The sequence below is a fragment of the Argiope bruennichi genome, chromosome 7 (genome assembly GCF_947563725.1).
Source record: "Argiope bruennichi chromosome 7, qqArgBrue1.1, whole genome shotgun sequence".
Taxonomy (NCBI): Eukaryota; Metazoa; Arthropoda; class Arachnida; order Araneae; family Araneidae; genus Argiope; species Argiope bruennichi.
In genome coordinates this window covers 78,377,014-78,505,813 of record NC_079157.1, presented here as the reverse complement: position 1 = coordinate 78,505,813, position 128,800 = coordinate 78,377,014, and the positions used below count along the sequence as shown (strand labels likewise).

Here is a 128,800-nt window from a genome sequence, read left to right as displayed (position 1 = left end):
CTCTGTTTCTGCTAGATATAAATAATAAGACAGTCTTCCTAAACATTTCTTGAATTCATCCTAAAAGCATGGTATACTTCTCTCTTGCAGATAAACATGGACCTTGGATAATGCCACTGGCAAACACTAATTAAGAAATATTGATCTTTACGGATTCATCTCTGGCATTCAATAATATTTAAAAATCGAACTAGTTTTCTCTACTTACTGAAATCATAATTTAACATAATGTAGTTATAAAATCACATATCAAATTTCACATATTTAAGTCATTGCATTTTTGAGTTATGTTTACATAAGATACCGATAGATGATCAACCCTTTGGCGGATTTGGTTCCAAATTTTATATGCATCTACATTTTATCCATCTAGTTCTCTTCATTTTGTAGTTATATTATATTACGGCAAACACATAAATGCAAAATGAATGGGTTTCATTCAAAATTTGACAACACTCTACAAATATGGTGTAAAGACCAAATTTCATCTTGGGACGTTTTTGAGTTATTGTATTCTCAGACAAACATAATGACAAAAATATGTTTGCTGAACTTAAGGGGGAAAAAAACTTGATGATTAATCAAAATCTTGAGTTCAAATTTTTTGATGATTACAATACTTTCACTCTTCCTACCATCGAGTGTAAGGAATAAAGGTAAAAACATTTAAATTATATATATTTCATTTTAATACAATTTGAAGTTAATTTTCATTTAACACCTTCATTATATTCATGTTTTGAACTACATTGTACATTCTGTTATTATTAGTTAAAATATAAAGAAGTAATTGCTATGTTTCCTTGTAAGTGTTTTATTATTTTGATCTCTATAACATAGGAGAATGTGTATGTGCTATTGCTCTGCAAGCAAGATCATTTCACACAGATATACTGGAATATATACCCAAGGATGATTTTATTTAATTAAAGTAAAATAGTATTTTAGCACCTTCCCATGATAATTCCAGAAAATATCTATGTACATCTGAATGGTACATTTACATCAAAATTTAAAATCTGCTTTTTAATTATCTTTACCATACAATTTTTAAAAGGTTTTTTTTTTTTTTTTTTTTTTGCATGATTTTCAAAATTATGAAGGGGAAAAAATGTTGCAGGAAATTCAAATTGTGTTCACTGTTTAAGCACATATTTTTTCTATTATTAACAAACTAAGAAGGACTTCATTATTATGATAATTATTTATATAGCAGTTTAAATGTGAAATTACATTAATACAAGACAATGTGCAATTTCAAACTAATTACTCACACACTTAAATTTCTATTATTCATTTGTGAAAGTAGCATCAAATAATATTACACTTGGTAAATTCAAAAACTGAAACATTTTAATTTCTGAAATGTTTTTCATTAAGTTAATATGCATTTCATTCATAAGTTAATTCAATTTTTTTAAGCTTTTAATTCACTTGTGTAATTTTCTATTGTATAATGAACATGTATAAATGAATTATTTTTTAAAAAGTTAAATTCTAAAACAATGCATATAAATCATTATTTTATTTAAGCTATAGCAATAAAAATTCTTAAAAATATTTATTTTTAATTCATTAAAACTATTGAACATTACAAAAATGTTAGTGTCAGGTTTCTAGTCATGTAGCTTTCTTAGATTTAGTTTCTCTCAAACAGAATTTTATTGTGGTATTGTCAGCAACCAATTAGGTTAATTCCATTGTTTTAAATTGATATTGTCTGTTTAAAATTTTCAGATTGAATTTACCCGGTTTTTGTTTTGTGAAACCAGTATCAATCAATATATTTCTCTCAATTTGAGTGACTTGAGAATAAAATGAAACCAAACTTTTCAAATTCACTGAACATTTTATTGGCTGGCAATATGAGTTTCGCTCAGTGGCACATGATACATTGTCCCTAACATAGGAATGAACATGCTAAACTATTTACAATGCTAGCAACCTCTACCAGCTACAGCAAATAACATTGCTGCTTATTTTATTGTTTTAAAATCTGCAGCAAATTATAATAATTTCCCTAAATAAAACATTACAGAAAATTGTAGCTAACCTTATTTTTCACTACTAATAGTAAAAAGCAGATTTCTAAAAATAACTACAAAATAAAAGAAACTTGTCACTCTTAAGATCTGTAATCTAAATAAAAAGAAAATCATCAAAAGAAATAAATAGTCAAGACTTCTATTTCCAAATAAAAACAAAAACCATTTAGTCTCACAACTGCAAAATTTTCTTTTGGAATAAAAATTCAGAAATACACATTGTGAATACATAACAGGAAATACATACAAGGTTTTTAACAAAATCCAAAAGAAAATTTTACAGTTGTATCGAAACTTAACTCCAAACACCATAAAATGTAATAGAATATGAATACAGAAGTAATTTTTAACCTTCTCAGTAAACATCAATCAACGATCTTCAAGCCAATTTTAAACTTGAGTAAATACATAAGAGGAACATATTTTAAATTCGACTAATAAATTGAATTATAACAAACTTTCTTAAATAGTCACATATTTATGCTTTTAAAAAGAAAATTTTGAAAATACAAATTTCATTTTTTAGAGAGGATTAAGAGATACAGATTATTGAAAATGTTTCTACTGAACAGTCATTTTCCAGTTCACGGAAAAGGTTAAAAATTTACTCAGAAACATATTAAAATAAATATATATATTTTTTTAAAGTTAAGCAGGAAAATGTGTGATGAAAACATTCGTCTTCTTAATTGAACTTTCATTATTAACATCACAGAGCTTGAATGGACAAATAATTTTTATTTTTCTTTAAAATTTACAATTTATCAATCGTCCTTTTTTTAAAGTTAAAATCTAGATTAAAACAATAGTCAACATCTTTGTTTACAAAATAATTTTCTGTATTGGCATGTTTGTACTCTGCAGGTTCTACATGCAAAAAGAAAGAACAAGACTTGAATTTGTGCTTATAAATTGCTCAAAAATTTCATTAATAACATATTAAATGTTTTTTTATTATTTCTCTTTTGATATTTCATGCAAATGCATTTAAAATTATATCTTAGTAAAATTTTAATAAATAATGTTTTAATGAAAAAGTGATAAATTACCAATTACAAATAAGAAATTCTAAGAATGAAATTTATATAGAAATCAAGTGAAAAATATAATATTCAAAGAATGCATTTATTTTCAACATCTAGATAACAATTACTATGCAAATTCAGGAAATCCTATAAAATGCTTTGAATTAAAAGAAATCCAAGCCAGAACATTTCATTTTTTTCATACTGACTTAATATTGAATATATTAAGAATTATACAATTATTTCGAAGCAATTATTATGCACATCACAGCCATGCCTTTCTTCTACATTATAGAAAAAACAAAAATTCAATCTGTGAAATTCCAACATCACATGCATAGGAATTCTTCATTTGCCGTTAAATGACTAAGCTCTTAACTCCTCCCGAATCATTGCTTTGAAAAATATTTCAACTTAATTTATAGAAAATAATTATATTTTTTATTGAAATAAATCAAGAAATTTGACATTATCGTTTTGTTTCCTTCTAAACTCTTAAATTAGCTCTAGACAAATCTAATGATACTTGACATGGATAAGGTTCCCACAAAACACAGACTGGGTTGCCTTAATTACTTATTCAAAAACTTCTGCAATCTTTACTCATAAAATATACATGAAAAGAAAAAAATTAAGAAATAAAAAATATTGCCATTTATTTTTTGAATCAAGTTGTATATTTAATCGTTCCTGACTTTTCAAAATTGTATTAATTGTGATCGAAATGAATAAATTATTCTTTTTTTTTTTTAATCTTATTAGAGAAGTAATTATAGTGTAAGAGGACAGACAAAATAGCAGGAGGTCCTGATCTAAGATGTTAAAATTACATGGCCACATAGGGACAGTGTCCACTCCGTCTTTTCAAGACTTTTGTCTAAAAAATTGCCAGTAGTTTCTTACTGTCCAGTTACATTAACGACCTCCAATTTTTTTTACTTAAAAAATTTAATGAAAAAGAATATACCAATTATACCAAGAATAACAATCTTATTCAGAACAAAACAAGTAATTCATTAGAGATAAAAAAAAAATGTGTGTGTGGGAACCTGAGATCATTGCAGAGCTAGTTTCCTTAACAATTAATTAATTATAACATGCCATCTATATACTTTTAAATATATTTATTGATTCAAGATATTTTTTTCTTCTTTTTTTTTTATTTTAGTCTAACCTCCAACATGAGTTGTAACAGATTTAAACATTACTATACATCAACAAGCTAAATATCAACTAATATTTTAGTCTCCACTACTCACTCTCAGGCAGAGGTTCCTAGTTTACAGTGAAATTCATCAGTTCTAAACAACACTGAAGAGGATTTTGCCTTCTTTTGAAACACATACCCTATTCTGAATCTAACTATAGTTAGTTGCAATGATTTCATTTGTCCGTTATTTTATGCTAAGTTGTACTATTCTTTGTGGAATTCTATATTCAAGCCTTAGATAGAACACTATGCACTTTTCCACTGAATATTGTCCAAACATTCCTTCACTAGATAGTAGCTGGCATCTAATTAACTCTGCATATTTTTCACTTGAAAGTATTCATTTTACAACTAATGCTTCAACACAGTCATTTCTTACTATTTTTTTAAACACAGTAATGAGTTTTTCTATCTTGTTTTTTCTTAAATGAAATCTAAACATTTAGAAATAAAATTATATTACTACGGCAGTTTATCCATATGAACCAACACAATTTTCACTTTTTTTTTTTTTTTTTCCAGAATCAGATGTAAATTACAGTACATACGACTGATGGCAGTCAGAAGTCCTTTTAAAAACAAGATCCTTGTTGTTACTTTTAATGTTTCTCTTGCTGGTTTCAATCTTAAATTATTATAATCGGTCAAAATTACATTACAAAATTCTACTTCTAACAAACGTCAAATTGCATATTAGAACACTTTTTTAAGTAAATATGCACGAGAAATTTCAATATATCAAAATCTTAGTTTTGATAAATTATATAACAAAATTTAGCATAAACCCGGTTACTAAGAATATTCTATTTAAGTAGACTCTAGTCGTAACTTTTAAAAGGCTATGCATCAATCATTATAATACTAATGTATGGGATACTTCAACAGACTGTTGTGTCTTTACAAGCCAAATAACCATAAACAGAGTCTACTGTAATGTATAATCTTTGTAACCACAATGAAAATAAATCATTATATACTTTGAACCAATGATACATTTTTTTGGTATAAATATCTATAACATGAAGAAGCACCAGTTATGTTTTTAAAGACATTTTCTTTTAATCCAAGACTCAAAGGGAAAAAAATCTTCAATTTGCACTGCTTTAATTTCCACGTCCAGCAAAAATGTGTATTCACAGTCACATATCATTGCTTTTAACTTTCATGGATGGATTCTTAACTGCACATTTCATAGCTTATTTCATCTCCAACCATCACTGAACATTCAGTTCTAATTTCTATTCATAAACACACAGGATATAGATCAAATTCATGTACAAGTTTAAATATTAGCAAACCACCACAAAAAAATAGTAGAGGCATTCACTATCTAAAAAACATATCTCACAGAATAATTCATTAGAAATATGTGAACCATGGATTGTCTTAAGAGTTTCAAAAACGATTCACATTTTTCTCCTTTTATTATTAACTTCAGAATATTTATTTTTATTACCATTTTCTTTTTTATCATTGTTTCTTCATAATAGGGAAAGACAAACATTTCCCCTTTCAAATACATAAACATATACCGAATGAGTGAAAGAAATGAGAAGCACATTGGAATATTTTGTACTATAAAAATACATGTCTTATTATTTTTTTGCTTGCCACAATGAACCTCCAAAAGCAAGACAACGCTTCAGAATTTCTGTGTTAAAAACCGAATGCAAGACACTGCAATGACTTTCTTCTTTTCGGTTACAGGTTAGTATATATATAAATATGAAAATGAGGACTTTCATGAGGCTGAATCGGTGGGTAAATTAAATTTGCTTTTTGGAAACGATTAGATAAATGTCATGAAACTACCATCATGTTTATGGTATGCAATAAAAATGTAAAACAATAATCAACCAAAATTTTCAAATAAGCAGAATTATGAAATTCATTTGGTTCAACAAAAATAACTTTCACTCATAAATGTGCGTTAAAAATAGTGAATGGAGGAAAAAACATCAAAAAAGAAGAAAATCAATTCTCAATTATCCTAGACTTATTCCCTCTTCAATTAAAAAAGTAATAAGAAAACATTTCTCACATAAAAAAAAAAAAGATTATATATATTAGCCAAAATCACTATAATTGGCATTTAATATAAAACTAGCAGAAATGTGACATATGCATGCATAAATTTGATTAAGGCCATAAAATTTTTAAAATGAAAACTTCAAATTTTTTGAAGTTTTATTAGTTATTGCTCAATTCAATGACATGCATATGTTTCAATAAGGCCACAATATATTTAGAGTGAAAACAAATTTACTTTCTTTTTAATCTTTATTTATTATTGCTCATTTAAATATTTTGAAAAATAAACATAAAACATTTCATAACAGGTTAAAGCATTTGAAAGAGTAAGAATTCAAATTCCGTAAAGGAATAAAAATTCTTAAACTGCTCTATTTATATTTTTATTTCACAGATTAAAAAAATTAATTCCACTTTTAAAAAATTCTATTTGCCATTATTTATTTCACGTATGTCTGAATAAGGCCACAATACCTTTAGATTAAAAACTAATTCCATTCTTTTTTAAAGTTTTCTATGTTACAGCTCATTTGAAAATTTTAAGACTTATGTAAGTTTAATAAATCATTTGTCTGCCATATGTATTTATTAAAAAAAGAAAAAAAAAAAAAAAAAAAATAAGTATTTACATATAAACTGCTACATCTTTAAAATATCAGATTTCCTTATTTGCAACTTAAGAATTATTTGATTGAATTTAAATTTTTCATTCCTTAAAACTTAAAAAAAATTTAATTTCATACAATATGTTTTATTATTATTATTTTTTGCTTTTAAACAAAAACAGGATTATATTTAATATTTAATAGCTCCGATTAGATAGCTATTACAATAAATCTTAATATAATTTTACTTACAAAAATGGTTGGTTGAGAAAATAATATTAAACGAAACTTAGAATTATATTTTATTTTTAACCTCTCCATTAAAATTGCAAAATAGGAGTGAAAAGATTATTATATAACAATGATAATAAAATTATTTAAATCACAATTAAGGTAATTTAAAATAACTAATTGGAATTTATAAGAAGTACATCATTAAATTTTATTATTAATAACATTAACAAACAAATTTGCACATCAAGCAAAAGTCTAAAATGACCTATTAAATGGGACTGTTTTTACAGATGAATAAATAAAATGCTGGCGAAACAGAAAAAGAAAAAAAAAAGAAACTTTTTTTTTAATACAGAAAACAGAAATTTCTTAAGTACTTAGTTTTTTTTTTTTTTTTTTTTTTTTTTTTAAATTTAAAGACAGCCAATTTAAAATTATTTAACATATTTATTTAAGTTAACAATTATTATGTGATTCCACATACTTAAAAATGCAAAAGAGAAAGAAATAGTCAATTAAAAGTAAAATTACAATGTTGTTAAACTAACTTGTCTAGGATAATCAAGATAATGACTAACAAGAAAACAGTTTTTTCAAAATTCTGCTTTATATTCAGAAATGGGGAAAAAATTAAGAAAATAAATGCAACATTTAACATATCAAATAGATTATTTTGATTCTTCTATTTTATGGATTTGTTTGAATTATATAAACAAATTTTCAGCACCTGAGTTATATAGACAAATTAACTCAACATATTGTTTTACATTTCTATGATGACTACAGCAAAACAGTACTCAAGAATACACCATAATATTATTGCAGGAGTTTTAAGACTACAATGTCAGACAACACAAGCTACACTGGTAATGAGTGATTTATCACAGCAACTATACAGACATTTCTAGAGTGCCAAACGGACGGGACAACATCGCTCTAGTTATTAAAAAAGAATCACAATTACAATTTGATGAAAGCACTGCCTAAACGCGAAAGACAACTTTAAAGTTTCAGGTACTAATTCAAAAGTCTATGCAAACAGGGAGACACATAAAGCAAAAACAGACATAAAAACAGACAAAATTAGCAGAAATGCTGGCAAAACGATTTTGAAAAGTTTATACTTCCCACAACATTAGTGAAAACATATTAAAATTAATCCAAAATAGTAAATGTACATATCATACATGCTTTGAATTTTTAACATTACTTTAAAAACATTATATACAGTTAGCTTATTAATATTAATATTCATTTAAATTTTACCTGGCATTTTCCAATCAATAGTTTTTTAAAATAACTATTGATCTTATTAATAAATGATGTTTCTATAAACAATTTAAATTTAATATTTAAAATAATGCATTTTTATAAGATTTTTTATAATGTTTACTTTCACAGTTTAAAAATATTAAAAGTGACTATATAAATAACACAATAATAAAATTAAATTTCTGTATAATTTTACATTTATAAGCAATATTTAAAATAAATTTGAAAAGAGCAATTCAATGGAATGTGTTAAAAATAACTTCAGCCTAATGAATAATTTGTAGAAATCCATGCATATAACTACTAAAATAAAAACAGCATTTTAACTTTTAAAAAATTTAAACTTTTAATATAAAGAACTTTTTATAACTTACAGTTTTATTAATATCTAATATATTAAAAATAAATTAAACCAAATTGCCATTTAAAACTTTTAAATTTGAATGAGCCTAATTAACACTTATTAATTTAACTCAATCAAAATTTAAATTTAGAGATAAATAAAATCATGTAAATTTTAATGTTTATTAACATGAGACACTTCTAAAGTTCTGTGCAATTTAACAAATAGTAATGATATAGCTGATATTATAGTACAGTAATAAAGCAACTTCCATGTAATAATATAGATAAGATGGTTATATAAATAACAAAAGTCTTAGATAAAAACAAATCATTACATCTAAAAGAAATTTCAAGTACACACGAAGTAAATTTCATCAGAACATACAAATCTGAATGAACTGAAATTTTTTATGGCATTTGGTAAGCTATTAATGAAATCACCAGAGATGCAAAAACGTTGATAAAATATCATCAATAAAGCTGACATGTAGGAGTAGAAATTTCAGTTTTACAAAAGCATAAACACTGATAAGTATTAAATTCAAAAGAATTATATTGCATGTAATACATAAATTTCTTAAAGACATATGTAGAGGGATAAGAAACAAATACATATATCTACATACATATATATATATATTTCGATCAGTTTTATACAAATTGGCTTTTCTTCGTTGTTTATATATAGTTACATGTAATAGCACTTTCTCAGCCAGATTCTTTTTTTAAATCTGGCTCTTTCAAAGTCTTCCTGACACATTTTTATTATAGCACACACCATTATAAAATACTTAAGTTTATTGAAGGCAATGAACAACTGATACAAAATGATCAGTATAGAATATCACTAGTGAATTAAAACTGTAAATGATTTCTTAAAAAATAAATTTTAATTAAAAATGACGACAAGAGAAAACTTCAGTAAAATGAAAGATGAAATATCAGAATTAATTTTACAAAATAATTGAATTTACTTTCTTTAACACTGGATTTTAGTGAATTTTTGTTATTGAGTTTCTACAGCCTCAGAATCGAAATTCAGCAATTCATTTACAACTATTATTCAAGCCATTAAAGAATTTTATTCTAGTTTATTTTATTTCTGACTGTTTTTATAAATAATGAAAATCTTTACATAATCATTAACCAACAGTATATAATTATATAAATGTTATTTATGTAAAATATCTGATATTTTATCTCCATTTTATTAGAGCAAAAAATAACATATTTTAGCTTAAATTTCCAAGGAAAAAATATTTACATTCACAAAAACTTACAACTGTAAACAGCTGACAAGAATTTTATTTTGTTCTTAGCTGCCCATTTAAAAACTGTTCTGTAAACATTAAATGCCATATAACTAGGATAAAGATGCTTTATTTCTCTTTATAAGACTTTTTCTTCATACCATCTTATATGAAAGCACATCTTAACAAAATCTCTGACTGCAATATTTACCATCTTAAAAGCATTTAAATCCCAGATATAAATTTATATATAAACTCATCATCTGCTTCCAATATTATGCAATATATATACACACACATTACAATAAATAAGGAAAGCCACATATTATTGCTTTAAATGTGAAGATTTCTTCGAAAAAGTATTGCAAAATAAAGTATTTTATTTTAAGGAAAAAAATTCAAGATGTTTTAAAATGCATACCATATCTCCTAAAAGACAAGAATTTAGGGAATATGAAATCACAACCACTTATCAGTTCATTATAATAACAAATCAATACCCCTTTCCAGCAGTAACACAAACATACACCCCGAAAAAAAAAAAAGAAAAATACATTTGTATATTTCTCTACTAACAACAAGAATAGAATTCATTAGAATTTTTTGACAGATTCATATTAAAATTATATTTACAAATAGTTTAAACATGAGATACAGTGATAAAATATTCAGTAAGATTTATTATTTTTTTTCCATTTAAAAAATCATTCATAACTTCTTTTTCCTATTATTTCTCTGGTGTCAGCACCAAGGATGAAAATTAACGATGACCGCAGTTGCTTCCAGAGGTGGCAGTATCAATGAGACCACACGACTTTTTTAATGGCAGGAAATATGTGAACATTTTAACAATGAATTAATGATTACGTTGAGGTTGATAAAAGTTTATTGTGAGGTCTGTGCATGTTCTATTGCCCAAATCATATGTTAACAGATGTATTCACTGACCTGCATCGGTTTAAAACAGTTCAACAAAACCATAACAGGCCACACAAAACAAATTTGATCTTTTAATCACACATACACTAAATTCAAATTATGGACTCAACAAGAGGCAAAACATATTACAATGGTAAATGAATTTGTACAAGTTAAATACTAATTAAATTAAATGGAATAGATGCTAGACTTATGTAAGAGGGCTCAGATGTAAAAAATTATAATGAATCAAATTTATTATGCAAAATATTTTCTTCAGTAAGGCAATCCAGTAATGCAGTGATTTGATTTTCAGTTTAAAATGAAAAGCAAACAATAATACTTAAACTGTGTTTTTTAAAGCAGATTTTTATGGAAAATTTAAAAGTTTTAGAAAAATACTGAAATATTTTTTTATTCTATTAAAAATAATAAAGATACATTTATAAGATGTATAAATAAAAAGATTTCACAGAAAAATAAAAGAAAGGATTAAATAAATTCAAAACTGTGATTAAAATATATATAACTTAAAATAGTGCAAAACTTAATAATTAAAATTATCTTAAGAAAAGATAAAAGGGAAAGTACAAATAATAGAGAACATTTGCAATATTAGGTATGAAACAAAATATTTTTTCAATAAAACGTTTTAATTCATTATGCTATAAAAGCACAATCTTACAGTTAAAAAAATGGTTGTAGAAAAGGAAGACTCTGAATGATGGAATTATTTAAAGATAAATAACACATACGAAATAAATATTATCCAACTCTAAAGAAAATGTATTAATCTATAAGTATATATAGAATTATAATTTTCTGAAAGATTAGAATTAACTAATTACCCAGGTTTAACATACTAAAATAGAAATAACAGCTTTTTGCATAAAAAATTTCCATTCCTTAAATCACTGCATTCAGGAATTTTTAAAATGGACTTTATGTTGGTCATCAGTAAAATTAAACTTAGCAGATATTTAAAAAAGACTTCATAAAAACAACTAAATCTCTTGATAAAGCTACTCCAAATAATATTTCTTTTGCCTCTCTAAAATAGAAATTGATTACAACTGCATCTCTCTCACAAAGCTAACATTTAATCCACCAATTTAAGTAATGTGATGCAATTGATTGTAATGATATTTGATCACATTCTAAGTCCTAGTAACAACATCATGCACCAGACCCCCTTCCCCCCTTTCACGCATACCTGGATTCTTATGGCAAATGAATAAATTTACAACAAGTGTCCATTCGATTCCAGCATTTCAACAAACAATTTGTTCAGGACCACTTTCCCTGCCTTGCGGACATTGCTCCAAAACAGCCGAACTTCTGCATCAAGTTGCCGCAAGAGAGGTAGGCACAGCATCAATTGACTCAAGTGCTCAATACAGTTTGTGTTTCGATACACCGTCACACAGTTCTGCAGTCCGTTGAGTATGCTATCACGTAATTTGTGCACAGACTGAGGTTCTTCCAGCTGAATATCTAGAAGAACAAGAATTATTAATATTCATTTCATAATAAAGTCGCATATCCTTAGCAACTGAAACTGTACTTAAAGTAAAAACTTTATTAACTGAGTATTTATAAATGAAGGTCTCTGTTAACAAAGCCTGAACAGAAAATTTAATAATGTATTTCAAATAACTAATTTTTTAGTTAGCATCACAGTGAATTTCCTCAATTCAAAAGCTTATGAATATCGTTAACAGGCTATTTACTTTTTTAATAGCTCACAAATTAATTTACTGCAAAATAAAAAAAATATTTAAAAAAACAATTCCATTTTTAAGTACTTTAAAGAAATGATGTGAGCAAATTCCACTGCCATTTTCATTAAAGAAAAAAAATTCTACAATAAATGCCACTAAAAATTATATATATTTTTAGAGAGAGATTATCTGTTGAGTTTTTTTAAAGAATCACCAAGTAAATGCAAAAGAAACTCTAAAAATTAGTAATATTTGCAAATTTTCAAGATAAGAAATTGATTTTTTTTTTTTAACTTCTTACTACGGATTTTTCTCTTAATCAGTTTACTAATTGATGTGTATGTTTTCCTCTTATTTTGTGATTTAATGAAAACTTGTTTGGGCAATACATTATAGTACTTGTAGGCATATTTTTTGAAATTAAAATAAACAATTTTTTAAAAATTTTATAGAAAGAAAAAGTTTCCACATTTAAAATTTAGTCCCTAATGATCAAGTTTTTGATTATCCGAGATGATAATAATCCCAATCAGCTTAGGCAATTGGAAATCTAAAGTAATAAGATTTTGTTAATTTAATCAAATATATTTAATTATTTAGATAAAAATTTACACTATATAAATTTAGTAATCAGTTCTGAACTGCACATTCATGCAATGGATTAATTAAAATACTCTTTAAATTCATGAAACTTAAAAAAACTCTTAAACAATCTGATATAAAGACATGTGGTGATATCACTAAAAATTTTAACATAAAAAATATGGACTTAGAAAAAGTCCAGCGTGACTATTAATACTTCTTCTCACATAATGTCAGAAGAAGATATAAAAATTATTTTTCATTCATTTTGTAAATTTTACCAAATGAAATTTACTATAATCACTAAAAGTACTTTCAGGATTCATTAGAAATCTAAATTAAATGTTCTTCATCATTTTTTTTTATGTTATGAAAAAACATCACTTGAAAATTATGTTAACTCTTACCAGCATTTGCTAAAAGAAGGGCCTTTAATGCAAGGTATTCTTCCCTTGCTATATTTATGCTTTCCAACCTTTTGACTAGTCGTATTGAACGAGAATATAGCTCTATTGCTTGGCATTCTCCGGCTTGCACTTCATCCATTGTGAAATCTTGAGTAAAATATAATTTGAATGGCTCGCTTCCAGACATATAGGACCTGAAGGATTGAGTTTGAAACCAATTCAAAGAATAACTGATACAAAACAACAGATAGTATAATACCTACCAATACTAATGATAATAATTTCTCAAATATGTAAAAAGAATGAATCACCGTGTATATAAAAATAAAAAAACATTACCATTTTAATTTGTTTACTTCTCCAGTTTTTCTTAACGGATTTAGAATCTTACCCAAATATTTAATTCTCATGTGTTTCATGTATTCTAAGCTAAATCAGAGTTCTGGATGAACCTGTTAGACTGTACTTAACTACAAAAGTTTTAGCACTATTCATATTTAATGCTAACCCATTTTGAATTATAATTAAATTTGCCACAATAGTAAATAAATAAAATAAACACAACATCCCATTCAGGGGGAAAAAATAAATTTTTTATAATTAAATTGCATTAATCAATGCATTAAAAAGGAAATGATATTTATATTCAATAAAAAAATCTGAAGAGAAGAAATGAGATGCAAACAAGAAAGCTTTAATTAAATAGAAATCGGACTCATATTTAAATTTTAATACAATGGATAATGAGTTTCTTACACCTTCATTATATATTTTCTTTATAATCTTCTATTGTTTTCTGCATTTCAGGCTTTTCCTTTTTTTTTTTTTTTTTTTTTAACCTTCCCTACCTCCAAAATTTTTATAATTACTTTTTTTTCTCTTTTTAATGCATTTATAAAGCTCTTTTATAAGAGTTTTTTAATAATTATTATTTTTTAATTTGAAGTCCTTAGCTAAAAAGGCATAAAAATACCCAATCCATAATCAGGAATCAAATGGCATAAAACACCACTAGGCACACGACAACTGCTTTGATGTAAACAAATCATTACATTAAATCAGACAGCTATATTCTAATATGCAACAATATTCAAAAACATAAAATTTTCTGATGAAAATAATTACCTTTTATTAAATTTCCAATTTTTTAATTTTAAATATTCTAATTTGTACACAATTTATATATTAAATATTTAAAAAATCTAATGTTTAGTTCCCTTTAATTATATTTTCATAGTAAAAGCAATTTTTTAACTAATATTTAATATTGTTTTAATTTTTTAAATCAAAAATATAGATAATAGGAAACTATAAGAGCATGAGATTCATATAGCAATACTCAAAGTACAATAGAATAAGTTACTTATATTTATAGCATATTTTAGCTTTCAATGAATATACAAGAATTTCTAATCATTACACTGTGTCTTAATTTCTTTATGATGTTGCTAGGATTTTGAAGAAATTTTTTATTTCCTACCTCTAGCTACACACTAAGGCGTATTAAACTTTTTATTGTTATTTTCTAAATTTTTTAACCATTAATATCCATGCTAATATAAATTAAGAAATCCAAGAACTAAGATTTCGCCAAATGAACAGTAAAAAGTGCTATCTCTTTTAACCCTTTCTAGGGCCGTGGGGAGTACGCTTCCTACCAAATTTATCAATCTTTGTATGAATTTATGTAGGTTGGCATAAGTTCTGACAAATTTTTTTAGAAAGACAGAAACTTAGATGCTTTAGTTCTTTATTTTACACAAAATGATGTGTCTTGATTTGATCCTTAATTATTAATTACCCAAATTAATTAATTAATCAAATAAAATTTATCTAATAAGCTAAATGAATCCCTTTTCTTATTCTAATTTCAAGCCTAAATATATTTTAGCATAATATCACTAGAAAAAAATGGCCCTCTAAAGGGTTAAATCAATTTTTAGCTAAATTAATATATGAAGTGTTAATTAAGAGCTCTAAAATTATGAAAATATTCTTTTGTCATCATTATCCAATAATAATACAAAATTGCAGAATTCAAATAAATGAAGAAATGAATTTAAAAAAATCAGTTAAATAATTACAACCTTACATACATATATATAATATTAAGCTTTGAAACTTATTTTAAAAAATCTAGAAACTAATGATCTCTGTACAAATCAGAATAAAATTTTTTAAGTTGCATATTTTTGAAACTCATACCCTCAATCCAAGAGCAAAATGAAAACAAAAGATGAATATAAGCTAATGATCAGCCAGCGAGAATTCTGAATTCAAATATTCTAGGATAATGATTATTCTTATAAGAACACTTACAACAGAAATCTTAAAAGATAAAAACTTCAAAGAAAAAAAGAAGAAAAAAATGAATATTGAAATTTACATAAAATTATGATTAACAGCAATAAATATTAGCTAGATATTACTACTTTAAAATACTTTATGAATAACATTTTCCTTCATAATAAAATTCAATCACTGAATGATTAAGGTGAAAAGAGGGAATGCAAATGTATAAATGAATTTTATACCGGTAAGCTAGAGATAATGAAAGTATTTCAGCCCATGTAGTCTGCAGCAGTTTCATCTGATCATTGAGGGTGAGATCTGTAAAACCTAAAATAATAATATTTTGTGATAAATATTAATTTTTCTTTGACTTAGAATATCTATAATTTCTTAAATTTAAACTGATATTACTTTTGGAGAATTAAAATGCTACAACTTATTTAATTAGAAGCATTTTTAACATTCTTATAATTGATAAACATATTTAAAACTAATGCATTTTTTATACAAAATATCAAGAGAATAATTTAAAATAAAAAAAGCAAGTAATTTTTAACAAATAAGAAACAGAAACACAAGTTTTTAATAAATTTCTAAAGGTTTCATAGTTTATTAGAAAAATATTCATAATATTTTAATTGTCTTTTTGGTGTGATTACAAAGATTTAGGTTATAACAAATAATTAATAACAGCTTTCAGAATAATCAATTACTTGCAGAAATAAACAGTACATTACAATTAATTTGAAATAATTATTTCTTTATCAGTTGTAAAATATTACAATTATTTAAAATTTTAGGGCTTCTCCTCAGAAAATTTTAATAAATAGCTTAAACATTCAAATTTATATTATTACAAACAGAAAAATTTAGAACATACTACTTTTGAAATAAATTTCTTATAAAGTAAAACTATAATTTTACCAGGTATCTGTTTGGCCCAACCAATCGTGGAAACAAGTTCTCGATCAACTAAATCACTGAGCGTACTAATCATTTTCAAGTCAGATTCTGGAAGAGCAGGATTTGGTATTGCTTGTAGTGGATCAGGTTCACAATTGAGAAGAGCTGTTATAATTTTATTATCTGTTGAGAAAGAAAAATTAAAATAAAACATGTTAAAATATTTTATAAGAATAAAAGCTGTGGTGATATTCATCATATTATGCATTTTTAAAGGTACGTAGAAGACCCCACTGAATGTTGCACTTAGGAATTGATTAAAATATCAAACATGACAAGTACCATTTGATAAATTTCTTCAAGAAAACGACATTTTGTAATGGCTCTCATTTTATGACTTCTGAAAAAGCTTAATGTATTTCCCCCAATTAAAATGTCTTGAATCCAAAACCACTTTTCAAACACATAATGCCCTTCAAAAGGGACCAACCTTGAAGAAACATAAATATTGATGTTTTCTGCAAAAACTAAATAAACTACTTTTTTTTTTAAACCAGTGAAATATTTGTTGCAGAGAGAGAGTGAAAATTTTCGGATGATTTTATAGATAAGCCTTCCAGTTGATTTACTTAAAACATAACTATTTCATGTTTTATATATACTTGATACAATCTTTTGCTTTCCAATGCTATTATTTAAATATTAAAATAATATATTGCTAAAAATTTCTACTATGTAAATTATAAATTATGTACATATGAAATTATTTTTAGAGATAATATTATATATATTTCTATATATAATTATTTAAAAATAAATATGTACACAAGATTATTTGATAATTACTGATTAAAAGAAATTGGAGCACTAATAAAGTCTAAAACAAAAATTAAATTACTTTTACGGCCATAGTTATTTAATATAACTAAAAAAGTTTTTGAAAGTTTAAAAGTCCCTTTTCATATTTTGTTCATTAATACAAATAATAAAAAAATAACTCATTAACATTGCATAAAAAGACTGACAGCAAGAACTAAAACAGGAAACAAAATATTCGAGATATTAGCGGAAGAGAAAAATTTATTACAAGAACTTGAACTCATTAAATCTTATTGCAATTCACGTTGTTTTTTTTTTTTGCAAGATCTATGAAGGTATAGTAAATACCTTCTATTGATGGCTTTTTACAGGGGACAGGATGAACTTGGTAAGGACTTTCTTGGCATCGCCTGTACTTTTGTCGTCCACCACGCACTCTGTCAAGACGCACACCTAAAATTTAAAAAAATTCTTTTGTAAATTACAATTCTTATATAAGTCATAGCAAATATATATAATGTAAGATAAATGCATGCGGAATTTACAATATTAAAGAATGTGAACAACAACCTAATTTTAAATAACTAGAAACTTTACAAATTTTTATAGCAGTACTTGCTTAAGCATGTTTCTATTTTCAATATATACAAAATTAGTAAATTAAATAGAAAATTTAAATTTAAGATGGCTGCAAGCCATGTGTTCCAGCATTAAATGTTAAAGAAAAAGTTAAAAGTCAGTCCACTATTCATTGGATTCAAAAGAAAAAATTAAATTATTATAGACAATATATAAAAAATTCTTAAGCTATTATTCCCTAAAGTATACCTTCTTAGTATAGTGTGAACAAACTTAAAAATTATATAGCAAAATATAATTAAACAGAAAAAATATATATTTTAAAAAACTTGCCTTCTTTTAACATGCCCATTTTCAAACATTTTTGAAACCTACAGGCTTGGCAAGCTTTCCTCCTCCTCTTATTGATTTCACAATCATTATTAGCAGGACAGGTATATTCAATATTTCCTATTAACAGCAAAAGTTAAAGAATGATTCAAAAATTGGAATTAAATTCACACCTTACAATTTATAACATTAATATAATTGTATCTTTCCCAATAGATCCTAAAGAATTAATATAATAAAGATAAAAATACTAAATTTTATGACGACAATATAAGCTCAATAATCATCAATGCAATCAAACCACCATTCATAGTCAGAACAGATTTTTAATACTATTAAAACAAAATAAAGTTTAATAATAGCATTTCATTGTGAGAAATATAAAAAAGAATATTATCTCATAATAAAAACCATGCACGTTTTTCAATAAAATTAGAACAGAAAAAAAATGGGTGACTTTTCAAAAATCCCACAAAAGAAAAAGAGAAAAATTTCATGTCTAAATAAATTATTCTTCTCAAATAACAAACATTCCATTCATCAGAATGATATTGAAAATTTTCCATTTTCTTATACAAAATTATTTCTTTACAATTAGATCAGAAATTGTCATTGCACAATTTTCATGGAGGAGGGGGGTCTTTAACTTCAAATTACATCCAACGATATGGTACTGTTTTTGAGCTAAGCATATAAAACTTATATATTATATAATTGTAATTTGAAGTTTCTTTTTAACAATCCAATTTTAACATTAAAAGAAATATAAATTAATAATAATTCAAAAGCTCAAAATTATTCTCTTAAGAAATTTTTAAAAAATTATATTAATTAATAGAAAACAAAATCTTGCAGAGTGTTTTTAATATTCCATTTATATTTTTAATTATGATGGTTTAATGGCAGCTGTAGTAATTAGCAACTAAAATTATATATATATATATATTAATTATTGAATAAGACTCAGAATTTTAAAAAAAATGGTACTTGCATATTAACCATATGCCATTAGCAATTTTTTTGTATTATCCATATGGCATTGATTATTAGTTATAAATGAACCTATTAGTATGTGATCATTCAAGATGAATCTCTGGCATGAGTGAATACCCATGTACAAAAAAAAAAAAAAAAAAAAAATAATAATAATAATAATAACATGAAGCTACGCCAAGAATGTGTGTGTATATATTCCATTGTTATTTCAATAAAAATTACTTTAGCAAAGCAACAATATTATATAAAATTTCAAATACAATCATAACTGCATACTTTTTTTTTAAATTTCTTGAAATAAATAATAGAAAATACCCCAAAAAAATCCTAATATAATGTTTAAAATTTAATAATTTTAATAATAAAAAAATAAAAAAATTAAAAAAATTACCTTGAATAGTTCTTTTGAAAAACGCTTTACATGCTTCGCATGAAGCCACACCATAATGGTATCCAGAAGCAACATCTCCACATACTAAGCAATATCGTTTTGGAGAATCTCCAGATTTGCCTTCTGAATTTGAAACAACCACTGCACCAATACCATCCCCTGACATTGTACTTGAACAAAACATATCCTGATGACGACTTTCAGGACTACCAGGAGAGGATGGAGACTGGTCAGCTACACCCTGATACAATTCCTGAAATTTTCATTATGTTAAATTTTAAAATAATAAATTGGATTCAGCAAAAAAATTTACCATCAAACAAGACAACAAAATAGTATAAATACAATATCAAAAGACACAAATAATTTAATAAACTTTTTCAATATATTCAAATTACTTTATTTCTTGCCATAGTTCAAATTATCACTCAAAAAATGGAATGATCTCGAAATATTTCTTGCCATAGTTCAAATTATTACTCAAAAAATGGAATGATCTCGAAATATTCAGCATAAAAAATAATTTCTTTCAAAGAAAGTTTTTTTTATTTTAATTCCCAGGACAATAATCTGAAGTATCAGAAATTTATTTCATAATTACATACTGTGTTTATAAAATATAATAAAAAATATTTCAAAAATTTATAAACAATTAAACAATATCTTTTCTTAAAAAGTATTCTACTCAAGAGAATAATTCACTACAGGACAATCATAAAAAGTCCACACACACACACACTTTTTTTTTTTTTTTTTTTTTACACATTTTTATTAGAAAGAGATAGAATTGAAACTAATATTTATTCTTTCACAAAGAGAGGTTACTCAATTCTTTTTGCAAACTCATACTATTTAAGGAAAATAGTATGAGTTTAGATTGTTCTCTAAAAGAGGGGGGGGGGGGCACTTTCAGAACTTTACTTTTTATTTATTTATTTATTTTGAGTTTATTTCCTAACATATATCCTACTGTGAATGCGTGGGCAAGCCCCCCCCCCATCATGCGCTTTAAAGGGCAATAGAAAAGCACAAATGTAGGGATGACAGAAATAGAGTTGATTTCTTATGTTTTTCCATTACTGAAACATGTTTTCAGAGCCTAAAGCATAATAAATAAAACTAAAAAAAAAGGAATATTTAACACTAAATAAAATATCATACTTTTTTTTTTTTTTTTTTTGCTTGTTAATGAGTCTAAATTTATTCTGGCTTTATATGTTTCCTCATTGCACAGTCACATTTGATAGATTTGTAGAAACACAAGTAAGGAATGTAAGAAAATTTATATAAAAGCTTATTTGAAGTTGATCTTAATAAATTAAAAATTCATTAATTAAAATTTCTTTTTTAAAATCTTACCTACAATAAGCAAAAAATCTCATCCTTCCTTATAAGCTGTTAAATCATTCAAAATCAGTTTTAACTCAAAACATTATGCAAAAAAAATCATCCCCGCACATTACAATAGTATTAAGTTACAAAATACAAGCCATCAATGCACAGAAAGTAAGAAAAAATGAATATCTCTCAAAAATAATTACTGAATAAAAAGATATTGACAAAGTATAACTTTAAAATTCCCATGACCAAATATTCATTCAAATAGTTTGTTTCTGAAGAAAACAGGAAAAATGAATATTTGTGAAGCCATATTGTTAATTAATATTGTTAATGTAATAACAAAAAGACTTAAAGAACTTACTTAAATGAAAAATCTGAAGATTTTTTATACAATAATCCAAATAAATATCCCATTTGGTTTAGGTTAAAATGATCGAATTTTACTTTTTATAGCTACAGACATCTAATTCTAAACCCTTCATTTAAGATAATCCTGTAATGAACGACAGTACATGCATGGCAAAGATGTATGCTTTGGCTATATTTCAAAAATGTAACAGATAACAAAAAAATTAGAAGCCATTAAAAAAATAGATGCAGCAAATAATTAAAATCTACTGTCTCCTAAATCTTCTTTTTTCTATGCCATTTTTTTTTTCACAACATATTTAAATTTTCATTATGGAAAGAGACAGCGTTTAGAAACAGCTATTTCGAAAAGAGACTTGAATTATTTAACAGGTGTATGTGTTATTGGGAGTTTAATGAGAATTTCTGTTAACAGTCATTTACTTTTACAGTAATGTTGCTTTCAAATGCTGGATATTTTGGGAACCAATACCAACGCATATACATAGCAATGTACTACCTACTATACATTGACACTATGGATATTAATATCCCTTATTTTCAATATATAAGATAAACATTAATTAATTAAATTATACAGATGGTATTTAAATCTATTAACAATTTGTTCTTCTTTTCAAAATTTCAATTTTTATAGAAAACAGAGCACATTTAAACGTAGAAACATCTAAGGTATTATCTTTAAAATCGTTATCGATCTCCTATTGCCACAAAAGCATAGTAAGAAAATATATTCTCTTCCACAACATTTTTTGCAAAGGGAAGAATCTAATGTTGTAAATACAGAAACAGAGAAATTAGAAGTGAAGTTTTAAATATTTTTTCTATAATGCCAAAAAAAATGAATGATAATTAGAAAAAGTATAATTTTATTAATAACTAAAATAATAATTTAATTCTAATAATTTTTCTTGTAAATCTATACAAAAATAGTATTCCTAATGTTTCTTGTAGTAATCTTAACTTTTATGGCTTTTCTTATTTCTCAACCAGTTACTTATACTCATAAAAACAACAGTAGGGAAGAATAACTAAGAATATTTATCTCAAAATCTAATTTTTAATATAAATGAATTAAAACTTACTAACTGCTTAGTTATATTTTTGATAACATATCAAAATTGTTATTATCTTTATTAACTAATAATTAAATTATTCAAAATTAATTTTTTTAAGACAATGTAGCACAAGTTATGGCCCTCTACATCTAATAAGCTCTCATTGAATATAAATGTCTCCATCATGACCTAAATATCATTAATATTTGATGCCGTGTTTCCCTGTATCAAAGTAATAAACTTAAATTTTTCTAAAAAACAAAAATGAAAAACTTACCAATGCCATTTCTTCTGCAGACTGACAGTGGGATTTGGAACTCCCTACTACAGGACCCATCGCTCGACTGAAATCTGTCTGACTGTTTGAAAGACCAGAGTTTGATGGGGAATACAGATGAGGTGATGAAGGACACAGAGAACCACTACTGACATCACTTGGATCTTCAGTCTTTATCTGTGAGACTATCACACTGTGGCCAGCCATTACACCATAATGCTAAATAATGAGTAACATACTCAAATTAGTAAAGTTAGTGAAACATACAAGAAATAAAATTAAATAATATCAAAATTGAAAGATTTTCTTCTAAATTCTTTCAGATACAGGTAATTCTAGCAATTCAATTTGAAAATAAATACAGATTGGCAGATCATGTAGACATCAAGCTATGTTAAAATAATATAACAAACTTAGAATTATGCATAAAATCAATAATTTAATAGCAATCTTCATTCCTGAGATAAACAGTATGTTAAAAATCAAATCAGAAAAAGAAAATTAATGAAAACTAGAAATCTAAGTACTCTCCTTTACCAAGAAGCAGAGGAAAGAAAACATTCTGGTTGGATATTTCTGACATAAATTGTAAGATTACTTAATAAAAAAATAATTTGCTCAATACTGCATACAATATTAGAGGAAAAATTCCCAAAATCAACAGCTTAAATATAATGTCAAAGCCATATCCATATTATCTACACAGATTGCTGCAAATAATTTTTCTCCAATTCAAAGATTCTTTTTAATGCATCATCACATTAACATATAAACATATAACATAAAAAAAGATGTGTCACACCAATGCATAAACCTTTACTAAATTAGACTTTGTGTTGTAACAGCTTCTAAAATTACTGATATTTACACCTTCATAAAATTCGCAAATGTCTTATAAAGTAAAATATATTAATACTAAATGATAATGCACGAAAAATAATACATATAGTAATAAAACGGTATCTTTCTTTATACACAAGGTGACTCAAAAGACAACTTGAAAATATGATATGTAAATCAAATATATAGAAAGTCACTTTTACAACAAACACAGGGTCACAACTCAAAAAGTACTACAAAGGACTTTTAGTCAGCAAATAAGGTAAACAAAAAGAATAAACCAGGTAAAGTACTTAACATAAACTTAATGGAAATAAATTGAAAAAGCAGTTGCATAAAGAGCAACATTAGCAGTCAGGTGCAGCATTGAAAAATAAGATAAAGTACTGTATAAATAATAAGTTTTTGGAATATTAACTTAAGTATTCAAAGGATAAACTGTTTGAAGTTATACATGCTCTGCAAATTGTTATACAAATAACAAAATTATTTACAAAATTGCAATCTATTAAACCTGTGTTGTATATTTTATCTTTTTTCTCTTGCTGAATTCAATGACTGAGTTCATCTAGAAGTAATCACATTTTGCATTAATACCTCCAGGTTGCACTGTAAAAATCTGTACCTCACCCTTTTTAAACCTCAAAGTTTGTACATGAGCTTTTGGAACACATTGTATATTTAATTCATTGATACATATGCTTCACTATAACAACAAACACATCTAAATTCAATACCATGATGCAAATATTTGAAAAGGGTTTCATACAAAACAATTTCTTATATTATACAATCCATAATTGTACGTTACACACAGAAACAAATGTAGATTGTTTTATTTTAAATCAAGACAGAATATAAATACAGGAAAAAATTATTAAAATCTGTTACACATATGGATGCATAGGGTATTCTATAAAGTAGGAGTTTTTTTAAAGGTAGTTTAAAATCTAAAATAAAAAAATGAAGCACAAGTAATTTTTTAAATGCACAGACAGTGATAATAAAGAGGAAGAAATTATAATTTCAGAATAAAAATAGCTTCTTTTTGCTTCAAATTTTCATTATTAATTTATTTGCATACATTTATAATACATTTAAAAAATGATTCCATTTTTCATTTGTTCTCTAAAATTATATTTTTATTTATTCTATTACGGATTGTATAATATAAGAATTGTTTTATATGAAACACATTTTTTCTTATTAAAAACGATAATTTCAGAGCATTTATAATTTCTAATAAAACAACTGTCATAAAAAAATGTTCCATATTAAATAGTCCTTTTATTATCTTTCTTCCCATTCTAATTCGTACACAAATTTCAAACTTTATTAATGCTTTAAAGAAAACATAAGACAACTGAAAAATTTAAATAAGGATTATTTTTACATATTCTGCATGATAGAAATGTTCATATTATGCAGAAAGAAAGAGAAAAAAAATCATACAGGATTCTAACACAAGAAAGAGTAATAATAATTACAAATCTTGATACAATCTTATTTTGGTTGCAATACAATTATTTATACTCTTAAAATATAATTAAACCAACACAAGAAATGAAAGTTCTCATACGAAGTCAATACATAATATAAAAGTGTAAATTATAATGTTCAAACACACATATTAAATTATTTGGAATTTATTTTCTGATTTAACCTACAAAGAACTAGGTAGTATTTATGAACTATATAATTAATAGCATTAAAAATTAATAGCCTTGTGACAGTTTCTGACTAGGCAATGGCCTAGATTTGTTTGGCTGATGGGGGGGAGGGGCACAAATTGGTCACTTTTAAAAATTCATTAGCCAAGTTGTCAAAATAAATTTGTAAAAAATATAAATTCTATATATTATAATATATACAAATAATGTTAATTCTTTCTCAAGTATTATTGGTTCTATATTTTCATTGAAGTCAATTATTCATACACCATGCGTTTGGTCAAATAATATTAAGTACAAATGCATATGCTACTCAGTCCTGGGTCATTATAAAGTAAATAAAAGCATATAAAGTTTTACAAAATTAATTAAATAAGAAATGAATTGAAAATAAATAATTAACATGTTTTATTAAGATAAAAATGTGAAAATAAATAGTCAAAACAAAATGGGGGCCCTTACTGTATCCTGCTTAAAGCTTCAAAATGTCAATGTTTATATGGGATATAACATACTTTTGGAGTGTTTTATTGGTTCCATAATTTAAAAGATATTAATTATTTAATCCAAAAAAATCATATAGCATTTAATCATTTTTTTTATTTTAATAATAGTTCCAATAAAAAAATTGTTGACTTAATGTTAAAACTGTTTGCAAAAACTTTTTTGGAGCTGGGGGGTTAATATTTTTCAAAAATAAAAGATTTCTTGGCATCTTTACTATTACTGTATGTATATATTATACGTGTGTGTGCTTTTACTAATACTTAAATTCCATTCTAATAATTTATTTGATATCATGAAACTTATTATTTTCTAAGTTCATAAAGCATGTTATTTCAAAAGCAATTTTTGATTTTAAGAGAATGAAATAAGAGTCTATTAAAGTTTAACCAGTTAAACTTAAAGTTTGGTCAACAATAAGAAAAAATTTTGAGGCATCAAATTACAAAATGAATAATATTCTAAGTAGGATGGAAGGAAAACGATAAAAAAATATGAAAATAAATGTTTCATATTTTTTTGACTAAAAAATGCTAAATTATTAATTACTCATCCTCTGGTACACCTTTGCCTCAAAATAATATACAATGACAAGAAATTCTATGATAAAAGCAGTAAAAAAAAAAAAAAAATACATAAGAAATATTTATGTACAATTTTTATTCTTACACTTTAAATTCACTTTAAATTTTTATTCTTACACTTTAAATTCACTTCAAAATTAAAAACTGATACTTGTTATAGGTTTGCTTACATTATAAAAAAACTACAGCATTACTTTTAATGAACAATATCATTTTGTTTACAGGCAGACATTTAGTAAACAAACATTAAATAACTAAAAAATAAGAAAGTTAATAACTAATCATAATATTTATTTCATAAGCTTTCCAAATGCTTGCTGACCGAAAATCTATAAGCGATACAACAAAAAAATTCTTATGTATGACAGATTTTTTAATTTGGAATAAATAAGTGCGTTAATTTTATCAAAAGACTCACACAAAATTAAACCTACTCATATTCCATCTATGTTTCAGAGATTATACTTTTAATATAGTCAACTCTTTATTTACACCAATTTACATATGCTAAGATCTCCGATCTGCCATGGTAACACAATGGCAAATGATTTTAATTCTTTAAACAGCAATAAAACTTTAACAAATACGCATTCCAGAAGTAAATAAAAGATTAAAAAAATATAAACATACCATTTCAGGAAATGCCATTTTAGCATCGATATATATCCAGACATTTTCACAAAAACAAACCGACCACCAAGCCACAGAACTGAAGCCGGTGTATCACTCACAAGGTTAGAGTCGAAAGTGAAACCTTTCAATGTAAGTTTTAAAAAATATAATAAAAATACTATGTCCCACGTTCGAGAGGATCCTGGTAGGTTAAGTATAAAAAATAAAGTTAAGTAAGAAAGATATAAAAAAGGGGGGAAACTATCGAAGAAGAATATGGTGGGAACGGTGCGAAAATCGAACAATAAATAAATAAATAAGAACGCAGAATGGGGCCCACTATAGGCTCGATAGCACGGTGGCCTACATCAAGCCCGATATTCCCCAACCAGCAGAAACAGGTGGCACTTTTCCAAGGCCCTAGAACAAACTTTACAAAAATCTTTCTCCCCATCCCAAACTTTACCGGCAAAAGAAATGCGCGATTAAAACATTTGGCGATTTATCGCCAAAAGTCCAAAGGAAAAAAAAAACATTCTACTCGCTCTCACCGTTCACGAGAAGTAGAACCATTTCTAGGTTACGGCCAAGAACGAACTATGGGGGATGTCTTGCTATTAAATACGGACCATTATTATCAGAGTTATCTTTTGATGGATGTTTTCCCCAAGGGGGGGAGGGGGATGGTACATTTAGTGGGTCATCCGGAGAGGCACAAGTTAAGAGGGAAAACCGCCCCTTGTGCTAAATTTTGCCCCTTGTAATTACAAATAGCAGACAGGGAGTCGCCAAGGAAACTGTGACTACATATTTCAACCGATAAGAAAGTAGAATTTCAGGAAGTAAACTGTTTCAACAAAATGGAACACATGTGACAAAATGGTCTTTTATCACACCTAATCCTTACTGGTTTCGAATCATTACCTGTTCTATGTTTCAACATAGTTGCAAATTTTGCCAACAGCAGACACGTATTCCTTGCACTTTCTTCTTTCTCTGACGATGAGAATATACACTCTAAATCTGTCTGCTATTCCATAAATCTCAAGAATATGTATTGTTCGAAGATATTAATTGTGCATTAAGTGGGAATTGTGATGTTCTATAAGTGTTTAAGAATTGCAGTAAGTAAAATCCCATATCAACAATGACTTGAACTCAAAAAGTTATGAAGACCATTGTATTCGATGACGTCACAAATTAAATATACGAGCTGAAGTAAAAAATTAAAGAAACTTAAATGGGGGGAGGGAGAAAAAAAAGACATTTTATGAAGCGAAAAACTTTTACTGGGAAAATTTGTTTTATTTTTTTAAATAAATTCACAAATGAGAAATTCAAAGGAGGAAAGATTCTAGGCATTAATGCCACAGAATTTCCATTGAAAACGAGTTATACAATGATATTCCGAGAAGCAGTTTTAAAAAGAAACCAGTACTCTTTTTTAATGATATGAATTTAACTTATTACACAACGCTTATTCTCTTACAATTGTTAAATTCAATCATTCGAAAAGCCAATTACCCACAAAAGCATATCAATTACTTAGTAATTTACTAGCTTGATTGTCATTGGGTATGTGTTTACAGATTTTATACTAAATCTGAAGTTTTATTCTGATGCCATGGGGTGGGAATGCAAATTTCAAAATGATTCAGTTCAACAGCAGCAAAATAATACAATAAAAGTAATTTCTGAATAAGATGTCTTTCATTAAAAGGTAGCATTTAATTAACCTGCATGTTCCTTCATTAATGATAAATAGATTATTATCTTTAACTTTCTTCCATGCAAGAGCACAAAAGCTATAACTAATGGTCCCTTTCTTGCCCTCTCTTCAATAAAAAAGAAATAATAATAATCTTCAAGTGAATATGTATTATATTAAATAAATGTACAACTTAAATAGATTTGCCAAATATTTCAAAAAGTCTAGGACCTCAGTAAGTCTAAATTAGACACTGTTTCTAATATTTTACTTCAGTGCAATTATCTTCAATCCAAAATTTAAAATGGACCATGTAATGCAAAAACAAGTATCTGCCGCCTTTTAGTTAACAAAAGTTTCGAGGAATTTAAATTTTACGCTTGATGTAACTTAGCAAGTGATCTTCCACGAAAAAGCAATAGCTATGGAGTTGTTTTTCATACAAGTTAGTAATAATTTCAAATAAAGGGATAGGTTACAGGAGTATTTACAAATTAAAAATGCTTGGCACGTCCAGCAGGCAACACTTGCGCACATCGATAACAAGTCAATGAGGTCAGTTTTAAACCCCAGAAGCAAAGTACCATATCCGGTATGAAAACATAAATCTGGGAAGTTTTTCTTTGATACGACAAATTACAAATCGTACAAACTGACCTTTTTTGCCCCAAGTGGCAGATGGAAAACGAAATGGAGAACAAAATGGCCCCGTTTCGAAACAGGGTTCGCCGCGTAGGAGTTCTTTCTTTAGATTTTACCACAGTACAGACATAAAAGTAGGTCAACCCCTTAAAAGACCCTCCAGTAGCCAATCTTACTTTTTTTTTTTTTCCAAAGATAAGAAACTAAAATTGCACGTTAGGCTACTACCTTTCTTTATTACAGATATTTGATAGATTTTACAAGTCATCTGTGACTACAAACAAATAAGATGGAAGTAACTACATCTTTTTATGATGAACAAGGTGATTTGAAAATTTGGATCTTGATATACACTTCGTGTTTCATTTCCCGGAAAAAGGGAAAACAAAAATGTTTTAAAAACGGGGCAAAGTTACAGAATCAAAAAACTCAAAATGGTCACACTACATAGAATCGCTGGCTCCCTAAGATTACACAAGCCGGAACAATGGTAAATATAAATCAAGGAAAGTTTTTAAGACGGAAAATAAATTACGCTTCAGATGTTGAATGTAAATGTTCTACACACTGATCTTTCGAAGGCCAAATTTCAGGGAAACCTTAAAGTGCGAACTCCGCTAATGATTGAAAATTTTACCATTTCTATTAGCACAGACTTCTAGATGTATGCTCCAAATCTTATAATATAATCATATGGCCTTCAGATTATAAGTAAATAACAAAGCTTAAAATATATATATTCAGTTGCTTGTGTTCAAACGATCATATGCGATAACAATCGAACAATTATATACCGCTTGCGAATAATTTAGTTCCTATCAAACGTCATGAAAATTCTGATATATGTGTGTAATCTTAGCATTTCAATTTCTTTCATGCCCAATCTAAAAATGAAATATTTGAATAGCCATTCTTACTTTGAAGGAAGAATATTTAGTAGCATATTTCTAGATTCTATTCAAATTTATCAAACCAGGTGGCTCTGTCCTCTAGCTCGCCAAACCCTAAGAGGATTGTTATAATATGTCCAGATGTGTTACATCAATCAATTCCAATGTATTCGCTCATTAGAATGAGGGCAATTAACATATTTTATTAAGGAAGACAGCTGGAGAGACTTTAATTGATTTGTTTTTGATATTTTAATTTGAATCAGCAAATTTATAAAAAAATCAATTATTTTTATTACAAATATCAATTATTACTTAAATTTTATCAAAATGTCAATATATTCAATTTTTTAATCAGGCTCGAAATTTGTGAGCTTTGAAATACTTTCCCTCTCCTACCGTTCTTGCAAGCATTCCTACACTCATTTTTTTTTTTCTTCATATTTTTCATATTCAATTTATCTTATTTCACAGTAGACACCTTTGGGCAGAAAAAAATCATCTAAATTATTTTTTTAGGCAGTAAAACAATTATTACAGAATGCTGTTTTTAATTACCTGATACGACTAAAAGACATGAAATTAATTGAATTACTCCATTATAAATTAAAAAATGTGTATAGAACGAACTAAAAGCGGAAGTGAAAATCATACCTTAGTTGTAATGAACAAAGAGGTAATCTTTTAAAGAGGTAATTTTAACAATGGCAAAGGCATGCGATTAAGCATTTAAACGAATGAGTTTTAATTTCACTGCAATATTAAATTCGATTCAAACTAAAGTAAATTTTAAAAAATATTAATTTAAAAAAAAGCATGGAAATGAAACTGATATCATTTAAACAGACAATTGTTTGAATTTTAAGACAATATAAAAACAATTTTTGTGAGATAATAATTTTGGAAGATATGAACATCAATTTCCATAGGTAAGCCATTTTTGGATTTAGATTTTAAACCTATTTTTGGGTTCAGTTAAACTTTGATGCTTATTTCTAACATCTAGACTTTAAAAAAGACATATAAAACCAATACTACTTAAATAAAATTCAGTACGAATTTTGATGCCATTCACCATTCGTATACATTAAATTTATTGTAATCTAGATTTTAAAAACAATTTCATTAAAGTATTAAAAAAATTATTTCGTTTATTTTCTATTTTTCATCTTTAATTTCAAATTCATTACTACAAATGATTTGGCAATTTGAAATCTGTCCATCACCCCCAAAAATGAATATGAGATAAAAGCCTTCATATAGAATCTAGCTACTAAATTCTAAAAAACAAAAATGGAGTATTTTTATGAGGTACGTCCAGGTACATAAAATTTATTAACACCAGCATGATTATAGTGTGTGAAAAATAGGTTTCAAAATTTCACCTTAACAAGCATGAAACAAATCACGTTAATTAATTACGCTTGGATACCAAATAGATGAAGATAATTATACCTACATTTTTTGTAGCGAGACTAACTACCAAGTCGATATCTTTCTTATGGATATGTTAACATCACTACACGTCGTTAAAATTACGCATATGCATTAAGTTTAGGGAGAGTAACGAATATAATTATATATTAATCAAAACATAATCCCCAAATAAAACTGTAAATAGATTAGTCTTTCAAACGCACAGCTTACTTTTATTAGTGTTAGAACGCGGAAGAAATGTCATTTATTTCACTTTATACTACTAAGTGGTTTGCCATTTGTTAATGCCATGTAAAGCTACTAATATTCAAATTCATACAAATAACATTTTTGCTAATTTTATTTTATCAATTGTTTTCGGTATCTACAATAAGCATAACAAAATGTTTCAGTTATTATTTAGTTAAAAATCGAAATCACAAAAACAGAACTGCCTCCCGTCGGTTTGAAAGTGATTTTAAAAAGCAGCTTTTATCAAGTTTACATTACGTGAATACGTATTCAAGACATGAATACGTGAATTTATAATAATATAAATAATAGCAATTTCTACATGTGCAAAAAAAAAAAAAAAAAAAAAAGAAAAAAAAAAATTGTGGAAAGAATTGTGTGTTTTTATTTGAGAGATCATATTTTTTCCCAAATAATTCTGGACTCAGCAAATTAATCTTCCAAAAAAAATATCTATTATCTTTATATAAGCTTCGAATCATCAATACTTTCACATAAAATAAGAATATAATTGCAATCCAGTTATAATTAGATTACTATAGCATAAAATTTTTTTGACGTGAACAACAATATTTTGAAAAAAAAATAATAATAATGCAAATGCGACAAAGCTATTTGGAACATTTGAACACATTAGAATCACAAGTCCCCCTACAGGATCCTTTTAAATCCCAAAATTAAAGAGTTCTACAAATGAAAGTTTAATACGGAATTACAAAATCAAAATACATGCGAATATTTTTATTGTTTTTTTTAGGGAAATTAAAAACAAGATGTAAAAAAAGTGCCAACTGCAACAGCACCAAAAACATCAATTGTAATAAGATGTGGTAATTGTAATACGATGAGCATTCCAGCGAACAATTACGCTCAGAGCAATCAGAATGCTCTCTTCGAATTCCAAAATGAAACGTTCCACCACTTGAACAGCAGATATTAAGTCTGAAATTATAAAATAAATTGTATTCGAATTTTTTCCGGCGAGATGGAAAATATCAAACAGCAAATGTTCCGAGTTTTAATGTGAATTGAAAAAGAAATCTCTAAAGGTAGTAAATAGCTAGACAAGAATCACGCTCAGAGGCATTGGTTGCTCCACCAACCACGTTTTTCTTTATTTTATTTTTATTGTTGTTCTGGAAACGCATTCCCAACCGAAGCTACTGACCTACAGAACTCCTCCATAAATAATTCCCTCCCCACCTCACCTATCCGCTTTCATCAGTATGTACGCATCCGGCCAAAACATCAACATCACTTTCCCTCTTAACATCCGCAACGACTTGGCGTCTATGGCGCCAAGCCCCACTTCCAAAACCTGAATTAAACATCACAAAAAAAGTTTTAAAAAAAATTAGAAAAAGAAACAAGTAAAGAAAAAAAATTCTATCCGATATACAGAGAAAGCTAAAGAACGTGACTGGGCAACCCTGCAGCTCTAAAGGAAAGAACGATAAATAGGCAGGGGGAAAGGAAGAAAGAGGGAGGGAAAAGAGAGGGAATGATGGAATGAATGCCGCCACGCACTGTTCAGCTGTCCTTGAACTTGATTTCGTCGTTGGCTCGGTTGGTCGCCAAACCTACGCCGGTTTGAGGTAGCTTTTGATTTTGAAGAGCGAAGTGAAAGGGTTTTCGTGCCGGTTGCTGAGGGGATGGGTGGGGGGTGGGGATTTAACAAATCTGCAAAAAGCTCTCACGAACGAACTTTCTCCCAAGCTAGTTTAGAATAATCGTTCCAGATCCGTAACTGTAGAGAAAACTGTATATTCCATATCGCGATATACACAACAAATACTTTAATTCAGGTTTTTAATTACTTTTTATTTCTAAACATGAGTGCACATTGACGATTTATTAATTGCAATTATTAGTAATATCGCATAAAAATAACTTAGTGATTATTGGTTGAAGAATAAAACTAAATTTTTAAATTATTAAAACTTTGCCAAAATCAGTCATATTAAAACTTTTCTTAAAATAAGTGCAACAAACCGATTTCTGCATTCATTCGGATAATTACACATTTAAATATTGATTCTCTCACTCTACCTTTATTGATATCATATACTAATTATCTCACAGATTATATATACTTCACACAAGTACAAGTGCAACTGTGAAAAATTATATAACTCGGAACTCTGTCGACTGTTTTTTCTTTAACAGTTAAAAAGCAGATCAAATTTTGAAACGATTTTCTCTTAAAAAATTAAGCCTATACAAAACGTTATAAGCAATCGTAAAACTTAAGGCAACTCTAAACAAGATTTTACAGTATGCTTAACAATAATCCATACATATTTATAAGTGCATCGTTATAAATGCATAATACAGGGTGTTCATTAATTATTGTCGGGGTTTCCGTACCTCATAACTTTCGAATAAAAAATATTACGCAAAAACCGATTACGTATTCGTAAATTACAACTCAAAGAATTTTATTAATGATATTAAAGTGTAAAGCTTGCACAATTTGCACTTTGTAGGCATTCAGTTGAAGGCGATTATGTATTCGTAAATTACAACTCAAAGAATTATGAATACGTAAATTACAACTCAAAGAATTATGAATACGTAAATTACAACTCAAAGAATCGCCTTCAGCTGAATACGGAAACCTCGACAATAATTAATGAACACCCTGTAGAATGAAATCACAATTGAATTATCTTAAAAATTTCTACATTCGCAACTCCCTTGAACACAAATCAAACCAGGTAGATCTATAATTGTGATGTAACGATTACAAATATACAAAATAATGAAATTTCCCAATTATGTAAGCAAATTAATGTACTATGCAAATTCACGATTATTCACATGGATTTAAACAGAAATATATTATTCCAGAAATGGTTATTTTAAAATAAGAAAATTTAAAATATGAAATCTCAAGTTCGAATTTTTCGACGATCAGAACAACTTTACTTCGCATGCAACTACATCAAAGAAAGACATTAATTTTTATCAGCCAAAATTCTTTGATAACGGCTAGTTACCATTATCTACTGTACTGACAGATTAGTTCTTTATTAAAGTAATTACTTTACACAGTGTAACAGTTTTCATCATGATTAGCACGGGTCCACTCCATTCACATCACAACATCCGTGGCAAAAAAAATGAATTTAAATTCGAATTTAACTTCTTGCTTTACCATTTATCCCCATGAAATTCTGGCGCAGGTGCTAAGCGGACAAGAATGTGAAGAAATAATCGCAATATGAGCCAAAATGTGGATGTTATGTTTCGTACGATGTAATTCTTGTGTAAAACAAAACTAATTTATTTATTATGTATTTTGTATCCAATATACTAAAGTAAACAATGAAATGAGAGTCCTCGAACGGGAAGGGGCATCGTCAGAAAGAATGAAGCAACATGACATCTAAAAATAAATGAATTGTAACTGACAATAGCTCTTTCCATACTGCTTTTGTTATGCCAATAGTCAGAAATACAATTATAAGGGCGATTCACCTGTGTATGATTAAACGATATTATATTTTGTGTATTATTATATATCTAGTATTATTATATCTCTATAATATGGATGAATGCGTCTGTGTGAGTATTGGCGACTATAGGCCAGGTCGTTTAACTTGGCTCATATATACTTTCTAGGGTAGAAAAAGACAATTCGGAATGATTTTTTAAATTTTTCAATTAGAATTTTAATTAATTAGAAAATAAGTTAGATTTTGATATTTTTTTGGCGAAAACTTCCGAAACTATTCCCGTGCAAAAATGATTTTTGGGCCCTTTTAAAAGTCCAAGAAATTATCTTTTCAAGAATGGCAATTTAGTTGCTACTATTTAATTTAGTTTCAATTATTTTTTAAACTTATTTTTAAGCATAAAACATAATTGCAAGAAATAAAAAAATCTGAAAATATATATAAACGGATGACACTAAAATGATATATAAGGTAATATCAGAAAAATTATGGTTGAGAACGATGAAATGGAATTAAACATTCCCTTTTATTTTATGTGTGATTAAGAATTCTACTAATTTCACAAACAAATTAAAATAATTAACTATTATGCATTTAACAACTATGATCTTAATTCCGAGAAAACTGTATTTCCTCCTCCCCATCTGTTAATCCCGCGGTTTTCGTGGATTGAAAATCAATCTATATTCTGCTGGATTGCTAGATCCCACGATTTTCGCCAGCTAATGTATTTTAGTTTTGTCATTTGCTACAATATCTCATGCTACATCGGGTAGTATTTAACAATATTTCACTTGATTTTTAAAATATTTGAAATATTTTGAGAACGTAGCATTTTAATAATGATTTTTAAAAACTGAAATAAGAAGGTTAATAAAGAATGTTTCAAGATTATACAAGAAAGGATCTTATGAAATGTATCCTGCTTTATTTAAAAGTCTATATATCATTACAGTACATGAAAGCCTATTTGACATTAAAAAAATTAAGGTCGAGCTGTAGTTCTATAACGACAAAAAGTATTAGAAATGCCTTTCTTGGTTCTAAACTAAGTTTACAGTCCAAATGTAACTATTACATTAATCATAATGAGTGTTTCAAAACGGACACAAGAAGAGAAATGACCCGGAAAATAAAAGTGGACTATGATCTAAATGACCTTTTTCTATAAACACCCTCGTTATCAAATTACTGAATTGAGCAACCAAAATTTAAGGAGGCACATCCACAGGAACTTGCCAGGTAAGGAAAGAAGGGGGAAAATGAATGTTCCAGACTTGTTTCACAAAGCACCATGATGGGAAACTAGGGAAGAGAGGGCACAGCAAAAAAACTAAAACCCTACAACAAAATAAGAAGAAAATAAGGAAGAAGGAGGGTGCACTGAGAGAGAAAAAAAAAAGCAAGTTTTCAGGTCGGGAGACCTTTTTCTTCCCCCAAGATGGTTCAACTTTTATTTAGTTCATTTTTTCTTCTTTTTATACCAACCTATAGAAATGCCACCCCCTCCCCCGGTTCGAAGGAGGCTAAAGGGAAACGAATATATCCTCGTGTTCTTTTAGGGGTCAAAGGAAAGTGTTTTTCCCATCCCTTCGGCGGATTTCAAAACCGTGAGAGAAGAACGAAAGTAGGTAGAGGTGCACATGAAGGAGAAAAGAAGAGAAAAAAAGAAAAGAGGGGAACATGAAAAAGAGGGACCAAGGAAAGAAAGAATTGGAACACTTCTTGGGGTACAACAGATACGTAACTTATAAGGTGCGTTTCGAAATTTAAAGAACGCACGTTATCAGGAAACCCCACTAATAATGATGAAAGATGGCCTTTTGATCTGAATGGAGTAAGGTTTGAGAACTAGTACACAGCTGTAATGATCTTTGGAACAAAACGCTGGAGGAATATATTTTAAGTTGCGACATTGAAGGACTTCACACGGTATATGTTTTAGCAAACCTAGACTAATTACTCCCTACCCCCTTTTTTTCAAAGAGCTACGCATGATTTATTGGCCTTTTATGACCCATATGCATTTGTCCCACTACCAGCAAATCTATCTGCATTTATTGTATTAAAAGCTAAATCGCCATTTAATGCGATGGCTTGAAAAAACATGCTTCAACTGGGGATCCGAAATAATTTCTGAAAATAACACCTATTGGCAAAAATTCATCAATAATGATGGTTCTTGGAAGCAAAACAAAAACATGCTCATTCATTTCATTTTGGACATTTGTAAAACGATTAATGAGGGAGAAAAATTCCTCTCGGCAAGCTGGAAGGCAAAAGTAGATTCCTTTACATACAAATTACTATTTTCGGATTCCTATCAATTCTTAGACAAAACTTCACAGGGAAAACAGTCAACATTAGGATTTGAAAATCATTTTTTAGCCCCTAACTTTCAAGATACTCCAATTATCGAAAAAATTTAAATATAAAAGTTATGAAACGCAAATTTGACCAATTGGATTTATTTTTCTATCTTCAATATTAAGAAAGTCACAGCGAAATGAAAATTTCAGCCCCCCCCCCACCATTACCATCCCCTTTGAATTAGATGGCCCACTCATGAACTCATCCGAGACTTTTACATTTCTAACAACATAGTCCTAGCCAGTTAAGATCAAAGCAAAATTAATTACTCTAGTTATCCTATTCTCAAGACAACATGGGCAAAACGTCATACGCATGTTATAACTTTTGAACAAAGGGTAGTTTGTGGTTCTAGGCACTATGATTACTGAAGAACTGTAGAAATTTTCCCGAAATCTTGTCATAAGAACTGTTGCAATTGGTATTCCTATAGGAATCTACCTAAAACCAGGATGAGAGATCAAATTTTAGATCTCTCATTCTATATAAATGTCATTATTAATAGCAGTAATTCAAAGCTGAAGGTTTGGTGAGAGAAGAAAAGTTGAAAGAGTTCAAGTAGGGACTTTAAAGTTCCTATAAATGGTTTTTCAGATTCAAAAGTTAAATGCTTAAAACTCTTAAGAAGACAGTGGATTCTAATAGACACTTTTGGGAATTATTCAGTCAGGGTTATGAAATTTTTTATGCATAAGTATTAAAATATAAATACGTCAAATTTCCTTAAAAACATTTTAAAATGAAATGTATTATTTAAAAAATTTTAAAAATATATAATTTTTAAAAATTTCAAAATATTCCAGACGATTGAATTAATTTTTTCTATAATTTTTTTTTCTTATTACTCAATGTAAATTTATTTGGAACAAAATTACATATGACTTTTTAATTCCTTTTAATGCTAATTTTTTAGGCAATATTTTTATGCACAATAACAGAATTTTTATAGAAATTTTATGTTTTTCTGAATTAAAATTGACTTTTGACGGACTAAAAAAAAACTTGAAACAAAAAATGCACACCTCCTTTTCTTTTAATGTTTGACCAAAATCTTTATTATCAATTTCATTTAATATCTTCAAAAATTAAGACACCTGAAACATTTCAAAGATATTAAATTAGAACATCATTTTGAGAAAAGTCATTAAGATGTACCATTTTTTTTTCTTAACCCTTCAAATATTTATTTTATTGAACAATATATTTTATAACACGATTTTAGTTGAATATAAACATATTTTGATAATGAAACGATAAAAACAAAATTGCACGTTTTCGTCCCTTTTTGCTTATTTCAAAGTCCACTGTTCCCTTAATAATCAGGAACATCTAATTATAAAGCTGCATAAATTATGAAAAATTATAAAACAAATTCTTATCTCGAAAGTCAAATGAAGAAATATTTATCAAATTAGGTGAGAATTTAAGTAGGCAAATTAAAACGAAATCATTCAGTTTCGAAGTCCTTTTCATTTCTCCTAATCGTAGCCATCAGTGTGCGAAAATATTCGCGCAACGAGAAAATTATCTTATACAAGAAAATAAATCAATCCCGAAATATTTTAACCAACAACTTTCATGATTTGGTTGAACATCACACTAAGAGAAAGTGATTCTAATTCTTTGTTTAAAATCATTTTATTAATTATCTTTAAAGCTCCATTTTAAGCTCTTTTTCAAAGGAATACCAGGCCTCTATTATCTAGCTTTCAAAATGCAGGTGCCTCGAACAGGAGAGGAATCTCTATATCGATCCACGCCATGATTCAATCCTTTCCTCACATAACGCAAGAATACTCCCGCTTTCAAAAATATTCTTTGGCGCAGCTATTTTTAGATAACAAAAGGTGCTTTTCTCGATTGACCAGTGGCAAATTTAGAACGGGTAATTATATTCAAATCCCGAAGAACAAAATGGTGTAATCCAAGAAAGGGCAGCGTCTCGGATTTCGTAGCAGAAACCGATTTTTCTACTTTCTGAAAGGAAATTATGCAAGGATCATTATTTAAATCTGTTCTGATGGTTTGCTAAGAAGTGATGCAACCGATTCGATGGAAAATATCTAAGATATTGGATACACCAATATAGGGAAAGAAATAGCATTATTTAATATGTATAATAAATATTTACCGAAGAATTACAGTGCATTATTTAACGTAACTATGTAAAACTATTAACCCAAATAATCATTTGGAAAAGAATTATGAATGTGGCGACCATCCAATTCATCTTAATTTTGCGTATGGCATTTCCCATCCTCATGGAAATCTTAATTAAATTGTAGTAAGACATGAGTTGACAATAAACAAATATTTATCGAATAAAACGGGATAATAAGTCGAATTTTAAAAACAATATTGATAAAGTAAATGCATAGCAAATCTATACTTATAAGAGGTGTGTGCATGTGTGTGTGTGTGTTGGTGCTCTACAGGCCGGCTAATTTCACGAATAGCTACTAAATTTGGCACATGTATATCTTAGAGGCGGAGAATGTGCACCCCACAGCAATTTTTAAAATTTTTTAATTACAATTTTAATTAATTAAAAATTATTTAATTATTAAAATAATTTATAAAATTTTGGCGTTTTTTCGAGATAACTTCCGAAAATATAATCGTACAAAAATTATTTTTGCATCAAGTCAAAAAAAAAAAAAAAAAACTTTTTAATGATACTAATGCTTTAATCTATAAATTAGGTTCCTTTTTTTCAAAAATGTCTTGACCACATTTTTTCAACAATTTATTTCGCACAAAATCAAATTTAATCTGCAAGAGCGCGTTAAGTGTGCATGGGAAGAAAGTAGCTTTTATCAACGAGTTGCCATCCAATGCTAACACTTCAGATTAAAAATTAAGTTAAATACCACTGCAAACTGAACCAATGGAAGTTTTATTTAAGACATGCATAATTTAATAAATTAATAATAAATTCTTAATGGTATGCATTTGATGTTTTGGGATTCATCACTAATATCCTCATTAATATATATATCATTTTTTATATGCGAAACGCACGTCAACAAAGTTGCACTAAATTAGAGATCCGTCTACTTTTTATCTAACTAAAATTTAAAAAAATAAGTAGCATTTCTGATTTGAAAACAATTTCTAACTAATTTTTTGAAAGCAATTGCATTCCGTCCTTTGAGAAAGTATTATGAAGAATTGAAAATTGGTATCATACATAATTAAGCAAGAATTCTTAGAATTCCTCGGTTTGGAATAGTTACCGAAGTAGTAACAGTAAACTTTTTTTTTATGTTTGTGTGAACCAAAGAATTAAAATTACATCAATAAAAGAAAAGCAACGGTAAATAATAAAGTAAACAAAATGTTCAACTACTCAAAAATTGGTCTTCATTAAAAGGTATATAATATTGCACAGTTTTATTTCCCGATTTTAATTCATTTCATTCAAGTTACAATGTGTATATCAAATTATGTGGTGTTATTTTAAACCTTTTGGGTCCAATGGACATATGTATTCGGGAGATGAAACTTCCATCCCTAGAGGGTAAAATATATCCTCCTTTTAGATAGGTTACGGTAGAAAGAGCATTTTGATATGGTATTTCAAATTTTAAAACACGCAAAAATTGGACGTAAAGGATTAAGTATAGTAAACATTTTTTCTTTTCTTTTTTTTTTTTTCTTTTTTTTCTTTTCCTTTTTAACGTCTATTATCTCAAAATACTAAAATCGCTGAACAACGGTCTTTGTTTTTGTTTTTAAAACACACACACACACCAACAAACTTACGATTACAGAAATTTGTTTATTATGTCATAATAATAAAGACCAAATCAACTATAGCAAATTAAATTGTTTGAAAGCCTTCCACCCTATTATTTTAGGGGGGAGAGGGAGGGGATTATCAGCAGTTATTGCACCATCCAATTCCATGAATACTCAGAATAGTGGCCTTTAATTTAAACATTTCCGTGTAGAAAGCAGACACTCTGTGATAAATGCGCAAAGCCAAATATTAATAAGCAATAATTAAAACACGACATTTTAACCACTCGCGGCTCCCAATAAGCTACAATTAATTTTTTTAATCGCGATAGCATTAATACCAATACAAAATTTTTGCGATTTTAAATACGTAAAAATAAAGTAAAATCAGTAATATCAGAATCTTTAAAGGCCGATAAAAAACAATTGCAAAACCAAGAAATTCTTTTATTAAAAATACTTAAAACTATTTAAATAAACGACCTCGAAATTAAGAAATAAACTCTTACTAATGATAAACAGAAAGCAATTCGATGTATAAAATATAGCTCAACGCTCTGTACATAATTACGTCTTTGATCTCCAAATATACGTTACGTTTGCCTTCATTATATGAAATATTTTTCATCAGAGGAAGCTGTCTTAGTAAAATTTATATCTATTAATTTTTTTTCACGCAAAATTACAAACCAATTTTAATTCGACCTAATTATGATAGGGTACAGGAATCATGGGAAACTTTAATATTCGTTATCCAGTAAATTAACAAATTTTAAAAACAACATCAAAATTAAAATGATCTTCTTAACCACGTATGGCTGTAATTGGAGAAGATAACTTAAAAGAAAGGTTGTAAAAAAGTTGGAGTGCTGCAATCGTGACACACAACCTTAAAGGTCCTGGTTTAGATTAAGTAATAATATATTTTTTAATTCGTTTTTCCTACTTTAAACTACACTCAAAAGAAAACTTTTATAATATCTGAGGAAAGAATCCTTCTTCCAATCTACCTTAAATGCTTCCATTAAAAAAAATAATAATAATAAATTTTTAGTTATCTCAACGATTATTTGTATTTCACAAGGCTCTTAAATTCATTGTTTACTTTCTAATATTAAAGCTGCCACATTAAATTAATTAATTTCTTTTTTAACCTTGAGAAGTATGCTTGCCAAGAAATTCATATCAATTTTTTAACGCCAATGGTAAATTAAAATACCGCCCTCGTTTAGAGACGTTATTCCTTTTTAATAAAATTAGAAATTACAAAAAACATGGTAAAATTCAACATTCAAATAAATTATAATTATTCTTTTTATATAATGTTATATCAATACCTAACACGGAAAAGAAGACTTGCATAGGTTCTCGCCAAACTTTTTAATGAAACAAAAATATTGATATTTCAATTTCTATTCCACATCAAATGATGCTTCTTGGTTTGTTTACAAGTTATTAATCAAACTAAATAAATAAAATTATTTTATCTGATAAGCTAAATGAATTTTTTAACCATTTAATTACTTCGACCTCTTCGGAAAAAGCTTATCTAAAGTTATGTCGCTGAAATTTTGCGATGACGAGTCAACTCAACAAACACAGAGAATGAGTAATATGAAATTATGTCGTAATGAAATGACTTCTATTTTTTTATTTCAAGAATCACATTTATTTATTTATTTAAACTAACATACATTATCTGCATATGAACGAAAAAAAAAAACATTAACAAAAATATTATTTTAAATTGGCGTTAGAGAATGGTATTGATCAACGCGTGGTTCAAAGCATAATAATCTTTTATTTGTTCTTTTGATTTCGACTTGGCCTCAAAATATTTTTCATACCTTGAAATTTTCGAATATGTTGGAGCTTTTACTAAAATTGTAATTCAAACTGCACATTGTCACTACTTATTACTCCTGACGAATAAACTCGTCATATCGCAAAATATTGTACTTTTTCTATGACGAGTATGCTCGTCAAAAACAATTAACTGGTTAAAGTTGTCTCATTACATTAATTAAATTCATTTTTATCCATGCCATAATTAATATTTTATATTAACTTGAAAAGTATGCTTGCCAAGAAATCCTTATTATTTTTTAACACTCAAGGTATATTAAAATATCAAACAAACAAAAAAAAAAATAATAAAATATCAATATCAAACACGGAAAAAAAGATTCAGATACGTTCACGCCAAATTTTTTGATGAAACAAAAACATTGATGTTTTAATTCCTATTCCACATCAAATAAATTCTTCTGTTCCTTTAATTAGGTAATCAAATTAAATAACTAAAATTAATTTTATCTGTTAAGCTAAATGAATTTTTTTTTAAAACGTGCACAATCCCAAAAATATTTTAATAAACTGTTACACAAAAATAACCCTTTAAAGATGTTTAAAAATATACGAATTATATTTAATAATTGCAAATATCCGCCCTACAACTATATTTCCCTATTTTTTAAAAATTTCAAATCTCGTTTGAAGTTATTACAACAGCCACCAAAGAAAAGAAAAAAGCACCAGTCGTATCCAACATAAGCATAGAAACGGGTACTATTCATTCGCAGCAACTTACAGCAAATCACAGTGATCCAAAAGTTGAGCGTTCTTAAGACGTTGCAACATCGCGTAAGAAATGTCCACTGAAAAGCGAACCCGAGAGGAAAGGAAAAATAAACAAGAAAACAAAACGAGGGAGAAAAATAAAAATAAAAACAAGATCTCTATCGGGTTGGAGAGAGGGAATTCAAGGCCAAGGCCAACCTACCAGCTAAACACGGACTGCAGAGAGAAAGGAGTGGACGCGAAAGCCAAGGCCAAAAAAGGGTTGCTAGAATCTGGGAGAGAGAGAGCGGAGAAAGTTTTTGGAACTTCAAGAAAGCCAGGCGAAAGCGGAAAATTGTATTGGTTAAAACAGGCTAGACGAGTTTAATAGTTAATTACTAATCTGTTAAATGCAAAATAAGCTTGTATACATAAGTGATGTCATTAATTGGAATAAAACTGGGTGGAATTCGCCGGGTGGACAAATTAGCAGCAGTGAATGCGTTGTTCACGGAATGACAATATTAATAGCGCTTAAAACAGATAAAATTATGTGCACAGTTTGATTGAATTAACGAATAATTTTTATTTTCTAAGTGAAAAATTAAGCGATAATTAAATCTAAAATAAAATTAATTTAGTCTGTCTAAATGATTTAGAAATAACAGACAAATTTTCAAATTATATTATATAAAATTATTTTTACGAAATTACCAGCATTATACATAATGAACGTAATAAGAAAATATTTGTAAAAAAAAGGGGGGGGGGGGCAATCATAAATGTTTTAAAATTTCATGGACTAAGCAGACGATCAATTTCCAATATGTTAATTATATAAGATTTGATTCCACTGTTTGGTTTCAAAATTTGTTCAAAAATATCAACAAACAACATGATTCGTTTAACTTGTGATTTTCTCCAAAATCAAAGTAAGAATGGACTTATAAAAACTTCATCGCAATTTTCTACATTTTTAAATTATAAAGTAATTATTTGGTTTACTCAAATCTTCTTGAGCAAAGAAAATTAAAATAATAATAATAAATTACAAATTATCATTTTTCCAGAATTATTTGGAACTTACGACTATGCAAATCCTCTTAATGTTTACTGATAATTTTCAATATGTTTTAAAATTAATTCATTGTATTCGTAGACAAAAGGGGGAAAAAAAATCTATTTTGACGTTTTTTAAAATAAGTTGTTCATAAATTATGGGCCTCATAGAAAAATATTAAGATTCCAAAATTTCTTACAAATAATTTTTCTTTCACATTCTTCAAAATAATAAAATAGTTTTAAAAAGAATTATGATAAAAAATTATATTTAAAATTTTCTAAATAACTATTTTTGAGTTCCTGTTTAATCATCATTAATGAATACATAATTTTCCTATTTATTTTCAAATCGCAAAACATTATTTTTAACGGAAATGGTTCACAAAAAAATTCTTGCCAAAAAAAAAGTGTGGGGGGGGAGGGATATTAAATACAATTAATGAACAAATACTAAATGAAATTAAGAATTTATAACTTGTTTATCAAAAAGAATCTTCAGATACAAATGTTATTTCAGATATAAATGTTTATTTTTATGTTATTACTACTCATTCGCATATTATTTCTCCATGATACATTTTATTGACTAGACGCCTTTGATGAAAAGCTGGTTCATCAGGAATATTGATTAAATTTAATTTTAATTAAATTTCTTACGTATAACTTGATGACTGCGATATCTCCAACTTTCTATTATTTAAGCATCAAACTTCAATAGGTATAAAAGTCGTGTTGTTGTAACAGCCTTATGCATATTTTGTTTATAATGTTCATAAAATCTACCTAATGAAATGAAATCCTAAAATTTCACAACTTCATTACGTAAAAACATAACTATCTGGAAATTATGCCATCTAATCGTACATTGGTTATTAATTCCATTTTATTATTCCTTATAAAACCTACACAAATAATAAAGAGAATCTTTCTACTTTCGCCTTCATCAATGAATGAAAACCAAGCTATTAAATGATTCCATAAAACAGTTTGAATCTCATTACAACAATGAAATGAATTATTGAAATATATACAAAAAAAATATTTAAAAATTTCCCAAAATTAAAGAAAAAACAGCAGATAGTTAAACTGATATTATTAAAAATAAATTTGGAATTTTCAAATGATGCGAAAGGCAGATTTTTTTACTGTCAGGCTGACATCAAAATCCGGCACTAAACTGTAGTCGTAGTCACAAAGTAACATACAGAATTTCATCGATTAAGTCATTAAGTTTATATGCGAAACTACAGACCGACAGGAGTTCGACTGTTAGCCGGATCTGGTTCAAAATTTGTTAAGTTTCTATATTTTTGATGCTGAATCTGTAGACTAAATTTTATCTATCTCTTCGCGTCTTGTAATTCACTTGTACTAGAACAGACAGAGATGTTTTTGTGAATGGATTTCGTTCAAAATTTGATAGAAATCTATATATTTGGTCGTAATTCCATTTAGCCGTCTAGCTCGTAACATTTCTGAATTATCGTATTAACAGATAGACAGAAAGACTTAATGGCAAAAATGCGTTTTTTTGGACTCGAGTTCGGATTTTTCGACAATTACAATACTTCCTCTATACTTCGTATAAGTAAAAAAAAAAAAAAAATGCGATGCTTTGAATAGTTAATTTATTCAGCATGGAGAATTTTCCTAGTTTTGTTATTTTTCAATTTTGGGTGCGCGATCCCCACCTTTCTAAATTAAATCGTATAACTTGAGGTTTAAAATATTAAATGTTGGAGTTCACTAAAGTCAAAATTAAAATGAACTAAACTATTAAATGATAAATAAATCCACATAGAGCCTTAGAAAGCTTTTCACGCCGATGCAATTGATAAGTCTTGCAATATGGTAAACCACTAACCTCTTGCCAGGTCTTTGCCTTACAATTTGATAGGATAGAAACACAACTTTTTTTTAATAGCATAAACATAAAGATAAGACATTATCCAGTCAGATTCCACTTAGCGCCACATTCTAGAAATCATAACAATCTAAAGGAACAAACTCTAAATAAAGCAACTTACAGAAATTTTCAATTACATATTTCTGTGATACACATTGAAGATAATTTTTTTTAAGTTAATAATAATAGTAATTTTCTTTTCGAATTCGTATTAACATACAAGAAGTAAATAAATTTTGTTTATCCTGAAATTCTTTAAAAATAAAGTATAAAAAAATTAATTATCAATTCATTTTCTACATAATATTTATATATTTTTTTAAATCTAAGTAAAAGAAATGAAGCAGTAAAATAGTATTTTTTATCAAGGAATAATTGCTACACATTAAAATGACAAAATGAACGGAACAAAATAGATCAAATTCTGATCAACAGTTGCAAGAACTGATTTTAGTGCTTAACTAATGAACTAAATAATAGGGAGAAAAAAAAAACCTATTAAAAAAACCTCAACTTTTTATCCATCTCACATTCCTACATATGAAATTAACAAAACCAAGGCGATTTTTAGCTAAATTAGGAATTTCATATTTCTTCTGTTCGATAAATCTGTAAAAGCAGAAATTAAATTTTGACCTAAGCTGACATATCAACCTTTAGCACTTTACTCAGACTGCAATTACCAATTTAGATTGCTAATCAAAGTAATTGTGTAGTCTTTTTAAGAAATTACTGGCGAAAGCGATTAGCAAAGCATTATAAGCATCAAATCAACTTTCGGATGGCAAAGGAAAATATTAATATCAAATGTTACAATACTTCTGCAAGCACCTTCAAAATCATCAATGTCAAATTTTAAAAATAATTCCGAACTCACTGAAGAACTATGACATGATTCAAAATACATTATATCAAAGCATTCATCGCTTACGAAATATTACATAAAAATGCCTGCTTTGTGCAACTGACTTTATTTCATTCTTCAAAATGTGTATCTAATCTCCTAATTTTAGTTTATTAAATTAATGTTTGAATGTTTAATTAATGTTTGAATTCGTGACATCTATTTTTTAATCGAAATTTCTAATTTTGAACTGTGACGGGCTTGACAGCTTAGTTATATTAGCATCCAGTTTTTAAAACAACACTAGGGCTATTTTGGGACGGACCTCGTCATTTTGAACCGCGGTCAGATGACGAGGACGACACCTGAGCTGGCACTCCCCGCCCCTCTTCCAAACTTCCAGACCACACCAGCGGGAGGACGTTTGGCTTCGACGGATTTAATGTGCACCAGACCCGCTTACACGACGGTTCTTCGATGGAATCGGGTCTTAAACCTGAAACCCCACCGGTTCCGAAGTCGAGACCTCACCACCCGATCAGCGCGACCCAGGGCTTGACAGCATTTTCTCTAAACTTCTTTATCTTAAAGCAGGGAACTTAATTTTAATTTAATTAGACTGGTGTTTCATTTTGAAATCCACCAACGTCACTTATAGATTGGATTGTATAACTTTGAAATGTATTAGATGATTAAGGTTAGACTGGATCAGGTGACAAAATTTGCCCACCCCTTCCCACCCAACAAACTTCCAAAGGCATTAAATAAAGTACATTTGACTTTACTCATTTCATGAGCATCAAGTCCAGATATAAAATAAATGCTTCACGAAATCGGTCTCGAACCTCTGGTCCTCCGATCTCAAAACAAAGAATCTGCAATGAAGCCACCGTGGTGATAAAAGATAAATAATTCATGAAATCGGTATCGAACCTGTGATCCTCCGATCTCAAAATACAGAATCTGCAATGAAGCCGACGTTGTCCACAAACTCGCCAAAGACTGGGAAGATAACCCCAATGTAATCAACATCCACTGGCCTCAAGTACAATCTGGTTTTATTAATTTATAAGGAAACTTAGATGTAGAAGATAATGCGATTTAAATGAGCAGAAAATAGCATTAAGAACCACTTTTAATAAAATAAAAATATCCTAATAAGCTTTATTACATGTCAGGGGGAAAAATCCATCCAAACTTAAATGCATTCTAAATTCTTTTTTCTTTTCATTTTAATGAGCACGCTGCTCCGACTGTTTTTTGAGTTTTCCTGTAAAACACATCTGCTTCAGACAGAAGCGGTTTAACAGACTTCAGAACAATATGCTAATTTTTAAATGATGAAGGAAATAAAAATCCCCAAGCCACTGAACTAATTACCGGCAGATATTATAAGACGGAAAGCTGGATTGCCATTATGTCTAAAAGTAGTTTTGAAGTCGCATCTTTCCTTGTAAACGTACAGAACAAATTATAACCGTAGTGGATATTTCATTTTGTAAGACCAAATTACAAGAGAATTTTTCACATCAAGGAAATGGCAGGGAATAAAGGAGATTCGAATCTCTAGTTTAAAAAAAATCATAGCATACTAATGTTGAGGCTTGATTCGTCCATCTTAATATTATTATTTTTAATTTACACTTGATTATATCAATAATATGCTATAATTAAAGATAAAAATGTATTATCGGCAACGCGCGTATGTATTAATGCAGTTGCCAAAATAAGGAAAAATGTAGTGCAAAATGTACTGAACAATATTTTCAAAAATATATTAAAAAATTAATTATTACAATTGTAATAAAATAGGCCTCATTGAAAGATAATTTTTTTAATTGTTAAAATGTTATAAGAATGGTTTTTGTGTGAGAATATGATTGAAGTCACTGATAATGACTTTTCGATACATTTTAATTCAGAATCTCATTAATTCTTTTTTTCTTTATTAAGCAACTATATCATCCAAGAAATAAAAAAATTCCAGATCAAAATCCAATAATACCCTTAAAGCGTTTTGCACGATTTTAAATCACTCATCTCGCAATTAGTAAATAGTATGCCTATTAACATTATCATGTTAAAGATGCAACTATCTATATACATGAAAAAAGCTAACATACATGACACAAAATTGCTTTTATAGCATATTGTTGAATGGCAACAGTCAAATATAAACAAATCATTACACGAACTACTGCTTCAGCCAGTAAAATTTTTAAAAAAAGAAAATTGCACTTCGTATTTATATTTAACAAGCTAAAATTTGATAAGTGGGAACTAGCTAGACTCCAAAGGCGACCGGTATACAACAAATCTGTAAACAAACTTTCACATTCAGATAAAGTTAAGCAGCAAGGAGGGATATACAGCAATTCTCGAAATAAAACAATTTGAATTACGTACTTGTACTTTCCTTTACCTATCTAATAATCATATTTTTCATTCTTCTAATTTATAACTGAAAAATGCAGGAAAAATTCTTCAGGAGCTGATTATAGTTCTTATCAAAGTTCATTTGAGGAGAACTGTAAACTAACTATATATGTAAATAATGGAACAATCCGAAAAAGTTTTTAAACCGAAACTGAATCGGTGAATCTTGGATACTGGTTCATCAATATATCAATAATATAACAGAATTTCAGTAGCGGTACTTATTAAAAACTTGTTATGTATATTAATATTTAAAAAAATCAACCAATCATTCAAAATTCGATAAACCGATTTTCGAGTATGTTTTAATTATATATATCTAACAGATTTAAATTTATATTACATAACCTTAATGTAAAAGTGTATTAATAGTGTAGGGCTCATAATGGCCAACGACGTCGTGGGGTGGAGGATGGCATACACACTACTAGTGGTTTTCGAAAAGATAATCCATCCAACTGCCAACTGATTGATAGGCTAAGAAGGGGTCGCAGGCAGGTCCATTAAGAAGATATTATTAATCTAGTTTATAAAGCAATTTAAAAGCCTATAAATCAATATAAAATATTAGGATATTATTAACACTTTAACTAGTATAAATGATCTGAACCTTATCTTTTTATTATATCTACTATGTAATTGCAGATGCCTTGCAGATATGTGAAGATAAATTAAATATAAGATATTTATTTTTATGAAGTTAGTAAAATAAAAAAACGAAACAAATCATTATCATTTTCATGAAATTAAAAATATGGTATTTGGTAAACTAAAATTCATCATTTTATTAACCCTTTAAAAGACCATTTTTTTCTAGTCATATTATGTTAAAAATTTTCAGGCTTGAAATTAGAATAAGAAAAGAGATTCATTTAGCTTATTAGATAAATTTAATTTGATTCATTAATTAATTTAGTTAATTAATAATTAAGTAACCAATCAAGACACATCATTTTGTGTGAGATAAAGAACTGAAGCATTTAAGTTTCTGTCTTTCTAAAAAAATGTGTCAGAACTTACGCCAACCTACATAATTTCCTACAAAGATTGATAAATTTGGTGGGAAGCATACTTCCCACGGCCCTAGAAATTGTTAAAAGAGGGCCATTTAATGTGTGCTGGCCAGGACCGTAAAATGCTTAACCATCAAATGCTACGGTCATCCATCGACTAGAAGTAACAATTGGGTAATGAAATAAATTATTTGCGCCTAAATTTAAAAACTTTTACTATTAATTTAAATATGTAAGTACTAACATGGGCGATCATAAAATGAATACTTATGTTAACCCTTTGGGTACATTTGACGTATTAGAACGTTCTATATTTTTTTTTAAATTTATGTTTCCATTTTTTAAAAATTCTAATTAGATTAAGTTATCTTAATATCATGCAGAAGTATATATTCCGAATAATAAGAAATCAATGAATTCTTACGTAAAAGTTACTGCCTTCACGTGTTCAAAAAATTAAATGCGCTTCAAATACAAAAATCGTTTCAAATAAATGTGTAGTCAAAGGGTTAATACATATTATTTAAACCTTTTACTTCTGCTTAGGAAAGCAGAATAGTTAAATCAACCCGTGGAACTATTCCTTGATTTCAAAAATGTTGTTGAAATCTAAATTTTCAGTGACTCACCTGAAATGCTGTTCGATTTCATTCATTTTAATTTTTAAAAATGTCTAGCAAAATTTAATAATAACGTTTAAGTAATATCTTTCAATCAAAGTATCGAACTTTTCAAATCAAAGATGGTACACAAATACAGAAAGTATAGCTTATATTTGCAATTTTATAAAAGAATTGCACTGAATTGAAACTGTACTATTTTTTCAATGGCAGAGAGGAAATAAATTTAAAAAGACAGCACACACAGAAACTACCAATGAAGTCAAGAAGTAAATAGAAAGCTTCAAAAAGAGCTCTTATCGAGAAACATTCATTTGCTGGATAAGATAAAAGAAATCTAAAACATGGCCTTGAAAACAAGCAACTCGGAATTTTTTTTTGGAATGAAAACAACTCTGCATTTCAAAAAGTCGCGATTTTCGTTTTTTGTTTTTGGTGTGTGTGTGTGTGTGGGGGGGGGGTCAATAACAAATTTTAGAAAATGTCCACTTATCTTATTCTAGGATAATTGATATTTCAAAAAATTAACAACGTTACTGATAATTAATATATCTTATCTGGAAAAGGCTGTTATGTCTATCTTATTCTTAAATTCTAACTCGAATGTACGCGAAATTTCAGTACCACATTCTATAATATTCGAATATCTTTGATACCGATTGTTTTCATGATTTTCTCAGTAATTAAATTCCTGAAAAAAAATTTTTTGTAAGTTTTGTTTTCTTATACCAGAATTTCAAAATTCTTGTAATTTGTCATCAATTTTAATTATTCACTTCATTGCAAAAATTCAGATTTAGAAAACTATTGTTTTTAGACTATAATAATGCTTTGGTTGAAAAGATATAATTTTTTAAACCTATCAGAAGGTTTAAGAAGCAGTGAAATAGATTATCATTAATGGATCCTTCATTTTGATTAAAATAACTAAAAATATTAAAATGTAAATTAAATGGCTCTACATTAAATAGCTGTTACAATATTGTATTCAAATGTTGCTTTGTGATATCCGACCAACGGTATATGATTTTCCGCCACAGAAAGTTCAGCTTTGACAACTCCTCTTAGAAACACGGAGTGCTGATCTTCTGTGACTGGTTAAAGAAGCATCTATAGCAAATTTCATAGTTGTTTTTGTTTTTGCAAGTGTATGGGTCGCTCTAATCCTCAATATTCAACAGATGGAGATTCGGACACAATAAAAACCAGGTTAGTTTTATAATAGGATAATTCTTGATTAATCAAGATGCTCATTTAATGTCGAATTAGAAGCACTGTTATTATTCACATTACCAAATTAGATACCAAATTTTAATTGCGACCAGTTGACAACTACACAAGGATCTCAATTTTGCATATAGTTCCTATTAAAATCAGCCGGAGTGGTTCTCCAAAACTTTTTTCGCATACTCTTTAATAAACATGTCATGCCAGAGAACCCCTTACATCGCAATGGCGTACAATAGTTATGAAATATTAACGTGAATTTAGCATTTTTACAGAATCTATCATGTTATCCTTGGCGAGTCTTTTGGCGATCAATTCCTAGTATGCGTTAATGCTATCCAAAATTCGAATTTGTGTTCTAGACATGTTTTCCTCAAGCGATTAAAATAAAAATTTGAAACAAAACTGCACTTAAAGTCTCAAAAATCCACTCCAAATTTCATATCTGTAATTCATCGCGTTTTTGAATTATTGAATTACATGTTTCTGAAAGTACAAATCGACAATCAACTTGCGGTTGGATTTGGCTCAAAATTTGACAGGTGCCTACACAATAAATCTGAGTAACGAATTTTACCTATCTAGCTCTCTTCATTTTAAGTATCATGTTAATTTATATTGGAACAACCGGATTTCCTCTGAACAGATTGTACTCAAAATATGACAGAAATCTGCAAATTTAGTGTAAAAACCGTATACCAAATTCCGGCTATCTATCTCAAAGTGTTTTCGAGTTATCTTAGTCATAGACAGACAAACATTCTCCAAAAAAATGTATTTTTCGAACTCAAGAAGATCTAAAACGTGGAGATTCGTCAAAATCTCGAGTTCGAATTTGTTGACTATTACTACAGTTCCTCTATATATTATATGAAGAAAATAAAATGACTTAAGACATGAAAAACATTTTCAAAATGTATTTCCCAATTCTTCAAGCATCTAACTTGGTTAACTGTTAAAATACTGGTCTTGATGAAACGAGAAAATAATTTCGAAAATAATAAATACTTTACTCTCGAGCTGCAAATTCAACAAATGTATATTAATCTGTGACGCAGGTAACCATTGCATCACCACTGCAATGCGTAATTGCTTGAAAGTAAGCGCTTTACACGTGTTTTCTTCTACTTTCATTGCTACCACAAATAAGTGCATCAAAATTATAATTGTCACACCACCCGTTGTCTACCTCTTGACTTTCCTCCTCCCTCAATGTTTCACTTTGATTTCAATCACTCTCTTTCTCAGCTGCAGATCTAAAGATTTTGGGTCCTAGATAATGCGCTTCATGAGGCTACTTCTTTAATCCAGCCGGCGTCCTGGCATAGCGGTAGCACGTCTTCCCCGTGACCTGGGCGTCCTGGGTTCGAGTCCCGGTTCGAGCATGGTTGTTCTTCCTGTTCTATCTGTGAGAGGTGTGAATGTGACCCCCTGTAAAATGGGGTTGTGCAAGCGAATGTGATGCGTGAGTAGCTAAGATGTACTCTTGGCCCTAGTTGGCGCTACTAAAACAAGAGACGCTCCCTTGGCTTAAAATCACTGACTTCGTCAGCGAGCTTGTCCATGGCAAGTGCCATTATAAACAGCAACAACAACTTCTTTAATCCTTTATTTACCGAATTATTTTACCATCAATTTTTCAAATTTATTTTGAAGCCATCAGTTAAACTTTGATACATAATAAACCCAGGAAGAAGAGAAAAAAACTTTTTTTAAATTAATTGAAATAATTTAATTAATTGAAATTTAATTAATTAAATTAATAATAAAAGATTTTTAATGTTATTTTTAGTTAACAACTATTGCTTTTCATTGGAAATAAGTTCTTCGTGTTGTTTCAAATATTGTTAGAAAAAATAGTCATATTATGAAGATTTCAGTCATATTTAAACGGCACTTTAAAGTACCGTCGGTGAATATAGGGTAAATAAAAAGTCAATTTAGTTTCATATTTAAAAACATTTTAAAGTTAATCATCATATTAGTGATTTTAAATCATATCGTTAATTTAATTTAGTGAAAATATGTTTTTAAGATTATATATTTAAATACAAAGCAATAAATTTGAAAAAAAATTAATCATAATTATATCTTCAAGATTCCGCTACTATCATATATATATATATATATTTAAATATTATGAACATTAGATTTTAAACAAATGTAACATTAAAAATTATTATTTTGCAAGATCTGTCAAGTGACGAATAACGTAGCCAATTAAAGAATAATTAATAATCCAATGTTTTTAATAATTATTTAAATAATTCAATCTAAACATACATTGTAGTTCTGATATTTAATAATTCCTAAAATGCGTATTTCTGACAAATTTATTTTGATAGCCAGATTTAAAAAAAAAAAAAAAAAAAATTGGTCGTCTGTGGCTCAATCCCTTTCCAATCCACCAGCCCTGGGCAGCTGCGTAGCCTACCAAGTCGGAAATCCGCGACTGCTTTTTCTTATCTAGACGATCTTTCTCATCGCAATTCCATATCAAAAAGTTAAGCTAACTCCAGCAAACATTTCATTTCACCTCCCTTTTTGGTTTCCACATAGTTTCTAAAGGAAACCTTCCTTTAATTTTCCCCTTCCCATGAATTATAATAGCTATAATGCAAAAATAGGGATTTACCAAATTAGATTATCTGAAAACGAGGCAGCTCGATACCCGATGAAAGGCGGGGAGGGGGGGGGGGGGGTAAAGGGTGAGGAAACCACAGAAGGGGAGGGTAGAATTTAGTAAAGTTTTCTGTGGTAGATACTATCGCATCCAAATCCTCTTAACTTCGCTGGCAAGGGGAAAAGGTTCGAAATTAAACCCAGGAGCCTGGGCACACGGCCAAGGGCAGAAGGGGGGAAAGCGATCCATTCATGAAATTCACGGAAATGGCAGGGGGAAAAAAAGTACTCTTCTAATTCTTATTGTGTAACGTTGCGTAAAAGCAGCACCCGAAACAAAGGGCAACACAAAAAGGCAAGAAACACGTCTGACATTAGGACTGGTAAAATCGGGAATGAGATGACACAACACACGTAAGGCTCCAGACAACATAAAAGTTCAGGGAGCGAAAATGAAAAATGTAGCAAGCAGTACATCAAACTGCTCCGCAGGTAATTTGGAGTCCTAGAAGTTTTGGTAGAAACTAGTAAAGAATTCTTATATTTATATCTTTTTTCAGATAAAAAAGAAAGGCTAAATTCATGTAAGAAGGTAAGTACAGAAAGGTCGTGTTATCAAATAGGAAGATACCGAACAGCAGAAGCCGTCCAAGATTTTATTTTTTTTACTCAGCGGTATTTTTAAAATTATTTTGTACTTTCATTTAATTCACGAGATTCATGTTCTTGAACTTATTCTAAATGAAAATCAAATATCGATTTAGAACAAAGCTCTCCCCCGCGGGAGGAGCACCACGCAATTGAGGATGAGAAGTTTCTGGCATGGTGTTTGGTTCTTGCCATCCTCGTGAATACACAAAAAGGTGAGGCTTGGGTCCACCTATCGATGACGGGATGTACTTCCCAAAGGAAGGATTGTACCGTGGCCAGTGATGGCTCTTATGACTCAACCACAGTTCCCACCAGCGTTGCTATTACGGCAGTCTAGGGATTCAAATTTTTCCGTGTGCCTTCCAGCGGGTCGGAGTCGCCAGTTTAAGGTAAGGTTTAGAGCAAAGCTATACAGTTTTGTTTCCCGCCATTTAATTGATTCAGTCACTCACGAATTTAAGATTTAAATGCTTAACATGCGTTAAAAAAATGTATTTTTACCATTTTGTTTAAAAATACTTTTACATTTATTAATTTTCTTTTACTGAATACTGAAAGGTTCCCTACAGTTAAATACTTTATTTCAATTCATTGTAATATGTATTATTTAGAAACTGTTTAAATGCAGACTAAATTCATATATCTGGCTTCGGATGTTTGAGAAGGTAAACAGGAAGACGAAACTTAGCATTGCTTAAAGAACATTTTACAAAGTTGAATTCAGTCCCGGCTATCATGCATTGGTTTTCCTCACTTGGGCCTTAGCCGCAGGTGTATTCCTTCAATTTGGTGACAACGCAATAAATCATTCTCTTGACAACCTTGAAATGTGTTGATATGGTTAAGTTTCCCTTTTACACATTAAACTTTTGATACTGTGTTTACGTCCGCATAATTTTAAAACGTTGCATGTTCTTAAATTATTAAATAAACTATAACACAATCAAAACTTTGAGTGTCATGAATTATTCGTTTTTTCTTAGTGACAATAACCAAGTCCGGAGGTTTATGAACATGCGAGTTCACGTATTTCGTTAAATCTATGTATCAATTTTTTCAAAGAGATTCCACAAAAAGTTGTCAGAAATTGATCTTCAGAATTAATACTTTCAGTTTTCTAGGTCAAAGATGCTGATGAATAAATGAATACTGAAATTAAAGTCAAAAGAAGAAATTTCACAATAATTCAAACTGTAGAAGATTGTGGCCACGCATAAATAAAGGCACCTGCACTGTCACTTCCTTTAACGAGACTGAACACATGCTGAAACTCCAACAAAAAAATTATACTTATTAACTTCAAAATGGAATGAGAAAGAATCTTACACTTTCAATTTTCCCTCTATCATTTTAGGTTCGAGCTTATGTTTACTTTCTTGAAGTATATATATAAAAAAAAGGGTATTGTAATGAACAGAAATTCGAGCTCGAGATTTTGACAAATCACCACATTTCAAACCATTAAAAATACATTTTAAAAATTATTATCTCCGAAGAACACTATAACTCAAACATTTTGAAAGGGACAAATGAAATTTAGTATGCGGTCTTTACACCTAATCCGTAGATTTCTATCAAATTCTGGGGGGAATCCATTTAGTGGAAGCCTATCCATCCAATCATCCGAAAGCAGGTGAACATTACAATTACAAAATGCAAAAACAAATCAAATTTGATTTGTAAGTTTATTATCTAAAGAATAGATCCGTGTTTAATTTTGAGTCAAATCTGTCAAAAGCTTGACCATCTGTCCGTTTGTATTTTCGTAAACATGTAAATGTAATAATTCATAAGCGCAATGGTTTAGATTTAGGTTTAGTTATATTAACATCCCGTTTGAAGCAACACTAGGGCTATTTTGGGACAGATCTCGTCCATTTGAACCACGGTCAGATGACGAGGACGACACCTGAGCTGGCACCCCCCCCCCCTCCACACCAGCGTGAGGACGTTTGGTCAGGACGGATTTAACATGCAACAGACATTACACGACGGTTCTTCGGTGGAATCGGGTCTCGAGTTTGAAACCCTAAGGTTCCAAAGCCGAGACCTTACCACCAGGCCACCGCGGCCTCTCATAAGTGCAATGATTGAATCAATAAAATTCGGTACGTAGTCTTGTGACTAAAACTAGATCCATTGTAACACATTTTGGTTACAATTGATCAGAAAAATGGTGCCCAAGATACATATTAAAACAATATATTCATAAAAATGCTAGATTCACGCTAAAGATCTATATTTCTTAACTACTGCAAGCAATGCCATGCAAAATATACCAGTCCTTATCCAAGACCAATAATTTTATGCAGGGGTTGAGGTACAAGACCTTTATTGGAGAATATCCGTGAAAGTTTCTGGGAAGGGAGGGCGTCCACTGGTTTATTTTCTGATTATCAGTTTGAAAGTAAATTCTGAGGATAAAGTACAAAGAAAATCAGTTCTTTTATAACAATCATAGGTTTACTATTTTGTTGACGACTGATCCCGTGTATTAGAAGATAAAGAAAAACTAGACTAACTAATTTGAATGCCACATTACATCCTCTTTCAAAACAACTTTAAAATATTATTTTAAAAACAGAATTGTTTGGATATTTCTAAATTTAAGAAGTGAAATATTACTTTGAAATCAAGATACTTATGGCTGGAAAAAAATACAAAACACAATAGACTGATGTCATGATCTGGAACTACACAAAAATTAATGAGCACTGACATCAACTCTGTAGTCAAACAATGATACCAAAACTTAACAACATTTCATATATTTTACGATTATATTTAATATACAACTTAACAGCGCACACGGCGATTTTAGTGGATTTGGATTCAAATACAAGATCCTCTAAACATGAAACCGGGATTCAATAAAAGGCGAAAGAAGTCCATATTCTTGTTAATTCATTGTCCTTATCCGCCTCAAACCAGCGGGAGTGGTCTCACTAACACTTTCTCGCATTCTCTTTTATAAAGGTGTTATCCCAGAGAAAGCCTTGCATAACATTGGCGTACAATAGATATGAAATATTAATTTTTGGCCTGAATTTAGCAATTTTACTGAATCTATCGTGTTATCCTTGGCGAGTTATGTGGCGATTAATTCTTAGAATGCGTTAAGAGTATCCGAAAATCGAATTTATGCTTCAGACAATTTTTCTCTATCGATTGAAACAAAGATCTGACATAAAACTATAATTGTAGTCACAAAGTCCCATACCAAATTTGATAGATTTAAGTCACTGCGATTTTGAATTACCCAGTTTATATGTTTCTGAAAGTACTAACCGACAGACGATCAACCTCTTTTTGGATTTGGCTCAAAATTTGGCAGGTGTATAGACCATAGATGTTAAATCTGTATACCAATTTTATCTATCAAGCGCTATTCGTTTTGTAGTTATTGTGTTAACTGATATTCGAACAGACGACCTTGCTCTGAACAGACTCTACTCACAATTTGATAGAAATCCGCAAATTTGGTATACCAAATTTCAACCGTCTAACCCAATGCGTTTTTTTTAGTTATCTTTGTCACAGTCAGACAGACGGGCATTTTCTAAAAACGGTTTCTTGAACTCAGGGAGATCTGACTCATTAAAATCACGAGTTATTTTTTGACGATTATTATACTTTCTTCATACTACGCATACGAGAAAGTAACAAAAGCAGGCCATTTTTTCAGAGACTAATAACTTATTTAAATGCATTGTACAATTTTGAGATAACAAAATTAATTAGTTGCCGAACAACAATTAAGTTTAATAAAACCCTAGATAAGAAAAGTACATTTCAACAGATGCAATGTTTAGGAATTAAAGGCATTTTAAAACATGCTTCATCGAAAAACCGGGCCAATTTCCTTCGATTTCCAATTGAATAGCCAAAGAAATAATTAAATGCGCTGTAAATTTATCTCGACGATAAAAGTTCTTTTGTTCAAACAGTCGTTACGCAGCTAATCATTCTCGGCTTTCCAACAGAAAAAACTGTTCTTAAGAACAAAAGAATGAGAGTTCAAAAACAAAAGAAGTCCATAAAGCATTAGAAACAATGTGACAGTATCTCTTAGCAATGGAAAGAAATATTAACCGTATAGCACTACTAATGGAGCAAGAAAAGGAAATCTTATTGAATGACAGATTTGTAATCAAACTTTATTTAGTATTTTTGTTTATAAGACAGCAATGCTAATATCATTCCATGAGATGATTCGAATATAGTAAACCAGCACTATTTAAAAATAAAGAGTTCCCGATGAAATTAATTAATTTAATTAATACCAATTCAGAACTTACTTCAGCTTCAGGAACTTTTCGTAAAATTAAGATCATTGATGAGCTTAAATTAATTCTGCTTCTCAATATTTTTATTAAAATAATTTGAATCTTATCTATACATAGAATAAAATAAAGTCTGAAAGCGTCTGTATGTTTGAAAGAAGAAAACTCGAGAAATACTTAACTGATATTGGCGACATTTGTACCATTTTGTAGGGCATTTATTGGGGAAGGTTTTAGTATATTGAAGCCATTTCAAAATTTTTTTAAAAAACGAGTTTTATAATTGCGATTTTAATTATTTTCCTACGCGCATGCGTAAAACAGCAATATCTGTGCTTTGCACTTATCCGCGCATGTGCGAAAACCTGGAACCGCGCATGCGCAAATAGCAAGAGCTGTGATATGCATATCGATACATTTCTTTGCTTACGTCTGATTTTAAAACCGCGATTCAAAACTCATTATGCCCCAAAACAGGAAATATTTTTGAATGTGTATTACAAAAAAATTGTTTGGTAGTTGTTTTTGATGATTTCTAAATATATTTTTATGTTTGTTTCATGTTGCGTGTCATGCTTATGTCATATCGGGTGGAGGCTAGAATTAATTTTCAAGCTAATTTTCCTTCTTAGATTTTGTGCCATTGGCAACGGTGTGCGGGTACTGCTAGTTAGAATTAAAGCAAACATTTTATTTCGATCACATATATAAAATTTTATGCAAATAAAATTGCAATGGTTATTTTTTCCACCTATATAAATCTAAACTAATGAATATATATATTTTTTAAATCTGTCAGGACTACAATAAAGCATTAGAACAATTTTGCTAACGACTATTATTTAAATACATAACTGACAGTGTGACAATTAATTAAGTACAAAATTGTCAAAGTAACAATTAAATACAAACTGAAAGTTAAATAATTATTACCTATAAAGTATTTTTATTATGCAAGCAAAAAGGATTATATTTAAGGTTTGTTTAGTAAATTGAATTAAAAAATAGTTAAATTTTTTTTTTCTTTTTATTGATAAAGAAAAGTGTTTCTTTGGTGAAAAAAATCTATTCTTCGGTTTTACCAATCTCCACTAAATCGTGCCAAATTGTAGAAAACTCACCAAATATCAACTTAAGAATACAGCTAGGTTATCATATTTGAAAATTTATCACTTTAAAAAAATTACAGTCTGGTGATTATAAACCATTCCTTAATTCCGGAGTTTTATTTTAAATTATTTTAAAGTTTTCTTTTACTTAACAAAATAATTCAAAACCTGACTATTTACTTTTAATGGTTGATGAAAATGGAATTCCTCATTGAAAATGGCTTCTTTCATGTTCCATGTTTGAATATATTTTAAAGTTGCCATGCAACATTTAAATAAATTTCATAATTCTTTAAAAATTATTGAATTGTTTATAAAAATTAGTTTTCTGCAGCTTCTAACGTATTTCTGATGTTAAATTTGTTGATACAACAGATTTCCTTATTTTAATTTAAAATAAAGTTGAAACCGATAGAAAGGTTCTGTCAAGCATTTTATACAAAAGAATCTTACTTGTAAATAAATATATATTAAAAACGCTTGTTTACTAGAGCGTTTGGATTCCTTCAAATGCCAATATTAAATAGCATATAACGTGAGTGCAACGTAATTTTGAAAATGTGCGGCCAGAAAGAAGATATATTTTGAATTCAATTTATTTCCCCACGTGAAGGCCTGGTTTGCACACAGAGACAAAGGCGAAATACAACCGCTCGCACCAGAACACAAGAGAGCAGTATTTGAAATTTTTTTTCCTTGGGGCTTTTACTAAGAGATTCTAACGAGGATTTCTTCGACACGTGTCGATTTATGAAAGGGGATGTTCAATATCTTTGAAAGGAATGAGAGGGCGTTAAAACTTTTATCCCTTCACTCAGAGCGTGAGAAACTAAAGCATCAGCAACTTTTTACAGGGCATGTTAGCATTAATTTAATAAAAAATGTGGAATTAGAATTTGGATCAGGAAATAAAAGAAAATTCTAGACAAAGTAATATTAGGAAAAAAATTAAAATTAAGAAAAAAATTAAATGAAGAGATATTACATTTATATATATATATTTACACATTTTCTCTAGTACGACGTTTATACTCCGTAGCTTTCTATAACCGATTTTGATACTGATACCTTTAATATAACTAGCTGCATTACGAAATTACAAATCCCTTTTTTAAGACTATGTATTGAAATAAAAGAAAAAATAAAAAAAATAATGAAAATATACAGTGATAATATTTATTCCAAAGTTTTAACGTTGTCCAGAAAAGGAGTACCTACCTACAATTTTCATTATTACAAAATCACCGGCATAATTTTTTTTCAGAATTAATAAAAATTAAAATGGTATCGTTGAAAATGTAAATTTTTAAAATTGATGGTAGCGAAAAAATTTTACGTATTAAATAACTTCCAAAATTTTCTGAGGAAGAAAGGAAGAAAAGTGGTGCATTTGTTTTATTTGCTCGCAAGATCTTTAAGTCCCTTACCACCATTTCTGCAAATTACTTATACTTATTATCAAAGCATTGTTGAACCAATGCATTAAAATAAATGAAAACATGACAAAAAGATGCAATAAAATAAAACAAAAATTTAAAAAATAGTGGTAGATTTCTGGTAAGATTATTTGTTCCGACGTTATTCAAGAAAAACGGTTAAAATGTCGGTTAATTTCTAATTAATTAAATATTTAACTGCATGCATACGTACGTACATACATATCCACAATGACATATTTACATAAAGATATTTGTTATACTGTAGATAATTTAAATTATACTCGCAAATGCTGAAGTATAAGCAACATTTAAAAAAAAATTTTGCGACCATTTAATCAGTTAATATTTCGTAAATAAAAAATTATGAAAAATAGATCAACAGCAAAGCTAGCTGGATATGTTAAATAATTCTTTTTTCCCCTCGATTAAAATTTTTTTTTATCATTTGGCAATTTATTGATTCCTTTTTAAAAAGAAAATTATTAATCTTTAATCCATTTTTAACATCCAATAACTGATTAACATCCAACAGCTTTATATAACAATTTTCCTTTGCATTTTATTATTCACTGATTTACTTTAAGGGGACAGTGGATTCCATTAGACACTTTGGGGAATTATTCAGTCAGGGTTATGAAATTTTTGATGCATATGTATTAAAATATAAATAAATCAAATTTCTTTTAAAAAAACATTTTAAAGCAAAATATATTATTTTTTAAAAAATTTAAAAAACATATAATTTAAAAAAATTTTAAAAATATTCCAGGCAACTTAATTATTATTATTTTTTCTATTATTATTTTTTTTCTTATTACCCAATGTAAATTTATTTGGAACAAAACTACGTATAATTTTGTAATTCCAATAAAAATTATTATTTTTTAGAATTATTTTTACGCACACTTACTGCCATTTTAATATGAAATTTTCATTGGAATTTTATGTTTTCCTGAACTAAAATTAACTTTTAACGAGCTAAAAAAACTCAAAACTTAAAATGCATACTCCATTTTCTTATAATGCTTAACCGAAATCTTTATTATCAATTTCATTTAATTTCTTCGAAAATTAATACACCTGGAACATTTCAAAGATATTTTAATTACAATATTATTTTGAGAAAAGTCATTAAGATGTACTTTTTTTCCTCTTAACCTTCAAATATTTATTTTATTGAATAATACATTTTATAACACTATTTTAGTTGAATATAAACATTATTTGTATTTTGGTGATGAAACAATAAAAATAAAATTGCACGTTTTCGTCCATTTTTGCTAATTTCAAAGTCCGCTGTCCCCTTAATTTTCACCAAAAAGCAGTACTCATATATCTGGTTTTTATTTGTTTCGAATTTGAACTGAAACATTTAACGATATCATTTATTTGAAGTATCACTGCGGTAAGGATATATTTTTATTTTTAACTTTGTAGCCCAGCATCTCCGATGAAATTGAATTTTATATATTTATGCCATGTGTACCTACCTATTCAACAACATAGCTGAAATTACCGCATTCCAATGAATTTTGAAAATTATAAAGTAATTCCAAAATAGATCTTTTTAACAAGTAGTTCAACACGAAAAGCTATCAATAAATAAGCTATTAATATCAAGACAGTCCTAGCCGAAACCATTTAAGTTATTACCTCCTCTATCTACTTCCACTTCTTGAAAAGTTACATCCAGCAATAAGTAGACTCCATAATTCTAGATATAAAAAATAAGAACAAAAAAAATCATTTACACGAGTAACACATACAGGCATCGGTCCCTTAACTGGACCTCTAACTTTTCTCCACCGAAGAGATCGAAAGCTTTCAAGGACAAGGCCTTGGCATTCTACCTTCTAAACAAAAGTTGAAATTCAGCTCACGGAACGGCAGCAAAGAGTTAACTCAGCACTTTTCGGAATGTTCAGGTTTGGAAACTTGCAAGAACAATCGAGTGAAATCAGCTGGTGGGGAGGGGGGGGGGGAGAAGATGAATTGAACGTCGGCCAAGATAAGCAACAAATAAAGAAAAGCAGCTAGGTAAAAATCACAATCGGTTTTTCTTCTTCGACGGTTCTTGAGGTAATTCTAATGATCTTTCCCAGCTTGAAGCTCAAAAAGGGAAAGCTTCCAAGTGGTAATCTGTTTTCATTACGTAATCCTTTCGCATGAGCAATTTTAAGAAAAGAGGAATAGCAAGAAATAAATCTTCCATCCTTGCTATTACACCATATTAAAATGGCAGTAATTGGCGATCTAATGCCTTCCACATGCCATTATAAAGAATACTAATCCACTTTTAAACAATTATCAGCAAAATGCTGCCCAATTTAGAGAAGACGAAAGATCTGTTCAATTCAAATAAAAAGAATTCTGGCTACGTAAAACTATTTTCTATCTGTATCTTACAGAAAAATAATAACTATTATTTGATGGACACTTAGATAAATAAAAATAATAAAAGACTAGGAAAATGGAGAAGCATTAAGTGGCTTTGAGATTCACAAAATTCAATGTAAGATGAGAAAAATGGCGGGACCAAATCTTCAGAACGCATCGGAATATTATCTAGATGAATATATAGTTTACAAAAAATAAAAGAATTTACTCTAAACTATAATGTATATCGATTAATATTGTTTTATGAAAGATATTTCATGCAAAAGAGCAAAACAAAAATGCCAGAATCTGAGGGGTGTTTTTTTTTTTTTTTTTTGAATCTGTATTTTAAAAAAGTACACGAGAATAAAAATTAAAAAACTCATGTTATGGATACAACCCTATTGTAAAAAAAAAAAAAAAAAAAAAAAAGAGGCAATGAGAATTCACAACAATTTTCATAAAATTCCTTTAATAGGTGCTTTCTTTTAAAGCAAGAGGTGCATTTCTATATCCCAGAAGCTTCCAATCTTTTCCATTTTCATGTGTTTCATTTAAATAAATGTTTATACATTATAACTCGATTTTATTTACTCAATATTCGACTGATTATAAGAAAAGAAAAAAGTAAATGTGGGAGAAGGCACTTACCGAATTCAGCTTCATTTAACAATATTCATATCGAAACGAATATAGATTAATGTTTGAATTAATCATTATGATTAAATTAACTTTCGAACATATTTGTATTAGCTGAAAAGTCTGTAGAAACCATTTCATAAATTACGTATCATATGACCCAAAATCGAACAAAACTTCTTTGATTCGAATAATTTCTAGAAAAAGTTTCAAACTAAATTTTGTACTAAATGCTACCAATTTTTTTGACTAGAGCTTTGAAAAATAGATTTTTACCGCCAAGATGTAATAATTCACGCTTTATGGAATACGCTTTCCTTAGAGACAAAAGGGGAAAAAAAAAATTTCAAACAACTAATTATTAGAATTAAGACATATACTGCTACCATAAAATAAAATGACACTCTTAAAAACATGTTCTTAAGTTTTTATATTATTAGTATCGATTATGATATCAATCACTTAAAATTTCAAAATTTATCAGAAGGAAAGGAATAAAAACAAAAACCATTAAGAAAGGAGGAAAGGATTATAAATTGTTACATAAATTCCAAAAGAAAGCGAGTTTGTTGGGAATAATTGTAAAATACATTACAAAATATACCAACTACAGTTCAGAAAGAGTTACAGTAAAGTCATAATAAATGTATTTTTTCAACAGGCGAATAGCTAAATGATACAAAAAAAAAAAAAACAAAAAAAAAAGAAGAAGAAGGAAAAGCGTTTCATAACTTCTACCTCATTTCCTGTAAAATGAAGTTTCCATTACACCATAATGAAGAAGTGCAGACCTAAATATTTTCGAATCTGACAGGAGCCGGGAAAAGAAAAAAAAATGACGGAATGCAAGCATTCCAAAAAAAAGCTGCCATTTTATCCCTAGTAGCAGCTTTAAACAAAAACCGGCCCGGGTATCAAAAGCATAAGATATATGTTCTCACTGCAACATCTTTATCTGGAGAAAACGGCCTTGATCTACGAAGCTCGCTGGAAAGGTTATTTACTTCAGCGATAAATTTTTTTGCCGAAGCTATTTGTTAGTTGCTCCCTCTTCTCTTCTACAATTTTCTGATACCGAACTTCGCGTGCAGAATTTTCAACGACGCTTTTAATTGGACAGAAAACCGGTTCCTTTTCCTCTCATACTTTGTAGCACATTCTACTCCTCGAATTCCGTGGGCAGTTCCATTCCCTACATTCACTCCCCCCCCCATCCCTCCCAGCAAATACATAAGCACAGTTTTTCTAACGGTACGTTCGAGTTTTCTTATTTTTATTTATTTATTTATCGTTCGTCCCTTTTACAGCGACGTGACAGTTTATTAAAGCTGTATTCGGAGTCGATCATTCCCAAGGATGGCCGTAATTACGTCTTCTACAACAATGGAATTCTCCTGTCAACCAAACAAATCGACCTTGCAATTTTTCAATACCATATTATTGAGAGTCATTTAAAATCTAGCTTTAGCTGAAGGATTATCCATTAGCTATTTATGCGAACGAATAAAATTGCATGCAATCATCTAATTAATGATGAATTTCTAAAAAACAAAATTAGGCTTTGTTAAAAGACATCTCCTCAATCATATTTTAAAAACTGTTAGAAAAGTCTAACATTTAATATATTTATTACTGAAAAGATAATCAAGGGGCCTAGATTTTGAGCTTTATAAAACCAGGAATGCCTTCAGCTGAATTTAAAAATATTCAAACAAATAAAGTAACCATATTCTAAGCAAAATAAAAAGTGGGACGGAAAACTTTCAGGACTTTAATAAAAAATGAAGCAAAACGGTTATATTAACCAAATCACTCAATCTTTTTTAAATATGATTATTGACTTAACAAATAATATATATAATCTTGATAATTTTTCAAAGTTGAATATGAGACTTCGCTAATCCATGATGATTGTTTTGTTTAATAAGAGAATAAAATAAGAATACAGCGTTTTGTTTTTTTTGTTTGTTTTTTCTCCCCTAAGAACAATTTTTTTTAAGTGCTAAAAATTATGATTTAGTTACAAATATTCTGGTTAGTAAATATTAAATAATTCGTTTTTATGGTTTCAAACAAAATAACATGAATAGTGAGAAAATGAACAAATGCTTTTTCAGTCAAATTGGAATTTTAATATCAATATTTCTGGGGGAGGGGGGGGGGGAAATGATGCGTATAAAGCAAATTTTCTTTTTTTCTTTAAACACTAAGCACTTTCTGAAATAAGTTCCGCTTTCTTTAATTAAATAATTCTTTGATGTGAACTGAACTTTCACCGTCGACATGTATATGCAAATAAACAGAAAAGTATCCAAATCTATTAGTAAAATGGTGAAAAGCCAACAGTTGTACAGTCATACTACTATTAATTATGAGCCATTAGTTAAATGCTAGTGGTTTACTCAACGTGTTGAATAAACATGGGCTAAACTTGAAAATACAACATAAATAATATCCTAATTGAAATCTGCATCTCCCCCTAGAGAAATGGACAACTGAACATCGCCCTCAAACGAAAACTAGTGAAGTTTCTACCATGAAAAAAAGTGTTTACACAAACGCTGATCTACACTACAGATAAAAATAAACAATAGCAGAGTACTCGAGCGTAATCAACATTTTATTTCGAAATGGATTTTAACATCTCAAAAATGTCAACACAGTTATCACCAATCATGTATTCTGGTCAATAACCCAAAATTCAAAAGGACTGGTCAAATTGTAGACCATATTCGACACATACACTGTGTATATGTGCTTTGTTACCTCAGCAGTAAATGCTAACGTTTTCACAGCTAATTTGAGGAGATGGAGGCAGGACTTTCCTGGGGGTTTTTCGGAAAGCAGTGAATTGTTTTTTCTCCAGAGACATTTGTTCACTAAAAGGACGGAACAAGTAGGCATGTGCCCAAAAATTCAAACATTCTAGGCACCACCAAAACACAACGAATAGGGCGGAAAACACCCTAAAAATGAGAAAACTTTTTATACAAGTTGCGGAAGAGTTCAGCAACCTTCGCTGGACTTAAGCCAAAATTATGTGTTTTTCGCATTTTTCCCCCTTCCTAAATAGAGAGCCAAAGAAAGGTTTGCCTTGACATTATAAATGCAATTCCTACTGCTCCTCCAGCCAGACCACGTTCGCTCGTCATGTGATGCAGGAAATGCAAATGCTTTCATTCACATGTTTTTTTCGCCCTACTGAGGTGTGCACGGTACTTCCTTTTTCTGTGTAATGAAGATACGAAACAGGTACGCTAAGTGCCCTTTTTTTAACTCGACACATCTCTCCAATTAATGGCCCTGAAAGATTCTGAAAAGCTCAGCATATCTCCATTGAGACAGCGAACGCACTTAATGCAAAATAGTCTGCCAGCCTTCTTTTTTTTCTCCATACTACAATTTCGTGATATTCGGTGGATAATTTTACTGTCATTAGATTAGTCAGATCCTCACCATCACTGTAAAAAAATTAATAAATTAATAAAAAATATAAATTGTCATTAATTACCACTAGCGTTGCGACGGTAAACGGCACCCAGGGAAGAATATGATTATTTCGCCCCTGGTTGTCATCATTTGTTTGATAAGAGTAAACGACGATTGGGGTTTGATATTATTTGCACTGTTCTTCATTATATTTAACTTTAAAAAACCGATATGATCTTATTAATATTTTATCTCCATGGCGTTCTCTTAAGACTAGCGCCGGGGACATGTATACCTCCCCCCGGTTGATTGTTACGTTATTATTGATACACTCAGTCAACAGACAGACTCGATCATTTATATTATATATATATATATATATATATATATATATATATATATATATATATAACGTTAACGAACGTGGTACAGAAATCATGCTTATTACTTCTTGTGCACAAGCCGACCACCCCGCCACCACTGAACGAAACAGCTTATTACTCACTATCAAATGGCAACAGTTAAATGCAAAACAAACCACCATAGAAATTGCTTCAATGAACGTTTTTACAGTTGCATTGAATCCATAGCTGATTAATGGAACTATAAATTATTAGAAATGTTCTGGAGATGGTTCACCGTATCATAAAAGTGCATTCAATCAGAGGAAAGAAGATATAAAAGAAACCAAGAAACAAGCTTTAAATACTATGTATCTACATAGCAAGATTATCACCAGTCCAGTCCCTAGTCGGGCTATAAACCAAAGGTGCCAAAGCTATAGGTACCAAATCAATTAACGTTTTCTCTCGCTTTAAATGCTAAATGGATTCGTGAAAAAGAATAGATCTAACCGTCGCCAAACAAATCATCTTCATGACTTGCCTACAGAAATAGCTCATATCCAAAATAATTATTTTACAAAAATAGTTTTTGTATTACCTTAAGACTTAAATAACTACCTTCTTTTAAGGATGTCAATTTTATTTCCGTACAATTTTCCCATTAATTTTAATATATTTTTAGTTCAATTTTATACAGTAATTATCACAAAGTTTTCAAATGCTATGATACAATTCAAACTCATTCATCAAAACATTCAATCGTGTATTTTAGCGAATCCTTAACTCCACAGCAGTATTTTTACTTCCGCTTTTATTTCGTAATGCATATATTTTTTAAATTTGCAGTAAACTCATTCATTTTTTCAGCTTTTTAGTCATATTAACTAACGAGGTGAATGACAATTTTAAAGCATTCCATATTAATCATTTAACAGCCTAAAAAGTCAATACTGTGGATAAACAAACTAGTCTCCAAAGGCGGATAGTAAATAAGAAAAGATAAACGATGTTTATAGCATGTCAACACCGCCGATAAAGAGAATCACGCGTTGCCAACCATGATCATAGTAATCAACAACACAGCTGAGTAATATCAAGCGCTGTTATGTGCTGTTTATATCAAACAATTATTAAAAAAATTAATAATAAATATATAATTTTATATTTATGCTAATATATAATTCCCTTTATTAAATAGACTTTCAGAAAAAGTTTATTATAAATCCTGTGGGAGGCTTTAATGAAGGTTTCACATTTAATTGTACTGTTATCTTATTATTATTAAAACCTGTTATCTTTGTATTTATAATTTCAATGTTTCATTGGCGCATGCGCAATATTGTGCAACTAAATGACATGGCAGACTGTGGCAATCAATTAAATAGCTAATTTCTGATTATGTTTGAATTGAGCATACAAAAATATTACGACATTCAAGATTTGTTTGATAAATGGCATTTAAAATAGCAAAAACTTTGGAAAAAAAGAGACACTTCAACAGGAAGGTTTTCACCATATTGATACAGAAAATGTTTTTTTTTTTTTTCCCCACTTGAAAATAATGTTTTAGTTCGTTGTGACTTATCAAATGATTCAAAACTTGTAGTAAGTTCAAAGTAACAACGAATGCTTTTCGTTGTTACTTTGTCGATGGAAATTGAAATTCACAGTTGAAAATGTCAATCTTCATATTCCATGTAATAAACCCATATTTAAATTGCCTTATTCAGTTGGCAATAAAATTTAATTTAATCTTTTAATTTCAGCTTTTGACAACGTGATGGCAATACATTAATAAACAGTTAATTTTTCCCATACACTGGTAACGTGCTTATGCAGGTAAAATTTTAATTTTATTTTGTGTAAAATAAATCGATATCAGTGTAAAGGTAAAATGTTTTTAATTTTAAAATTATGTAAAAAATTTGTGCTGTTATGTTCGGAAATTACAGCGGAAAAACGCCAAAATTTCATTTAATATTGAATTCAATTTTGCGATAATTAAACAATTAATTATTCTTAATAAAACTATGGAAAATAGTTCTTCAGACTGAAAGCTCCTTCCGGGTTTGACTTACGTTTCAAAAATGTGGAAGACAAAACCTTGGAAGGTGAACAGTTCAAATCAAATAATCCTGCACTCAGCAACATCGAGCCAAAAATCGGGAACGAATTCGTGACTCAAAATAATCCTTCAACGATATTTAAAAAATTGTGTTCGTAGCGGCAATGAATTGGCTTTAGTCGCTGACATATCACGCAAACTATAAAAAAAAGACATCAATCCGCTATCAACAAAGCGATATTATCAATTGCCAGGATATATAAGAAAACTTTCTGGGAATAAGAAAAACGTGCTTGCATCATTTCAGAGAAAGCATGCATTTTTCACTTAGAATGGGGGGAATATACATATATATACTACAAAACATACATATATTTATTAGCCGCCTTCGGTGACCAGTTGATTCGATTTGCAGGGGATATTAGCAGTATTTAATTTCAATTAAATCTCTTATGCAAAAGTTCATGTCAATGATTCTGTCAACAAATTACTTTTAAGGGTCAAATTGCCTTACATATGCTTTATTTTTTATGTATATGAACCTTTCTAATGTAAAAAAGTTCCATGACATCTTATTGCTATTAATAACGTAATTGCCCACTTCATCTGTATAATTTAAAAAATACTTTACATTTTTTTTTTTTTAATTCGACTTGTACATTACAGTTATTACACAAAATCCTTCTTTAGCTTTCTATAATGGAAGAAAATCGCACGATTAAATATTTGATGAGCAATAAAAGCAGATTGTATGTGAGAGCAACAATGAAATATATTACTGGAAATTAGGCAATATTACATGTGCATATTAAAAATAGCAAGATTTCAAAAAAAAAAAAATCACAAAAATTAAATTGGTGTCATAGAAAATTATTATTTTTTTAATTTTAAGATGTTTAAATCAATTTTGTGCTGTAATATTTTCGAATGTTATGGTAGAATTTCACTTAATTTTTAATTAACAAAATTTGAAAAAAAAAATCGCACCAAGTGCCCTTCCATTTTTCAGAATATATGTGCCAAGTTTAGTAGTTCTAGGTCAAACAGTCTCGCCTAAAAACCATTAACATACACAGACACATTTATTTTTATTGTTAGTAGTTCTAGAAACAGTTAGACGTCAAAGACATTCGACATTTTAATGAAACATAAAATGAGAAATTGCCGAGGAGCACAGTGTAAATAAAGCATATCTTCATTAGTAACAGAAAAGCTTTCCTTCGAATAAAAATATAAAAAAATCGAAAAGATTATCTTACAGTGACATCAAAACTTACCATGAGTTTTCTATGCGTCATGGCAACACATGTTAAAAATTATGTAAAATAAATTTTGGGCTACTATCAAAGTAATTTTAATTTTCAATAAAAAAAATTAAAAAACTATTATATAGCGAACAGTTTAAAATTATTCATTGAACAAGTGGTTTCACTATAAGAATTATCATATAATAAATATGATTTTTTTTTTTTTTTTGTATACATTCTGATGCTCAGTAACAAAGAAACTTTTGAGCCCTAAAGCCACAGGAGAAGAAGAAAAAAACCATGAAAGCAACGTGAAGAAAATTTTAAACAGCTAAGTTCACTGGTATTGAAAATCAACTTTAGAAAATACACCAGAAAAATGTAGTTCTGACAGAATTTCTTACACGAGTAAAGAAAGTATATTTACTGTCATTCTTCAAGAATAACATCCCCTAAATCTCTCAATTCCATGTTTTTATTCCGGAAAGGCTAAAGCCCTCCATTTGGAATAAATAAAATAAACGAACTGGGATTCTAACTTTTTTTCGAATCGCATAGTTTTCAGTTCCCACGCCAAAATAAAAACTGCCATGTATTCGAGCGCCGAACAACAGAGTTTTAAAATGACGATTCATTAGTTCAATAGTAGAATCAATACAGAGAAAATAAATAATATAGTTTTGATTAAAAGTATCACGTTATTGCAAAACATTTAAAAAAAAGATAAAGATAACAAAGATATTGTTAAAGGAAATTATCATTATGTTCATTTAAATAAATATAATAAGAACAAGAATTGGATATGCCGCAGAAAGTCAACAGGAGGTTCTTCGCTCGCATATCTTATATATGTACCCGGAATAATAAGTACGAGAATTTAAAAAAAATCCTTGCTAATAATGATTGATTGTGATGCCATACTAAGCTGTAAACATTTTGGTGCATCAACCAGAACGTTTTAGAGTTCAATAGCTTATTTGAGAACATGTTTCTCAAATTTAATTATACATTCACATTGTATAAATTTTATAAAATATTCAAATTTTCTGAAAAAGATACTTTTAATATCTTTTTTTTTTATTATTATAAAAAGTTCACAACTTTTAAATATTTAATGTGTTTTTCAAAGTTTTTAGATTGAAGCATTCGGCTTTTGTATTTCTTAATGATTTTAAGATAGATTATATTCAATCTTTTGATACCTAATGCATTTTTAAAATGGAATAAATTTAGTTTTTCAATTGCTTATACTTTTGTAATGTTTTTAAGATTCAGAGTTGGCAACTTATAAATTCTTCGTAAGTTTTTAGCACAACTATATACACATATTAAATGCCTATTATATTTTCTTAATGTTTCTATACTTCACTATTTATAGCTTATTTTTTGTGCGTTTAATATTAATTTTGCAAAGGACACTATACAACTAGAGTTGTTTTTGTAGCGTAATTTTCTTTTAAATAAATGCATTAGAGTATATTTTATATTTAGCTTCGAAGAATATAATCGAGTAATCATTTTGGTATCGCAATAACTTTATGGGATGTTTACTGTGCGTTTATAACTGTTTTTTAGTACACACATTTCATATTTAATATACTAAAACAATGCAATAATAAACTATCTCACATAATGTGTTTTAGGATAGTTAAATGTTCTTAAATATTTGTTCCTCAATTTTCAATGGCGAAAAAAATTGCCCTAAGAAACAAAATGGTTCGTAAAAGTTGTCAAATTTTCACCACATATCTATGGAACTAACAATGCATTTTTCTTTATTATAAGGCAAATAGATTAAACCTCAATTTTCTTGCTTCCACTTCTTTTTAATATGATGATATCATCTGTTTACTGACCCACTAATTCAACTAAAAATCTAAAGAACATCTGAGGCGTTTATAAGTGATTCGCTTTTTTTTGCTTCTAATTACATTGAACCTTCTTTCAATGTTTTGACTTATCAAAGATAATTCGATGCACGTACGGTATACAAGCACAACAGTTAGTCGATTAAGGTATACAAGCACAGCAATTAAGCGATTAAGGTATACAAGCACAGCAGTCAAGCGATTAAGGTATACAAGCACAGCAGTCAAGCGATTAAGGTATACAAGCACAGCAGTCCAGCGATTAAGGTATACAAGCACAGCAGTCCAGCGATTAAGGTATACAAGCACAGCAGTCAAGCGATTAAGGTATACAAGCACAGCAGTCCAGCGATTAAGGTATACAAGCACAGCAGTCCAGCGATTAAGGTATACAAGCACAGCAGTCCAGCGATTAAGGTATACAAGCACAGCAGTCCAGCGATTAAGGTATACAAGCACAGCAGTCCAGCGATTAAGGTATACAAGCACAACAGTTAAACGACTAACTGAAACAAACATGCTCACCAAAATTTAATATATATATATATATATATATCTTAACTATCGCGTTTACATGTTTGTGAGAGTACAGTCTGTATACTCACTGATCAGAACAGACTGATATACAGTCTGTTCTTTGATGGATTTGGTTCCAAATTTACTACACAATTGCGCTTAAAATGTTAAATCTGTGTATTAAATTTTTATCCATTTAGTTTATATAGAACATTCCTTTGTTTTATAATTATCGTGTTAACTTATATTTGGACGGGCAGATTTCTTCTGAATGGATTTCGTTCAAAATTTGGAAATCTACACATCTAGAAATGAGCAAATTTAGAATAGAGACTGCATACCAATTACATTCGTCTAGCTCAAAATGTTTTAAATTCTCGCGTTCAAGGCGTAACTCCAGAAATGTGTTTTTCGGCCTTAAAAAGGTCTGAAATATGTAAAATCGTTACTTATTTATTTATTGATGACCAGTTACGGTAACGAAAATGCGTGAATTTTTCTACTCCAGTTGAGGTAACGCTATACTGATTACAAATTTTTAATTTCCTTTATTTGGTTTTATTTTAATTCAAAAGTACTTCAGAATGAATCTGAAAGATTGATTAATTAACAATGTTTAATTTTAAATGCATCAAACATTAAGAAAATAAACAGAATCGTTTAAAATAATCGGCCGAAAAATCTTAAGCCTAGCCTCATTGGCGTGGGGAAAAAAAACTGAAGCCTTACTGATTTGGCGGTGGGGAAAATGAAGATTTTTTTGGCGGGGAAGTTGGCTTTTAATTAATAATTAAAATTCTAATTAAAAATTCAAAAAAGGGACCCCAAGTTCACATTCCGGACCTCCAAGGTATACATGTACCAAATTTGGTAACTGTAGGTTGAACGCTCTAGTCTGTAGAGCGCCAACACACACACACATTGAGCTTTATATAAGTATAGAATACAAAACTTTCACGCTTTTTCTCACTTAATTCTTTTTTGTGTACGAGAAAATAAAAACTTGTAGCGTATAGCTTGCTGTACTTTTAAGTTATTGCGCTCATTTGCGTACAAACACAGATTTAAAGTTCGTACCAATTTTGGAAAAGGGGAAAAAAAGCATCATATTTTGCCGTTTAGCTCTTAAATTCATCTTGTCCACAGATTCCCAAAATGTAATTAAAAAAATTAAAACTTGGAGGTCGAATTTTTCAATGATATAAACTCTATTCTTTATATACGAAAAAGTAAAAAACATTTAAAACATAAAATTTCCCTTGCAAATAAATTACGATTGTTCTCTAATTTACAGAACTTTTTGCAGCGTATCTCCTGCTTCGTTTTAATGAAGGAAAAAAATTCGGCGTAACTAACCCACTCTGAATGATTTGCTTGTTACCCCTGCCTTAAACGAAGTCAATAAACAAATTAATAAAAGAAAATACAACGCATACGATAGAGGCCACCTCGTGAAATGCACGGAAGACTGGATACTACTCTATTTCAGATTATAACGAAAGGGATAATAGTTTTCAAGCCACTTTAACGCCGGCAACCATATCTAACAAAGATGCCGAGTGAAAGTGGGGGACACAATTAAAAGTAGTTTCGCTTGAGTGACCTACATCTATATGTTGCCTGTTTTTGTCTGAACTGTTTATGACCGGAAACATGACGTTCTATGGAGACTTCATGCATATTTTACAACCTGCTGTTTTTCATTGGATTAACTGCTTTAGACAACCAATTTGAGAAAAAGAACAGTTTATTTCCTTCTTTTTCGTTTGAAAAAGGGTACTGGCGACACTGGATCATAAAAAAAATTAGTCATGGATTAGTTTATGATGAAATATTTTTCAAGTATTTGTAACAAGTTACGGTAAACTTCTTTAATATGTCGTTGAATGATGCACGATCCAAATTAGATTCAAATAGCAATGAATTGCCTATTTTAGCAAAATATAATGTTATAGTCTATTTTATTTCAAAATTAATTTTTAACACATTACATTAAATATCGACAATATTCAAAAAAAAATTAAATTTCCAACTTTTTCGTAACCAAATAACATTAGTGATAATTACAATATCTTCACTGCCGCGGCTCTTCTGCAGCAACCATATATAGATATTTCTTCTTCCTTGAATTTTTATTAATATTTTTTTATAAAACAAAAATGTAATACTCATTATTAAGATATACTGTAACATTTTAGATCTATTACAATAAAAAAGATTAAGATAATAATCTTATTAGTTTTTCATTTTTTTATGAATGTTTGTAACGAAGAATCGAAAAATATTTTGTTACAGTTAGTTCTGACTGTAATAATATTCGAATTGGAATTCCAATAAAATGATAGTGAATTGGATTTATGTCTCTAAAATGTTTACTTTCATTACCGAATACTAGTAGCTGTATAGCTTTTTTTTTTTTTTTTGCACTGTAGAATAAATGGCGCTCTAAGATAGCAAAAATGATACGCTAACAAGCGACATACTTAAAAAGTTATCCTGTATTTCTTTGATGTCTGCTTTTCGGAAATTTAATAATAATACGTTTTGAACAACATTCGGCCGTATTTTCAATTAAATATGACTTCACAAGTATCTGAGAAGTAAAGCATTTTATAAAAGTTAGTCGTAGACATGTATATTTTATTAAAAAGAAAAACATATATATGTTTGCTTCAAAAACCTATAGCTAATTCACCTGAACAACTGCGGTAAATACAAAAAGGGTTTTTTTTCTTTTTTTCTTCCCTGGAATTCTGTATTTAGTAGTTTTTTTTTTTTTTTTCAATTCTTTTCAAATATTTTTTTTAATATTATTTTTTTAATCATGGAATTATGTTTTATTATATTTTATATTACTTATTTTTATATTATATATTATTATTTATATCTTTACAAATATTATGTTTTTTGGTAGTAGGGAACCTATACAATGCTTCAATAGATTAATTAGCAAAAATAAACAAACATCTCAAATATTTTTCATTTCGCCTCTACTGTAATGAAATCGAAGCTACAAGCGCAAAAGCGTAGAGAATTTCCATACTTGACTGCAGACAGTATATTACAAAAATATTTTAATATATTTCGCAATACTTTATGATTGCAAAATTCTTAAGATATATCATATCAGCCGTAAGATCAGCTTCCTTCTTAAGTATGAAGACATTTTCCAAATTTATGCAATGCAAAGTAAGGACCAATATCCAAGACTGAAAATTTAACAACGCTTTTCAATTACAATAAAAATTTCTAAACAAATTAAAACAAATATTAACAGAAAAAAAGATGAAAATATTCAGCGGAAAGCGGATTTTTGATTCATCATTGGAGAAAAATTACAAATTAGAGAAGAAATAAAAGATAATTTACCATTTTCTATTAAATCTACCTGCTATGCGTTAAACGTTCAAATTAGTTATTGAACAAAAACATAAAATCCATAAACTAAAATTCGAGGAAAAGCAACGTGGAAAATTGCTTTTTGATAGGAACAGCACATTAAATATAAAAATATTCGAAATCTAAATATCAACAAAGTGCGATCTAATTTATGTTAATTATGCCACCAGGTCAGAATTTTAGGAAACACAATTATTACACCAAACAAAATTATTTATACGACAAAAGTATAAAATACAGAGATAATGTATTACGAACGTGATTAAAATTTAAATTCCATAGTTGATTTTAAAACAATGGCTGCCGAGTCCAGAGGGCAAAGTATTTTTCAAATACAAAAGGTACAATAAAACAGAAATTAAACTAACAAATAAAATTAATTTAAGCGAATTCAACTGAAAAACAGTTCAACAGGTTTGAAATTTATTCCTACATATTAATGCACGGCTGGGCATTAAGTCGATTGCGAATCGACCGGTGGACCACCAAGACATTTTGAGGTGACCACCTTTACTACGACTGAAGACGCCCATACTAAAAGAAATTAATTGTTACATTCATGTATTACCCATTTGGTAATGTTGATGTGGAATAAATAATTAAAAATATAAATTATATATCTCTTTAAAAAAAAAACGAAGTTTCCTCCTTCAAAATGAAAATTTTAAAAGCACGTAGTTCAGAACCTAAGAATAACTTTTAGAATCTAATGGGCGAAATAAAATAACCTAATTTAAAAAAAAAAAAAGTTGCATATCATTTAACATCGTTCTTTGGCTCTACCTATCTATGTGAATCTGCATTTTAAACGATGAATATAATTAAGACAACATATTGTTCCCGTCTTACAAGACTACCACGCAGAATCCATGCTAGTCTTACAGTTAATGATCATATATCGATATATTCAAAATTGGCAGACAGTATGCAAATTAAGTCTTCCATTAACTATAAATAACTACGAGAAATAATTTCAGATGGAGATTATTTATTTTTTAATGTATTTTGAATTAGATATTAAATCAATCATTTGATATTATTATATTTGTGGCTATATTCCGTATTTATTATAAAGTTGTAATAAATATTATAGATCATTTTTATAGCTCACCACACCTGCGCCACTAAGTGGACAGCAACACCTTGAAAAAATTAGAAGTAGCCGTACCCTGGAAAAATCTGCCCACCCCTGTATTAATGCATCCTAAATTTCCAAAAACTTATTGAAAATTCAAAATCGATAAAACTGAAGTTAAAACTTAGCTTAGTTTAGCGTGCTGTGCCTACAAACACCCAAAATATCTATTTCAGAATGAAATATGATGGGAGGAGGGGGGGGGGGAATAAAGTAATTATCAAATTAAATTATCAAAATATTAAAAACAAATTAAAATTTTTAACGTAGACTGAAACGCATTTTGTCAAGAAAATGTTAAAAGTGGCAACAACAAGATTCTTAATTTCAATTTTTTAATCATAAAAGCCAGGAGGAGGAAAAACATTCACTGCACATTGCCTCAAATTTATGTTGAGATACAGTAAAATATAAAACAAGATATGCAGCAAGAAATCGCAATCTTACATGGTGTCATCTCGAGAAAAGGCATCAGGTGAAAGTACTGAAAAGAAAATGCCCTTAAATGATTTTTTTGCAATTACGAATAAACACAAAAATAGGATGACGCATTTTAATTGCGAAATGCCCCTAAAAACGAGACAGAGTGTCTGCCTGAGTGAAAGCAGGAAAAATGCTTTGAGGTGGCATTTAAAACATTGGGCATCAGAACAAATGGAGCAATTCAACAGGCTATCGCTGACTCCTCCACATGGCATTTGTATTCCGCCAACAAATACATAAGTTAATAAGCTCCGTGCCAAGAGATAGAGACACTCGCCAAAATAACTTCCACGTCGGGTCTTCTGCTCTAAGGGCAGGGAATTGGAAAATCTATTTTCAGACGAGTACACCTTCCGTATTCATAGCTGCCACATCCGAATAGAAACTGCATAAAGCCAAACCTTGGAACCAATTTAGTTTGGCTAATCCGCAAATCGGGATTTGTTTTCATAAAAGATGGAACGCCCCTCCCTTAACGTAGAACTTCCGAAGCATTTGAGGAAAGGAAAGGGGGGAAAAAAGCTTTATGTGGCAATCATTTGAATCTTTATTATCTTCGAAGCTGATAAAAAGGCGATGTGGTATCCTGAATTATTCTGGTGCATAGGACTGTCTCATTACCTTTTACATTTCATGCACGTTCTAGAAATGCAAATATAACCAACAGACTCCTTAGGTAAATAAAGCTGTAGCAACCATAAAAAGAAGTACAATGAATATAATACTGCATTCGACGCATTCTTTTAGATTTTTTGTAAATCACATAAACCAAGAGCAGCAATCCAGTGTATCACAGACGTCCACAGAAAGGAATAGTGGGAAATCGAAATGAGTGACAAAATTATATCACCACACAGTAATCTTAACTGGTTGGGGTTTTTAATTAAAAATAATAAAGCTAGAAAAAAAATTGATAACTAAGACTTATTTAGATTTACAAGAAAATAATTTAAAAATAGACGTGGACTGAAAGCTGAAATACTAATTTCAATAAAATAAACCGATGTGTTAGCCGATTTCATTTTCAGTTCTTGAATTCCAAATTATGAAATTGTATTGCATTTCAAATTTTAACCCTTTCGCACTTAAATTCCAATTATCAAGCTTTTAATTTTTATTAATGCTGGCAGAGAAGAGAGTGTTGTTAGGAAGTACTTTGAACGGACATTTAGGTATTAAAAAATTTTACAGCAAAAATTATGTTTGGGCGATCCTTGAAGATAGTATTTTGATGAAAGGGCTTTTCATTAAAAAAAAATGTCTAAATAAATAAATAATATCTGAATGGCAACAAGTGTGCGGGAAAATCAACATAAGATGCATAAAGATCAAAATGATAAAATGCATTTACAATTCAGAAAAATTGTAAGAGGAAACATCATATAAACTCGCTGTTATACAAATTGCATAAATCGTCCTGGAACAGGTTAACTCTTTAAAAGGCCATTTTTTTCTAGTCATGTTATATTAAAATACTTTTAGGGTTGAGATTGACTTAAGTACAGTGACTCATTTAACTTATTAGGTCAATTTGTTTTGATTAATTAATTTGTTTAATTAATAATTAAGAAATAAATCAAGACGCATAATTTTTGAGTAAGATAAGAAACCAAAGCATCTAAGTTTCTGCCTTATTGAAAAATTTATCAAAATTTATTTCAACCTAGATAACTTCACACAAAGATTGATGAATTTGCTGGGAAACATACTTCCCATGGCCCTAGAAAGGCTTAAAAGAAAGTTGCAGTTTTTATTATTACTTGGTTTTTTTATTCTTGTTCAGAATCCAGATCATAGAACAAAGCTGAAGCCTGATATACCAAAATAAATTCCATTGTGTTGTTGTTTCTTATGGCACTTGCCATGGACAAGTCCGCTGTTACGAAGACAACGATTTTAAGCCGGTGGGGAAGCGTCTCTTGAAATTACATTGTAACTATGTAATATCGTTTTGACTTTGTCCTGATTTGTTCTCATTCCTTTCAACATGTACAGAAAAATAAAACTTTACACGTCATAAAAAAATTGTCCCAAAATAAATTTTAATAGAATCAATTGTAAGCACTATCGAAATCACAACTAAGTAACTCAAGGTTTTAGATAAGTATATGCGCGAATACTACTACTACTACTTTATTGCGCATGTGCCACTAAGCGGCACTGCTTTGTAGTTTTCTTACTTGCAGCACCATATACACACCTCCTGAGCGCAAAGCATTTATGTTCTGCAATATGCTAAGAAGGAATTTGTAATTTCAATTCAATATTTCGTTTAAAGTTTAATTATGATCCCTAGGGGGACAGAAACATCCGCCGATGATATAGGCAATTTAAAATGATCGGAAGCGTTTGTAAATGGTAAATGTAATAAACACGGACGAGCTAAAGTGCCTGTTTTATGTTGAAAGCATCGGAACATTTTACAAGGGTAGTCCAAAGAAATCTTTTCGGAACACACGTCTTCGATTTCACTTGCCGAAGACGTGGAAGTTTTAAGACACATTTATATATGCGTCCATACCGGTTACAATTGGTATATGCTTTAATGTCAGATGACTATGATGTACGTTTTAACTTTGCAAGTGAAGTATTTGAGTGAAAAGATGACTTTCTTGATCATGTGATGTTCAGCGAGGAGTCAACTTTCCATCTAAGTGGGAAGATAAATACCCATAATGTTTCTATCTGGAGTTCTCAAAAACTCATAAAGTTGTACAATATGAAAGAGATTACCCAAAATTAAAAGTTCTCTGCGCTGTGTATCGACGTCAAGTACACGGGCCATTTTGAGTAACTGAAATTATTGTAACAGTGATGGCTTATTTAGATATGTTGAAAGGAGAGCTCTGTACTTATTTAGTAGAGAGCGAACCTGTAAACTTTATTTGGAAATAGAATGAAGCCCTCATCATTCGAATCTCTTTGTACGAGAGTGGTTGAACATCAAGATCCCAGGCCACTGGATCCGTCACAATGGTCGAAACGACATATGCTTTTTCACTGACTTCCATATTCACCTGACTTAAAGCTATACGAATTTTTCTTTGGAGTTTTATAAAATATCGTACCCACATTCCTCCCCCCCTTAATGATTTACCAGAGTTGAGACAGCATTAAAGAGGCTACTGCTTCCATTATTCCGGACTTTTAATCAAACTGTGGGAAGAATTGAACTTTCGGTTGGATGTGTCCCGTGTAACTAAGAGATCACATGATGAACATTTGTAAGAAAAATTAAGTCAGTTTTACCCTTCAATATGATGTATAATTTGTTGTAAATAGTTTAAATTAAATTATTATAATATATCAAAAACTGGGATATTCTTTTCTGGACACCTTATATAAAATAGTACTTTCTTCCAACACAACAGTCTTCCCTTTTCGCAATTTAATTATTAAAAATTTACTTAACAGCAATGCAATTGGGATAACAAGCAATCAAAATTATATTATCAACAAAAAATTTTAATTCAGAATATTCAAATAGAAAATTTTACTCTTCTCATCTAGTGAAACAAACGAATGTAAAAATCGAAATTAATAATGAGAATTAATTATACGTCATTGTTATTTGTTCTCTGAAAAATGCAAGGTAGAAGAAGTATGTACACGTAGATATCCACTCTAATTGTAGCTTAATAACTAATTTCTATTCCGTTTAACATTCGCGTGCATTTTCAACTGGAAAATTATTTACACCAGTCAATGGTAGCCTCTAAAAACAGCCGTGGGTATATTGGTTCATAGGATATTAAACTAATTTTAATTGAAATATTATTTTCTCAATTAAATTGAAAATAACAATTCTTATATTAATTTTTTTATCTTAATATTTTATAGATGGCTCTGAGGGCTGATTTTCCATGACCATCTGAGAGAAGACATTCCATCTGACAGACAAGATAGTTTTCTGAGAGCGGTTGCAGAGAAATAAGATTTAATAACTACAAATCTGATGGAACTCAAGGTTTTCTTTTTTAACCACCTATATCTCTTTATAGACATAAGCAGATCCAGACATTTTCAGTTCCAAGCACTGCATATTATGAATCGCCTGGTTTAATAAATTGGTGAATTTAAGTTTCATATTTCAGTGCATTTTTAAGTTAAGCTATTTTCTAACGATTTTAACTTTCTACTTTTAGTGATTTTATGAAAACTAGCCACTTTTGACAAACAACTTTGTCCACTCAGATTATTGACTTTTTAGGCTGTTAAACAATGAATATGAAATGAATTTGTTATAATTTCTCTTTGTTTTTTGATACGGTAGAAAGGCGTGACTTTTATTGAATCAGTCTACAATAAATTAATGAGGGTTCAAATTCAAAAGTGTGTTTTATTTCGTAGCATGGTGAAAGTGAAAAATTTTCTTCAGAATTAATGTTTAAAGAAAGCATTTTTTTAAATACATATATCAATTTTAACATCGACAAAAGCATGTGATTGAGTGTTTTCATGAATGTGTTGAAATTCCATCATAGCACTGATAACGGACTGCACACCAAATTGTATTTTAAAAATTTATTAAAAAGGAAGAAAAAAACTGTACGGAAAGAAAATTGATATCATTAAAAAAATAGTTTTTCTATTTTAAGATAATGCAAAAAACATTTTTGTGAAATTCTATTTTTGAAAGATGTGAATATCAATTTCCATAGGCAAACCAAACGATTTTCATCTGACGACAGTTAAACTTATTTTCGCGCTTTATTAAACTTTGTTTGACGCCTATTTCCATAATTTCTTCTTTCCTCTGACTGAATGGAAATTTTTGCCATTTTTTCCCCGATCATTTCTTATAATATTTTGCAATTCAATTAATTAGTTAAGAAAAACATTGTAATTGCATCTGTAAAAACATTGAATGAAGAATTTCGAACATTCGTTATTATTATTAATGAAACGGATAATTTAGGGTTTTCATTAGCAAAGGCAGTCAGTCCTGAAGTTATATCTTTCAATTTCTTATCTCACATAAAATGATGTGTCTTGATTTGTTACTAAAATACTAATTAATCAAATTACTTAATAAATCAAATTAAACTGATCCAATAAAATTTTCTTAAGTTAGTATCAATCATAAAAATATTTGAATATACATATGACTAGAAAAAAAAATGGTCTTTTAAAGGTTTAAGCAGATACGAACCTGATTTATATACGTTTAAATATCATTTTAATATTCTTTTATAATTACAATAGCATGTTATGAAGCCCGATTCGGCAAATTTTAATGCACGTTTGTCTCCTATCGAATGAACTCGCCTGAGATCACGTAATTCTTACGTCACATCCGCTAACTCATCAAAGCCAAACTGTACTACTTTAATGAAACAGGGGGGGGGAATGTAAGGCAAATGACCAAGTCCTAATTATATATGTCTTCAATTCGATGAAATTAAAAAATTAAAAATAAACAATTCCGAGATAGAATTCGAAAAATCAAACCATTTTAAAATTCAAATGGCTAAGAGAATACAGATATTGTTGAGATATTTTTAGTAATTAATTTTAAAATACTACTTTTAAATTCAGTACTTAATTTTAAAAATTCATTTACAGAAAAAAAAAAAAAACTCATTTCATGTACACATTATAGAGCAAATTTTACGTAATATAATTCATTTAAACTTAAATTTAAACCAAATCTGCTGCAAAAATATGCCAACGCGGGTTGAAACTTCACAGTTACATAAATAGATGGTTAATTAAAAGTATGTTTTATGCGAAGCAATCCCCGCTTATTTATGCTTCATTCTTTCGTGGATACAGCGAATAATCAAATGGTGAAAGAATAAATTATAAATTAAGAGTAGAGAGAATTAAACTATGATGAATAGTTACGATTTTAAGTTTCCAGAACTGGATTCCCGAGGAGCATGAGATGACCCAATTTTGACGTTAAGTGACACCATTTTGAGCTAGTTTTAACAAGTGAAAGCGTCAAAGTGCAAAATAAAATTGGAAAAATTCAAGACAACACAATGCCATTTTAAAAGCGCTTTCAAACGTTCTCTAAAATTTCATAAGATTTACCTCAAAATACGAATATATAATGGAATATTTTTCATTCCAGAGAAAATAGACAATGGAATGAATTGGTTTCGCATCTAAATTTTTTTATAATTATGAACCAAAATTTCGAAACAAAATATATAAATCGATTTCAGACCGGTCTTTTCTCGCAGAAAAAATATATAATATAGAACACTTTATGGTTCACTTTCAAGTTTCTTCCTGCATTTATAGAGCTGAAAACGGAACATTGATTTATCAACAATCCGAACCTAATTTCACATTAGTAAAAGAAAATGGCATTCAATAAATATGAGAACACAGCCGAGGCTCAAACAAGGGAAATAAATTTTAATCGCACTAGCAACCAGATTTTATAAATTAGAACAAGTCTCAAGAGAAGGTTTGGATCTTTACTACAATAAAAAGTACCGGGAATAATGTCATAAAACTAAAGATATCAATTCATTGGTCCAATATTTATTTATTATATCTCTTATAAAGAAACCTCCCATGACTCTAATGCACTTCTGTCAATATTTTTCCGATCTTCAAAATATGCTTAAATCATTTTTATGAAATCCCTAGAAGACAACTTTTTTCTACTGAACTAACTTTTTTCTACTGAATCAAGATTCAAAACAGTGCCAAAAAGGGATAATTTCAATCTTGAAAATAAGAAAAAGTCACATGGTGCCATATTTGTTGTATCTATGTCAAAAATTCACGACAATAATGGCACTATCTATGATAAGACGCATTGTAACTTTTGTGGTCCAGAAATCATGAATTATCTCGCCATAAATTAGATAATTGCCGGTATTAAATCAATTTAACAATGTCTTTAATTGTTAAATGGTAATCACTCTGATCTGACCGGAATGCTGATCGTTTGTTGAAGTGAATGGTCTACCAGAGAGTGATTTGTCTATCGCGAATTCTCTGCATTCTTCAAACATTTTATACATTCAAATACTTTCATATTTGGCACACACGTCTTTAATGTTTTTTGAAAATTTCAAATATTTTTATAGCAGAAATTGCATTGCGAAAACAAATTTTAATGCATATTCTCATCTTAATGAATCATATTCGCCATTTTAGAAAAACGAGTAAAAAAAAAAAAAAATTCTTATTTTATTAAAAACAAATTTATTTTCAGACGATAATGTGAAATAAAATATTGAGTATTGCCAGTTGTTTAGATATGTCGTGAAAAAATTTCATAAAAATTTGGAAAAAGTTTGTTTTTTAACCAAATAATTTACCTTTTTTTTTAAAAAAAAAAAAAATTTAATAGATAAACGATCTATCAGTAGACGTATTTTTATGTTTTTAAAATCTTTTCTGATATTATATCTTAACATTAAATGACTAATTAACTACAAAAAAATTGCATTATTTGGAGAGGAATCTTTTCGGTAAAATCAACAGAATTGAAAGAACTCATTATCTGGAGAAGAAAAATTGTTTCTTCTCAACAAGTACTGTTGGTACTCGCTAATTGAATTATTTAATGAAGAACATAAATTATAACTAAACATTCAATTACTAATCAACAGTCTGATATGAAATAATGAAATATCTTGATACTTACTTTAGACGGATGCAAAGTCGCATATACCGGTTCATATTCATACGCAGGCAATGATTCCGTATAATCTACATTCTAATATAAAAAGTAAAACAAAAAAAAATGCTAAGTTAAATCAAGAAAATTATATCTACCAAACACGTTTTGTGCAGATTCTGTCAAGATGGGATTTTTTCCACTCTACCGTCATCACTCAAAGGGCAAATTTTCTGAGACAGTTTAAAAAAGGAGTTTTAAAATCGCGAAATATTTAATAAGGTGATGGATCAGAACAGCAGGATATAATATTAAGTAATCTTTTGTGTTCAAAACTTCGAGTGTTTAGAAATTTATTACATAAAGTATTTAATGCAAACCTTTTTTCTTTTTTAATTTTGTCTTTCTGCTCAGAAGGAAATAAAAAGAAATTATCAAAAATAATAAATAATGATAAAATAACCAAATAAAATAAAATTAGCAATAAAAAGAAATTATCAAAAGTAATAGGGAATTTTTACAATAAAATTTTTTTTTCACATATTAATCTTGGTATATTTGAAATGATTTCACACTGAATTCAATGTGTCACACAAATTTATTAAAGGGAAAAGGGGAAAAAATCCAGTACTTATAAGCATTTTAAGTTGCTTATTATGAGATTAATTCCTAAGAATATATTCAAAAAATAAACAAAGTATAAAATTTATTAAAAAGCCCAACTTACAAGATAAAGGCTTGAATATTTTTAGAAATTAATTTTGAATATAATATACGTTGCATAAAATAGAATTAAATCAAGTGCTTAATACATGCAAGGTGATATGCTATTACATTTGCACAAAATTAAATATTTTTTTTAAATAATTGTCTGCTATTTAATGCAATTTAATTTATAAAAAGCACTATTGTTTGACTGAGCACAATGAAAAACGAAAATAATATGACTCACTTATGGTTTAAAAAACGGTATTTTCTTCAAAAACTGTGTTGCAAAAAAATAAGAATCTGATGCCAGTCGCAAATAAATTATTTTTATCTCCATAAATTTACATACCTTTAAGGGCCATAAGTTAGTGTTATAATTAACTAACTATATATAAAACTTTAATATAACAGTTATAATATACCAAGTACACATTATTAAAGTACTCAACATTATCTTTGTTTTTGTGCCACTGAAGTATTCAATTTCAAAAAGTTTTAATAATTAATAATATCATAGTCAAGATGAGAGAAAAATTTAATTATTATATTCTTACAATTTAACGGATATGTTAATTAGTGTCCTATTAAAATTCTAATCTCAATTAAAATTGTTTCTTTCAAATAAGTATGCCAAAGATGAAAATAATTAAATGCTGCTAAAAAAATTCTGGAAATGACGAAATTTTTTTTTTTTTTTTTTTTATCTTGCCAAAATAACTTTTTGTTTTAACGGTTTTAATTCCAAAAATTTCATTTTCCTTACTAATGAATGTTTTAAGTTATAATAAAATTTGTGAATTCAAATATTAGAAAAAAATGAAAACTATAATAGGGACATTGAAACTGTTATTTACATTACCTAAATAAGGTCTTATGTGGAAGAATTTTGGATCCATAAAACTATTCAGAAATTTCTTATAAAATATTTTTTTTTCTTTTTGAGATTATTTGCTAGTTGTAACCAAAAATACCTGCAAATAAATACATTCTTATTGAAAACATTTTGATTTTTTTTATTGTACAACCATTTAAAATGAATGATTAAAATGAATTTATTTTATCATTCATTAATAATGCTATTATTTTATTTCTCAGGTTGCCGCAAATTTTTTGGACAGAAATGAGACAATAAAAAAATTTTCCTCTCAAACACAAAACAAAAATAGATAAACTGTTTAAGAAGCTTTAAGTCAAAGAAAGTTTGATTTCTAAGATAATAAATAAGAAAGTTTTTAAAAGCTTTAGAATAATATTGAATGATTCATAAAAGAAATCAGAATTTTCATAAATATTTTGGTTAGTAAAAAGATACATTTTACTCTGTTCTTAACCCTTTCTAGGACCGTGGGAAGTATGCTTCCCACCAAATTTATCAATCTTTGTATGAAATTATATAGGTTGGCATAAGTTCTGACAAACTTTTTTAGTAAGTCAGAAACTTAGATGCTTCAGTTCTTTATCTCAGACAAAATGATGCGTCTTTATTTGTTACTTAATTATTAATGAACCAAATTAATTAATTAATCAAATTAAATTTATCTAATAAGCTAAAATAAGCCCTTTTCTTATTCTAATTTCAAGCCTAAAAATATTTTAACATAATATGACTAGAAAAAAATGGCCCTTTAAAGGGTTAACTGTCATGCTCCTAGATATTTGAAATCAAAGGATGATGTGATCCATAGATTTCTAACAGAAAAGATAGAAAGGGTTAGTTTTAATAAATAACATTCAATCATTTTTTACCTGTAGTGCTGTACCTGCATTACCAGACATCATAGGGGTTTTTTTTATTGTTATTTTTATTCTTTTCTTATAAATTTTATTTCTTTTCTTATATATATTTTTTTCTTTCTTACATTTTTTTTCTTTTTTCCTGGAAATTAAAGTAATCAATATTAATTTTAAATATAAATACATAAAATGTCTTTAGGTTCAAATGAAAGTCCACCAGAAATTGATTTTTATTTGAACCCAAGAGCTTTCAAAAATATATAACTTTTTTTTTCCAAAAAAAAAAAATGCTGTTTGAAAGCATAAAGCATTTTTTTAAGACCACAGGCATAAAAAAAGTACTTGGGTTATCAATGCATTGTCCATAAAAAAGTGAAAGTATTCTATACAAAAATATAGAATGTTTCAACAAGAAATCAGCATTGGAAAGAAGAGTTTTACAGAGTCTGTATTTACTAAATACAGATAAAAAATCTACTCGGACTCTTCTTATAGAGAATGAAATCATTTATCTTTACTTAGCAGTTGTCAAATGAAATGCTTTTTCGCATTTTCTTTGCAAGTCTGCAAAATGCTGTTTAATAGCATGCTGCACTTTTTTTTTTTTTTTTTTTCCGTAACAAATGCATAGATTATCTATGAAACATCTATAAATGTAACAAATTTATAATCCAAAAAAGAATAATATTGAAAAAAAATTGGAATAAAATGAATTGAAATTTAGATCTCATTTTATAACAGCATAAGAGCTATTTTAGGATGGAACTTGTAATTTTGAATCATGATCAGATAATGAGGACAACACTTGAGTTAGCACCTCTTCTCCAAATTTCCTCCCACACCAACTGGAGGAAGTTAACTACCAAGCCTTTGCAGTCTCGAATGAAATGACAAGTATAACAGAAAACATTAGAATAAATAAACTTCAAACTACATTTGAACAAAGATATTTTGATTGGAGATACAGCACTAGATAAAATGCGAAACATACAGTTGATTTCTAAAGTTTCATATGTTATTCAGCAATTCTGTCTCTTGAAAAAAGAAGAATATTGTGCGTATCAATTTTCTTAAAAGACTGCAGAATTAATATCAACAATTTACACAGTTTAAAAGAGAGTCACGGAAAAATACAGAGAGAGGAATATAAATAATTCATTTTAACTAAAGCAACATCTTTCAAGAAAAACAACAGAAAATTAGAATTTATATTTTTTTATGCTATTTATAATGATAATAGGCTAAATATGTAAATCAAGGTTATTACATGACAATCACTAGGATAGTAATAAATAGGTTAATTTAAAATAGACTGAGCTTTTTAATGCCATCAATATTAGACAATAATCAACTCTGAAAGTTATGACAATAATATAACTGTAGACTTGTAATTTAAAACTTCAACAAAACTTTTTTTCACTTCCATTTTTTATTATTTTTAAAGAGTAACACGAGGTCTAAAATCTTATGAATCATTGATGAAAATTGAAAATATCTCAAAAAAAAAAAGAGAAAAGATTTCAGAAGAGGGAAAAATTAGATCAGAGAGAGATGCTGTGAAAAGAACAATATGAAAAGATTAGAAAGAATTAGAAATGTGAAAGAATAGAAACAATAGAGAATTTTAATTAATCAACTAACCAAATTGGTTCAAATGCAATTGTAATCTAAACTATTCACTTTTTTACATTTTCCCTTAAAAGTTTTTTAATTATTATACTCTTATCACAATAAAAGTATCTAATAATTAATAGAAGGGAATTATCTAATAATAACAGTAGGGAAAAAATCTATTAGAATATCATTTTAACATAATTATACATTAAAAATATATTTATATATGGCATAATTTAACATGCATAATTTAATATCACAACAGAAATATATTTCTCAGTATGTTTTTACATTCTTAGTCTTATACACATACAATTACAAATTAATGCTATTTTGAAATAATTTTAGTATTCAATGCTTATTTATGTTATATATATATATATATATATATATATATATATATATATATATATATATATATATTAACAAAATGTTTTTGGAAATCTACATTGCCTTTTAGGTTCAAAAACAATATTTAAGAATTTGGTTGCAATATTACATTATCTTGAAGTGCTGCAAAGAATTTGAAATTTGTAAAAAAATGAAAATTTTAAAAAAGGGCCTTAAAAATCTCTTAGATTTTATTTTGGCAATAGTGGTGAAAAGTTAGTTTTAGGTTCAAAAAGAATTAAAAAAAATTTTGATTGCAATACAACAATATTTTCAGGTGCCGCAAATAGCTTAAAGTTTATAAAAAAAAATTGAAAAATTATAAACTTTGATAAAATATTTTTTATGAGTTTTTTGTTCATATAATGTTACAAAAGATGATTTTAAATATATTACAATTGGAAAAAATTATTAATTACAAAGTATAATAAAAAAATATTTTATGTCAAATTTTGCATTTCTTACTTCCGTATCCTTAATGATTATAAATTTTAAAGCTACAAAATGCTTGTTTCTACTTCGTTGCAACATTGAACTGCTTTTTTTAAATTAAATTTTGACATATTCACAAGTGAGTCAATTTTTGCTCTTATGTGTCCTTCTCTTGCAATTGAATCACAGACATTTCGAGCCGATTCGGCCACCAGTCTCACAGCTCTTTCCACTGCTGGCATATGATAAAGAAGCCGGGGAAAGTCGATAACCGAGTCCCCCGTACTATTTGGTTCAGCTTCAGATGCCTTCTGTATTAAGTTTTAACTTATTATTAAACCGTACAGGCACTTAGTAGTTTTATCGTTTTTTGTCTATTTGATGGATCTGGTTGGTTTGCCTCATTTTGTAAAGAATACTGTTCTCTTCAGCGTTGTCACTGTTGCCAGTAATCATTTCTGATGCTATTTTTATTGATGATTTTTCTAATTAAGTAATCAGAAACAAATCAGAATGTTATTTATATAAAAATTTATAGTGAAATTCATCAACCTAAATATATTATTGTTTACAATAATTCTTTTGGTAAACTTAAAAATAAATTTTGTAAACAAAAAATCATAATTTTAAACTTTTAAAAATATTAAGTTATTATATTTTAACTATATAAAAAAATTCTGAAATAAGCAGTGAGAAAGGTAATTGTCTTTGGATGAAGTAGAACTCTATAAATTATTTTGTAAGAATATAAAATTTCTTATAAACATATTCAAGGCTTCTAAACTGGCTTGGTCTTAACATGACTGTACATTGAAATCCAAATTAGCTCCAATTCTTGCTCAGAATAGTATCACTTCTATATTTTTTTTAATACAACACTTTCTATACATCTTTTTTTCCAAAATTATTTAACATATAAAATATATAAAGTAACAGTTATTCTTCTTTTACTAATTATAAATAAAAATGGATAACATATTTATCATTTTTTATACACTTTTATATAATGTTTGGGACCTTAAACTATGGTATTAACAAAATTACAATTTCAACAATCACATTCGAAACATAAAACAAATCGTTATCAATATTATGTATATAGGTTTATAAATCAATCAAAAATAATAAAATTAATAATAATCCTTTTGATACTTTTAGTATACACAAAGTTCCAATAAAGTTTCCCTACAATTTTTGGAATTCACATTATCAAATCAACATTCCCCATTTCAGGTTTTACAGCTTTCATTCATTAAAAATCACGATTCAAAAACAGTTACTTCCAGTAAGAACATATTTTTGCTATGGTATTTTTTTTTAATATTTTGGACATTCTTTTATCGTGAATCTACCAACATTTAAATTGTTAGTTATATACCTTATTCGAAAGCATTTCATAGAAGATGAAAGAAAAAATAATCATTTCCTTTAGTTTGTTGTCATTATCATTTCTCTATATTCTCTCTATCATTACTGCAAGAAAAAACATTTAACATTGATATTTGAAGTAGTGCCCATAATTATTTGTGAAATAAAACAGATTTCCTATCTTGTTTTAAAACATGCAGTAATGAGCATAGCTGCTCATATATAACTGTATATTATATATATGAAGAAAAAACATTAAATAATTCCTTGGTACAAAATAAACACATGAATTTAATAGCTTAACAACAGATCTTTTTAACAACAAATCTTTCTACTGTTACTGCAGAAACTTATTCATTCCTTATTTAAAATAAGAACTGTAAAATAAGAATATATAAAAAGAAAAAATTAACACTGATACATTGAAAAAATAAACAGCAATACAACTTAGCAAGCATTCAATAATTTCTTGCTAGGTGATTAGTACATGTATTTACAGTTTGGATTCAACAGATCTATAATGGTCCACTCTTCTGATACAGTAGAAGTTTACTCATTCTACATTTGTAAATAAGGAATTGTAAAAGATTAAATATACAATACGAATTACGAAAACAGATATAAAAAATGAGCTACATAGCAAGCAATATCCCCATAATCTGTAAACCTACACACTGCTTCAAATAAATAATGTATTTTGATAAAAACTGTGAAGCACAAGATTTGTGCATACTTCGTAAACCTTGCCGTGCTATCAACTTTTTACTCACCCGTTTTAAGCACACAGTACTACTGAAAAAATATTACACGAAAATGAAACATTATTCCATTTATAATATAAATGTAACCACTCAAAAGCATCGAAGAGTACATAATAAATTATAGGCATTATATCCCACTTCTATCATTACAACGGAATCTCCGCCAATATTATAAAAGGGCCTTATTAAAAAGAAAACTCCTACAAAGTATAGAAAAAATATTAAAAAAACTCACTTGCTTTTCTTCAGACTTGCATATTCTGAAATTAAATAAAATATTATATTAGTAAAAAAAATCAAAAATCGGCAATTCTCCGGTACATCAATAATTTGATGTTTCAAGGTAACAAACACTGTAATCACGATCGCAAATGAAGAATGCAAACGAGACTCACCGAATTAGCTATGATCCTCATTTACAACTAAAGTTCGACACTCATAATTTATATACCAAAACAAAAACTTAAGGTGAAGAAATCTATAATATTTACATCAAACACACTCTACACACGAGAACCACTGACCCAGTTTTCTCTCTACTTCAGTCCAATGAATTCCACTTGTTGCCAAACCAAAACGGATATAAAGAAAGAAATTTTAAAACATTTCTGAAGATGGTATAAAAATTCCCAACCGCCTAGGTAGCAAATAAGTCAGGAATAGTTAAGGAAATAATAAGGATTACAGTTGCTTTAACACATAAACGTTTCAGTTGTCTTAGGATTCTACTGGCGCAAGATGATAATCATCACTATGCTGTTCTGGTTCTTCAGATTTAAAAACTTTCTCTTTGGATCTCGCTCGGTGCTGTTTCAAAATGAAATAAAAATTATTTATATTATTATTTAAGAGTCATTATGTTTATACAACTTGTGTTTTTTTCATATATTTAAAATTAAATTTTATAACAGCTACATTTTTAATGGGTTAATACCAAAGTAAAGATCCTAAACCCTTACAGTCAAAGTATTTTCTTACATGAATTGCATTCACATACCACTTTCTATATATTTATACTAAAAATATTGTAAAACCTTTTATATATCTATATATTTTAAATATATTACATATTTAAAATAATAAGGAAAATTTGAGAAACAGCCTCTTAATCCCAACTATTCTTCTACGTTTTGTTTGAAATAAAAACTTATGACCTCTGAATATATTATCAATTGTCGTCTCCCCTATTCCACTCTCTATGCTTTATGGGGAAAGCCGGAGAAGCGTAATTCACCAATCAAATTATCAAATCATTTTTATTTCATATGAAAACTCATGAACCCTAGATATATCATCAATGATCAGTCGCCTTTTTCCAATCTCCATTTTCTGAGAGAATTCGAAAAAATAAAATTTTACCGCACATTCTCCACGGAGAAAGCTGGCTAAGGATGACGACTATTTTAAGAGCGGTTATTACGTAACCAATATCAAAAAGTCACAAATACCAGTGATCAATACTTTTCAAAGAGGGGTGTGATTCAAATCCTTGACATGATCTTACTGATGATATTTCGATTACAGGTCTTGGATCACAATAGAAAGTAAAATCTATACGATTTGTCCAATGGAAGCTCTCAAACAAGAATTCAATCATGCATAGGGAAAGATTTTTACACATTGATGCACATTCCTGCAACAGACCTTTCATAAATAGTTGTGGTTGGCGGCGGAACCTATTGATCACATGCAGAGAGTTTCCCATTTCACAAAGAGTCACGGAAGAGCCCATAGTCCAAGTTCTTCCGATCCTATCGCAAGATAATGACTATTGCTGGAAGCAATGCACGACATGTCTCATTGTACGAAAACATGATTTCTTTCGTACTCAAGTCTCCACAGAAAAATTATTATTTATTTGTTTCTTTTAAAACAAGTTTCTGCAGATATTCAATGTTCTAAACAATTTTCATATGCGATTCCTTAAATAAATATAAACATCATAATTATTATTTTTCTATGATTGAAACGATTTGATATTCGCATAATTAAATTTTCTGTGCCTCGTTAGCATGAGAATTCCGCTGCTCTGAATGATTTCCCAATTTTTAAAAAACAGATTTATGGCTTATTTTTAAGCTCTTTTAAAAATGAAAGGAATATTTTATATAAATTGCTAATGATAAATTTCTCTTTATGGAATTTTAAAAACATCTTGGGTAATGCACAGAAATTCATACAAATGTAATTTTTTTTAATGTACAACAGAAAATCTAAATGCATCACGTATATATCAATACTTTTGTTTACCTATCATCAATATTATGATTGGCAAAGAAAAAATACTTCGTTTAATAAAATTTCGTGGATTTCGGAATTTAACGGGAAAAAATTATAATATTCGCATTCAAAATATTTATTTATTCTTTTTGCAATAAACTAATTTTCTTTAAAAGATTTTTAATTTAAAAGAAGTTAAATAAATTACCAATTTAATATAAAATTTCTACTTTCTCCTCCCTTTTTACAAGTATATAAAAAAACTTTTGCAAGTATATAAAAATATTCTAGAGGTATATAAAAGAGAACTGAAATCATTAGACTCGAAAATATAATCACATAAATTTGCAAAAAAGTCATTTCAAGAAAATACTAGTAATTTTTCTGTGTCTCAATCAATTTAAACTAAAGATTTTTTTTAAAAAATCGAATCGAAATTTCTGAAAGTAAGAAAAAAATTGCTGAAAAGGAATTGCAATCAGCCGTTTTATTGTCAGTCATGTATATTCTAGATTGTATTGTCTACGCATTATTTTTATTGAAATTGTATTTTATTTTTCAGAGAAAATTTTAGTAAAAGAAACGCATGTAAACTATATTAAAAAATCATAAAACTCCATTAATTATAAAATATTTACTATCAAAATTAAAATACCTTCAAATTAACATTCTTTTATTTTAAAATAAATTCTGCATTTTTTAAAATGTCTACAGTCAAATTTTTAACCATGTTTCATAGACAACGTTTAAAAAATAGGTATCGTAAAAGATATAGCTAAATGCGGTGTTTATGTCACGCAATGCTATACACTTTTAGGAATTAAAAAAAATAACAGTAAAATTAATACATTATTTCGTTAATATAAATATTACAATTATAAAGCTTTTAAAGATTGTGATTTATAAAAGTATCCTCCTATTTTTATGTATTTTAACCTTTAACAGGGTAATCCAACTGAGATCCCCATGAATTTCAATGCATCTAGATAATTAAAAAAAAAAATTTCTTTGCGAGATTTTTTCCCCCGATTCAAACGGGAAAGCGGTATTCGTAAAAATGATACGATATATGACTTATCTTTTTCATTAAGATTATAAAAATCTAGATGAGCCTATAAGATACTCTTCTATGCTTCGCATAGCAGATAAAATTACCCTAATTTAATATATAAATTAAATAATTAAGTATTTCCCAGATTTGGTTCTTGTAGAGTATTAAGAAAACTTTAAAAAATCCAATGAGTTAAATACTTTGATATTGTCTATATTTTTTGTTCCTATGCAGATTATTAAAAAAGTTGGCGGCAAATCTACCAATCGTAACCCCGCCATAGTAGCTATTTTGGAAAGTTTCATTTTCATATGAAAACTTATGATCCTAAAATACATCACTATCATATATAATCGCTAGTTTCCCATAATTCTCCATTTTTTTTAATGAAAGTGACAACAAAATACACATTTTCACTTTACATTCCTTTGGCAGAAACTTTGGAAAAACTTTGGCTGAATTCCAGTTCAATTAGAACCATATTGTATGGTTTCTATAATGTTCAGTTGTAGTGAATGTCATCAATAATCATCTTCATTTCGCAAAAGTTTGCTTACATCATCTGGTTCAGAGAATCTTAAAAGAGAAGGCAAATTTTGCCTCCATTTAGGCCTGATTTTAAGACTTTTATTCATTATATCTAAATTAATAATATTTTAGATTGAAATACGCCATTTTGGTTGCAAAAAATGCATTACGAGAAATGCTGATGAGAATGCTGTTTTAAATATTGTAAAGAGTAATTACAGTATTTAAAAAGGTTTGTAGTTGGAATATAGATGAAACATTTTCCTCTAATTTAAAAGTAGTGGAACAGGATTTTGGTGGAAAAAATTTTGAAATTAAGAGAAAAAGAAGAATCTTATTCTTTGCTCTAGCAGCATCCCTTGCTCTAATGATACATTTTTTTGTTAGTTATGTAATAATTATTATACGAAATTCAAAAAATTATATACATATATTTTATGAAGAATAATTTAAGTATTTTAAAAAAATAATCACACGTAAGAAAGAAATATTCTTAGCGTTTCAATAATTAGATGTAAGCGATAAATAGGCAATATGCCTTTAATGATAAATGCATGAAAACTACAATTCTTAGCTAAGATACAATAGCTAAATTCAGCAATATAGTAGAATCAGTTCAATAGAAACAAATTAAAAACTTTATTAAATGTTAAGAGTGGCAATTTCACTATGGTCAAATTTTTATTTTTTATTTAAGATGTTCATAAAATTGTGCTTTAACAAATGTCGTTATTAATTCATATAAAATCCATGATTCTGAAAAGAAAACAATTAACAGTAACACACTTAAAAAGGTTAAAAACATTTATAATTGGAGGAATAAATAGAGCTGCTTTTCATTTATTTCGATTTAATTCATATTAATCTAGGGAATACAAATAAATTGGATATAATATAAATCTTGAATCAAGCAGTTGACAAATAGGCTAAGATGAATGACTATGGAACATATAAGATCGTATCTCTTGCAAAATGAGTTTCTTTAGTTTATCTTTGCATTTTGGCTTACTACCAGGGATATAAGTTAACCATAATGTTTTTGCTCTATTGAATAAAGACTGCGAATCCGGGATCTACATGCACTGAATTACCCATCTCTTATCCTCGTATTTCACACCTTGAAGTTCGATATTGTTTAAAATGAATTTAGAAATGAAAAATTTTTAATGCCTAATTTTGTCATATGTCTTGCTTTGGGGATGAAAACATTTTACATGGTAAAGTAACTTTATTAGAAAGACTAATAGAAGGAATTTTATTGTGCAAATGAAACTATTTTCTCTATTATATTTTTATTGATTTGGAATGTGGGGTAATTTCTAAGGGATTCACAAGATTGTCCAACATCAGTCATTTTTCGATCTTTTCAATATTTCGCAATTTTAACATGACAGTATGCCTTCTATTATAATGACTTCACAACGAAATTGTATTTATTATATTACGGTAATAGAGTGAAGCGTTTGTTGTTTTCTTCATCTTATGAAAAAAGATTTATTGATATTTGAAAAGACGATATTGCTGTTTTGTTTCTATAGCTGCGATAAAACTAAGTCAATGGAAAATGCTTGGTTCAAGTATGTTAAAACATTCTGCGAGTTTATAATTATATGTATTTTAAAATATATTGTAAGTTTTATAAAACAGAAAAAAAATGGATTGAAATAATAAAATAATATTTTGGATTCCAGAGAAAATAGATTAAACTTATTCGATATGATTCGCATTTTTCCTTTCCAAGCTGTATTTATTATTTTAACATTATTTTTTGAATAGATTATTTTTCTGTTTAAATGGGTTAATTTTCTGATAATATTTTCTTTCCGAAAGAACATTAAATTTATTAAAGGTACGGCAGAAAATTTATTCAAGCGTGAGCAAGATTAGCACTTAATGATTACAAATTATGTATTACATACGCGCAGAGTTTGCCTTCTCTTTAAAGGGGCTTGGTTGCAAGAAACCATTTGGAACCCTAATTTGTTTTGCGAAGAAAGAAAAAAAAAAAAAAAATAGAAACCCGAACATATATTATTAATTCATATTTATTTAAGGTATGAATTTGTTTTCTTTCTAATGCATTAATTATTTCAAAAAATTACAATTTTTTTCGATGCGTAATATAAGCTTTCTGAACACATGCCTGACCGAAGATAATTATTACTTTTATTTGCTGAAACAGCACTCAGTACTTGCTATAGTAACTGGCAATGTAAAGAAAAGTTTTAACACAGTTAATCCATTTAGAAATAACTCATTATTATTTAGTGTGTATTGCAATATGTCTTATGCGCTATTTACATACCTTTTATTCAAAATCAAATCCTATAACACTTACTTGAAATAGCTTATTCATAGTGTTAATTTTGGAAAATTTTACAAACCATACTATTAAACATAAAATAAATGGTATTTATTGTATTGCATCCAATAAACTTTTAACTTCGGATACCGGTGAATTATCCTTACTTTCATCAATAAATTCTCCTAGACCATTACAAGTTTGTTCGAACTGTATATACACTGTTTTAATCGTACCTATTTTGGCTTTCCAATGAGTGTCGCAGAATGGTTTAAGAGTAATATTTAAATGCTTTTGTAGAATTTCCCATCTTTTTGTAGATGCAGAAAATAAATAATATAAGCGTTGTAATATCCTCAAAACATGTTTACAATACATACTGCTAAAAGCAGTATCACAAATTAATAAATTAAAGGAGTGTGATAGGGAAGGCACATAAATTGCGATTTAGAGAGAGTATTCTAGATTGTAAGGCTTTATATTTCCCTTTCATATTGCCACTGTTGTTGATATTTGCTCTTTACTATTCATAATACCTAAATCAAACTCTTAATATTTCCACTAGACTATTTGCTAGTCCTTCTCCAGTCGCATCAGTTACTTCAATAAACCCTATAAATGACAAATTTAGTGTCAATCTTCTCTTCTCAAAATTTACATACATAATAAAAATTGAAGTTTGTTCCTTATAGAAAATATCAGGAATACAATCCATTTGGATACTATAGTACATAGATGATTTTATACCATGTTTAATTTTGTTAAGGACTTCATTTTCCTAACGCAAAAGGAATTTGTTCTTATGACCTATGTACTAAATGATGCACAATTCTATTTTCCGAATTTATTATTTTGTTTATATGATCCATTAGCATTTGGTCATACTTGCTTAATAATTGGATTAATCTTAAAAAATTTCCATTATTAGGAGTTTCTGTTATTTCGTGGGTTCCTCGAAGTGAAAGATTATTACACTCTAAAAATAGAAACACATCTACAATTCTTTGAAATAGCAATTTAAGTCATTCCATTTCCTTATTTATATTAATTTGATTCGTTTTATCAATAGTCGAACTTTAATTTAGTCGTTTTAGAAATTTTTTCCGAGCGATAAACGAATTAAAATGACAACTAGAACGCTCATGGTCTTGGATTATAGTTGACAGCATTCTCCATTTATTACAGCCATCTATAAATAGTGTAGTTTGGTCATTTCTTCTTCTTTTGGAAAACAGTATACAACAAAAACAAAATACGGAGTCTTCCATTTTTGAATAAATTAACCAGCTGCGAAGTTAGGTTTCATCATTTATCATTTTCATTAAAATAGTACCTTATTAATAGTATTTATTAATATTATTATTATTAATAATATTTGTACACTACCACTAGACTATAATATATACTGTAAACTTCGCATATTTCCAAATTCGTCGACTGCTGCATTTGAACTTCTTCATTCTGGTTATGGCCGGTAAAGAAGTAGCGCAATGTGCATTGCAAGGAGTTGATCATTTAATTTATCTTCATTTTACTTTTTGCTTGAAAAATTTGATATAAATAAACATACACAGATGCACACATAAGATATATAACATTAGATCTAGAAAAAATTAGATAGATGATGATTTACAAGTCCTTTTGAACCCAGCCTTATTTTCGACTTCTGGGTGCAAGTGTCCGCTCTGTCTTAACATATCTGAAGGGGATTTCCTTATTCATAAATGAAATATCCCTCCCCCTTTTAATAACAATCACTGCGATCGTTGCCTAATAACGGCGTTAGTCGACACTCAGCCAGCCACGTGGAAACAAGCTTGTATACTGTGGTGAAAGCTTATAAGCCAACAACTACGCTATCCGAGCAATTGCTTTTGTATCATTCATGTTACTAGGCTGCGAACCACAAGGTCACAGGTTCTATCCTCGCTCGTATCAATCCGCTACAATACTTTCAGTATATGTATAGGCTATTATTGTTCAGAACACTATTTTAATTCTTGATCACAATGAGATCCCCGGATCGCGGGACCCCGGTGCATAGCATCCACCGCACACCCCAGATAGTCGGCCATACACATTTGTCCAAACACCGTTGCTTAATTACTTGTGAGTAAGAAAAGCGATTGAACATATCTTCCAGGCATGCGCGTATAAAATAGTTTCATTCCTACCATGGCAAGACATGGAAGCAAATTATGTAAATAAATCGCTCTGATGACATCTGATGATGGAAGTCGATTTAAAAAAACCTGCAAACGACCACTTTTTTATGGCTTGTGGCCTTTATAAAACTTTAGAGAAAATGTTTTCCCTTTATGCCATGTAATATAATTTTGGTCTTTTTTCCATTTATTAATTACTATTACTTTGAAGATATGCAATAATAATGCCTTAAATATACATTACATTTTACAAATACAATGAATATATTTTAGATTGCTGAACCCTTACTAAATTTTCGTATAAAACTCATTTGCAGTGCAAGTATCAAGTTCTAATAGCAATATTAAGCTTTTAATACGGAATATTGTTCTCAAATGAATTTCAAAATTTTCTCTTTTTTAAATACAAAAGTCTTCCCCGTCCCTCTCACTACTAACAAATCAAGAAGTCACTGTTCTCTAAAAATCATTTCTTTTCACGAAATCATTCCAATCGTTCTGTTTCATTATTTTTTAAAATTGGAATCAGAGATACTTGCAGGGTTTTTTTTTCATCATGATTACTTGTATTTAAATAGTGCACTTAATTTAATTTATAAATTTTTATTGTAGTAGTATTGCTTTTCTATAAAACTGTTTATTGGAGTAGTATTGCTTTTCTATAAAACTGTAATACTTGTGGCAAATAATCAATTGCTTATTGATTAAAACACTTTATTTTTATAATTCTTAAAGATCATTTCTGAAGTAAAAATTCAAACATTCATTCTTTGCCTTCTATAATTTATCTTTGGAATCCGTTGACCACTTTTCCATTTGGAGTATATATTTATCCACATTCTCTTTTCACATAGAAAGAAGAGAACTGAAAAAGAAAAACGAAACCTTGTTATATGTTTTGATTTTTATTTAGCAAATGTGCTCTGGCTGCAGCATTTAAATGCGTTGAAATGAAAACAGTAATGGCAGCCGAATGAATCGTGATACTTCTGTTTGTAAATTTAATCCTTCAGAACAGTCTTCCAATGAAAAAGAAACGACGAAAAATAAATATTATGTAAAGAAAACATTTCATATATTATTTTTTCCTCTTACTTTTTTACTTAATTCTTTTACATTCTTGTTTTCTGAGCTTTTTAAATTTGTCCGTGGCTTGTGTACATCAGTGCAACAATCTGTTAACACTTCTAAAACTAACCTCAATATAGCAGAAAATGTTCATGGTTTTTTGGTAACTGACAAAGAAATGAATCCAGAAAATCCTTTTGCTTTACAACGTTACCATCACCGCAGAGCCTTTGATTTTATTTCAAAAGCACTTAAAATAGACGAAGAAAATGATGGTAAGTACATTCATATTTTAAAATTATGATATTTTGACTCTGCTTTCCGCGTAGCAATTTTTTAAATTTTTATTTTGGATTGATTTTAGTATTCGGTTTTTTTTAATTATTGAACTGAAATTTGATTTAAAGTTAACGAAGTGGGGGGTATCTGTAGTGGGTGTTTTTTTTCTTAAGCACTAGATCTTTATAACCAAATTTTTTTAATAACAGAATAACTATATATTGCTTTAAAATGTTTTTTTTTTTCAAGAAACTTGCATTTTATTATATTTTTGATCGAGCGTCTGACTTAAACACATTGTTTCAATCAAAGCACTTGGATTATTATAAATTTAACACATTAATTAGTTTAACTCATAAATTAGAAAAAAATGTTTAAAAATGTTTTAATAAAAAAAGAAAAAAAATGTTTTTAACACATTAATTAGTTTAACTCATAAATTAGAAAAAAATGTTTAAAAATGTTTTAATAAAAAAAGAAAAAAATGTTTTTAACACATTAATTAGTTTGAATTAGAAAAAAAAAATGTTTTAATAGATTTTTTCATGAATAGATATTCAATTAAAATAAAGCATTATATAATAAAAGTTTTGTAATTTTTTTCATGATCCATAATACCAAATATTCTGATGAAATAAAGTAGTGAAAATATAGGTTAAAATTATTACTACTTATTATGTTATATTTTATTTAAATAAAAACTTTTGATAAAATTTTAAAATCACGGATTTCTTTAAGTGCTAGTATGACAAAAAATGGTGGCAGAATAACATTTTAATTTTCCGTTATCTGTAATTTAAATTTGAAAATTTTTTTGATAAAGATGTCTTTTAATGATAAAATATTATTCTAAAAATAGGATTATTGATTAAAATTTCTTTGACTGCGGGAAAGGTAGGAAATATCTAATCCTCAAAACTTTGAAGGGGATTTAAAAATAATATTTGTGTCAATTTAAATTTATTTTTAAAGTAGACAAGTACAGTTTGTCTGCTTTTTTATGTATTATAGATTTGTTTATAAATATTTATTCCTTTCCTCGTATATATGATTGAATTTATTGCATTTTTAGAAGAAAAATTTTAATGTTAGAATAGCCAAACTGACTTACTGCCGAATAAAACAGATTTATTGGATTATTTTAAAAATATTTTTTTGTGAGAAGAGTTTATATGCTTCAATTTAGGGAAATCCAGAGAACTGCTTCATAAATTAAACAATGCTGATTAATGAAGAATTATAATAATTTTTTGTATCACTTTTGTATATATCAAAATGAGTAAGTTGTGTGTGTGTTTTTCCTATTTCATGCTGTAACTATAATGAAATTTTTACTTTGTATAAATATGTTTGCTAATTTTTTTTTCTATTATAAAATTATAAAAAAGAAGCTAATGGTGATTATGCCAGTCCCATATTAATTTTCAGATATTAAAATGTATAATTTATATTTCATAGGTCCTAAAGATTTGGCTATTGAATACTATCGTAAAGGTATTGATGAGCTAAAAAGAGGAATTGCTGTCAATTGTAATCAAGGAACTGGTAAATTTATTTCGTATATGTTCTTTAATTTTACATGTTTATATTGAATAAAACTTTTTTTTTATATATATGTAATTGAACTTGAAGTAATATGAATATTTTAACATGGGCTTGAAGTAAATTGCATATAAATGTAGTTTATAGCTCTTCGTGGTGTAGAGTTGATCTTGAAAAACACTGTCTGTAAAGCTTACTCACTTGCATAGAATATTAAATATATTAAAACTATTTATTATTATTTTTCTAGTTTACATAATTTTATAAAATCAAAAGTGGATTAGAATAGATTTAAAGAAATTTATATTCATAATTCTGTATTGAATTTGCTTCATTAAATTTTCTAAAAATGCTGATATATGATAGATAGTTTAAGGTATTTTTTTCATAGTGTTTATAAATCTTTGAGTATTTATTAATAATTTGTTTGATTAGATGGTTTATGAAATGGAAAATTTATTGAATTGTATGCTATTTTTAGGTCCAACATGGGAAAGATCTCGGCGTTTGCAAGATAAGATGAGGACAAATTTAAATATGGCTAAAGACAGACTTGAATATTTAGGTAAAATTTATTTATTTAAGCATTATCTATGTTTTCTGTGATTTTCACAATATTTGAAATAAAAAATGAAAAGATATGATTTTGATTTTTGCATTATTTTAGAAAATTCTAATTCTACAAATCTTGAAGTCTTGGAGGGAAATCCGTCCAGGCGTCGCACTTGGCAACAACCAGAGCCTCTTAAGTTCAACAATTGTTTAGTTGAAGACACAGCTGTTGATAAAACACCTAGTCCTACATCACCTGGCATTAATGATGGTAATATTTTGAGGATTTATAATTCTTTTACATTTTACATGAAGACTCTTGAGCTCTAAAATATTAAATTCTTTTATTTGCTAATACTAGTTTTTCTGTGCAGTGAAATCGTCACCCATAGATTAAAAGACGTATTATTTAATAATGAAGCTTTACTATTTTTATATGTAATCTAGAAAGGATTTTTAATTTAATGAAATAAAATTTTTGTAATTTAATTATAATTATAAGGCAGTAAAAAAAAATCTTATAAAAAGCTTCAAAATTTTTATTTTGAGTTTTTTTTTTTTTTTTTTTTTTGTGTGTGTGTGTGTGTGTGTGTGTATAATGATTGGATAGTCATTTCATAAACGTATATTACTGAATTAGATTGAGATTAAATTATGTACAAAATTTTCAGTTTTAATCTACAATGTACTGTATTCTTTGGATGCAGAATTATTTGTTCAACAAAGAAATAATTTATTTGAGAAAAGAATTTACTAATCATTGTGGTGAAATACTAGCAATAGTCCATAATACCAAAAATATATAAAAAAAGATTTAGAATCGTCAAAAAAAAAAAAAATCTTAACAAATTGGAAGCAAAATGATTTTTTTAAAAAAAACTTTAATTGCTGAGGGGGGGGGGGCTGAGGAGCTAATATTGCAAAAAAAGTTTTACATTTTTTTTTATTAAAATATTTTTTGATTAATCTAATTTTCATAGTTTTTAATTCTGCTAATAATTACCTACTATAAGAAGAGATATGTATATTAGCTTATGTTGTAATTTTTATGGTTTCTTACTTTAAACCGATAAAAAAACAGATTCTGATATACAAATAATGAATATGTAATTATTAAATTATTTATAATATACCTATCATTCTGTAATTGATGACACATATTCTTTTTAGGCGGAAAGAAACTTGTACGTAAATTTCCTTCTCAAAACAAAAACTTAACATTGCCTAAAAACTTTCCATCTTCTCCTCGTCGGACACCTGTGGTTCAACCAAAGAAGAAACCACTCTCACCTCCTACCATTCGACGACAGATCCCACAATCTACTAATGTAAGTGAAGATTATCTATGTATACCCTAGGATGGTTTAAAGTATGTACTCTTGAATATTTTTATACAGTGGAGTATTTCTAACATATATTTTCTTAATAACAGTTTGAACATAAAATAAATAACCAGCAGAACCAGTATATAAGTAAACAATTGCTAGGGACTCGACATTTTGTTGCATTCCAAATATGTGTTGCCAATTTTTTAAACTACACTACATTTTGAATGTTTGGCATTTTTTAAAGATTTATCAAGCAAATCATTCTTTTTATCTTATCATCAAACTGGTTGAAAATATTTTATTTATAATACTAGTTACCTTTGGTGACCAGCTAGTTCTCCAGGGATATTGTTTAGATTTAAATTCAGATAAATAATTTTGATATAACTTCATATCCATGATTCCACCAAATTGTCTAAAATTGAAATCATGTTATTCAAATTATCAAATATTTTCTGTTTAATGTGTATATAAACCTTTCCTAATGCAGACAAGTCCCATGAGCCTGATAGTGCTATTTAAAACAGAAATGTGCGATTCATGTATTTTCTAAATTGCGCAGTATTGTCTAACTTTACTTTTTTATTCTCCTAAAATGCACAAATATTAAACAATATTCTTATTCTTTATTTTGAATAATACTAAAGTAAAAAAGGAAGAAAATATGCTATTAAATATTTGATGAAATAATGAAAATAATTTAAAATTTCAAAGTAGCAATATAATCTATTATTGGAAATTATGTAAAAAAAAAAAAAAAATTGTTTTCAAAATTTAGGAAAAGTTTGCATAAATATTAAATTGGTATCATTTAAAGATAATCTGTAGAATTTTGAAATTATGCAAAATTTATTTTTATACAAAAATAATTGTAGAAAGTATCAGGGAAAAATACTAAAATTCAACTTTAATTAAAATAATAATAAAAGCAGAACTGTGGAATGTCAGTTCAACACACATATTCATCTTTATTATTAATAGAGATATTGTGCTTTTATTTAATTTACTAGGTACCATGCTCTCAAAAATTATTCATATTATAATCCTCATATTTTAATTTTAAAACCCTTTTTTGATGACATTCGTAGTTGTATTTTGTGTGTTTTTACATTATACTATTTTATAGTTTTAAAAAGTGTGTAGCTTATAACTTAAAAAATATCCAGTCCTGTAATTAGGTAGTTTTCATATTGTGTTGGAAACTTCAAGATTTTAAAATTTTTTTTTATTTAAAATTACTTTTAAATTTAAACTTTTCTACATGGGAAAAAAAAGATGCCTGATCTCAATTATTTTACTTCAATTTGTCAAAATTTGCTACTTTTAATAGATTATATAGCGACTAAATCAAATCAGTAAAACATATTTGATCTTGAAATTTGGGATGCCTTTAAGAACTTTTAGATTGTTTGATCTGATCTAATGATAGGGTTGCCATGACACTGGAAAATTGGGAAAACTCTTTAAATTTAAAAATTATTTTTAAAATAGGAAATTTTGAAATTTTCCATAAAAACTGAGGGAATGCAAGGAATTTTAAATTTCGTGTGCTCCCCCCCCTTCTAAAAAAATGCTGATATCTCTAAACACTGCACGAATGAAAGATAGATGCCATCACTCTAAAAAAAAAAAAAAAAAATCATTTTCGACTCTTAAACCATAGAAACTTGTCTCTTTATATATATATATATATATATAAAAATTAGCCCAATTTCTAAGATGGGGGGGGGGGACCTATATTGGAATAGCAACTGTGGTTACTTGAATATTTTTTCAGCAGTGTTTTATATTTGTAAAGAATACTATAAAAAGATATCTGAATGCATGCCCAAAAGTTTTGTTGCTTTTAACTGCTGCATTTTGCTTTTATTCACGTTTATTGAAAAATTACTCGGTTATATGTGAAAAATGAATGCTTGATTTGCTTCAACTTCTTTATTCCAAAGTACAAATTTCTACTTCATGTTTAAAACAAGCAAGGATTTAGTTAGAAATTTTCTTGAAAGAATTGGAAAAGAGAATACAAAAGCAATTTGGTTAATTTATTGGAGAGATTCTTTTAAATGATCTTTATTATAATGTTTTGAGGTCCAAAGAATTCTGATTTTGGGGATGATGTAAAAGTATTTCTTGTATTGTCACATGGGAATGTGGCTATGGAAAATGGATTTAGTATTAACAAAGATATTAATTGAAAATATGAAAAAAGATTCTTTAATTGCTCTATGAGCTATATATTATGCCATATACTTTAAGGGAAGTATCTTAAATATTCTGATCTCAAGAGATTTATTTTTGAATGCAAAATGAGCACATGCAAGGTATCCTAAAGCTTCAGAAAAGAAAAAGAACAACAATGAGAAACTGAAGACTGAAAATGCTCACAACAATATGAATTAATAAATAGAATGTTTTATTATATCTTTTATTAAATAATCATTAAATGTCCTGTATTATCATAACAAATTTTGTGATTTATTTCATCTGAATTCTTATTTTTTCGTTACTTTAAAACAGAGAACATGATGTAAATGATCATTCTCCTCTTCTCATTTCTGAGATATTTATATTTAAATATCTACTTTCCTTTAACTGAAACGCCCATGTTCGTAAAGAGTTGATATACAAAAGAGGGCCCTGCTTATCTAATGTCTACTAAGCAAATGCATACTCAGATATATTTTCTGACAACTTTTCTGTTGTCTAAATTCTTCTGGGCAAGTGTTTCTAATAACCAAAACACTCACCTTGGGTGTTCAATCAATCACAGGAAGAGGAGGAGGAATTTAAGTGATATCCAAGGCATCTACCGTATTTTTGTTGAATGGGTGTTTGAGCGTTTTGCTGTTGATAGAGTTAACATGAATGTTTTCTTACTAAATTCTTGGCAATAAAGATAGAATTCTCTTTTTCCGTATATAAGTATAAAAATTAATTTAACGTATTGTTATTTCAGGCAATGTTAAATTATTTACTTCCTCTTGCTTTTTCTACTGATATAAACAAACGATGGGTACTCACGTGAGTGGGAGTTCATTCATTTTCTCTTATACTGCACATGTATACAGGGAAAAGACTAGGAGTTTTCTTCTAGATTTGAGTGGCAGTCCTGACTGAGGATTATTATATAAACAGAACTTTTCAATTAAAATTTGAGGAAATTAAAGCAAAACTAGCAGACTTTTTTGATTTTGTGACATATTGTTCCATGGCCATGTGTTCTAGGTAACAAAATATTATGCCAAGTTTTTGGGACTAATTATATTATTAAAAAAACAAATTTTTATAAGGTATATGTATTGTTTTGTTTTGAAGTAAAATTTTACTTTTGATATTGTTTTCATATTTAATACTCAATTTTTTTTAAAGCTTATTCTATGAAATGCTCAATATATTTTATTCTTATGTTATTATTGTTTACTTTTATAAGAACTTGATAATTTAATATTTAAAAAATAAATGCTGCTTAAAATTTGTCAAAGATATTCAAGTCAGAAGGAATAAAAAAGTGTTATGTCTGATACTTTATATAAATATTTTCATTTTAGGAATTTAAATTTTTGAGGCAGTGTTATGAAATTATGTGCCTTTTGCATTAATTGTTTTCATTATGCAGAGGAAAGATGCACCATCCAAAACTGTTCCCGTCCAAACTCGATTACAGAAGTTGAACAAGATTTTGAGCTTGAAAGGTGTGGATCCAAAATTAGCCCAAGTGATAATGGATGAAATTGTTGATGGTGGTCCAACAGTGACATTTGATGATATTGGTATGCTACATTGAATAATAATAAAAAAAGATCTAAAACTTTTGTTATTTACAGAAAAATAGAGATGTAATTAAAAAAAATTCTAAATATAATTTTTCTGTTAACATTTAAGATAATAGTGAAGAAATTTTTTTATTTCTTTGATTAAGCATTCATTTGATATTTAACGGATTTTGTTCTTACTATGCTTTTATCACTTTAGAAAATTGAAACTCAAATTTGGAATGGAAAATCTCCATTTTTTTATTGGTAGTAAAGTTTGTGAGAAGATGCTATTTAGAAACATTTTTTTAACCTTCTAACATTGATTGTTAAAAATTATACCAGTAAGGGCTACAATTCTAGCATTTTTTTTTCATTTTGATTTCTTCAATCTTGTTGATTGTATAAGGTTACTCTTTTAATAAAATTATGGATTTCTTATAAATGTTTTTCTATTTTGCAGTTTGGTTATAAAGATTTTTATTATGAATGTGTTTGTAAATGTAAATTGTATTGTTATTTAATTATGAATCAGTTAAATTTTTTGTTTACACTTTTGTAAAGATGGACATAAGTATATGTATTAAAATTCTTAAATAAATTTATAAATTCATTAGTTATCAGGGTTTTTTTTCAAAAAAACCCTGATAACTAATGAATGTATTACTTTACTTTTAAACTTGTAATGTTTTATCTTTAATGAAAGCTTGGGAATATCTATATTCAATTTTCAATTAATAATTCTGTCCATGCTATGTTTTGTAGTTATGAATTATTAATAAGGTCTATCATCATAGAATTTTTTTAAGAAGGGTTGAAGGAACTTTTTTGAAATTTTATGTGTTAATTCATTATGATATAAAATATGTCAGTTGTATATCTCACTAATCGAATTTGGGAATCTATGGTTCATCTTGTGAGAGATGAGACACGTGCAAAGTTGTGATTTAATAGGTATAGAGCTGTGATAAGATATATGCAGCAATATTTATCATATAATTGAAATTGTATGGATTTACTATGCTACTTGCATTGACCCTCTCTGTGAGCCATTGATTTTATTTGTGTGCTAGTAAATTAATTTGAAAATTCATCTAACACTCTAAATATAGCAGTAGGCTGGAATGGAATTTAAAATAAATATAGAAAGAACCCTTATAAGTATGTCAATCTTATATGTCCAGTGGTACTGAATGGTGAACCTGCAACCAAAAAATATGATATTTATGGTACTGGACAAAAGGTCACAAAAGATTAAAGATAAACATAGCTTTCATAATGATCTTACCACATTAGGATTCCAATAATCTAAATTTCATTTCCTAGATTACTTTGATAGAGGGAAAAAAACTGCAAGTAAAATCAATCGCTTGATGAAGCAGTGATATAAGATATTATAAGTATTACAACTGTAAAAAAAATTATGTTGTATTAAACTACTAATCTTGACGTATGCATAAGACATAAGTGTTTATGAGTATTTTTAAAAAATGTGATTGAATCTTTTGTTTTAAAAATTCTTGCTCTTAATTTAAATTAATTGCAATAAAATTTTTTTAGGTTATTTATTTGATTAAACTATTTTAAGTTTTTTTTCTTATTAAGTGCATAAAAATTATGGAAAATATTAAATCTTTCATTATATGATAGCCGGCCAAGAGGTAGCTAAGCAAGCATTACGTGAAATGGTTATCCTACCTACAGTTAGACCTGAGGTAAGAAATTTTATAAAATTCATCTATTTTTTATAAACGTTAGAAAAAAAGTCAAAAAGTTAGCCTTAACTTCTTGATTTCCCTGTATTTTGCTTTCTTTTATCATTTTAATGCTTCATACTTATTATGTAATTTTTGTAACCAAATAAAGTTACAAAATGAATTAAAAATTAGACAAATAAACATGATAAACTTCAAAATATATTATTTTAAGAAATTGGTATTTATATTAATAAATAAATATATATTTATTTTTCTAATTTATGCTTTTATTCAGCTTTTTACTGGCCTCAGGACACCTCCAAAAGGTCTATTGTTATTTGGTCCTCCAGGAAATGGGAAAACAATGTTGGTTAGTTTTTATATAATTTGTTATTGTTTGCTTACATTTTTCCTCTTCTTTTGAATTCTGATCATCAAAGATATGTATTAAACATTCATTTCATGCAATTACAGTTAAGACACATTCCTTAATAGCCAATCTTGTTTTAACTGCAGTTTAAACTTGTGGAAAGATAACTTTTATAAAATGGTTTGAACCACCAGAAACAAAGCAAAAATATTATTAACATTTGTATATGGCATTGGATAATTTAATGAAAAATCTTCTTAAATATATAGATATTTTAAAATCCTTGCTATGTTTTCTGTTGTGTGTAAATCATTGATAAATACCATTACTAAACAAAATAAATATACATTGTTATTGTTGGTAAAATAAGTGAAAAGCCTTACATATAAGTATTTATATATTGTCAACTTATTTATTTCCTTAATATATAAGTAAAGTTACTGAAAATTTCATCATCCATTTCTGAAAAAATATATTGATGATGGTATTAATTAAATTTTGTATAGGTTAAATTTATAAACATGTTATAGCATGTAAAATGTTGACTAATCAATATTCAGAAATACTTATGAATTTAAGCAACATCAAATTCATGTGATGTATTACAAGTTTATAAGATTGGAGTGAGATATTCTGGAATTATGATGTTGTCTTTTAAAAATTTTGACTATAAATTAGCTGATGGATATTGGACAAATACTTAGACATGCAGCAATGTGCAACTGGCTAGCTGAAAATTGTTTGGTTACAGACAATGGTTTCGATTTCATGGTTCAATGGTTCAAGTCAATATGTTTCATAATCATATGAATAAAAAGCATCATCAATCCTTGAAGTTGCATTGCCATTTGGTAGGAGCAGAAATATATATAAAACTGTAGCTGATGTGTCCTTAACATCTGGGGGACACCATTTAGAAAGATTTATGAATACTATGCCACATCTATATTAATAATTATATTAAGTTATTCAAGACAGATTGCACACAGTGTGTGGAAGTAATTAACAAGAAAAAATGACAGATAGTACTCCATATGTGCAATGGTGTTGAATTCCTGTTATCAGATTCTGGGGATATTCTCCAAAAAAATGTGCTATTTTGAATAAGTTGAATTACTTACTCCCTAATACAAATCAAATATTTATTTTAAACTTGCATAAATTTGTTTGAGTTGTAATTATTTTTTTTTGTAATTTCTACAAGTATTTGAAATTATTACATTTCTTATGATTTAAATAGAGATAAATTAATCTTTTTTGACTTTTAAAAACAAATAGTTTAAGCAGTTATATTTAATTATGATTTCTTTAATGTAACTTTTTGCTTGTTCTGAAGTGAAGAATTTATTTTATAGATCATTTTTATAATTTTTAAAATTTATTATTTAGGCAAAAGCAGTAGCCTGTGAATCTAATTCTACTTTCTTGAATATTAGTGCATCATCTCTAACTTCAAAATATGTAAGTAAGCTTATAGTCATCTCTTTTATATTTATTTTTCTATTCCTGAATTGCCATTTTATAATATTTCTATTTTTGTTAGGTTGGTGAAGGTGAAAAACTTGTACGTGCCTTGTTTGCTGTTGCGAGGGAGCTTCAACCAGCTATTATATTTATAGGTGTGTTTATGATGAATATATAAATTGTATACTTTTTACTTCTGAATATGAATTATTTTTGCATTTCCTGAAGTAATTCACTTTCTTAACTATTATTACTTTAATTTATTTTCCTTATGATTTATCCCTCTAAATATTTTCTAGCTTATATGACTTGAAATTCAGTGCAACTTATAAAAATTCTTTACTAATATCTCTTTTTTTATAATTTTCAAGTATGAGTTAATCATATAATTTCCACTTCTAAATCAACCCTTAATTACTGAAAGGGAAGTTTACTTTCTCCAATCTTGTTTAATATCAATACCAGTGAGATTTCTAAGACTGAAAATTGTCCCTCAGTAATTTTTGGCACTTACTCTATTAACACAAAAAATTCAAAACAATCATAGAAAATTTACAACACCTAATAAAAGAGAAAACAATCCAGAACTGATACAAAAGTTCAAGTGCCATCATTAATTGACTGTGTAATCTGGATCCTGATTCTATACTGTTTTAGGTATATTAGTTTTCCTATGGCACAAATTGTTTCAAATTAATGATAATTATACAGAAAAGTAATATATAGCAAAGCCTTTCTTTCTTTAATTTTGTGGATAAAGTTTTTTTTCTTCGGAGAACTTGCTACCTTGCATTTTGAAGGTAGGTACATAACCTTTTGAAGGTAGGCACATGATCTTCAAATAATATAAAATTAAATCATTCACAGACATTACATCTCAATATAAAATTGAACAGTACTGTGAACAATTAGTTGGACAATAAGTGTTCTATGGATAATTAGTTTAATCAAAATGACAACACTCAAATGTCTTTATTGCCACTATATTTATTATTTTTTACCATATTACAAAATAAGCTGATACTTGCTTAATGAGATTTAATAATAAAAGAGTTTAAAATTTAGTTTTTGTGCATTTTAAAAAATTTACTTTGAAAACTCTAAAAACTACTTTGAAACTTTAATTTGTAAAATGAAACTGATTTCTAGATGAGGTGGATTCATTACTAAACGAAAGAAAAGAGAATGAGCATGAGGCTAGTCGGAGATTAAAGACAGAATTTCTGGTGGAGTTTGATGGAGTAAGTATATTTATAGAATACTAAACAATAATGAAACATATTATCACATTAATACCATCTTCAGTATATTCTGAACTGAAAATATTGGTCTTTCCTGCTTAGAGTTCATATTATTTTAAAATTAAAGTTATATATGGGTAGGAAGATAATAAATATCTATTTTAAATAAAATAATGAAAGTTGTGAATATTTTTGAATACTATTTATTTTATGATATTGTAATTTTCATTGCATTTTATACAAGAATTGACTTTCAAATTCTGTTATGTCTTATTGCCAATCCAGGGTATTCTTTGAAAGTTCTTATTCACTTAACGGATTTTACTTCTTAATATTATAACTAAGTATTCTGACTGTAGGTATTATTATTGATAATGATTATAATAATGAAATTTTGATCATGAATATGTTGCATATTTCTATTAAATATATATTTCAAGTAAAAAGGACATTTGACTTAAAATGCTTTTTTGATAATAACTGGATAATTAACTTTTTGTAATATAAAACCTATTTTTCCTACACTTTTCTTCATTATTTTTTTCTAAGAATATTTTTAATGTGTCTTGTTATTTGATGATGCCAAATATTTATTAGGAACCATAAAAGATTTATATTTGAGCTCAAGGAAAAACTACTAGTATTTTTTTTTTTTTTTTGAATAGTTGAATTTTAAGAATTTTTTATACATGAATTTAAAAGGGAGGAAAATGGTAGCTCAGCTGCTATTTTAGCAAGAAAATGATCTTTTATTTTATATATTTTTCAATCATTACTATTATTTTAATTATGGTTTTGTGATTGTTAATATTTCTTAATGAGTCTTATTAGGGCTTTGCCTCAGAAACTTAAGAGAACAAGATTTGCTTCTTTTTTTAACTATATCCAGTAAACTGACTCATTTTTGTACAAAGCAAGAAACAATTGAAGCAAGGGTAATGTAAATATTGAAGAAAATAAATTTTATATGAGTGTTTTACCGTGTTTAAAAATGATTGCTGTAAAATTCTCTTATAAAATTTAATGAGCTATTTAAAATGATTAAAATAATTACTTGAAATGTATTGGTAGGGATTCATAATAGAGTTTTAGAATAACATTTAATAGTTAGACAACAATTTTGCATTATTTTATTCCCAATAAGTTTCATTATTTTCCTTACTCATGGTTTGATAAGACTATAAGGTATTGATAAATGCTTATTTTTGCTAATTGTTTTTGCAAATTGAAATTCCTCTTTTGAGAGATTTGGTATCTTAATCCTACAGTAGATATTTTTACTGGGAATGTTAATAATGATAACATTTTGTAAATAGTTATATTTGGGTAATATATGAAACAATTTTTCATATTACTAACTCAGGAAAAAGCTTATGAAATTCTTTTGGAATTCTTTGACATCCAAGTAAATTTTCAATTGTTTTAAGGGAGGTAATGAACATCAGATTGCTTAGTGATTGGTTTCCTTTTTATTGACATTATCTTTGTTACTGTCTCATATTTTGTATATTATAGTGTTTTCTTTATATAATGAAATGATAATAGCATACATTTATTAAAATTGTTTTTAATACTGTTTAAAATTAGTTGCGATCTGATGGTGATGACCGAATGTTAGTTATGGGTGCCACAAATAGACCACAGGAATTAGATGATGCAGCTCTAAGGTAATATATAAAATTTATTACTTGGAATTCATATGCTTTCTAATATTTATCATACTTTAGTGCATCAAAAAAAATGTTAGAAGAAGCATTTTAACATTTTCTTTTGAGTATTTTTGCCTTATTTTTAAAAGCTTAATACATGATTTTTCATATTATATGAGTTTAAAATTTTCATTTCCATTTTAAATGTTCTGTTTTATTTGTGGGTTAAAAATAATGTATACACTTTTGCATATCTAAGAGGTTCATTGGTATGACAAAGGCATATTTAGTATTGAATATAAACACTGTGCTGAAAAAATGAATTTGAAACATTGCACTACACTGTAACGACATCATCTTTAATGTTACTAATGAAGAACAAAGAAAATGCTAATTTCATTCATTTGGAAATTGTTTTAACTGAGAGAATGAATTACTAGTTTTTTTAATAAGAAATGCAGCACTTAATAATATTATTAAAAACTCAAATGCCTATAGAAAATAAAATCTTATTGCTTATTATGGGTTCTTACAAATTTCCAGAATTAATCATTAGGATTGTTAATCTGATTGCTTAAAATTTTTCAATTCTAATAATAAGTTCCACTTAATTATACCTATATTTTATTGGAATTGCATATTAAAATATATAATTTTCAATTTCTTAAAGGTATGTATTAAGCATATGACACACACACACATTATATATATATATATATATATAAATAATTATGAGACAGATTTTTCTTTGATTTCGATTAGCTGAAAACACCTGTATTACATTTTACATTAGTTGAGCAAAGTGTGCAAATGATAAATTTTGGTAATATCTATGGAGGTGTGTGTTAGAGATTAATGACATTCAAAAAATATGAAGTCACATTCAGAAATTTATGACATTCAAAAAATATGAAGTCACATTCAGAAATTTATGACATTCAAAAAATATGAAGTCACATTCAGAAATTTAATTCCTAGACTTAATGATTTATGAGGACAGAATGGATCAAATCACCAGTTTATGACTTGCTCAGAAATATAAATTACCCTATAAAAATATTTTTTATGTATCTGATTTGGAGGAATCTTGTAACTCTGTTGACAGAAAGGATCAAAATATCAATTTATGACTGTATTTGGAATAGAAATTCTGCTGTTGTAGTAATTCAAGGAATACTATATTAAAAGTAAGTTTCCATTATTAAAAAAAGGGTATTTAGATTATTATTATTTTTTTTTTTGTATTACTTTTGACACTTCAATTTTCTTTTCATCAAATGTTGTGGATCTCATTTCTCCTTATTTGATTTTCAAATAATTTAGTTGAGGTAAAATGTAATCGTTAGTTCTTTTTTGTAAAATAATATACATGTATCTTGCTATAGTTGTGTGTAAACAAGTAAAATAATTGTTATGCATTCTCTTTTTGAGGCATCACATTTATATAAATTATTTCATGTATATAAAATATTTTTATTTTCTTCATATTGAACTTTTTGATTTTTTTTTAAAGTTTAGAATTTTGAAATTAATATTCTGCTTACTTTTTCTGTTATTTAGGAGATTCACAAAGCGTGTTTATGTAACATTACCAAACAAGGAAACTCGAATAAAGCTACTTGAAAAGTTGTTGGCGAAACAAGAAAATTCTTTATCAAAATCTGATTTAAAGAATCTAGCAAAGTAAGTTTAATTTATGACAACTTAAATCTTGATATTCATTGAAAATGAAAAGCTGTAGCCTGAAATATATATTTTTTTCCATTTAACTTCTGGCCATAGCACTAGTCTGAAAGTGGGGGGGGGCAATAATGTATTCAGAACTTTTTACGATCATTCACTCCCCCCTTCCCCTTCAAATCAAAATGTCATTTTTAAATCATAATAAAAACTTATTGCAGGGTGATATTCCTCCCTTCAAAATAAAGATCTGACATTAAGATAATATATTTTCAAAGCTGAAAGGAACTTCAGAAACGGATCTTAACAAATGATCTCTTAAATTATAATTTGCAGAATAATTTTGAAATCTCAAAGAAACTTTTTATTTATTGCATATTTGTTAGCTTTTAATTTCTTGAATCAATTTACTAAGGTCATCCATGTATTTTAGTTGTTTTGTATCTGATTAGTTTTTTTTTTTTTAATAAATAAGATTATTTATTTACTTTTTGTTCTGTGTTTTAATCTTTTTTTATTTCCTCACAATTCCATGGAAAGAGTTTTTTGTTATAAATGATTTGAATTTTTTTGAGAAGTAAGAAGGGAGGATTAAGCATTCAGTAGGAATTACCATGATCAGTTATTAAATAAATTTAAAAATTAAATTTCATTTTTAATGCTACAGCTTGCAGATTAGCAATATATTTAGCTTGATTCCATGGAGAATTCTATTTTAGTGATTTCAACATTACCATCACTATCATCTGTTAGTGTTCGTTTTATATTAAATTTGAAACTTTAGATAATTTAGTAGCATTACCTTAAGTGTGCAGTTATTTTCACTTTTGCTTAATGTTTTTTATTTGATACATCAGTCTAATTTAATTTTATGTTGAAGGCAATTGATTAAGGCTAAAAGGCTCAATCGTTTATCCTTTCTTTCTAACAACAATATGTTACATCATTATTTTTTTATCATTTTAAATATTGATTAATTATAATAATGATAAATGATTATCTGCATAGTTTATATAATTGAAATTTTAAATAAAGTAGGGCATGAAATCAACTTTTTTTTATATGTATAAAATTATGCTGTATTTTCAATATATGCTCATTTAATGATTATTTTAGGTTAACAGAAGGGTATTCTGGAAGTGATTTAACAGCATTAGCAAAAGACGCAGCACTGGGACCAATTAGAGGTTCGTAATTTAGTTTTAAATTCTGTATGTTATGTTGACATGATTCCTTTTTCTGTTAATAAAAATTCTTCTAAAAGGTTACCAGTAGATAGAATTTTTTACTGATTTCTGATATTGTATACCTAGTTTACAATAAAACACTTTGTTTATAATTTAAGTTGAAGATTCCATCAAAGAGTTATTGTAAATAAATTTGCCTCGTTAAGCTCCTTTAATGTTATATGTGCAGAATTGGTTTCAACAATGGAATAGCATATTTTTTCAGGCAAGATATTTGGGAGGTTGCATGTGTAAATGTTTCATGTAGGTTTATTGGTTTAGAATTACTTATCTTTAAATTTATAAATGTCAGTATATAATTTCAACTGTAAGCTGTGCAATGAAATCGTGGTCGTGTATATTGTAATACTTCTTTAAATACAGTATTTATGGTACTTTTCAAATATTTGATTTCCTGCAATTATTTTTTCCAGTTTATGTAAATTCCATAATAATTAAAATTAATAATTTATAAAAATCTGTGCTTGAATCAAAATTTTTGAAGCATGCTTTTTTTGCATTTGTAAGTTTATATATTTTTTATTATTATGGGTAATATTAAAAAAATATATGCAAGTTTTCAAATTTTAAATGTTTTCTTTAATACAAATCTAATTTATTTTCATATTTTAAAGAAATGTGTTAAAAATTAGCTATGCAAATTAAGGATTGAGAATGTGCATAAAAATCAAAAATTATATTCATTATATATTTTTATTATTATATCCAATCACCTTTGTCGAAAGCTGGTTTGCCAGAGATATTAGTTATATCTATCATTAATTAGCATTAATCTATCATATTCAATTAATCGATTTTGAATTTGGTGAATAATATGTTATCTAAATATTTTTTAAAAACCTGAATATCTATTTATATGAGTAATGAACATTGACATTGAATTCAAATTTAATTGATAAATTAATGTTAAAATAGAATAATTTTTAGAATAATGTTGCACTTGAAAATAAACTATCACATGTTTATTTTACCTTTATAGCAAACCAACATAATGAAAAAAAGAAATGGAAATGTTTTATAGTTTCATATTGTTTTTGCATGATTAAATATCTTTCACTCGCACACAAATAAAAATAAACTTGCAAGCATTACAGAAAATTAAATCAAATTTTTGTTATATATTTAAAGCATTGTTTTTGAATTTCTCTCTCTCTCTCTCTCTCTCTATATATATATATATATATATATGTAAACATAGTTTTTTAAGCAGAATCGTGTCTGAAGACAGCGAAGACACTTTGAATTTTTAACTTTGTTTCATTCCATCCAGTGAGGCATGATTTATGTGCAAGCAGAAGCAATGAGCACATCAACACTGAATGATACAAAGCGAAATGAGGAAAAGCTAATGACAATTTTATTCCTGTGATTATATACTGTGAGATTTTGATAGGGATTTCTTTTCACATGTCGACCCAGGCAAGGGAATTGTAGGGGTCTTTTAAAAAGAATTCGCTTGACTGACAGTTTTTTATCCCTTCACCAATATGACAAGTTATAACTCAAAGTTTAAAATTTATGTTTTTTTATTTGTGTCATTTATCTTATTTTTCTCTTTGTATTTTAGAATTGAATCCAGAAGAAGTGAAATCAGTTGACCCTCGAAAGGTAATAAAAGAAATTCAGTTCAGGATTCATATTATATTTATGAATTCATTTCAGTTAATGATATGTAAATGTCTTGCAATATTTAATCATTTTCTTTCATTAAAAGTGCAGTGATGATGGTGATGCCAGTATTAATATTGACTATGGCAAGAAAGAAATTATACTGTTGTGTTCATTTATCAAATATTAGAAATAGAACTTGAAAAAAATAGATTTTAAAGCATAAGCCATAACTATTCTGTTAAATTGAAAGACTTTATATAGACTGAAAACATAATTTCTGTTTTGTATTAAAGCAGTTTTTTAGTAGTTGCTGAAATCTGACGTTTCTTCATCCACCTCTGTAATATTAATGTTTTTAAAAAAATTCTATTTTAAGCTTTATTTTTGTTTTCAAAATGACTAGCATGTTGTGGTTTGAAAAGACAGTGTTAGAAGTATTTCTGCAGCAGAATAAAATAAAACAAATGTCAATAACTTAAGCAATATTTTTTGTTGTCCTTGAAATTTTGTCCAAAATTAATTTTATCATATAAGGCTAAAAGTAACTGTGTATGATAACATTATTTCTAGAATTTTAGAAATATTATATTGGTTATATAAAAATTATTCTCTTTTTAGAATGAAATTTATCAATTAGTTTAATGTTTCAATCTCATACAAAAGTTTTAAAAGAATTCACCAAAGTTATTTAAATATCTTTTACTCAAACTCAAAATTTCTCAAAAATTTCAAAGATTTGTGCAATAAATTTATATGACATCACATAATATATAGTAAATATGATTGTAAGCTAATATTATTAATGGTATTTGAATTAGATGCTATTTTAGTAAAAGATAAATAATTGTTAATTCATAAGATTGTTTTTAACAGTATGTTAATTATTCAATTATTTATAAAAGTAGCATGTAATAGTTTATGTGGCATTTTTTCCTAACTATTTAGCATGTTAAATTTTCTTTCTGAATTATGAATACAGGAGTATTTGAAAACATTATGCTTTTACTTTCCCCCTTAACAAAATTTTAAATAAATTAAACTAAAATAGCTGAGTTTTGCCAAGTTTTCTTGTTTAAAAAATATAATATTTAATTTTCTGGTTTTAGATGCGAACTGTTTCAATGGCTGATTTCACTGAATCTTTAAAAAGGATCCGAAGAAGTGTTGCCACACAATCTTTAGCATTCTACACACAGTGGAATTCTGAATTTGGTGATGTTACAATTTGACAAGGATTTAGATATAGGCTTCTTCAATTGAATTACTATCTGAAGAAAGAAAGGGCTTATATTTGCAAGCTAACTCGAAATATTTTTAACTCTAAACTGTTTTGTTGATAATTACTAAAATATTTCTCCCAGATTTAAGTATTTTGGGATTTTAGAAAATGTCTTCACAAAGCTTGATTAGATGTGACTAACAGGCTTGATTTTTTTAAGCCAATAGGTTGTATATAGAACTGATTCCTATATTTTTAGTGCATAAATTTCAGTACTAGAATATTATTGCTTGCCATTATGAATTCATAGTTTTTTTAATGTATATGATCCTTGTTAAAAAATATTATAGGTTCAAGGCTTATTATTTTTTGAAGATGAAATATGTGTATACAGATATACATATATCATACCTTGTATATTGAGTGATATTGTTTTTAGTCGAGTGTGTAAGTCTTTTTGGTGTGTTTTTTTATGACAAATCAAATTTTCTGTTGAAAATATTGAGGAATGTAGTATTAAATAAATTCTATTATATGTTTTTATTATTTTGTATTATATAAGACATTCATGTTAAAATTTTTAGCTAAAGTAGTATATTTTAGAACTCTTAATTTGAAATATATTGCTGTAAATGCAAACAGTTGCTCAATAGTTATAAATTCCATGTCTGTCAAAACTAATTTTTAAGATGTTAATTGTAATGGGGTCTTTTGAAAAGTCCTTTAACAAATAATTTAATCTAAATATATCTTGTGTGTCTTTAAATGGAATCTAATAATAGAATATGGTCTGAAAACTTGCGAGAAAGATAAAATTACTAGCCTTGATATATCTGTATGTGATATTAAATAAAAATTTAATTACAGTTTATGTACCTTCTTTTTTTTTTTTAAATGTCTTATTTATAAGAAAAACATATTTTCCTAAATACATGAACAGTAAAAAAATTTACAGTTGATTTCTTTATGATTAAATATTGACTATTCTACGGTAATTTCACATATTATAGAACAAAAAAAAAGTATTTACATATGCTATAAGATTTAAATCTTTACTTGGATATTATTTGTAATAAAAGAGTTATAAAAAATAAACAATTTAAAAAAAAAATTGCATTCATTATTATTTTTTAAGTGTTTTAGTTGATATAATTAGTTCATTATGCATGCTTATTTAAAAATTTCAAAGTAATATATAAAGTAGCATAAATCAAATTAAAATGTCTTTAAACTTTATTTTGTACTTGAAATTATTACAAATAATAGTATAATCATGGAAAAAAAAATATAGCCTACGATGAGCATTATTTGTTAAAGTACTTATAAAAGGTACACAGTATCGTTTTGTCACAAGAAAATTAAGCATTAATGTCTTGATACCTTTAAACTTTCCGTCCGATAGACTCAAGCTCAATATTGAACCTCACAGTCTGCGTTGTTATTCTTTAAAATTATTTAATTAATTTTATTTGTATTTTTTTCTCTGCCTTACCTGTTTAAAAATTTTGAAATCTTATTTACTTCAAATATAGCATTATAAAAATTAAAGGTGCATAGATCCTATAAAATTAATTCTTACGTTTTGTGGTGGCATAATAGTACATCTTCAAAATAATCTTTTATTTTAGTATTCTTGGATAATTTATGATATTTGTTCCTACTAAAATATTTTTTTCTTTTTATAAATGTCTCTTTTTAAAATATGCTTGTCCTTGGACTATTATATTTTTGTATTTGATATTATCACGCACTTGTTTTTGGTATTCTTTTTTATTAATTATTATTCTAAATAATAATTAATGAAGTGTGTCGAATTTTACTTTTAATCTAGATAATGGCATATTTTGTTGTTAGTAAATGAAGTATTTCTTTATATATCAACAATAAATAATATTTTTTACATTATGGTATTCCAAAATTTGCAATAATAATGTTATATTTTAATTGAGAAAAAAATATGATGGAAAATTGTAAATCCAATTTTATTTCAAAATGTTATAAAATTTTAAAAACAACAACAGATAAATTAATTGAAATAGCTATAGAAAATATATTATAATTGGTACATGTATTCTTATATTTAAGCATTATTTCTCTGTTATACTCTTTTTATCTAATTATATAGATAAGATTGATAATGCTAAAATATTTCTAAATGAATTTATTCAAACTTTTGAATTAAATTTCAGTTGTGTATAATTTTTAACACTCACACATATTTTTTAAATATTTTATATAAGATATTATAAAAAGTGGAATTGTAATCTAATTAAAATATTTTCATAAAGATGCTAAATTTTTTAATTAAAAAACAGAATTCATGATAAATAATTTGATTGTGACATCATTTATATATTCCTTCTTTTCAATGCAAACAGGAACAAGATTATTAATTTTTTTAAATATAAAGAAGTGCTCTGTTAACTAAAGTAAAGGATGCATTGTAATTTTTTTAAAAAAATCTATCTAAAATAGAGTCAGTAATTTTCATATTCCTTAGATTAAAGTTTTATTTTGGTTGTGTTTGGTTTCTCTTCATGTTATGTATGATTCAATTTTGTTCCAAACTAATTTTTCCTAGTATGATTTGCAGATGAATGTTTGCCTCGAGTGTTTTTTTTCCCAACATTGAACAATTGTTTCATCTCATAAGGACTTTTTTTGTGATAAAGTACCTGAATATTTTTCTTGTATTGAAGCACAATAAATTCATTCAGTATGTTACTCTTTTTTTTAAAGCTCATGTACATTGACTGTAACAATATATAACTATATTATAATAATATTATTGTACTCCTCTATGTCCTTGCTTTTGTAATAAAATTTAGATTTAAAAAATGTGTAGATTTTATGTTTTAGTGTATAAAAATTTTCTTGGGTTTGCATCTGTTCTTTTTTTTTCCCCCACTGTCTTTTTTTCCTCTATTTTTTTATGTATTTTGTTATTTATTCGCGAAATTCATATTTGCTGTGTATCTAATGTTAAATGTGTATGTACAAGTCACTTGTATTTTCTTATGTCAGAGTATTTTTTTCTATGCGATTTGTTTTATGCTTGCAAAATATGTAATGCGTGTGCTGCAAATTGGATGTTATAATGCTAAATAACTCTGTGATACTCTAAATAAAGTTTTTATTCATTTTGCATTTACTAATTTCTTTATTTGTATCATATTTCTGCATTTTGTTTGCGACAAATTTATTTCAGTACTGTAAATGCCATGTAATTTAAGAGAAATTTGATTTAGTTAAGGAAAGTTATACTGAAGTATTAAAGAATATTTTGACTTTTAATTTAAAACATCATAACATGATAAGTTCTTAGATCTGATTCGTGTATCTTGATTTTATTTTTTGTTTGTTATTAATTATATAGTTACAATGACATGCATTCAAAATTTTTAATATTTTTCAGATATGCAAGTATAAATCCTGTAACTAAATGGGAAAATCCAGTCCAGAATAATAAATCTTGTTGTAAAATATACTTAAACATTTTTTTAAGATTAAAGGTAAAAAATTGTGCTGAAATGAAACTGATATCACGAAAAAGCTTAATTTTTAATTTTAATTAGTGTAAAATGGCTTTTATACAGTAATATGTTCAAAAGATAATGAAGAAAGATGTTAAAATTTTGTTTAATTTTTTATTAAAGATCTAATTGAAACTTTGAAAACTTTCTTATGAAGGCATATTGCAAATTTACAACTAAGTGCCAAATTTGGTAGTTTTAGATCCCAGCAGTATGTCCTGTAGGAATTCTTAAACATTTTTTTTTTTTTTTTGTCATACAAATAGTATGGTAGTATACCAAACTATAAATATGTGAAAAAACATTCAGTGGCATGAGAATTTGTGAGAAAACATGTGTATTTACTGCTCTTTGAAGTTCTTTTTATAATATAAGGTAAGCAAGTTTAATAACTAATATGCAATTATATTATAATTAGTAAGTAATCGCAATCACAATAGAAAAATGAATCTGTAAATTTAGGTTTAAAATTATATTTTTAATATCAGTTTCATGGAATTAAGAAATCATCTAATAATTTTCTTAATGATCAGCTTTAGTAAATCTAAACATTAATAAAACACTATATAAACATTTAAAATAACTGTTTAATAAAATAACTGCATATATCATCAGTATGAGCATATCAGAGTAGGTTTGAATTTTATCTCTAAAAAAATACCTTAAATTTAATTCATCTAACTTCTACATCTTGAAAATATAAAATTTATCTTCAGTTTAATGTATTTCCTTACTGACCTTATTAATT

The 128,800-nt window shown here is 27.9% G+C and overlaps 2 protein-coding genes across 4 annotated transcripts; one reads left to right on the top strand and one right to left on the bottom strand.

Annotated features, from left to right (window-relative positions):
- Positions 1–11,520: 11,520 nt before the first annotated feature.
- Positions 11,521–96,093, bottom strand: LOC129976352 (steroid hormone receptor ERR2-like). Of its 3 annotated transcripts, XM_056089879.1 has the most exons (10): positions 95,950–96,093; positions 95,790–95,814; positions 23,001–23,219; positions 19,956–20,208; positions 18,572–18,688; positions 18,008–18,112; positions 16,862–17,023; positions 16,180–16,264; positions 13,646–13,839; positions 11,522–12,429 (listed from the first exon to the last, which is right to left on the bottom strand). In XM_056089879.1, the coding sequence occupies exons 3-10, from the start codon at positions 23,205–23,207 to the stop codon at positions 12,176–12,178; spliced, it is 1,377 nt and encodes a 458-aa protein (XP_055945854.1). In that variant the 5' UTR covers positions 23,208–23,219; positions 95,790–95,814; positions 95,950–96,093; the 3' UTR covers positions 11,522–12,175. The 3 variants fall into 3 exon arrangements, with proteins under 3 accessions (XP_055945855.1, XP_055945853.1, XP_055945854.1); XM_056089880.1 differs by lacking the exons at positions 95,790–95,814; positions 95,950–96,093 and adding an exon at positions 88,575–88,593 and having other exon boundaries at positions 11,521–12,429; XM_056089878.1 differs by lacking the exons at positions 95,790–95,814; positions 95,950–96,093 and adding an exon at positions 27,229–27,617 and having other exon boundaries at positions 11,521–12,429.
- Positions 96,094–104,730: 8,637 nt separating this feature from the next.
- LOC129975908 (spastin-like) lies at positions 104,731–127,664 on the top strand. The gene is made up of 16 exons (XM_056089192.1): positions 104,731–105,163; positions 106,626–106,712; positions 107,191–107,274; positions 107,377–107,532; positions 108,432–108,589; positions 112,206–112,359; positions 113,992–114,056; positions 114,334–114,408; positions 115,798–115,869; positions 115,952–116,027; positions 117,022–117,113; positions 118,701–118,780; positions 120,323–120,445; positions 121,559–121,629; positions 123,257–123,297; positions 124,407–127,664. The coding sequence occupies exons 1-16, from the start codon at positions 104,794–104,796 to the stop codon at positions 124,527–124,529; spliced, it is 1,827 nt and encodes a 608-aa protein (XP_055945167.1). The 5' UTR covers positions 104,731–104,793; the 3' UTR covers positions 124,530–127,664.
- The last annotated feature ends 1,136 nt before the right edge of the window (positions 127,665–128,800 follow it).

What these genes read in the sequence shown, in the direction of transcription:
- LOC129976352 (XM_056089878.1), bottom strand. An exon ending in TAAAAAGCCATCAATAGAAG is followed by an intron (nt 17,024 to 18,007) that starts GTATTTACTATA and finishes CTTTCTCAACAG; the next exon opens with ATAATAAAATTATAACAGCT. An exon ending in CCTTCTTTTAGCAAATGCTG is followed by an intron (nt 12,430 to 13,645) that starts GTAAGAGTTAAC and finishes TTGTTCTTCTAG; the next exon opens with ATATTCAGCTGGAAGAACCT.
- LOC129975908 (XM_056089192.1), top strand. Translation starts at nt 104,794, where the DNA reads ATGAATCGTGATACTTCTGTTTGTAAATTTAATCCTTCAGAACAGTCT. An exon ending in CAATTGTAATCAAGGAACTG is followed by an intron (nt 106,713 to 107,190) that starts GTAAATTTATTT and finishes TGCTATTTTTAG; the next exon opens with GTCCAACATGGGAAAGATCT. An exon ending in GATTTAAAGAATCTAGCAAA is followed by an intron (nt 120,446 to 121,558) that starts GTAAGTTTAATT and finishes TGATTATTTTAG; the next exon opens with GTTAACAGAAGGGTATTCTG.